Genomic DNA, 144179 nt, shown 5'->3' on the forward strand with positions numbered 1-144179 from the left:
CCCATAGCCACTCACTAGCGCCATTAACCACTACAACCACTACAAACCGATCCACCACCACTAACTCAACCACTAGCCACCATCAACCACTACAAACTAATCCACCACCAAAACCCAGCAACCATCAACAAACCCATTCATCAACCAACTGCAAAATCAAAACCCATTCATCAAAGTAAAAATAAAGCCCATCAACTAGAAAAATTCAAAATCAAAACCCATTAACGGCAAGGAAGAGATGATGACTTGTCAGTCACAGTGACAACACCAGTTGTTTTGTCAATCATGGCAACAAAATTAAAACCCAACACCAGCGAGAACGCCATTTTGTCAATCACAGCAAGGAAGAAACGATGATGACGAGCAATGGGTGGCTTGTTGTGCGATCATGGGTCTTGGTGTTGGTGGTGGTCGGCAACGGCAACAAGGGGTGAAGAGAGATGGTGCTTGTGCTTAAGGTAAAGAAAGATTGAGAGACAGAGCATAGGAAAAATGAGATAGCAAAGAGAAAGAGAGAGAGAGGGGTAGATAACGTAGAGAGTGAGGGTTGATGCTGGGTAGGGGCTTTGGTTGACAGCGAGTGGAGGAAGAGGAGCTTGCAACGGGAAGAAATGAAGAGTGGGGAGAGAGAAGCAATGTGCAAAAATGAGAAATGAGGAGAAAAAGAAAAGAAGAGAAAAGAAAAGAAAATATTAAAATTTTTTGACCAGTATGAATGCAACATAAAAAAAAAAAATATATATATATATATACACACTTTTGAGTTACAATGCACAACTATCTTCGACTGTGCGTTTCTCAAAAAAAACTTTAGTTATGCACTATAGCTGAGAAGCCAAAATTTATGGCTTTAGCTCCACCAATGCAGCCCCAATTTTGTAGTTAGTTAGCAATATGCCTTTTTAGCATCACCAATAATAATGTTTTTAGATCTAAAAAAAAATTTAACAAAAAAATTGAGAGGATAATGTTTTTGGAAAAATAGTGATCTTGAACTATTTGAATAAAATACAACATTTTAAGATAGTAGATATTATATAAAAGTTTTAAATTAATACTTGGAAAGGCAAAAATAAAAAAATCCAATCCATTTGCTTCAACTCTCTTTTTTAGCTTTTCTAGTTTATGTGAAATTTGCTAAGACTTTACTTTCTTTTATATGTAAATTTTCCAAAGTTTTAGGGGCTGTTTGGATTTAATGTTTTCAATCACCCATCACTCTATTTTCATCACCTATAACTCAAAACTGGTAGGTCCCGTGGCTGTTTGGTTTGTTTGGATTTGTTTTTAGTTTTTGTTTCCATCACTCAATTCTCTGATTTTTGAGTGATAAGTTATGAAAATTGAAAACAACTTTTAGGTGTGTTTGAGTTATGAAAACAGAGTTATAATGGCATTTTAGTAAATATACACATATTTGAGGGACCCACAGTTAGAGAGTAATCAAATCCGATCTGGTCTTCTTCTTCTTCTTCTTTCCTTTCATGCTGGGTCTGGTCTTCTTCTTCTTCTTTTTTTCTTCTTCTTTTCTTTCCTTTTCACATTGGGTTTATGGGTTTGGTTTCTTTTTTATTTTTTTCTTTAACGCTGAGTCTGGGCTTGGTTTCTTCTCTTCTTCTTTTTTTTTTTCCCCCCTCCTCTTCTTTCCTTTTCACATTGGGTTTCTGGGCTTGGTTTCTTTTTTCTTTTTCTTTTTTTTCCATTCCTTTTCACTGGGTTCGGAGAGTTTAGGTATTGGGGGTTGAAGGAAAAGAGAAAAGAAATAAGAAGTAAAAGTTGCACCAAGTCAATCATGGGTCCCACAAAAAGTAAAATTTTTTGAGTTATCAAAATTGAAAACAAGTGTCAATCGTGCCACCTTAGGAAGTTGTGGTATTTTCAGCGATAAGTGATGAGTTATAGAGTGATAAGTTATGAAAATTGAGTGAGGAGTAACGAGTGATAGTTTTTTTTACAATCCAAACAGCCCCTTAATGGTGCGACACATAGCTAACAAACCCCTGTCACAATTTTGATTATATTATTAGAAAAAAAAATTGAATATTATTTAATACAATAACATGATAAGAAATTTCAAGCCTTCCTTACACAAGGAATCAATTTTCATTACATACATTTATATTTTTTCTGTTTATCAAAAATTATATTTTTTTGTTTATCAAAAATTATATTTTTTTTCTTTATCTTTTAAAGGTTTCCTCTCAGTGGTTTAATGAGCTTTTAGGGCTCGTTTAGATAGAAGGGGGAAGGAGGAGGAGTTGAGGGGAGTAAATGAGAGTTAGCTAAAAATATACTAATTTTGAGTCAAATCTAATCTACTTTACTCTCTCTCCCTCTTCTTCTCTCTCAATCCAAACAGACCATTATATCAAAATTCAAAACCCCTTAACTTTCTTACTTTTGTTTGTGAAGCCCAAAAAAGAGTTGGCTTATAACAAATTGGGCCGAACTGGAGTAGTTTTAAATAGGGAGATGTGACGAAAAAGTAAAACAAAATGGGCCAGTTTAAAAGCCCAACATAGAGTTTTAGCAATGGGCCTAGGGGCTTTCCAATCTTGCTTTTGCAAAAGAAGCTAATATCTACACTTTTTGGCTGTTCCTAGCTTCCTACATATGGCAGTGTAATTATTATTGTACTTTCTTCTTTGTCTAAGCCAATACGGCAAGATTTATTATTATTTTTTAATTAATTCAGAAAAGCTTTCCGGGTAATTAATAATTCAATAAAGCTGTAAAGTGGAATTTCGTCATATTGATATTGGTCCAAAGATCTGTTTCCTTTAGTCAAAAAGACGAAACTACCACCAAAAGGTAACATTATTTCTGAAACTGGGTTGACTTGCTTTGCCTTAATTTCTTTGCAAATTAAAGAGAAATGCTGCAATCAATTTCCGAATAAGCTTAACTAATAGTATATATATATTATGCCCAAAAAAATATATATATATATATATATATGGGACTCATATTTCGTTCACATTAAAAACTAATTGTAAACTAATTAATGTGTAAGTCTGACAATAAAAAGTAATTAGGGTAAAATATCATTTTCGTCCCTAAACTATCACAAAAGTTCGTTTTTCGTCCCTAAACTTTCAAAAGTTCTATTTTCGTCCCTAAACTATTACAAAAGTTCGTTTTTCGTCCTTAAACTTTCAAAAGTTCTATTTTCGTCCCTAAACTTTAAAAAGTTCTGACGGAGTGCTGACGTGGCTTGACAGAGTGCTGATGTGGGAGGGACGAAAATCAATACTTTTGGCAAAGTTTAGGGACGAAAATAGAACTTTTGAAAGTTTAAGGACGAAAAACGAACTTTTGTGATAGTTTAGGGACGAAAATAGAACTTTTAAAAGTTTAGGGATAAAAACCGAACTTTTGTGATAGTTTAGGGACGAAAATGATATTTTACCCAAGTAATTATTATCTACAAATATTTACATTTAAAATTTAATTAACTTTTATTTTATTTTAATGGGAAATTCACAGCTCCTCGAAACACTAGAGGGATTTAATCGCAACCATTGATCAAAAGATATTAGCAGTTTTGTATTATCCTCCCTGGACCATGTCATATGTCAATCTAAAGTTGGTCAACCCTGCTATTAAATTCTGTTGACATCAAGCTCCCAAATTGTCCTACAAAAAAAAATATCTACTCATTTTTTTTTTTAATTTTTTATATGAATATCTACTACTTTTTGGTTAAGAGGATACTGATTGCCTTACCATTGTAGTTAAAAGTTTAAACAATATATTTAATAATAAATAAGTTGAAGTGGGTGTGTATAGGATTATATTTTAAGATATGTAAATCCGCGGAATATAATAAACATACATTGGATGCTAAGAGCATTCACACTAAGAGCATTGTTTCTCTCACAGTCTCACACACACTCTCAATCTCTTCTCTCTCCTCTCTCATTTTTCCTATGCTCTGTCTCTCAATCTTTCTCTGCCTTAAGCACAAGCATTATCTCTCTTCATTCCTTGTCATCGCTGTCGACCACCTAGGTTTATGGTGGTGGATTGGTTTGTAGTGGTTGATGGTGGCTAGTGGCTGGGTTAGTGGTGGTGAATTGGGTTGTAATGGTTTTAGTGGTTGATGGCTCTATGAGTGGTTGTGATTTGAAGAGAGGGAGAAGACAGAGAGATAGAGATAAAGAGAGGAAAAAAAAAAATGAATAGTATTTAACTGAAATATGAAAATAAGAGCATTGATGTGGCGTGAGTTGTAATATAATAAGTCAAAATAGATAAAGTGACTCTTTAAGCACTAAAAATTTCCTCCACCAATGCAAATGTTCTGAAAGAGGTAAAAGAGCTAAAAAACTATTTTATACCTTGAAGTACTAGAAACCACCCAACATCAATGGTGTTATATCTAAAAATTTTTGCATACATGCTACTGTAGCAACTTACTGTAACTTGTTGTTATCAATTATTTATTATATTTTATCTTCCCTCTCCTCCACATACTTTATTAAATTTACTGTAGCTATTATTTGTTGTGTTTGAAATATTATTTTATTGTGTTATTTATATTATTTTAATGTGTTGTTACTAAAAATAAAAAATAAAAACAATTTTTATTGGGTATTTTGTAAAATAAAGTGGTAAAATAAATAAAATAGATTTTTGAGATGCTAAAAACTAAAATTTTTAGCTTCTTTGATATGAATATTTTTTTGTGACTCGATTAGTACCTTATATAGTATTTTCAATAAAAATGTTTAAGGTTTAAATTCTCACTCTTCTAACTATTAAAATATCAAAATAATATAATGGATAATATCAGCCTATCCAATCCATCCAATTTCAAACAATTGGGAAGAAAGAGAGATAAAATTTATATTTTAAGCATTGAGAAAAGAAAAGAAAAGAAAACCTACTAAAAGTGCATCCTACGATTTAAACTTTACATAAAAATCCTGTCAAACTTGTGATTTCATTCTCTAGTTGCGGACAATTACTCAATATAAAACACATTTTCAAGATGTGATTTTACTTGAACTTGAAAAATGCAAGTTTACAGTCAATAGTATTATAATTTAGTGGCATTGACAAGACTCCTTTATAAGGAAAATCTAAGTGCAAATCCTCATTTTCCATTTAGTATAACAGTTAAATTATCATTAAAAATAATATTTGGCCCGCATTGTCTTAAGCAAATAATAAGCTGACATTTATTGTAGACCCATATAATCTGATATTCAAGTATGGGCAAAATGTAGCTACAAAATTGATTATAGCCTTAGGCTACAAATTCGCTCAATATCTTTTTATTAAAAGTAAATTTTGACAAATCCATCATTTGATTGTATCTTCTTCTTATATTCTTCATGTTTGCAAAATTTCAAGAAAATTAAAGATCAATAGCTATGTCATCAATAAAATTTTAAATTGTAAGTTTTTGTAATTTAAAATTATGCATAAAATATAAGATTATAGATTATATAGTAAATGATATCCGATTGACACAAAAATTGACATGTGCATTAAGAGCGTAAAGAACACGTAATTCAACGGTTAGATTTTCAAAATATGCAGTAATATTTATTTTATTTAGTGAGTTTGTAGCCTAAGGCTACAACCAATTTTGTAGCTAAACTTTGTCCTTCAAGTATTCATTCACGAATATGTGTATGAAAGAATTTGTGGCAATATTTTGAAATTCATGGAATGGTTTCAATTCTTGAATAAAAAGAATTTTCTCTTGTTTTTTTAAGCCTCCTAATATATATATATATATATATTTTTTTTTTTGTTTTCACTTTAAGTGAATCCCTAAAAGCATGAAGTTTGGATAAGAGTAATTCCTTATCTTGTTTTTTTAAGCCTCCTAATATATATATATATATATATTTTTTTTTTTGTTTTCACTTTAAGTGAATCCCTAAAAGCATGAAGTTTGGATAAGAGTAATTCCTTGTACATCAAGACGAGTAAGAGTTAGATCTTATCAAAACCTCGTCACTTCTTATCCTAAAAAGTTATAAGATGACAAACCCCTTTTTTTTTTGGCACCATTTTTTAATAAATTTTTTCATTATCCTTTTTCCAACATAATAATCTTCATTACCTGTTTGACATTATAGTAAATGTGTGTGAACTTTTAAAACTCTTTTAGATTTCTTTATTTATGATATTTTTTCACACTCTCAGGTGTTACTTTAAAATTGAGACAGGATATGCTCTAAACATAGTTTTTATTTTATTTTATCAATAATAGACATTATCCTACCTTCCTTAACTCAAAGAGTAATACTATAGTTATAAACTATTTTACAATATTTTTACAAACTTTTGTTATGGCCCACGTTTTACTGATTCTCATCTAAGCCCACCAATAACGTAACATTTTTATTTACTAATGAACACTCACTATGTTAATAGTTTATAAAAAAAAAAATTATACTTCTAGCATTTTCCTAATTCAAATACACGTGAGATGCATTGAAAGATTCATTACAATTTACAAGTCGTGTATTATTATCTATGTATGTATATTTTGACATAATTATTGGTTAAAGTTTTATATTTTTTAAAGAAGTTTTTAAATATATTTATTGGTCTAACTTTTCAGATAAATTAAAAAACATTGAGGTGATTTTTTTTATTTTTTTTATTTATAAATTTTATCATACTTTATTAAACTAAAAGGAAGTCACGCTACACTTTCTATTTTTTGAACCAGTCACGGTACACTTTGGTGCAATCAAATATAAACTTCTTTTGACATGTAATATTATGATATTTCCAAATATGCCGTATTGACTCCCAATCAAATCCGTTGTAACCTTCTTTTTTTTCTTTGTTTTATTAATTGTATAATTTGTATCATTAGTCGTCATAAAGTATGACCCTTAAAATCAGGTCAAGATGGTCATTTCCACCTTGATAATCAAGGTAGTCTACGCAACCCACCATAATTTTTTTGGGATAATGATTAGTGTTAACTTGTAATTAGGTCAAAGTTCAAAACAATGTTCTTTTAAAAATACCTGATGGCGAAGCCAATAGAATTGAAAGTCGTGCCATAACTAAGAAGTCTCGTATTCTACTTATTTATTTTTATTTTTGCCACGATTCTACTTATTTATTATATATTATCAATTTAAAAGTTTCTAATATGTAACATGTTTTATGGATAAGTATTAGCATAATTTGGCAAAAAACTTTTTTTTTTTAAAGAATAATTTTTTATATAGGCATGAAGTATGATAAAATTTCAATTTATGACTTTTGCTCTATGATGATTACTTAGAGGCTGTTTGGCCCACTTTTTTTGGTCACTCAATTTTCGTCACTCAATTTCCATCACTCATCACTCATCACTCATCACTCATAACTCATCACTCATCACTCATTACTTAATTTTTTACACCCGTTTGGCACCATCACTCATTTTCCATAACTCAATATTTTTCACACTATTTGTGGGTCCCATAACTGTCACTGGTGCAGCTTTTTTTTTTTTTTTTTTTTTTTTTTTTTTTTTTTTTTTTTTTTTTTTTTTTTCAGTACCCAGAAACCTGAACTCACTGAAAAAAAAAAAAAAAAAAAACCCAGGAGAAGACCGAACCAAACCCAGTGAAAGAAGAAAGAAAAAAAAAGTTCAGATACAAGACCGAACCCACTGAAGAAGAAAGGAAAAAAAAAGAAAAAAAGAAAAAAGGAACCCAGAGGAATGGAGAAGACCGAACCCAGGAGGAAAGAAAAAAAAAAAAAAAAAAGGAGAAGACCAAACCCAGTGAAAGAAGAAAGAAAGAAAAAAAAAAAAAAAAAAGTTCAAATAGAAGACCGAACCCACTGAAAAAAAAAAAAAAAAAAAAAAGAAAAAAAAAAAAAAAAGTTCAGATAGAAGACCGAACCCACTGAAGAAGAAAGGAGAAAAAAAAAGTTGAAAAGGTAGCTAAAGTTATGACAGTGGGTCCCTCTTGTATGTTTAATTACAAAAATGTCATTGAGTTATGAGAATTGGAAACTGAAAACAGCCAAAAGTTGTTTTCAGTTTTCATAACTCATAACTCAAAAAGTAGAAAATTGAGTATTGGAAACAGAGTTATGGAAATAGAGTATTGGTGCAGGCAAACGAGTATTTTGCTATAGGTCCCACCATTTTTGAGAATTGAGTTATGAAAACTGAGAATTGAGTCATGAAAATACTCAATCCAAACAGCCTCTTATTCTCGTTATATTAAAATACCCTAGAGTAATTTGGTCAAAACTTTTTATTCTTAAGAATATTTTTCAAGTATGATTAAATTTCACCTTATGACTCTTGTTCTATGACTGCTACTATTATGACTCTTGTTCTATGACTACTATTATTTCTTGTTATGTCAAAATATTAATCGCTTTTGAATCCAAATATCTAGTTGGGTAAAAAAAAAAATTAAACAATTAAGCTAACTTTGACTCCATAAACGCAAGACAAAGAGCATAAACAAAAAAAATAAAAAAATAGGGTTCATTCTACAAATAAGGAAAACACAAGCACCACAAGGAAAAAAAAAAGTACTCCAGTAGGAACTCAATGCAGAACTTACCAAATTTACAAAACCACCCCTACTGACTCACCCCCAGTACAAGAGTAATTGTAAAAGGACTTCCAAGGTCCTTTTAGTCATTCAAGTAAAAAGCTGTCCTTAAGCTGAGTGTCAGACACTGAAAAATTTGACAGAATTTGAGGGTCATTTTGGTAAATTTGATCAACAAAACCATTATTATATCTACAGACTATACAGACAGCAACTCCTATCCACCAAGGGCTGATATAAAAAAAAAAAAAAAAAATTTCAGTGTCTCAAATAACACAAATGGAAAAGAATAAAAATTTAAAGTGAAAAGAGAAAAAGCAAAAAAAAAAAAAAAAAAAAAAACGTTTTTTGGGTTTCAGGTATCTCTATCTATACTTCACTTTCTTTATTTATTTATTCAATTAAATATAAACTTAATGCTATATATATTATATTGTGCTTAACTGTATATTTTTGTTCTGTGTATCTTTTGGTTCCATTTATTCACTTAGATTCTCTCTCTTGTGTCTCTGTGAGTTTGTTTTTGTGGGTTTTAATGTTTTTTCAGTGACAGAAAAATTTGGTAGCCATGGTCTTCTGGGTTTGGTAATCTCAAACAGTCTTACATTTGTATCCCTAGCTCGTGTGTGAGGTACTGGATTTAACCACCATGTCTCAGACTAACTGGGAAGCTGATAAAATGTGAGTTCTTTTTCACTCTTCCCCTACATTTTTGTTCTTGTTGTTTCAATATTCTATCTGGGTTTCTCTTTTCTTATCATTCTATGGCTTTCCTGTGCTGTTTTCTGTTTGATTTGGGTTCTGGGTTTCTATTATTTTCTGGGTTTTTTTTCCTTTCTTTTTTTGTATAAAATATTTTGATTCAAGTTGTGTTCTTTAGTTTTTGTGTGTGTGTGTGTGTGTTTAAATTTGCATGTGTTGTATTTGTATCTTTTGTGTACTTTAGGGTTCGTGTTTTTCAGCTATTTAATGGAGTTAAATTTGTGCAATAGGTGATTTAGTTTTTTTTTTTTTAATGTTTGTGGCTGTAACATTTGGGTTCCTGGACTGAAATTGTGTAGTGATACCACAGTTTCTTTGTAGGCTTTCTATAATCTCTATTTTGTTTGTAATCTTGGGTTATTGTTGTTTTGAGCTGTTGTTCTTTGTAAAAGTTATAATTTTTCTTCTCCTAATATTCATGACTGAGAATATGTTCTTGCTACTACTAAATAACAGGTTAGATGTGTATATCCATGATTATTTAGTAAAGAGGGACTTAAAGGCTTCTGCGCAGGCTTTTCAAGCTGAAGGGAAAGTATCATCTGATCCTGTTGGTGAGTATATTTGAACAAGATGTTGGGATACAAAGACAAGTTTCGTTTCTGAGAGTGTTTTTTTCTTCATCTCTTTTTAACCATTTTGATTGGTTTACATTTTTGGAACATGGGTTACAGCTATTGACGCCCCTGGAGGTTTTCTCTTTGAGTGGTGGTCAGTATTTTGGGATATATTTATTGCTAGAACTAATGAGAAGCACTCAGAGGTTGCTGCATCTTACATTGAGGTTGGTTAAGAATATTTTATTTTCTTGGACATTCTCCTTTAGTATTTGTTTTGTTTTAACAATGATTGTACGAGAGCGGAGGAAATGCGGTAACTACCTGGTAAAACAAGAGAATAAATAAACTTGCAGTTCAAAGACATAGAACTTTTCTATCATGCATACTCCAAATTGTTTCATCTAAAGACACTTATGCTTTCAAGAAAGTATGGATTCTGAGTTTCCCATGCAGAATCAACTTGAGCTCCTATGTGGCATTAATTAAGGGAAATAATTGATTCTCTTTCCATCTCTAGTTTAGTTGGTGCAAAACAAAGTTATTTATTCAGTTTTGTTTGAAAAACGTTAGTTATGATCTCACTCTTAGATGTTTATAATTTGGAATCCTGGATATTAGCTAACTGTGTGATTTGCTAATTCTAAAATTGCTTGTTTTATTTCTGTGACTGGTGTAACACATTTATAGTTATCATGGTCTTTCTGGTATTTATCTTTTCCTTTGTCTCTCAACCTGGAAATCGAAACTAACCTGCTTCTGTTGCTCTGTCTACTTTTGGAAGTCTGTAACTTGGCATCATCCATTATAATTTTTGCTAACTGTATCTTGCATTTGTCCTTGACTGTGACAAGAATTTAGAATCAGAAATGATGGTTTCTCCTTCTCCATGCTTACCCTTTAGTTTTTCTTTTCCTTTCCGCAACAAAAGTTCATCTCCCCCGAAGAAAAACCTGTGTTAGGTGTTTTTCTTGCTCGACTGGTTTATATTTTTGCATTGCTCATTGACAGTTGAGTGAATGACAGAATGGTTCCTAAAGAAACTAAATCATGTTATCTCCTTTACGTGTCCTTATATTAGATGTGTCCTGCCAAGATGTTTGTAGCTAAATTGATTGGCACCTCCTAGTGTTTTCAATGGATACATCCAGGGTTCAAATCCCCTGCCCCAACTATCAAATTATCAAAAGTAGATGTGCCCTGATTGTTCCTCTTCTTTGATTTCTCTTTTTCCTTGGTAGATATGAGGTGAATCTTTGGCTTATTTAAGGGGTGGGGTTGTGAGCTTGAAGATCAGTTGCACATCTTCAGTGATAGTCATTTCCCATAGGTAGCCATTTAAGAACTTTGATTTGCTAACGTAGAATTAGTATGCCAATCTTTGTGGAAATCACTTGTTCTTTCTGTAAAACTGTCAGATGGCATAAAGTTCCTAGCTGGAAACATGTTAAAGGGTAGCCTATTTTGACATTATAATTGTTACAATTTTTTTTAACGCTACAAATACAATTAAAAATAGATGTACAGCATGCCATTCATATAGAAAAATATATGAATTCTCCCCCAGTACTTTTGGGGGGAAGCTGCACCAGACAAACACATTCTTGTATTATTCTTGTCATCAATTTTTACTACTGTACTGTATCATGGTTTTCATGCTAATTTACATCTTTGTAGAAGCCCTTCTAGGTTGGCAGTGCTGCAAAACAGGCAACCCATCTTAGACTAGTTGAGGGCTTTTGTAGTTAGGTGGAAGGGAACTTTGGGTTTGGAAAGATGTGTGGATTCCTTTCAGTATAGGCACCAAATAACCTGAAGATTTCTGTCTCCTGAATCACAATAAAGATATTTATTAATAAAATTCCTCTGATGTCAATGAGGTCTTTGATTTGTCTGTTGTGCTTATGAGATTGATGGTGGACTGCAAACTGTAACCTGTACAGGTACAATGGTGTTTGTTGAAGTTCTTATTAAAAAAAGAAAAAGAAAAGAAGAAAAATAAAACGAAAACAAAAAAGTGTTAATCAGTCGAAGCTTATGGAATTATGAAATTGCAGACGCAGTTGATTAAAGCAAGGGAGCAGCAACAGCATCAACAACAACAGCAGCAGCAGCAGCAGCAACCTCAACAACCACAGCATCAACAACAGCAACAGCAACAGCAGCAGCATATGCAGATGCAGCAGCTCCTGTTGCAGAGGCATGCCCAACAGCAGCAGCAGCAGCAGCAACAACAGCAACAGCAACAGCAACAACAGCAGCCGCAGCAGCAGCAACAGCAGCTGCCAACACCACAGCAGCAACGAAGAGATGGGGCCCACCTTATTAATGGCAGCACAAATGGGCTTGTTGGAAATGACCCTCTCATGCGGCAGAATGCTGGAACTGCAAATGCAATGGCAACAAAGATGTATGAGGAAAGATTAAAACTGCCCCAAAGGGATTCTTTGGATGATGCGGCTATGAAAGTAGGTCATAGATGGATTATTTGGTTTCCTCAATAGCCTGATGATTATTGGTTTTTAAGTTTTTAACCATCTAAGGAATCTTTACAGCAAAGGTTTGGTGACAATGTGGGCCAGCTTTTGGATCCAAATAATGCCTCAATATTGAAGTCAGCTGCAGCAACTGGCCAGCCTTCAGGGTGCGTTTCTCATATTTGACTTTTTTTTACCTCTCCCCCCTTAAAATGAGCCTCTGGGCATAACATGAAATGAAATAACTTGTGCATGACATATGCATTGAGCTTGTATTTGGAGGAATGTGTAAGAATGTTTATAATTTACAACAATAATGCCTCAAATGGCTAGTAGAATAATGGGCAAATATTCCTCTTTCTTAGGGCAATGAATCATTGTGAATATGAATTTGAACCTTCAATTGGTATGGAAAATGACATGGAATCATTTCCTATCAACGCGATACTCAAAATTCAAATAATAAAGATGTATCATCTGATGCTTCATCCATTTATGAGCATTAATGTAGAGGGTTTTTTGATCTCCTTAATTTCAGGCAAGTGTTGCATGGTGCAGCTGGTGGCATGTCTCCACAAGTTCAAGCTCGAAATCAACAACTACCAGGGTCCACACCGGTATGGTATTTTCATGCAAGTGATCTTATTGTTTGACTTTCCTTATTTTTTTGTGGTGTTCTGACTTAGTGTGGAATCAGGACATAAAGACTGAGATTCCAGTTTTAAATCCCAGAGCTGCTGGGCCTGAAGGATCATTGATAGGAATTCCTGGTATTCTTTGCTTGATTGTTTTCTCTCTTGTTTCTTTTGAATTATTATTAGCGCACTTGTGAAAATTTAACTTTGAGTCTGGTGTTTATGATTTAACTTGAATCCTTTGTGTTCCTTTTTTTTTTTTTTCACAAACCAGTAAACAAAGAGAATCTGGAAATTAGGACCTGCAAAATTTCTTGAGATTTTTTTAAGTGGTATAGCATAAAGATGCTTGTATCTAACATGAAAGGCTGTGTTGTTTCAGGGTCAAATCAAGGTAGTAACAATTTGACTCTAAAAGGGTGGCCACTCACGGTAAGTTTGTTTATTTGTGTGTAATTTTTCCCCTCCCATTTTTGGAAGTTATTTATCACTGTTTTGAGTGCATGAATACTACTAATGTCTTTCTTTTTGTCTGGAATATCTGTTATTTTGGATGTGTTCTTGAAAATTGGCATTTTCTATTCTTATTTCTTAGTTATTATGATGATTATTGTTAACTGTTTAACCTTTTTGCTTGTTTTTAGGGGCTGGATCAGCTTCGCTCTGGGCTTCTTCAGCAACAAAAGCCTTTTATACAGGCACCTCAGCCCTTTCATCAACTTCAGATGTTGACACCACAGCACCAGCAACAACTTTTGCTTGCACAGCAAAACTTAACATCACCATCTGCCAGTGATGAGAATAGGAGACTGAGAATGCTTTTGAGTAGTCGGAGCATGAATCTTGGGAAGGATGCCCTTACAAATTCCGTTGGTGATGTGGTTCCAAATGTTGGATCTCCGCTTCAAGCTGCTAGCCCACTATTGGGTCGAGATACAGATATGCTGATTAAGGTTCTTTTCACTATCAATTTGGATACATCAGCAAATATAGTTGTTCCTACGTTTGTTGTGGTTGTGTTTTTTCCCTTACCTGCCTCAAGATGTTTCTATATCAGAATTATCATAAACATCATGGTCTTTCTGCGTCTAAGTTTTGTTTTCGTTTTATTTTTATTTTTTACCTCTTCCTGTAGTTAAAAATGGCTCAGATACAACAGCAACAGCAGCAACAGAACAGTAACCCACAGCAACAGCAACAGTTTCAACAACATGCTCTTTCGAATCAGCAATCACAGAGTTCAAATCACAATCTTCACCAGCAAGATAAAATGGGTGGTGCTGCCAGTGTCACTATGGATGGCAGCATGTCAAATTCCTTTCGAAATGATCAGGTCAGTCCTTTCTGTGTCATCTCTAGCAAAATATGTGACATTTTTTGCTCTTGGTATTATCTCCTCCCTATATGGCACTCTTGCTAGTATTATTTTTTCAACTATTTTGGAAACTGTACTTTCTTTTGTAGTGTCCTTGTCAACATCTTTATTGATTTGAGTTCTCTTTCGTTCATTTGTACAACATGAGTCTTGTTTGTGAAATCTTAGTCATAGCCCATTATGTACCATAATCTGGTAGCACCATATTGGGAGCCATATGCACTTGTGTGGGGGCTATCTGTACTAATAGGATCACATTCAACATTTCATGACAGGGGTTTCAGCAATGTTAACATGAAAGAATCCAAGTTCTGCCTTTTCCTAAATCTTTATAACTGCTAATATTTTTCAAAAACAATACTTTTTCCCGACATGCCGTACACCCAATTTAGAACCCTTTCTCTTGCTCTCTTACACCGCCCCACCCCACAAAAAAAAAAAAAAAAAAAAAAAAAAAAAAAAAAAAAAAAAAAAAAAAAACACACCTTTATTTACTGAATAGTTATATTCATAATTACATGCATCAGTATGCAATTAAAATTTAATTAATTGCTTGCCCGTTTCTATGTAAGTTACATAAAAACATTTTGGTATGCAAAGATTTAGTTGGAAATAGCAGTTCCATATAATTATTGGTGGCCAACTAATAATTCTTAGTCACTTTAATATCATGGTTTGGAAAGTAGTAACCATGTTATCATTAAGCTTGGTGCCCTACTCTCTTCTCTCTCTCTCTCTCTCTCTCACGGGTGCATGTGACATGTTCAAGCTGTTAGAATTTACCCATTACTCTAATTTTTCAAAATGGGCTTATAGTTTTGTTATGCATATCCTATGAAAGTTTGGGCGGGTTCCTAACATTGTTTTCCTGAATGCATTTTAAGGTTTCTAAAAACCAGACTGGGAGAAAAAGAAAGCAGCCGGTATCATCTTCTGGTCCTGCGAATAGCTCTGGAACTGCAAAACAGCTGGACCCTCTCCAAGTTCAGCACCCTCAACACCCTCAACACATACCCCTGGAGACGTAATATCAATGCCTAATTTGCCTCATAGTGGTAGTTCTTCCAAGCCATTGATGATGTTTGATGGTCCTGGCACCCTTACATCACCATCAAATCAATTGGTGAGTGTATTCTTTATGTTCTTGTATTGAGGAACTCAAAACTTCTTGCATTGTATTCTCATTGGCATTCCATTTTGGCAGTGGGATGATAAAGATATTGAATTGCAGGCTGATATTGATCGTTTTGTAGAGGATGAGGATAATGTTGAATCTTTTTTATCCCCTGATGATACAGACCCTAGAGATAGTGTTGTTCGCTGTATGGACATGAGCAAAGGTGCAGTAGATATATTTCTTTTACTGATTATGAGTTTTATGAATAGCATTGAGAATTTGAGATAGTGGGAGTACCAAAATTTCTTGAATCTGATTTGACAGTTTGCAAATTTTTAATTCATGGTTCCAGGGGTTAATCTTGTTCTAGAACAGGGATCATAGTAAGACATATTGGTACTCCATTTCTGCAAATGACAAAATTCAATGGGGGCATGAATGTGAGATTATCATAAAACATGTTTCATCTGATTTGTCAACCACTAGGTGGTTGGTGGTCACTGGTATTTAATTATCATTTGAATTTGGGCTGCCTGTCGTGATTTACTTACATTTTACTTTAGGGTTCACATTTAATGAAGTGAGTTCTGTTCGAGCAAGCGCAAGTAAAGTCATCTGTTGCCACTTTTCATCAGATGGGAAATTGCTTGCCAGCGGTGGCCATGATAAGAAGGTGAGTGCAAGAGGTTTGATAAACTGTGTGTGATATATTGAGCAACGGTTGTCTAAAAGCACCAAAAATGTGCTGTGGCTGCTCTGTTTTGAAGACTAATTTCTTGAATGTTAAATTCAAAATTATGTGCCTAATTTTTCTTTCAAAATATAAGAAATGAATTTTTTTTATCCACGTAATTTAATTATCAAGATTAGGGTATCTAAAACTTTTTGCATGGTGATTATGTGACAGGCTGTATTGTGGAACACGGACTCTTTAAAGCCAAAAACCACACTTGAAGAACATTCTGCTTTGATTACTGATGTCCGTTTCAGTCCAGCATGTCACGTCTTGCAACATCTTCATTTGACAAAACTGTCAGGGTTTGGGATGCTGACAATGTTAGTTGAACGTTCTTCCTGTTCATAATAGTGTTTTTTTTTTTTTTTTTTTTAAATAAAAAATTTTAAAACTTAATACTCTATTCTTGCATTCGAGTGGTCCTGATACATTGAAGTCATAATAGTTGTGTTTTATTGAATGATGCCCCCCTCCCCCCTTGTATCTTCAGGTCATTTGGGTGTTCAAAGAAAATAAAATTGGATTACATGAATTTTTTGCAGTTCTTATTTATCCAAAAAAAAATGTTGTGTTTATTGTCTCCCTTGGCTATGTGTATATATATATATATATCATTTGCAAACTAGTTAGAGAGCAGATTAATGTGGGTTAGGTTGAAGGGTTTCAAATTCATATTAATGCTATTAGCAGCATGGAGGATGATTTAGAAAACTGTGCCCGTATGACTTATGAACCTGGAATATGGAACCATCAAAACTGACTTTGCTGTGCCATCCAAGGCACACTAGGAAAAAGGACATGGACATTTGTACTTTGTCAGCTCACTTATTATTTTTTGTTCCACAATGTATATAAAGATATTACTGCTCACACAATGCATGATAAATATCTTGGCAAATTTTGGGTCCAAGCTTCATATTTAAACATGAGTGCTTATAGTTATATGCCTTCTTGTCTTTAAGACAAGCAACAATCATTGTTAAACATTTCAAATGCTGTTTCAAAAAAGATGACAAATTTTCTTGTTCGGATTTCTGGAAGTAATTTAAGTAAACTGGCAATTAATTTAGTGGCAATGGCTAGTGAATATGCCCATGTTTGGTGAAGAGGTGGTTCAGAATAAATTGCATATATTAATATTTGGATTCATTCTGTACTTCATTCGATATAACATTATATAGTTCTCTTGTGCTTTACAAAATATCCATGTTATCTGATTTTTATGACCAAAATGAAGTACATGATTAATAAATTGCTTATCATCATATGAAGTACATATTATTTGGTGAAGTACATGAGATATCAAGATAGATATTATGGATGGTGGTTCAAGAAAGAGAGCGAAACATGTTTCGGATCATTTATCCTGGCCACTGATTGTGAGGGTCCTTTGTGTATATGTGGTTTCTGAGTATACAATTTGGTAAAGATATAAAATCTGGTTTAAACTTGCATAAATCCTGGTCTCATGTTGCATACATTATCAATCTTTTACCATAGACCAGTATGAAAAATTGTGTCCTCATCTGCATTAGTTGAGTAAAGTGTTGATCTGTGTTCTGGGAAATTATTAATGGCTGCATGATTCTATAGTTTCTGTGTGGTGGAGTAATTGTGTGCATTCTATTTTAGTTTGTTTGTTGTGGTGTTGTGATAGTTGAACCTATACTTCTATTAACAATGCATTTTTTTTTTCCTATTATTAGTATGATACCTCCATGAGCTAGATATTTTTTAACTTTATTTACATCCTATATGCAGCCTGGTTATTCACTTCGTACCTTTACGGGGCATTCTTCCACTGTGATGTCACTTGACTTCCACCCAAATAAAGATGACCTCATTTGCTCTTGTGATGGAGATGGTGAGATACGATACTGGAGTATTAACAACGGCAGCTGTCAAAGAGTGTTTAAGGTATGATCTAACTTTTACTTATAAAAAAAGTGTTTAAGGTAGGATCTTTTATACTGTTTGTTCAGTAAGCATTAATTTAAATAGCATCTCATTTGCCATGAAAATAGGGTATAAGGTGAGGATTTGGATTCAAGATCTATTGATTTTGTAATTAACCAAAAAGAAAAAAAAAAGAAGAAGGAAATTTTCTTTATTTGATGCAGGGCCTTTTTTGTCTGGGTTGTTTTGCTTATTAATTTTTTCAACGTGGTTTTTTCTATGAATTTCAAAGTACTTTTCACTTGTGATAGGGTGGTACGGCCCAAATGAGATTCCAACCCCGTTTTGGAAGGTACCTTGCTGCTGCTGCAGAGAATGTTGTATCTATACTGGATGTGGAGACCCAAGCTTGTCGGCATACATTACAGGTCAATTTGACATTTTCTATTATATTTCTTTTGAATTAGACCAAGGATGTGATGCAGTTGTTTAGTGAATTGTTCTCTTAGATTCTGTAAGCGGAAGGGAAGTAAATGCTGCAGAAGAGACACACGGTCCTGCTTGAATCCTGAAACACTATACCCTGATTCTCAACTGATAGGAGTTATCTCCCAAAATGTGTGTTCATAGTTTCTCATGCTAATCAAATCCTCAGTGAGACAAAATATTAAGCAAATCCCCAGTGAGACACAAAATATTGCATCCGTATATAATGTTAATCTGCTTTGATAATTTAGATTAATTTTTTAAAATAGTAAATTAGAAGGAAATGGTAAAAAAATTTACAAACTAAAAAGGAGAGAAAGAAACTAGTATTAGTTTGCCTTGAATTTGAATAGATGAAAAGAAAGAATATTTCAACAAAGCACTGTTAGTGACAACTGATGGAATGTCTTTTACATTGGTAATACAAGTCCTTTAATATCTAATTTACATTTAAAGAGAATTAACAATGTAGATCAATGATTTCCAGTTAATTTGGTAACAGTTCTGTGAGTAGTTATGGGTTCTTTATGAGTGGTAATAATATCTTGAAACATCAGGGATTATTTATTTATTCATTTATTTTTGATAAGTAATTGCAATTCATTAAATACCAAAAAAAGCATGTACAGGAAGAAATTGCATATGGGATTGTGCAGGTCATGTATGCAGCTTTCTGGATATCTTATGCAACCCTATGGTTTGCATATGTAGTTCAATTTCAGACTCCCAAAATCCTTGTATTATTATGAGATACAAGTTTCAGGGTCCTTTGCAAAAATATTTTTTAGTAGTGAACTGCATTAGGTCTTTAGAGCATTCCTGGATGCAAAATACATTCCCAAATACACAAAAACATACAAAACTGCTCCTTTATCCTGGAATGCATCCCTGTAGCAGATCTTACAACCTGCTACAGTAAGATCTATATTTAAATCTTACATTAGCAAGCTCTATTTCCTTTTTTCTAATTTTTTAATCATATGTTGGATATTGCGTTTTTGTTTTTGTTGAGTAGAGCGCGGGCCTTTTATAAAAGTACATTTTTAAATTTTAAAAAAAATATGATGTATTTTCAAATAGAGTTTGAGATGTAGGGTGTATTGTTAAAGTGGGAATGTAAAATAGATAAAGTAGCTTTTGGGGATGCAAAATGTTTTTTTTTTTCCTTTTTGATGGGAATGCTCTTAGGCAAGATGCCTCTAAAAGGCAAAATACTGTAATTGATGCACATTTATCATTGAATACTTGGGACATAAAGTTATTAGCCGGTACCAAATGAGGGGTACATACACAGAGACACCGGAATTGAGTCTAATTGAACTATATTCTAAAGTTAACTAACTACTGAAATGATGAAGTTCTGATGGTGATTGCCTTCGCATCATTGTTTTTGTGAAAGCCGCTAAAGTTTAAATTTTTGGTCCCCACTCCAGTATTCTTGATGGTTGACTTTCTTGGATTCAAAGGCAAGCTGGTCTTATTTCATTTAAGAACATGGATGCTTTTTTATTATTTTTGGGAGATAATTAAGAATAAATTTGTTGAAAATGAACTACATCATGCAAAAAAAGGCAAAAAGTAGCCAAAAGAATAACAAAAAATTATTCTACTCCTGCCGTGGCAAAAACTCGATTCTGTGTGCAACATGCATAACTGTTGTTCGTGGTGAAACGAAACAGAAAGTGTCAGCATTAAAGAAACTTCTTTGTTCTCTTATAAATTCTAGAACTATTTTCTGAAACTTTGTTCTCTTAAGTGTCTTTTCATTCTACTCCTGTGTTCTACCTTGTAAAATTTGGCATGGCTAACCTTCTTCCTCTTATTGTGTGTTTGTAATTACAGGGACATACTAACTCAATCCATTCTGTGTGTTGGGACCCTTCTGGTGAGTTCTTGGCATCCGTCAGTGAGGACTCTGTCAGAGTTTGGACACTTGGATCAGGAAGTGAAGGAGAGTGCGTACATGAGCTGAGCTGTAATGGCAATAAATTCCATTCATGTGTTTTCCATCCTACATATTCTTCATTGCTGGTCATTGGCTGTTATCAGGCAAGCATCTGCATTTTTCTTTAAATTCTTCTTTGTCTACTGTTTTAAATTTTTAATAGCTCCTTAACTTGGCAATATATATCATTATGATGCCTTTTTTTTTTCTTTCTTCCATTGATATTCAAATATAGCCACATTGTCAAATTGCCTGTGTAAGTTAAGCTTGGGTTGGCTTGTCATTGTATGGGTATATTCTCAGTAACCTGAAAATTGGAAATATCTTGAAGCTGAGTTTGAAGAAAAGTGCTAGGAGCTTCTAATTTGTAAATTCTGCTTCGGATATGGGGTATGAGTATTAGGAACTTGAAGGCGAACTGTCTTATTGATTTTGTGTGTGTGTGTGTTTTTTTTTCTATTGCATTTGATGGTAAGATTTGGTTGAACTTTTTGATCTTTGGTTTATAGTTGTTATAATGTGGTTGGAAATGGGGCTCCGACCCTGGTTTGTTTCCTATTTTACCTCCTGATTCACTGCTTGGCTCAGTGAGTGTGATGATTACATTGCTAATAGGGTTTCATTTTTTCACTTGCTGTGTGCAGTCTCTGGAGCTTTGGAACATGTCAGAGAACAAGACAATGACTCTGTCGGCTCATGATGGACTAATTGCAGCATTGGCTGTGTCAACTGTTACAGGTTTGGTTGCTTCGGCTAGTCATGACAAGTTTGTCAAATTGTGGAAGTGATACAATTGTCTCGAAGTAACTAGCAATACAGGATTAGTTTTTTTTTTTTTTTTATTCACTGTTGATCCAATGCTTGAAGTATCTGTTTTGGTTGCTTGATCTGCTCACATCTGTATCTTTCCTCTTGGATGTCCACATTATCCCAGAAACTAACCTTGTAAAATTGTTGTTGTATGTCTGCTATGTACCATTTAGTGTATTAACTTGGAGATATTGTTACGCTTCACAGACTGGTTGTAACATTTTGTACTCTTCTAAGAACTTATATATTTCAGTTGTGTTAGCTTGTGTTTTGGTTTGTAACATTTAACGTCTAGATCAATTATACAATTTATTTTTTATTCTCCTCTCCCTGTAATGGTCGTTTAGATTTCACTTTTCAGTGTTTTCCTTTACTGATGTCAAATCAGTTCAAGCAAGTATTATGATTACATTATTTTAATTCCCCAGGATACTAATTGTAAAGTTGTTGCTTTGTAAGTTCATGATATAAGCTGTACAATGGCGTATGGATTCTTTGATGCAAGAAATTATACTTGAAGGACCTTCTTCATTAGTTACTGATGTCTGTTAAGTCAGCTAAATAATCTTATTGGAACAAGCTCTTGATATTTTCAATACGTATTGGGTACACTGTCTACTGGAATAACAAATATACCTTTCAAACATTTTTTATATAACTCAATTGTGATTTGAATGGTATCATCTCCTAATTAAATCTTGATTAGTGTATGCTTTTGGCCCTTAAAATTTTGAGTTGTTTTTATTTTGGCATTTTACGTTTCAAAATTTATATTTTGGCATTTTATGTTTGATTCCATTTTCATATTAGTTCTACTGTCTATTTCATTTAGTAATTTGATCATACATAATATGTTTTTCTACCTACAATTAAATTCTGGCATTCCACAACATTTTAGAGATAGTATTCTATGAAATAGTTAAATCTAAAGGGTGTCTCTATTGGTTAGATTAGTGAAAATGGATTGCATGACCAATATTAAAAAGGAATCAATCATCAAGGGTCAAAATAAAAATAATCCCGAATGTTAAGGTCCAAAAATGTATTTTAGTCTAAAATCTTCATATCTTGGAAAGACAAACTTTTTAGATTGACATAATCTGTCCCAAAACTTCCCATCCAGAAATTTCCCATCTGATTTGCTTGAAATCTAGCAAACATTCTTGCTTGCAACATTCAGTTTAGGACGTATCTTCTTTGTTTTTTTTTTTTTGATAAACTGCGATAGTTGTATTAAACTAGAAAAGGAAGACGAGAGGGGCAATCGACCTTACAGGCTGACTGTAAAGCAGTCAGAAGATTGCCGTTATTACAACAAAAAGAAGAGGAAGAAACTAAAGTTAACTTGGCGGCAGCATGAGCTGCGCCATTACAGCTTCTATTGATCCAACTAAAAGAGCAAACAGCAAACGACTTAGCTAAACTACGAATATTATCAGTAATAGTAGAGATGGACCAATACATGGATAGGTACTTGCCTGCAATTGAGTCAAAACAAATTTTAGAGCCCACTGGATTGCAACAGCTTCAGCAATGAGAGGAGAGCCAAGGTGACTTAGCTTTGTCCATGCTTTGATCACCTCGCCTTGGTGATTACGAGCAACAACGGCCAAGGCAACTTTGGAGGGTGTGAAAGCAGCATCAATGTTGATCTTGATCATATTAGAAAGGGGAGGAGCCCAAGTTCTGTGGATGTGGGGAAGTAGAGATGGGGTAGCTGAAGGGAACAAAGCTAGATAGGAACGATGTCTATTAAAGATAGCCTGCACAGAGCTACTGATGTCAGCAAGCCCGCCATTTTGCAAGACATAGTTATGAGTGCACCATATTTCTTCCAGTATGAAAGACATGATCAAGGAGATGATCCAATTATCCATGTCTGGGCACATTGTATCTGGGGGCTCAAGCACCATCTTTATAATGTCTTGATTTGAGTTAATCAACACTTCATTTGTTCTAAAACCCCAACAACATGCAAACCACAAAGCTCTAGCAACTGGGCACCCGAAGAAAACATGGGGTAAAGTATCGGACTCTTCACCACACAGGATACACTTACAGTCAGTTATTTGCACCCTTTTAGAAAGATTCTCTCTGGTAGGTAGGACATCTACTGCTATCCTCCAAAGGAACATTTTGATTCTCTCCGAGGCATTAAACTTCCAAATCTTCATCCACAGTGACTGGGGGATAAGAGATGGCTCATCCCTCTGAGTGGTAGCTCTATAGGCTGATTTAACAGTGAACCTACCTTTTGGATCAAGCACCCAAATGAGTTTGTCAGGACGGGGTTGGACAGGGAGGGAAATTGACAAAATGGCTCTTGCTGACTCAATGTCAAAGATCTCATTAACCAAAGCTGCATTCCAATAGCGAAGTTCATCATCAATTAGTTGGGATACCAGCATTGGAATTTGAGAAAAAGCATCTTCTCTTGGTTTAGGTGAGAAACCTTGAATCCATGGGACCCAAGGATCCTCCCAAACACTCATTGAAGACCCATCCCCAATCAAATAGCAAGCTCCTTGTCGAATGATTACTTTGGCCTTTTCTATGGCTTTCCAAGTATAAGAAGCTGACTTGGGGGGCTCTGTGCGAAGCCAGTTATGCTTGACTTTGTATTTGGCTTTTAGCAGATTCATGCATAAGCTATCTCTGTTAGAGGCAATCATCCATGCAAGCTTAGCTAGTAGAGCACTGTTGAAATCTTTGGCCTTTCTAAATCCTAGTCCTCCTTTGCATTTGGATTGGCATAGCTTGTCCCATGATCTCCATGCTAGAAATCTTCCCTCCGGTTCTCTAGGTTTCCACCAGAATCTTCGGGTTAACGTGTCCAACTTGTCACAAATATTATTAGGAACACAAATATTATGAGCCACTGACTTGATGAGAGTACTTCTACCAGCCCAGGATAGACATCTGCTTCTCCACCCCATGAGCTTGCTCTCAAGCTTTTCCTGAAGAAACTTGAAGTCCTTTGAAGGGGCTCTTGATCGGAAGAGTGGTGAGCCAAGGTAGACTGCATCTTTTTTTAGCCCCTTCATCTGTAGCAATCCTTTGATCATTCTACGGTTCTAACCGGGAGTGTTCTTTGAAAAGAAAACACCAGATTTGTTGTTGTTGATCTTTTGACCAGACCAGCTACAATATTTTTCAACACACTTGATGATATTAGTAGCCTCCTTTTTGCTTACTTTTGAGAACAAGATTATGTTGTCCGCATACATCACATGGGAGATGGGTGGGCCTCTAACGCTGGCCTTGATCCCACTTATATTTTTCTGAGCCAATTCATAATCAAGAATTCTGGACAGCACCTCTTGGCTTAAGATGAAAAGATAGGAAGATAAAGGGTCTCCTTGTCTCAACCCACGGCTAGGTTTAAAATGACTTGTTTTCCCACAATTCACTAATACCTCGAAGGATACAGATGAGACGCATGTGAGAATCCAGTTTATGAAGACCTCGCTGAAACCGAATTTGGAAAGGATAGTCTGTAGGAATCTCCAGTTGACACGATCATATGCCTTTTGGAGATCCAACTTGATGGTCATCAAACTGGTTTTTACCTTCTTGGTTTTGAAGCTATGTAGCATTTCTTGAACAATAACTTGATTTTCAGCGATCCATCTATCTGGTAAGAAAGCAGACTAACATGGAGATATGAGCTTTTGCAGGAGAGGTCTACATATCTTCTTTGTTAGTTAGAAGGAAGACATGATAAATGATAGAATGGATTGAACTAGGCGGTTTATTAGAGTACTCCTATCTGCCCATTGAAGGATGCTTTTTCTCCCATCTAAATCCATTCAACTTAGATCCTATCTTCTTCTAAAAAAAAAAAAAAATGAAAAAGAAAAAATGATTCTTACCTTTTAACAAATTGCAAGTCTTGGATTTTTGTGTCTGGTTAAGCGCCCTAAAGAATTGGTGCCCTAGTAATTTGAATTTCTAAGACATGGCTCAAAAAGTTCTAGGCCCAATAGACCCTTGCAATCACAAAAGTGCTAGCCGACTTATATCTTTGTTAAAAGTCCGGATACCAAAATTCTACTTTATATCTTTGACACCTATGTCCTAGATGTACTAGTTGTTTATATCTTTTTCTTTTCTTTGTTTGGTTCTTAACAGGAGTTAGCTTGTCTTCTTTCTCCAATGGATAAGCCAGTAAACTAGTGAGAGAATAAGAGCAACGAGTGTGATAAAAGTGCCAATATTTGCATAATTTTTTTTTTTTTTTTACAAGATAGAATTCTACTCAAACTTAATTTAAGTGTATATGTGTGTGAAACTTTCTCTTGGAAACTTAAACCTCAGCCCTTATCCCCCACACTCCACAAGCACTTATACTTGTGCAGTGACCATCACACCAAGAGTCATGGACGAGCCTTTTTATAGGTGTATGAGGGATTGGTTCTGGTGGGAAAATCCTTCTCTAGCGACTTTCCAGTCGCTTGTCCTCTAAATTCATCTAAGGAGATGTGTGTCTGCCAGCAGCGATAGCAACTCCCAATCAGTCTAAATGGGGAAGGAATATTATTTAGTGACATTAAATATGATGGTTTATGATACAATAAATGTTGATGTAAAGAGTGTTAGAAGACACGACTTTTAAGGATAATTGCTATGACTGATCAATTGGAGGAAAGGACTCACTAATCGATGGTCGGATTGATTGAGATGATTACATAGTTTAGTTTTTGATCCAAAGCTTAAATTGACTCCCCATAATTGATTTCACAACCCATCTACCAAAATACTAATTAAAATCAACATCGATCTTTTTAGAGTTTTATTCTTGCACCCAAACCTCTTGTTTTTATTTAAAGAAGTGTCTAAATGCAAAAACACCCCCTAAAGTTTGAATCAATTGTAAGAATACCTCTTAAGATTTTGATTAGTTTGCCTAAACACCTTTTGGAATTTAAATTATTCCTTATAACTTCTTGAGATTTTTATATCCACCAATTGACCTTTGGAACTAATTTCTGTTAGCTTAGCTGTTATGGACAAAAAAAATCACGTGACCATCATATGTAAATAGTGGCGCGGACATGATTTTTTTTTTTAGCTCAAGAGTTATAGAAATATTGGACTAAAAAAAAAAAAAAAAAAAAAAAGAGTTAGAAAAAAAAAAGGAGAAACTGTAAAACAACCGACATGGCCGAGTTCCAGTCCGAGTCAACGAGTTATCTTGATCCGATTTTGGATCTTCTCCTCTCAGTCGGTTATGCCGACGCCCGAAAAACCGATATCTCGGCCTTCAATAGGCTCTCCGGCGGCCTCGCCTGGTGCGTGGCCGCCGTTAACTCCGATGGTCCCCGGTTCGACGAAGTTCCCGACGACGAAACCCTAACACAACAGGAGGAAATACAAGTATCTCTCTCTCTCTCTCTAAGAAACTCCGTTTACGATACGATCGCAATGAATGAATAATCAAGTTTTAATTCTCTTCGTCGTTGATGTTGATGTTGATGTTGATGTTATAGTGAAATTGGGAAGCAGGGGACTGAGGAATCTTTGAGATCGATGGAATGCCCACACTCTCTTGAAGATTCTCAAATCGAAACCCTAGACTGCAATGCCATTTTCCCTGTTGTACAGTGGGTTGTTAATCGGATTCGTCTCAGCCTCAGTGATGATGAGGTAAAATTTTTCATCAGTACAATTGATTTTGACTAATACATGCATACCATATTGCAATTGGAGTATAAAGTGAGACAAAGTGCAATAGACGAGCCAGCTACAGAGAGGTCCCTAGTAGCAATAGCAATAGCCTCTAGGAATGTTTATAAATTATACCTCTTTGTTTTTTCTTCAATCCAATTTCTTATGAGTATCGACAAACACAGTTATTTCAATTGTTTGAGAGAGAGAGAGAGAGATTGCTGAAATCATTTCCAATTAATTCAATCTCAAATAGTATTCCATCTGTCCCATACTATTGGTTGTATTTAGAAAATTTAGCCTTTTAAGCCAACATTATTTAATGTATGACAGCACCCATGTCAACAACTTCTTATTAATGGTTAAAGCCTAAAGTTTCAAGCATGTTTTGAGCCAAACCTTTTTCAAAAGATACAAGTTTCAAAAATTACACTCCTTAACTTACGTACTCTAGTGAAGATGGTTGTTGACTTTTTAAATGAAGTGAATGATAAATTAAAATTTTCATCTACAGATTTTCAAAGATGATACATTTTGGGACATCCCAAAATGATATAAATGACTAACAATTTTGAAAGGGAGAGTAACTCTTTTACTTGTAATATTACGGTAAAGAGTGAGATTACGAATTTAAGATAATTTAACTTCTGTAACTTTATAGACACCAATCAGTTTTTGATGAAGACAATGTTCAAACCCTAGATATCTTATTCAATAATAAGAGAATTTTTCAGTTAAGGTAAATAAATTAATGCATTTGTAATTTATTAATAAAGAAAAAGAATTATTTCTTTGAAATAACAAACAAAAAGGACCATGGACTTTAAAAAATTATTGCAAATTGGGATATCATCACTTAATAAAATTATTGCATCTTACATTCAGGTTGGTAAAGAATATTTTATTTTCTTGGACATTCTCCTTTAGTATTTGTTTTGTTTTGACAATGATTGTACAAGAGAGGAGGAGATGCGGTAACTACCTGGTAAAACAAGAGAATAAATAAACTCACAGTTCAAAGACATAGAACTTTTCTATCATGCATACTCCAAATTGTTTTATCTAAAGACATTTATGCTTTCAAGAAAGTATGGATTTTGAGTTTCCCATGCAGAATCAACTTGAGCTCTTATGTGGCATTAATTATGGGAAATTGTTGATTCTCTTTCCATCTCTAGTTTAGTTGGTGCAAAACAAAGTTATTTATTCAGATTTGTTTGAAAAACGTTAGTTATGATCTCACTCTTAGATGTTTATACTTTGGAATCCTGGATATCAGCTAACTTTGTGATTTGCTAATTCTAAAATTGCTTGTTTTATTTCTGTGACTGGTGTAACACATTTATAGTTATCATGGTCTTTCTGGTATTTATCTTTTCCTTTGTCTCTCAACCTGGAAATCGAAACTAACCTGCTTCTGTTGCTCTGTCTGCTTTTGGAAGCCTGTAACTTGGCATCATCCATTTTAATTTTTGCTAACTGTATCTTGCATTTGTCCTTGACTGTGACAAGAATTTAGAATCAGAAATGATGGTTTCTCCTTCTCCATGCTTACCCTTTAGTTTTTTTTTTTCCTTTCTGCAACAAGAGTTCATCTCCCCCAAATAAAAACCTGTGTTAAGTGTTTTTCTTGCTCGACTGGTTTATATTTTTGCATTGCTCATTGACAGTTGAGTGAATGACAGAATGGTTCCTAACTCATGTTATCTCCTTTACGTGTCCTTATATTAGATGTGTCCTGCCAGGATGTTTGTAGCTACATTGATTGGCACCTCCTAGTGTTTTCAACGGATACATCCAGGGTTCAAATCCTCTGCCCCCAACTATCGAATTATCAAAAATAGATGTGCCCTGATTGTTTCTCTTCCTTGATTTCTCTTTTTCCTTGGAAAATATGAGGTGAATCTTTGGCTTATTTAAGGGGTGGGGTTGTGAGTTTGAAGATCAGTTGCACATCTTCAGTGATAGTCATTTCCCATAGGTAGCCATTTAAGAACTTTGATTTGCTGACGTAGAATTAGTATGCCAATCTTTGTGGAAATCACTTATTCTTTCTGTAAAACTGTCAAATGGCATAAAGTTCCTAGCTGGAAACATGTTAAAGGGTAGCCTATTTTGACATTATAATTGTTACAAATTTTTTTAATGCTACAAAAAAATAGATGTACAGCATGCCGTTCATATAGAAAAATATATGAATTCTCCCCCAGTACTTTCGGGGGGAAGCTGCACCAGACAAACACATTCTTGTATTATTCTCGTCATCAATTTTTACTACTGTACTGTATCATGTTTTTCATGCTAATTTACATCTTTGTAGAAGCCCTTCTAGGTTGACAGTGCTGCAAAACAGACAACCCATCTTAGACTAGTTGAGGGCTTTTGTAGTTAGGTGGAAGGGAACTTTGGGTTTGGAAAGATGTGTGGATTCCTTTCAGTAGAGGTACCAAATAACCTGAAGATTTCTGTCTCCTGAATCACAATAAAGATATTTATTAGTAAAATTCCTCTGATGTCAACGAGGTATTTGATTTGTCCGTTGTGCTTATGTGATTGATGGCTTTATCCCCCACCTTTTGGGTTGCAGGGTTAGGGCCTTGCCAATGTCGTATCTTGGTATGCCGTTGGGAGCGTCCCATAAGTCCCCTTCTATTTGGAACCCTATTTTGGAGAAATTTGATCGGAAATTGGCAGGATGGAAGAAGTTGTATTTATCAAAAGGTGGTAGGTTGACACTGCTTAAAAGTACACCATCTAGTCTTCCCACCTATTTTTTTTTATCTTTGTTCACCATTCCTACACATGTGGCCAACAAAACTGAGAAGCTACAGAGGGACTTCCTGTGGGGTGACTCTAAGACGCATTTATTGGGTTGGGATAAAGTGTGTATGCTTATTGCCAGCGTTGGTTTGGGTATTAGGAAATTGACCACTTTCAATAAAGTCTTACTGGGAAAGTGGCTTTGGCGTTTTGGGAACGAAGAGAATAGGCTTTGGAGGAGGGTGGTAGCTTTGAAATTTGGGGAAGATTTTTTTTTTTTGGGACTTGTGGAGAAGTATTCGGATGGGTTGGGAAGTTTTTAACAATAATGTCTAATATAAGGTTGGGGTGGGAGATAGAGTGAAATTATGGACAGACAGGTGGTGCGGAGATCTTCCTCTCCATTTGGCTTTTCCAACCTTGTACAATTTTGTTGCAAACAGAGAGGCATCCGTAGAATCACCTCTAATATGTCAAGGAGCAGGGGATAGGAGAACTTGGGATGTTCGTTTCATTCAGGGTCCTAATGATCGGGAGGCAGATGTGGTGGATGTTTCCTTTCGATTCTTGGCATCCAATTTACCTTCCGTGACTGATGGGTGATCGTTTGAGATGGAACTTGACAAAAAACGGGGATTTCACTATCAGCTCTTATTATCATAAGTTACATGACTCTTCTTCCATTGCTTTTCCTTAGAAAGGTATATGAAAGGTTAAGGCACCCCGGCGTGTCTTTTTCTTTGTTTGGACAACCGCATGGGATAGGATCCTTGCGGGAGATATCTTGAGACTTAGGGGCTTCGATTTCGTTGATTGGTGCATTATGTGTCGTTGCTGCGGTGAGACAGTGGATCATTTGTTGTTACATTGCGGAAAGGCTTATCGGCTGTGGTGTTTTGTCTTTAGAATTTTTGGGATTTCATGGGTTCACTCACGTACGGTGCAAGATTGTTTATTTAGTTGGTGGAATTGGTTGGGGAAGCATTCATCTTATATTTGGAATCTAGTTCCACTATGTTTGATGTGATGTATTTGGAGGGAATGCAATCGGCGGACGTTTGAGGATTTGGATAGATCTGAAGACCAACTGCTTGCTCTCTTTTCTGGTTTCCTTTTTGATTGGGCTAGGGCTTGGGGACTCTCATCTAGTGACTCTATTCCTTTTTTCCTTAGCTCTCTTCTTCTCTGTAATTAATGCTTTTTATGTTTTTGCTGTTTTATCCTTTTTGTACTTTTATTATGCTGGTGCTTTTTTGCATCTAGCCGTTTTTTGAATATACTTTTTCTTACCAATCAAAAAAAAAACTGCCCCAAAGGGATTCTTTGGATGATGCGGCTATGAAAGTAGGTCATGGATGGATTATTTGGTTTCCTCAATGGCCTGATGATTATTGGTTTTTAAGTTTTTAACCATCTAAGGAATCTTTACAGCAAAGGTTTGGTGACAATGTGGGCCAGCTTTTGGATCCAAATAATGCCTCAATATTGAAGTCAGCTGCAGCAACTGGCCAGCCTTCAGGGTGCGTTTCTCATATTTGACTGTTTTTTACCTCTGCCCCCTTAAAATGAGCCTCTGGAGTCTGGGCATAACATGAAATGAAATAACTCGTGCATGACATATGCATTGAGCTTGTATTTGGAGGAATGTGTAAGAATGTTTATAATTTACAACAATAATGCTTCAAATGGCTAGTAGAATAATGGACAAATATTCCTCTTTCTTAGGGCAATGAATCATTGTGAATATGAGTTTGAACCTTCAATTGCTATGGAAAATGACATGGAATCATTTCCTATCAATGCGATACTCAAAATTCAAATAATAAAGATGTATCATCTGATGCTTCATCCATTTATGAGCATTAATGTAGAGGGTTTTTTGATCTCCTTAATTTCAGGCAAGTGTTGCATGGTGCAGCTGGTGGCATGTCTCCACAAGTTCAAGCTCGAAATCAACAACTACCAGGGTCCACACCGGTATGGTATTTTCATGCAAGTGATCTTATTGTTTGACTTTCCTTATTTTTTGTGGTGTTCTGACTTAGTGTGGAATCAGGACATAAAGAGTGAGATTAATCCAGTTTTAAATCCCAGAGCTGCTGGTCTTGAAGGATCATTAATAGGAATTCCTGGTATTCTTTGCTTGAATGTTTTCTCTTTTGTTTCTTTTGAATTATGATTAGCGCACTTGTGAAAATTTAACTTTGAGTCTGGTGTTTATGATTTAACTTGAATCCTTTGTGTTTGTTCCTTTTTTTTTCACAAACCAGTAAACAAAGAGAATCTGGAAATTAGGACCTGCAAAATTTCTTGAGATTTTTTTAAGTGGTATAGCATAAAGATGCTTGTATCTAACATGAAAGGCTGTGTTGTTTCAGGGTCAAATCAAGGTAGTAACAATTTGACTCTAAAAGGGTGGCCACTCACGGTAAGTTTGTTTATTTGTGTGTAATTTTTCCCCCACTCCCATTTTTGGAAGTTATTTATCACTGTTTTGAGTGCATGAATACTACTAATGTCTTTCTTTTTGGTCTGGAATATCTGTTATTTTGGATGTGTTCTTGAAAATTGGCATTTTCTATTCTTATTTCTTAGTTATTATGATGATTATTGTTAACTGTTTAACCTTTTTGCTTGTTTTTAGGGGCTGGATCAGCTTCGCTCTGGGCTTCTTCAGCAACAAAAGCCTTTTATACAGGCACCTCAGCCCTTTCATCAACTTCAGATGTTGACACCACAGCACCAGCAACAACTTTTGCTTGCACAGCAAAACTTAACATCACCATCTGCCAGTGATGAGAATAGGAGACTGAGAATGCTTTTGAGTAGTCGGAGCATGAATCTTGGGAAGGATGCCCTTACAAATTCCGTTGGTGATGTGGTTCCAAATGTTGGATCTCCGCTTCAAGCTGCTAGCCCACTATTGGGTCGAGATACAGATATGCTGATTAAGGTTCTTTTCACTATCAATTTGGGATACATCAGCAAATATAGTTGTTCCTACGTTTGTTGTGGTTGTGTTTTTTCCCTTACCTGCCTCAAGATGTTTCTATATCAGAATTATCATAAACATCATGGTCTTTCTGCGTCTAAGTTTTTGGTTTTCGTTTTATTTTTTATTTTTTATTTTTACCTCTTCCTGTAGTTAAAAATGGCTCAGATACAACAGCAACAGCAGCAACAGAACAGTAACCCACAGCAACAGCAACAGTTTCAACAACATGCTCTTTCGAATCAGCAATCACAGAGTTCAAATCACAATCTTCACCAGCAAGATAAAATGGGTGGTGCCGCCAGTGTCACTATGGATGGCAGCATGTCAAATTCCTTTCGAAATGATCAGGTCAGTCCTTTCTATGTCATCTCTAGCAAAATATGTGACATTTTTTGCTCTTGGTATTATCTCCTCCCTATATGGCACTCTTGCTAGTATTATTTTTTCAACTATTTTGGAAACTGTACTTTCTTTTGTAGTGTCCTTGTCAACATCTTTATTGATTTGAGTTCTCTTTCGTTCATTTGTACAACATGAGTCTTGTTTGTGAAATCTTAGTCATAGCCCATTATGTACCATAATCTGGTAGCACCATATTGGGAGCCATATGCACTTGTGTGGGGGCTATCTGTACTAATAGGATCACATTCAACATTTCATGACAGGGGTTTCAGCAATGTTAACATGAAAGAATCCAAGTTCTGCCTTTTCCTAAATCTTTATAACTGCTAATATTTTTCAAAAACAATACTTTTTCCCGACATGCCGTACACCCAATTTAGAACCCTTTCTCTTGCTCTCTTACAGCCCCCCACCCCCACCAAAAAAAAAAAAACTTAAAATCACCTTTATTTAGTGAATAGTTATATTCATAATTACATGCATCAGTATGCAATTAAAATTTAATTAATTGCTTGCCCGTTTCTATGTAAGTTTCATAAAAACATTTTGGTATGCAAAGATTTAGTTGGAAATAGCAGTTCCATATAATTATTGGTGGCCAACTAATAATTCTTAGTCACTTTAATATCATGGTTTGGAAAAGTAGTAACCATGTTATCATTAAGCTTGGTGCCCTACTCTCTATCTCTCTCTCTCTCTCTCTCTCTCTCTCACGGGTGCATGTGACATGTTCAAGCTGTTAGAATTTACCCATTACTCTAATTTTTCAAAATGGGCTTATAGTTTTGTTATGCATATCCTATGAAAAGTTTGGGCAGGTTCCTAACATGGTTTTCCTGAATGCATTTTAAGGTTTCTAAAAACCAGACTGGGAGAAAAAGAAAGCAGCCGGTATCATCTTCTGGTCCTGCGAATAGCTCTGGAACTGCAAACACGGCTGGACCCTCTCCAAGTTCAGCACCCTCAACACCCTCAACACATACCCCTGGAGACGTAATATCAATGCCTAATTTGCCTCATAGTGGTAGTTCTTCCAAGCCATTGATGATGTTTGATGGTCCTGGCACCCTTACATCACCATCAAATCAATTGGTGAGTGTATTCTTTATGTTCTTGTATTGAGGAACTCAAAACTTCTTGCATTGTATTCTCATTGGCATTCCATTTTGGCAGTGGGATGATAAAGATATTGAATTGCAGGCTGATATTGATCGTTTTGTAGAGGATGAGGATAATGTTGAATCTTTTTTATCCCCTGATGATACAGACCCTAGAGATAGTGTTGTTCGCTGTATGGACATGAGCAAAGGTGCAGTAGATATATTTCTTTTACTGATTATGAGTTTTATGAATAGCATTGAGAATTTGAGATAGTGGGAGTACCAAAATTTCTTGAATCTGATTTGACAGTTTGCAAATTTTTAATTCATGGTTCCAGGGGTTAATCTTGTTCTAGAACAGGGATCATAGTAAGACATATTGGTACTCCATTTCTGCAAATGACAAAATTCAATGGGGGCATGAATGTGAGATTATCATAAAACATGTTTCATCTGATTTGTCAACCACTAGGTGGTTGGTGGTCACTGGTATTTAATTATCATTTGAATTTGGGCTGCCTGTCGTGATTTACTTACATTTTACTTTAGGGTTCACATTTAATGAAGTGAGTTCTGTTCGAGCAAGTGCAAGTAAAGTCATCTGTTGCCACTTTTCATCAGATGGGAAATTGCTTGCCAGCGGTGGCCATGATAAGAAGGTGAGTGCAAGAGGTTTGATAAACTCTGTGTGATATATTGAGCAACGGTTGTCTAAAAGCACCAAAAATGTGCTGTGGCTGCTCTGTTTTGAAGACTAACTTCTTGAACGTTAAATTCAAAATTATGTGCCTAATTTTTCTTTCAAAATATAAGAAATGAATTTTTTTTATCCACGTAATTTAATTATCAAGATTAGGGTATCTAAAACTTTTTGCATGGTGATTATGTGACAGGCTGTATTGTGGAACACGGACTCTTTAAAGCCAAAAACCACACTTGAAGAACATTCTGCTTTGATTACTGATGTCCGTTTCAGTCCAAGCATGTCACGTCTTGCAACATCTTCATTTGACAAAACTGTCAGGGTTTGGGATGCTGACAATGTTAGTTGAACGTTCTTCCTGGTTCATAATAGTGTTTTTTTTTTTTTTTTTTTTTTTTTAAATAAAAATTTTAAAACTTAATACTCTATTCTTGCATTCGAGTGGTCCTGATACATTGAAGTCATAATAGTTGTGTTTTATTGAATGATGCCCCCCTCCCCCTTGTATCTTCAGGTCATTTGGGTGTTCAAAGAAAATAAAATTGGATTACATGAATTTTTTGCAGTTCTTATTTATCCAAAAAAAATATTGTGTTTATTGTCTCCCTTGGCTATGTGTATATATATATAACATTTGCAAACTAGTTAGAGAGCAGATTAATGGGGGTTAGGTTGAAGGGTTTCAAATTCATATTAATGCTATTAGCAGCATGGAGGATGATTTAGAAAACTGTGCCCGTATGACTTATGAAACTGGAATATGGAACCATCAAAACTGACTTTGCTGTGCCATCCAAGGCACACTAGGAAAAAGGACATGGACATTTGTACTTTGTCAGCTCACTTATTATTTTTTGTTCCACAATGTATATAAAGATATTACTGCTCACACAATGCATGATAAATATCTTGGCAAATTTTGGGTCCAAGCTTCATATTTAAACATGAGTGCTTATAGTTATATGCCTTCTTGTCTTTAAGACAAGCAACAATCATTGTTAAACATTTCAAATGCTGTTTCAAAAAAGATGACAAATTTTCTTGTTCGGATTTCTGGAAGTAATTTAAGTAAACTGGCAATTAATTTAGTGGCAATGGCTAGTGAATATGCCCATGTTTGGTGAAGAGGTGGTTCAGANCAAGTGAGTTAGATGCAAAACTAGAAGAATATTTAAAGATTGAATCCCTAAGTGAGACCCTTACGCCTTCCTCAACGTCTTATGAAAATTAGGTCGTCAAGAGCACATGTACCATACAAGCAAAAGGTTTAAAGAGAAGGGAAGTTTCGTGTGGGAGAAAACGGTTGAAAGGTTGTCTTGAAAAGGGAAATAAAAAAAATAGAAGCAAAAAAAATCCACACTCTCACATCTAGCTTAACTCCTCCAACCACATGTTCCACCACCATGACATAAACCTCAGGTACTTATTGTGATTTTATATCCCATTGTTGAATTTGTCACTAGAATTGTGTGTGTGCAAGAAACTATTGCTCACTTGATACCACAACATAAATTTTCTCTTTAAAAAACATAACATTAAAAAAAAAAAATCAATATGGAATTGAATTTTTGGACTCTCTTAGATGCTGCCATCCTCATAATTTTACTCATTTAAGTAACTAATAAGAGGTTGGATGATTGCAGGGGAGGGAGTGATGCCCAAAACAAAATCCTTTTTTTGTACAACCATGAGCTCCATCTCGTTCAACTTAGAAGCTTACGTTGTAGCTAAACTGCTTGCATCCTCTGGCTACCTCAAACTGTGATAGGTACTGTAGTGTGGATATTTGCAAATATTTGTAAAGGTATGCATGGGTGGATATTTGTAGATATTTGTAAAAAGGCTTGTGATAATTGTAGGCTTGATATTTGTAAATATTTGTAAGTCACAGGTGGTGCATATAATGCTACATGTGTAGGTGTGAAAGCTGTGTGTGAAAGAGGTGCAGGGGAGTGTGCGTGTGTGTGTGCATAGGTGGTGCATATGTTGTTGCAGAGGAGTGCGTGTGTAGCTGCATGGGGTGCGTCTGAGGGTGCCGTGACTGGACTGTATTGCAGAATGGATTGTATTGCTATTGTGGATTTTGTTAGTTGGTTAGGCCAGGGTGTCAAGTAGGTAGTTAGTTGGTTACGTTGGTAGTGCTTATAAGGAGAATGTAAGGATTGTAAAGCTCATGCAGATAAGTAATTTTGTAATCAATTGCTTAACTCTTTATGCCAATATGAGATAAGGAATTGTGTAGATAAGTGTAATATTACAGCTGCTATGATGTGCTTATCTTGTAGCTTATGCAGCAAAGTATTTCCCAAGGCCTGCACTTAAAAGGAAAGCAAATACAACATCACTGTCATAGTGATGACTCTAGAGAGGCACAATGAAGAAACTGCAAGATTCAAACACAAAGTCTAATGCATTTGCAATTCTAGAAGCAAACAAGTTTTGTCAAATTGCTCCATGAAAATTTCCTGCAATGAATATCTTTATACCTATTCTATAATATCTCACGCAAGGATACAAAGAAAAAACAAATATAGAGAGACCCCATTTGTACTGAACTCCAACAAAAAAATTTCATTAATCAAGATAATGTACAATGGTTACATGAGCAGAAAATACGGAAACAAGCCTTGCATTCACTCAACAAAAAAAAAAAAAAAAAGAGCCTACAGCCTTGCATTCACCCTTGCTGATGAGGTGCTTTTACAAAAAATACAAGCTACCACCAACCTAAGCATTTTCACAAACACCTTCACAGCATTTCAAGGGTTACCATTGCTTCTCTTCACAAGTTGCTCAACTTAGTCCTCAAGGGTAGTACATTTCAATTAGAGAAAGGAAGCAAAACAATCCAAAGGCCAAAAAATAAGCCACGAATTCTCTCTCTTGTTTCGCCTCTCTCTCCATCACTTCAACTCTTATCTCTCTTTTCAAACAGACCAAACCTGAGCATCAAACTATCAGAGGCATCAAAACAAAAAGAACAAAGGATGTGAGTGTTGTGCTTGGGATTTTATCATTCTAGGCAAGAGTGGTCAGATTGGGTTCCTCTTAATGGAAGGTTGGGTATAAGGGTAAGGATGGTAATCTCACACCCACCTTACACAGCAGTATTTCCTTGGCTTCCCCTGAGAGAATAGAGATCTTTAACTCCCTTTTGGTCTCCTCAAGCACTGATTTTCTTCAGCCAGCAAGCTTTGATCTTGGTGCCGACTTAGCTCCATATGATTATCAAATAAAAAATTAGATTTGTTTCGTGGCTTTTTTTTTTTTTTTTTTTCCCCTTCGGGTTGCACAGAACTCACATCCTCTGTCCTTTTCATTTTGATGCTTATGATGCTCAGGTTTGGTCCATTTAGAGAGAGAGAGAGAGAGAGAGAGAGAGAGAGAGAGAGAGAGAGAGAGCAAGTGAAAGTAATAGGGGAGTGGAGAAAGAAGAGAGAGAATTTTATTGCTTATTTTTTGGCATTTGGATTATTTTGTTTTCACGTGGCATTCATCTGTTTTAAAACTGAAGAGAACGGGAGAAAAAGAAACGGGAGAGGAACCCATCCCCTATTTATTTTAGGACAAAGTTTAGCTACAAAATTGGTTGTAGTCTTAGGCTACAAACTCACTAAATATCTTTTTATTAGAGGTGAATTTTGACAAATCCACCATTGGATTGCATCTTCTTCTTATATCCTTCATGTTTGCACAATTTCAAGAAAATTAAAGATCAATAGCTATGTCATCAATAAATTTTTAAATTGCAAGTTTTTGTAATTTAAAATTATACATAAAATATAAGATTATAGATTATATAATAAATGATATCCGATTGACACAAGAATTGACATGTGCATTAAGAGCGTAAAGAACATGTAATTCAACGGTTAGATTTTCAAAATATGCAGTAATATTTATTTTATTGAGTGAGTTTGTAGCCTAAGGCTACAACCAATTTTGTAGCTAAACTTTGTCATTTATTTTATTTTGCTAAAATTGAAAATTTATTACTGAAGATATTATAAATAAGGGTAAAAGTTAGTTGAAATAGTACTGTAGAACCCATAAATAGTATTAAAAAATACAGTGGACTCATAAATTGAAGTAAAAATAAGTTGAATAAGGAAATAATTTTTATTTTCCGTTTCTGTCAAAGAGGAGGTGGAGGAGGCTAAATAAACTTAAAACAGTTGGCAAAGTCAAAACCCGCTCTCGCTCACGAGTAACTGTAAAACAACCGACATGGCCGAGTTCCAGTCCGAGTCAACGAGTTCTCTTGATCCGATTTTGGATCTTCTCCTCTCAGTCGGTTATGCCGACGCCCGAAAAACCGATATCTCGGCGTCCAAAAGGCTCTCCGGCGGCCTCGCCTGTTGCGTGGCCACCGTCAACTCCGATGGTCCCCGGTTCGACGAAGTTCCCGACGACGAAACCCTAACACAACAGGAGGAAATGCAAGTATCTCTCTTTCTCTCTCTAAGAAACACCGTTTACGATATGATCGCAATGAATGAATAATCAAGTTTTAATTCTCTTCGTCGTTGATGTTGATGTTGATGTTACAGTGAAATTGGGAAGCAGGGGATTGAGGAATCTCTGAGATCGATGGGATGCCCACACTCTCTTGAAGCTTATCAAATTGAAACCCTAGACTGCAATGCCATTTTCCCTGTTGTACAATGGCTTGTTAATCGGATTCATCTCAGCCTCAGTGATGATGAGGTAACTTTTTCATCAGCACAATTGACTTTGACTAATACATGTATACCATATTGCAATTGGAGTATAAAGTGGGAACCCTCAAAGCTGGCTTATTTCCAGCTTATTTGCATAATGTGACACAAAAAGTTAAAAGCGAGCTTATTTCAAAAAATTTCAAACATGCTGAAACTTAAATTATTTGAAATAAAGCTGAGAAAAAAAGTAGGGTTGGACTCACAAATGGTATATAAAATAAGCAAAAAGCTAGCTTTTATAATCAAATGCCAAACACACTAGAGTGAATAAGGGTAAATGGAAGGTGCATCTTATCTGGGTGTGACCATGGACATAATAGTCCCTATTGGGGAGGAACCATTGCTTGAGGGACACTGAGACCAAAAATAAATTTAAATGAATTGAAACCTTAATCTTGAAACCTTAGTTTTTCTAGGATGTTGTGGGTGTTTGATTTTTTTTTTTTTTTTCTTTTTTTAGTTGGAAAAGGAACAAGTTTAATTTAACATTATGCTAGTTTTAATATTAGGGAGCATAGGTTACTTACAATGGACATTCCATTGAAGAGAAGGAACATTCTTTTGACGAAATTGAGGGAGGAATTGAACAATGCAGGAACTTTGATTGAGATGTTGATTGGAATTTGGGGGAATTGGTGGCGGAGATGTTCTATATTGTATATGTAAAAGAACTAGTTCTGGTTGAGGTTCATGTAATAAGTTTTTTGTTTTTAGTTTTCTGAATATTTTCTGAGCATGATGTCTTGGCTTTCCTGTTGAAGTGATAGATTTCAGGGGCATTATTTTTAAACAATAGATTTTGTGGAGTTGGATTGATTTGAAGACCTCTGGTCATTTTAACTTTTCTCATATTCTTTATTTGCTATGCTCCAGAATCAACAAGAGCCCAACGTTACGAACCAACTCAAACTTTTACGAGAAAGAATAGATAAGGAGGGTGCTAGTATTGCCGTGCAGAAATTGATATCAGTCATGGAGTCATTAAAGGTGTGCCGTCTTTCTGTTCAGTGAGTGTATTCAGAGGTCTTACTCAAATGTGAACTCTATTTATGTCTGCGTCTTGATTCATGTGATTTATTAAATTTTCCATTTACACATATCCGGAAGAAGCCATCACAGGGATTGTGCTCCATGATACAGTTTCTGCCACAAACTGCAGAGAAGCCTGATCCCCAATTCCCTATCAGTCATCAGACTGTTCTCTCTCTCGATATTGGGGAATGCTTTTCTAGGTGGAGTTAGCTCTGAGGGCTCCATGTCAATGTTTATAGGTTCTCCTAAATGTAACACATTGAGAATCACCAAAATTTTCATCATGGTTAAAACAGAAGGAATGAAAATACTGTAAAATCTTGAACGCCAGATCTTATTTCTTGATGTCAGATTGAACATTAGAAAATTACTAACATATTTGGTGACCGAGATTGTGATTGATCTGTCTTAAGCTTGAATTTAATTGAAGAACCATGAGGTGCCTTTGAATGATTTACCCCTTTTAGTGCATCTATGTTCTATATTATATACATGTGTGTCTGTGTTTATGTATGCACATACATATTCTGTATATATTTTTATTATTTATGTGTGTGTATTTGTATATGTTTACTTTCATTGATGAGGGAGAGTTACTTAAGATGGTTTGGTCATGTGCAAAGGAGAGCGACTAATACATCAGTAAGAAAGATGAAGTTTATCTAAGTAGAGGGAACAAAAAAAGATAGAGGAAGACCAAAACTCACATTAGTAAACGTAATAATAAATGACATTTCAATTAAGGGAGTATTAGAGAATATGACTCTAGATAGAGTAGAATGGAGGCAAACAATACATATGGCTGACCCTAACTGATATGTTGAGTATCCATAGCCGACCCCAAAATTTTGGGACTAAGACTTTGTGTGTTGTTGTTGTTGTATATGTACATGTTTACGTATTCAAGATTTGGAAAGTAATTTTTAGACACATTAGTGGCTGATTCCCATGAGATTTGAGAGTTTCAATGAGTTCAGCCAGAAATCAGAGTCTTGATGACTGCTGTATGGTCAAGTCTTTTTTTACTGTTTGCCACCAAAATAATATCTTTACTAACATTATAGATTATGTCTTTTGTGTTTGTTTTGTGTAACATGTTTAAATTGGAATAAAATAATCTCTATTCTAGGAAACATGGATACTTCAAATTAGCAATCATTTCCATATTTGATACACATACTCTTGGATACCAGGAGATACTTCTTTAACTTTTCTTCTTTTTTCTTTTAAACAAAACTTCTCTCCCTCTCTATCACTCAATTTCCCTTAATGAAACAAATAATTTCTTTTAATATATTTTTTTTCTTTTAAACTAAAAATTATCATAATATGCACGTAAAACATTAATTATGTATTAGTTCAGTAAAGCATCCATTATGGGACGGAACTTGCATGTACTAGTTTGTTGTATCAATTTCCTTCTCAGTTGACAAGAGAGATTCTATTCTATGTGTAATCTTACTTTGTATTCTTATTCGTTAATCTTGCCTCATTTGTGCATTTCATTTAGCTGTCAATGCTAATTATTGGAAGGTTTGTTCAGCATCTGGAAAGGCAAGAATCTGAATTCCAGCCTAATTGTAATGTAACACGTTTGGAGCTGCAAGCTGAGGTTATTGAATTGGAGGGAAGAATAGCAAGTGGCTGCGATAGCAAGAGTCTCTCTCATAGTCTAAATCAGTCTTTTATTGAACCACTGGAGAAACTGAATTCAGCAAAAAGGGTAAAAAAATTTAGTTAAGAAATCTCATCTTTTTATTTGTTTAAATTTCCTTTTGCGGCCAAAGAAAGTTAAGGCACAAGTTCAGGTATAATATGCTTTTTAGACAATTTAATTAATTGATCAAAGCTGGTTCATTTCCTTTCCTAGAAGTATGCGTTATTCTTGTCTCATCCACATCTTAATAGTATTTCTATAAAGCTGCTTAATAGCATTTCTTATCTCATCCACATCTTAGCTTTGAAATATTAGATTGTGGCCTTTTCTCACTTTTTTTGTTCTTCCTTTTCTATTTTTCTTGATCGTTGTTCTTTTGTTTCTTGATTTGTGCCCCCTTAGTACATCTCCAATGTACTCGGTTTGACAATCTTTCTATTATTAATAATATTCTTATGTTATTTATCAAAAAAATATTGGATGGAATTAGACCCTCAATCTCCATTTGTAAGGCCACTACCCAGCACATGAGTGACTTTGTTAGCCTCTCTAGGAACCCAAATGAAAAGAACACTCACCAAGATCGTTGGCCATGCTTTTGATATCATCTAAAATTGCTCCAGACTGTCAAGATGTACCTGCAGCCTGTCTTTTAATGGCATCAATACACAACTTGGAATCACTTTCAATCTCTACCATCAGTAGTTTCTCTTGATCACTTGTAGTGCCCATCGAATACTTTCTGCTTCAGCCGCTTCTGTAAGCACAACTGTGGTCATTGTTGTTAAAGGATATACTACTCTTCCATTGCAGTCTCAAAACAACAGTGCTAGACATGCCTTATCCAAACCAACAGCAGCATCTAAACTTAAAAAATAATTAACTATCCATTTCATGATGCTACAATTGAGGAATTATTTCTCTCTTTGGATCCAAGTGTATTTAGTAAAGTAGGGTTTTCTCATATAAAAAGACTGCCTCTTCAATTTTGACATATCAAGCTTATCATCTAGAATTTGTTTATTTATTCTTGTGTTCCTTCTATAATTTACTCTCTTGTTTCATATATTTGCCTTCTCTTTTGTGAGAAAATCACCTTGATGTTAATTATCCCTGGCATAAAAAATCATCAATTAGTAATAAGCTTAAATAATATATGGTTTATGCTTCTTGTAGGAACTTGCAGCTAGATATAGGGCAATTGTAGCAGTAAAACGGCAACTTGATGATGTGCCATCCCAATCAGAACTCATCCAGTATGTTGTTATTTTTGTTGTTCCTGACTTTCATTTCACTTTTCTTATTGACATTTTATTACTCCTTAAAATTTGATTGTTTCTGTTGCATTGAAATGGTTTCATACTTACATGGGGTTTGATAATTACAAGAGTTAGTTTCAATTCAATGGTACTGTAAGTCTTATTGAACTTAAGGACCTTTTACTTACAGAGGTTTTAGTGTTTTACAGAGCAGAAGCTCTCACTATCCAACTCCTCCCTTCTAAGTTATTGGTCTTCTCAAATTGGATTTCAGCGCCATTATTGGGACAAATATCAGAATAATTAGTTGAAAATAATCCTAATACATTTCTTTTCCCATAATATTTTTCAGATTAGATAATAGAGTGCCACATAAGATTTACAACAGCTTAAAATGTTACAGGTTCAGTTAGTATCCATTTTCTGTCATGATAGGTTTTTTGAAAAGTTGGGGAGCTAATGGCATCAATGAAGTTGGCAGATATCAGTAATAATCTGAAATAGGATTCAAAGAGGCATGTCTTTGTACGAAACCATTTGGAATTGTTCGTGCTTCTAGTAAATTGTTGTAAATAAAAATTTGGGAGTTGGTTTCTCCGATTATATGATGTTGATATTTCTATCTTATAAAAAAAATCACATTATTATATTCCTATTTTTTCCTTTCGTTTTGCTACTTCCATTGTGAAAGTCATTAAAATTTTGAACAGGTCTTGATTTTATCGTCTAGGAACAACTATAAAGTTGTTTCTTCATTTTGGTCTTTCTTTATCCATAGTGACTCGTTGCTTTTGTTTCTTTGAGCCAAACGTTACAAAGTCATCTAATTCAATTTCCCCTTGTTTTCACCTCATTGGGGACCCACTTTATCATGAATATGTCTGTTTCTCATTCTATTTTTTCTTGTACCACCACTCATCTATGTTACCATCCTCATTTTGGTTGCACTCGTTTTTGGGTCATGCTCTTATGAATCTAAGTTCTTCAAATGCTGCAAATGCACTTATCTATATCAGAATTTATGATTTGCCCCTTTTCTATGGACATTTGGATTAGAAGTTTTTATTTTTCCTGAAAGTTGGCAAAAGTGCAATTGTACCTAGAAAAGTAAAGCTTTAAAATCTGTGCATAAACAAGTAAAGCTAATAAGCTAATGGAAAAAGGCTAAAAGCTAGCCCAAATGCACATCAGTCTCTCATACTTTTTTCTTTAGTAAATAATACAATTTTAATAGAATAGAGGAGATATCTCATGTACACAATATGTGTACACAAGAATCTCCTGTTTTCAGTTGCTCATACCTTATGGATGGTAAACACAAGATTTCAAAAGTAATCACTTTTGAATGTTCTGCTTACTTTCTTTATAAATATGTTGCAGGTATGAACGTCGATTTTCTGAACTGTATGTCCATATCCAGGTTTAAAAACGGTCTTTGCAGTTGATTGGAATGCCTTTTTTTCCCCCAAGCCTGCATTAGTTTGTATGTTTTCTTTAGCTCTTATATAAATTTATGCTAGGGTTTTGATACTGTGCAGGAAAAACTTCGACAAACCCGTAAATGTTATGGTACCTATAATGCTCTTTTGGAGATAAAGGAACTGATGCTAAAAGAAACATCCTTGTTGAATTCAATAAGTTCACAGGTACGGTCAAACAAGACAGGAATATATTCTATATTCTAGAATATGCTCTCTCTCTCTCTCTCTCTCTTTCTCTCTCTCTCTCTCTCTCAATTTTGGTGCAGGAACTGAATCAAATGGTTGCTTTAGATTGGTAATTCCTCAAATTTGCTGTCTCATTGCAGAGAATCATGGCAATTAGGATTTCTCCTTATTTTGTCATACTGGATAATTGCTTTACTAGTTTGCTTTTGTTTAAAGGCACAATTAATCCCAATTAGACTTTCTGATTCTTGTCTTACTTTGGTGATGTTAGATTTGGTAATTGGTTAATGGGGCAATTTTTCTGCATAATTTCAAATTCAAAATCTAAGCCATTGGGTCTTGCATGGTGCAGTCCTGCTTTAGATAGAATGTGGCTATACCGAGCACATAAGGTCCATTTGGTCGGATGGAAAAATGGAAGAATAGAAAATATTAGAAAGAAAGGAAAATGGGAGGGATAGGAATGATCATAGTTTAACATTATGTGTGCCTGGTATACTTATTATATAATGTATGTTTGGTAGAAGAGATAGAAAAGTGGGAGGGAAAATGGTTATACATTTTCTTTGTTTGGTTGAGAAGAAAAATGGAAGGAAAGAAACTGTAATTTATATCAATTTAAAATCATAGCCTTATAGTTTGAAAATAAAAAAAAATTCAATTATTTTTCTTATCAAAGACAAACATGCAAATCATATGTTGCTTCAGCAAATGAGTTTAAGAAGCGTGTCTCAAATAACTTATGGGCTTGTTGTAAATACAATGGAAATTGGTCTCATTTATTAGTTTATTATTGATGATGTGTTATAAAGAATTAAACTATCCTAGACATTTTATGCAAAGTAAAAAAAAAAAAGTATTCTTTGTTCTTTGTTTTTTTTTTTATAGGAAAAAGTATTTTGTTATTCGGTCAATAATGTTGTTATTTGTAATTTTAAGATCAAAACATGTTATATTATGTAATTTGTATCTGCTTCAGTATATAGCAAAAAAAAAAAGGTCCACTCTGAAGGAAATATTACAGCACATCCACCCATTAATTGAAAACGTTGGGTGGCATGTGCATTAGCCAGTATTCTCCTAAAAGACAATTGTCATTCCATAGCCAAAATTACCACATCCACCCATTCACTTATCTAGCTTTGTTAAAAACAAAAAGAGTCTTCTCTTCTCTTCTCTTCCCTTTTGTTTTCTTCCTGGTACAGTTCAAAAGAAAACCACAAAAGAATGATTAAAACAAAGAAAAAAGAAAGAAAAGTCTGAACAAAACATCTAGCTAATACTAGCTCCATATGCTGTGCATGAAGGATGTAGCCACCGTATTGGCTAAGTGATGCACGTCAGACAAGACCCTTCAGAGCACTCTCTCTTCTTTCTCTCTCCCTTGTTCATCATTAAAAACTAACAACCACCATCAATTGGTAAAGAATAATGGTTAAGGAGGCTGTCTGAAATGGGTATAAGATCTATCGTGGATGGGATTGTAAACAAATTAGTCCAGGAGAAGATAATTTATATAGGCACTTGGAAAATAGGGTTTTTAACAGGAAAACGAATGTAAATTGTAGAAACAATGACTGGGAGAGTAAACATGGTGTGCCTCAGAGACTAAATGAGTAGGTGAGAAATCTAGAGAAATTGAATATACATAATATAAATTAGTATGAAAAAATAGAAATGGAAGGAAAAGAAAAATATAAATGGGATAGGATAATTGTAGATAAAAATCTTAAAGAAAAAGTTGAGATTTGGAGGATAGGGGATATAATCATGTTAATTAAACTTGTTTTAGGAGAGGAGAAAATTAATATAGCAGTATGTACATTCCTCAAATAAGGTTGGAATAATCCATTAAGAAAAAATATTAGGAACACATGGATAAATTGATTCAAAAATATTAAGAAAAAACACTTTTATTGGAGGAGACCTGACTAATCATGTTGGAAAAAATGGTGGGGGGTTTTGAAAGAATTCATGGGTCTTACGAAGATCAGTTGCAGACACTCTTTTTGGTTGGTAGATTTGGTTGGGAAAGCACTCATTTAGCATTTGGAATGTTGTTCCATTGTGTTTAATGTGGTGTATTTGGAGGGAGCATAATTGGTAGACTTTTGAAGACATGGAAAGTTCTGGGCATCAGTTGCTTACTTCTTTTTGTGGTTCTCTTTTTGATTGGTCTAGGAGTTGGGAACTCACATCTAGTGATTCTCTCCCTTTGTTCCTTAGCTCTCTCCTTTGTAATTAATTTCCTCTTTGTTATTTTGTTTCCCTCTTTTTGTAATCTTTGGTCTGACTTATGCCCTTCTGCATAAAGTTGCTTTTTGAATATAATTCTTTCTTACTTATAAAAAAAAAAAAAAAAAGGAGATGGAGTAAGGAATAAATCAGGGGATGCTATTCTAGAGTTTGCGATATGTGATTTCATATTAAAAAACTCTTGGTTAAGGAAGAGGAACTCACACTTAGTTACTTTTAAAAGTGGGACAAATGTTAGCCAATTAGATTTCATTCTTACTCAAATAGTTTATATTAGATGTAAAGATTGTAAGGTGATATTAAGAGAAAGTGTAACTACTCAACATAGGTCAATGATACTAGATATTTGTATTAGAAGATGGAAAAAAGGATATAATAGACAGAGAATTCGTATGGGATGTGGAGAGGTATTCGTATGGGATGGGAGGATTTTAGCAAAAATTGTCAGTTTGTTGTTGGGTTGGGGAATAGAGTGAGGTTTTGGCAAGATGGGTGGTATAAGGATCAACCTTTTCAATTGGCTTTCCCAAGGCTGTATGCTATTGCCATTGATAAGGAGGTATTTGTAGAAGCTTCTTTGTCAAGGCAGGGGGTGGAGGATAGAAGAAGTTGGGATGTTCGTTTTATTAGAGACTTTAATGATTGGGAGATGGATGAAGGGCTGCATTTTCTTCATATATTGGGAAATAATACTCCTCCAATGGCTATGGGAGACCGGATGAGATGGAAGTTGAAGCCTAATGAAGATTTTGACATCCGATCATATTATAATAAATTAAGGGACTCTCCCTCAATTGTCTTTCCTTGGAAAGCTATATGGAAAGCAAAGGCCCCTAGGCGAGTTTCCTTTTTTGTTTGGTGTGTAGCTTGGAATAAGATCCTAACGGGTGATAACTTGAGATTGAGGAGATTGGTTTTTGTGGACTGGTGTATAATGTGCCGACATTGTGGAGAGACGCTAGACCACTTACTTCTTCACTGTGAGATGACCTATCGGTTATGGAGCTTTGTCTTTATAACTTTTGGCTTGCCTTGGGTTATACCTAGATCGATTCCAGAGCTACTTTTTGGCTGGTGGAATTGGTTGGGGAAGCAATCGTCTCAGATTTGGAATTTAGTTCCGTTATGCATCCTTTGGTGTAATTGGAAAGAACGGAATCGGCAGACTTTTGAGGATTTGGATAGTTTTGGTAATCAGCTGCTTGCTTTTTTTAGTGGAATTCTTTTTTATTGGTCTCGGGCATGGGGACTCACGACTAGTGATTCTCTCCCTTCTTTTCGTAGCTCTCTTTCTCTTTGTAATTAATATGCTGTTTGGTTTTCTTTTTTGTTTTTTCTTTGGTTTCTTTTTCTTGTATTTTCTAGGTTTGCTCTATGTTATTCATGCATAGAGTAGCCTTTCGTATATATAACATTCTTACTTATAAAAAAAAAATAATAAACAGAGAAACCCAAAAATTAGGTGGAGGGGTTTGAAGGTAGAAACAAAAAGCGTTCAAAAATGAAATGATCAAAGAAGGCAACTGAGATCCAGATGAAGATGTAGATAAGCTGTGGAAAGAAATGACTGGTTGTATTAAAAGAGTCGCTAAGGAACTACTTGGAGAATATAAAGGATGTGGGTGACTGACTAAGGAGATCTGTACTGCATTTAAAAGTACATCTAGATGCATGGTTTGCATAATTCACTCCCCATAACAACCCCCCCCCCCCGGATAGAAGGTGGGATGGCTTTTTTTAGGAGAAGGTGGAGATTGTGGAGAACTTTTACTTTTTCACTTTTTTGTTATTAATTTTTGTCGATTTACGATTTTAACCTCATTTTTTATTTTTAAAAAATAAAGATAAGTTGATTAAATTAGGAGTATTTTTGTAAGTCAAAAAAGCAATAATTAACTTTCTGAATCCTCTTAATATATAGATTAATATATAGAAAAGAGATAATAATAATAATAATAATAATAATAATAATATTGGAAACAAAAATCCCCATAATACACAAACATGAAAGAGCCCAAAATTCAATAAGTAAAAACAACTGAAAGTAGAGCTTAAGTAAAGAAACACTATCGCATGAGAATTGAACTGGTAGATATAATCGAAAAAGTTTTTTTCCTTGAAATGGAGAAAGACTCATGAAGAATTTTGAATTCTAATCAAGTTAGATTTAGAATCAATATAAAAGGCCTCAAATTTTATCCTCTATTGATAATGGAGTCATCAAATATATGCTGTAATTTTTATTTATCTTTCAACAATGAAGGTTGCTTGTCTTAAGGCAATTTTATATTTTGGCAATTGACAGAATGACCAATTTGATAGAAATATTAGTTTATAATAATAATAATAATAATAATAATTGCTGATATAAGTTTCTTTTGTATTTTGATTTATTTCAAGCAGTAAAGTTATACACATATTAATCGATACTATAGCCACAACTTAAGAGATGAAAATAAAACTAAAGAGCCATACAGCGAACATTTAGAAACCCAAATAAAAATGATTTTATATTTCGAGTGATTTCCAATACTTATCACTCGATCTCTTTTCTTTCTTGCTCCAACAGGACACCTGACAGTAATGTTCCTAGATAGAAGTTTGGCACCGAAGTTTCTCATTCATTGCACATTCCTCCTGGAAATTGAAAGATTCAATTAAAAATTGCAAGTAAAATCTGCAATCTCAGAGCTACTAGAAGCAATTGGGCTTGGAGTTGGGAAATTATTAGATAGTCCTAGAGTATAGTGAAATGGTGCTCCTTCCTCTCACATTTATGGTGGACCCCACTATGAATTTATTGAGCGGACCCCACCATGAATGTGAGAGAAGGAGCACTATTCTCCGTGTTCCGGGAGTACCTAAGAATTACTCAATTGGAGTTGAACAACCAAACAAAAGACCAACAGTATTGTATCTAAAAGTACTGAACCGAGCAGTGACTAAAGGTGAAAAAATTACTAAAAGGCATGTTTGAGATCCGCTTATTTTACTGAAACTAAAAACTCTTTGCTGAAAGTACTGTAGATAAAAGTAAAAGTTAGCTGAAATAGTACAGTATGACACATAAATAGTACAAAAAAGTGCATTGGGCCCATGAATAGTAGGAAAAATAAGCTGAATAGTAAAATAAGTGGCAAAAATAATTTTTGCCAAACAAACACTAAAAGTACATAAATATTGATATCTAACCCAGAGAAAATGAAGTATTGGTATGGGTCAATTCACCAAAAAAATCAGTTGAAATTTATGGCACATGGTATATGAAGAAACCTTCTGGTCAACCATACAGTCATTTTTTATAAAAATAAGATTTTCCAAAAAATGGCAAGAAAGCCTTGTGGTGATAAGGGTCGCTCTAGAAGATGTTGAAACAGTAGAGAGAACCAAACAAAAAACAAAACAAAAGTTTTTTTATATTTTAAAATCTATCAAATAACGTCTAATTGCTGTGTCATTACTATTATACTGCTTACCTGAAAAGCTTTTAAGAGACTGTAGCAGTGTCTTTGCTCTGCAACTGCTACAGCATATCTCTGTTTGAGAGCATCACAAACCTTCTGCTCCTCCAGAAGCCCATGTTGCACCTTGTCTAGTTTCTATAAAATGGACACACTAGTCAGAACTCCAAATGATTGAAAGCAATTCCATAGAGAAGTACCAAAACAAGTTTGATATTCATTCCTATATTCACATTATTCGATTTTTTATGAAGATCGCATTGGTCTATAGCAAAGGCCCAATGGATATCCTCCCCAACCCCCCATTTTGCCAATGGATATTATTTGACCCACTGATCGTAGATAGAAAGACTTTTCTCACCCCAAAAAAAGTACTTATTGCTAGTTGATAATTGATATACAATGTCCACTCATGTAACGCAAGTCGAAGAGTGTAGTTGCAAAATTTGGACTTCCAGAAAAAGGGGGAAAATACAACCCTCCGGAAGCAGCAATAAGTTCATTTTTATTTTTATTTATATAATAAATAAATAAATAAAACGCAATGATCTTCAAATCCAACCACATATGCATCTCATTCTGGAGGAAGTAAATTCTTCTTCATAACAAGTATAGGGACCTATGAAGCACTGTCAGGTTGTTTCCTAAGCATCTCAAACAGAAAATATAATGACAATGATATTATGGATATTTGAAGACTTATCTATTAATTATATTGAAAGCAAGAGGTTCTGAGAGCTGCCCAAGAAGCTATCAAACCTTCTTTCATCTTTGAAGTTCATAATTGAAGAGGGGGGAAATTACAATCACCTGCTGACTGCTCTTCACAATTCCCTCCATGGAATCAATCAGTTTCATGCGACCGGCAGTGCTAGTAATGGCATCTTGGAACTGTAGAAAGTCGAGGAGACAGTAGGTGAGAATTATGCTAGCACAGAAAGGGCTGTAACCCTTGCAACATTATTAAATTACTGAAAACAGCAGCATACTTTACACTACAGTTCAGGACATTCTAGATAGTCATATTATTTGACTAAATATTGAAGATTTTTGTGTGTCCAACCTTGTATATTAACATCACATGTATGTTAGAATGTTGCGAGTTTATTCACAAAACACATTTCAGTTTTATTTTAACCCAGGAAGCAGAACTTAAAACTAATAACCTGTGCACAAATGTGGCATTGACCACTTTTTTCAATTTCTTGGACAGCATACTACTACTATAAGTATCTTCAGTTTGTAACCCAGCCTAGATTTCAATCTAAATGCATGGGCCTGAAATTTAGGGAGCTTTTACAGTCCAAGGTGGTGGTCTATCATTTTAAGTCTTATAGTTAGTTGCACTAAACATCAAATCAAGATATCAGAAACTACATAAATATAATTAAGATAGGTGGTAAGTCTATGTAGTCTTAACTATATCTCAAATTATGTAAATTAGATAACAGTATGTCCAAATCTTGTTCATCAATGACCTTTAGGTTAAATGTGGCATTTCTTGGTGTTTCAAACATAAACATCTGGTATTTAAATCTCCCCTCCAGGCTCCACCACTCAAAATGTAAATTTAAAAAAAAAAAAAAAAAAAAAAAAAAAAAAAAGGTCCAAATCTTGATCCCTTCGTAGAATGGATTTTTTTTTGGAGGTGGGGTAAGAAGGGAAAAAAAAAAAAAAAACTACCCCACCTTAAAAAAAAACCCACCCACGGTTTCCTATTAAAAATAACTGCCCCATATCACATCAAAAAAAAAAAAAAAATCACTCATAAATCAATTGCAACTTCATGAATAAAAAATAAAAATAAAAAAAAAAATTCTTCTTTCAATTGTTCCTCTCTTCCCCTTTATAACAATGAGGTCTTTTAAACTACAAATCCGCAATATTCCTTTAGTTTCTTCTTTGTTCTTTCTGTTTCATATACTAAATTCTTTTCAATGGTCAAGCATTTTCCTATCAAAATTGGTAAGCCTCTAAACAAAAATTATATTATGTTTTCTCAACTACATATATTTTGAATGGATACTATGATTTTTGTAAAAAAATTGGTTATAAATATGAAATTATGAGGCTAGTTATTATTATTATTTGGTAATTAGGATAGGAAATTTAACTCTTGTACATCTCCATTGAAACATCAGGAAATATAAGTCAAGGTACAACCTCTTAGCATTTTAATTTATATATATATATATATATAGTTTTTAATTTGGTTTTTGAGCTCTTTTCATGTAAATGTGTAGTGGTGATTGCTTGAGGCCTAAAATGCAAATATTAGTCAATTTTAATCATAATTTTCCAAAACTTGAAGATTGTCACATATTTGATATATAATAAAAATATAATACATTATTTACATATACTTTATGCAAACTCCTTTTACACTAGTTCCATAGCCATCATTCATTTTTCATTCAATTGATTTTAGACTTATATGATGTGAGACATCATCGGATGTTAGATGTTTATATAATTTTGAATTAAAGGCAGTACTTAGATTGTATATGTGTGCACCCAATATATTGTTAACGGGCTCAACCTATACTTGGGCTCACAACCTATTTATATTGTAGGTTTTGGATTTCCTACTATGGGTAGTCCTTTGCTCAAAGACCCAGTTGCACACTCTTATTTTTGTGAACCCCTCTTTATTTTTCATAGAGTTGCTCCATTTTCTCTTGATATGGTTACTCTTCTCTTTCTGTTCTCTCCAGAATTGCCAAACCCCCCCACCCCCAAATTCTCCTATTTATAGTTTGAGGTAAGTGGAGGTGTTATGATTATTTATTGATCTCACTTGTGTGGATGGGGGTCCAATTCCATCACTTCTAAGTGGATGTTATGTTGGGAATAGTGGTTATGGCATTGGAATTGGTTCCTGCCTCTAAAAGGCTGTTCGGCAGCAATATTTCCCAAGGCAATACCGAGCTGCCGAGACCTTGTATCCCCGAGCAATCACACTCTTGACCAAGTTAAAGTTGATTGGGAGGGGCTCGCTTTTGTCGCTCAAGACATAGCGGTCCTATTATGGTTTTTGGGCTCAGATTGGGCGTCGAGATGTGTTCGGATCGAGGTCATAGGTCCAACGGGGACAAGATTAGGTGTTGTATCTCAAGGCCAAGGCCTGGGGCCCTGCTCCGTACGATACCACAAGGCTAGGGTCCAAGGCCCAATGGGCTCGGGGCCTTGCCCCGTACAGTATAAGTTAGGGTTTTTGATGGTTTATTTATTTATTTTTAATAATTAAGCTGGGTTGTAAGATGTTGAAACTAATTTGATGCTTAGATATTAATTTACATAGACATCTTAATTAAAGGGTTAGATGTTAATATTAATTTGATATTGTGGTGGGCCTTTTTTGTGATGTTGGGCTGGTGCCCATGACAGGCAGATCTGCTATGGGAGAGCCATGGCAGGTAGATAAAAATAACAAAAGAAATACGTTCGCTACTTAGATAGAATAGATAAATAAAGGGCAGCGGCAAGAAGTGCCTTGTACATGCAATTGCAAAAAAAAAAAAAAAAAAAAAAAGTAGGGAAGAAATAGTAATGAGTTGCTGAATCAAAAAAAAAAAAAAAAAAAAAAAAGTAGGGAAGAAATAGTAATGAGTTGCTGAATCAAAGAGGGAAATGTCAGTCTATCGTGCCGAGTTATGTTACAGGGCCGAAACCAAGAAGGGGACCATTTCTTCAATGCGAATAATCTCCCCCGAAAGAAATTAATCACTTTGAGGGAATGGACCTAAATGACCTGTGCCCAAAAGAACCCTTTGCCTTTGACAAAGAGCTGGATTTTAGAGGGAGAGATGGGATTAACCTATTCGTGCATGCCTACCATTCTATGCTCTTTGTTTTTTCGTTATTTCTAATTCTTCTTTTTTTTCCTTTTCCTTTACCTTTCTCAGTGCTTGCTTATAGGTTGTGATTCTCTCCTAGAGGTTACTATTACCGTAATCGTGATCCACATACTGTGCACGGCAAGGGTCCTTTATATAATGCCTGTCGTGACTAGCTTTTACCATTTTAGCCTTTAATGACCTTTGTTTGGTCTAGGTATCCTTGCCGACCACCACTGGTTTGTCAGCTGTCCAGTCACCACTACTTACCTGTGTTGGCTGTACCACTCCCTATTACCAGATAAAGAAGATTATTTTGTTTACTTGCTCATCGTGGCACTCCTACCTGCTACGGTGTGGGTGCTCTCTCTCTCCCTTTCTCTCATGGCATGCACCTAGTGGTTCCAACTCATCCTTACTTCTTTTGGGTGGTATGTCATCCCAATAGGACATTTCCCCTAAAAGAGCCTGAGCAGGAACCCCAGAATAGGTTTTCCCATCTCCCCACCGCCAGACCATGCCGTCTCTTACCTCTGACCCATGGCCCACCACTTCCTGTATTGACTGGGTACAAGCTGGTGATGTTTGGGCTTTGCGTGTGCTCCCTTTATGTGTATGTCCAAAACTTGCCCGCTGCTCATGCGTTTGCCGTGGCTTGGAGGCTCATCTGCACATTCTGCTGCCCATCTTTAACTTCTTATGACGTGAACTATTTTCTAATTTCCCGTTCTTTATGACTTGCTCCCTTTAGGGGCTGCGCTTTGCTGGATTGTGGGCCTTTCTTCCTTCAGCCTACTCTTTTACTCCTTCCGTAATCTTGCTATTATTTCCTGCCATACCACTCTGCCATTCCTGCTATGATGTCATTTGACCCAAACCTGCTGGACCTCTTTGGGCCTGCTACTTATTTTTCTCTCGATGACTCAATATGGTCATTGGATTCATAATCATGTCATTTTGGGATTTTTTATTATATTGCTTGTGAGCTCCTTTGTCCCATTTATTTCTTCTTGGGCATCCTTGGCCCATTTGCTTTCCTTGGGCATCCTCGGTCCTTTTTTTAATTCTGCATTCTCATGGACTTTTACTAACTCTTTTGGGCTTCCCTGGCCCAGTTACCTTATCCTTCATCCTTGGGGCTCATGGGCTTTCCATCAGCCCCTTACTTTCTTTACTTGCATTACATTGGGCTTGTTGTAACTCATTCTCACTTTTCTACATCACATACTGCCCATAAGTTTGTTACTTCTCTCTCTCCAAGCTCCTTTAGGCCCGTTTGCTTCCTCAAGGCCCATTTGTTTATTTTTTGGGCCTATGATCCATTATTTTTGCTACTTGAGCTTAATGGTTTTTTCTATCCATTCACTAACTCTTCTCTGCCCATATTGTTGGGCTTCTTCCTTCTACCGGGCTTCCCAAAATGAGCATCAACAGATATTTTGTTTCATTATATGGTTTTATCATAATGGATGACAAGAGATATAACCTCTTGAATGAAATGCACACACACTGAAGAGGATTATTGGAATATCTAAGTAAGAGTTGTCAAATAATAAACTTATTTGTGTAGATTTGGTGCTCATTGATGAGAAGGTAAGTTGTGAAGAAATAATGAAATTTAATTACAGGTCTTCAAATGCAATTGAACTTTCTTTTTCTTAATTAAGTTTTGTCTTTATTTTCCCCCTAGTTTGGTTTTAAAATTGGTACTAAGTATTTTAGGATAATCTTATTCATGCAAGTATTTAAAAAGATTTTATTGATCATTTTAGAGATATTATACAAAAATAACAAATATATAGAATTAAGTATATTAGAGTGGTAGAAAACAAGGATGCCTACACAAGTGTGAATTACTAGTATATGATTAAAGTTAGCGCAACAACATTTGTGAAGTTGCTATAGATAGATAATCAACTTATTGTAAAGCAAAAGATTTAATCGGCGCCATTTGATGGGTTGAAGTATCTTGCTAACAAAAAGTTTCAAGATATTTAAAATAAGTTTTATTATATTTTTAATTTTTTTTATAGTTTATATTTGCTTAAAAGGTTAGACTTACACAATGTGCATTTATAATTAATATATACTAATTTTTTCTTTACATATGATTCTATATATAAAACATTTTTTTTTAATTTTACAATTGATATTTAATACTTAAAATATAAAATTTTAATTTACATATGATTCTTAATAAAGTGTGCATCATATAACATAATACTGGTTGTTTATAAAACTATTAAGATAAATCAATTCAAAAATGCATTAGTTTTTATTTTTTAAAATTGATTTATCTGATTGCTAACCAATTCAATCATTTGCTAGACACTCCTTAATCAATTTTAAAAAATGCAACAATTTATTCCCTTTTTTTATTATAATGAAAGTAACATTTTGTTGTTTTGTACCATTGCCACCACATGAAAGAGATTTAGACACTATAATAAGAAACAAAAGGATGTCATGTCTCCCATCAAAGAAAAAAAAAAGAAAAAAGAAAAGATGTCATGTGTCATGCAGATTCAAATGTGGACAGAACTGATGTCTTTGTAAGAATCGTTTATATTCCAACTTAGAGATAATTTTTTGTACTTACATATGAGATTTGACGCCCCTTTTTACAAGTTGAACCAAGTATTCGTAACCTACAATATCTCTTCCCCATTTGCTAAGCTTAGAGGAATAGGCTGGCGCAGAGAGAGATAGAGACAGAGTGACAGAAAACCCAGTATTTGAATGACTAATCATAGTTCGGTGTCAAATATGTCAAGATATGATTAATTCACCATGCGCGGTTGACCACAACAACCACGCAGTGTTAATATCTCCTTTTAGCTGGCGTACAAGTGGTGAACCTATCCAACGGGCCCCTTATGAACTATGACTCTTATTATATTTTTTGTTTTTTCTAAATGGGTGTCTAGAATGTGCTTTTCATTATTCTCTTATGTGTATGCAATTCTCTGCTCTATAAACCAACTAATTATATGAAAGAATTTCTTAGGGACAATCTCAAAATATTGAATAGGAGTTTTGAATCTAGAACCTTAAGTGAATCTCAAATCGCTAGATCAATCGCTTGAGCTAAGGGTTCTTATCATTATTATTATCATAACAATGATATAATTGCTGTTATTGTTTTTTATTATTGACACAAAGTAAAAATGGGCACACTTTGTTTGTTTAAGCTGTTCACAATTGTTTTTATGCTAATATAATCTAACACTTGATATTTCAAACATGTTCGAAAAAGACAAAAACAAAAAACAACTGTTGTTTGCAATATTCTACGCGTTTATCCAGTTACATTACATCCACCCCCTTTTTTTTGGGAAGAACATCCTCGCCCTTTCAAAATAAATGGATAATGGTGAAGATTTATTTTATCATGAATTTAAAATTATATATGACATTATGTTATTTAAAATTTTTATTCTAACGACTAAAAAATATTAACTGATTTTAATTGATGTTACATCAAATGTCTCACTCTCTAATTTATGTAATTGAAATATCATCATATCCAATTGTTATATTTATTAATTTTAATTTACATTTAACTATTCAATATGCATATGATACACAAGAAGTTTGCAAATAAAACGGAAATGGATAACTAGGCTAATATAAAAATGGAATCAATATAAAAGGGTAAAATGAAAATTTTGAAACCTAAACAGGCCAAATGAAACAGTCCTAAAATTTAAGGGCTAAAAGTGTATTTTAATCTTATAGTGGGGGTACAAAACTGATAACTCAACCGTTTGAATTATCCATAAACAAATTTACTTATTCTCATACCCAAAAAATTGCATAGAAATATTTAGTTAAATATAACAATATAAAGTTGTTTATAATAAAATTGAATAGATAATCATATGGTGATAGTTTACTCATTTCTCAAATACCATGATATTTTTCATTAAAGCCCTTTTTAACAAATATGTATGTACACAACTATGCACATATGTATGTGTGTATCTATGTATATATCTTTTATATCTTTTTAATTTATTTTCAATATTAAAATCTCCCCCTCCCAAGATTCGAAATTTTTGGTTCCATCCTTGTTTATAAATAATTTCGTCCAGTTGGACAAGATCCAAAAATCAAACATGCTTAGTATTTGCTTAATTAATATATAGAAACATCTTTTTTTTTCTTTTTTTCTTTTCTCAATTACAACAAGTGAGGGTGGGAGATTTTGAACTTCAGTTTTCCCATGAAAATAATTAAACAATTCCATCAAAATATAAGATTCTTGACAACAAAAATGTCTACTAACATAAAGAACTAGACATATCATATTATGGCGAAACTTTTGTCTAATGCTTCAATGCACCAAATTGGACATAATGCAGACACATGACCAATTTGGACCCATGTTTGCATCATGCCGCGAGATGTAAGCCTTGATCATATAGTGTCCATTTGGATATAACTTATTTTGTTGAAACTAAAAATTGAAAAAACTGTAACAAAATAATTTTTAAATGTGTAAATAGTGACGTGAGACTTATTTTTAATGAAAAAATTGTTGAAAAGTATAATTCGATAAGACCCGTGAATAGTGTATGAAAATACTGTTCACAATTTATTTGTCAACCATTGCGGGCTGAACAAAAAAAAAAAAAAAAAGAACGCAGTAAAAGCAAAACGTAAAAACGTCCTATCCAAACCGCACCATAATACAACTTCCCACCGTATAACTTATTTTTTGGTCTAAGCGTTTTGCACAAGTACCCCAAATCATAACACGGAAACAGAAACACAACTCTTCTGCAAATGGCACATTTACGGTCAGAATTGCATATATAGGTTCATTCATGCAAGTACTTACCCTAATTCTCATACTATTATAGAAAGTGAATTTGCACACTTATTGTATGTACAAGCTTTTTGTGCACACCACTCCCTTTATTTTGAACTACCAACTATTAACATAGGTGATAGTTGACATCAAAATATGATATAGATGAAAGTAACCCATAATCTCATTTTTGGTGGGAAAAAAACAATCCCCTTAATTAAGCTCTAATAAACGAAAGTGCTTTCTCAAGATTCTGGGCCTTGATAGCAACATACTCTTTCACTGCAACAGAGCGGTAATGAGGAGCTTGAGCTGAGTTCAAAACTTTAGAGAAAGGAGAAAGAATGAAATCAATAGGAGGGCCGTAGAAGTAGGCAGTGGACAAGCGTTGCTGGGTTCCACTGACGACGACACGATGAAGAACGTTTGTAAATCGAGCATTGGTGAGGATATGGAAGAGATCACCCATGTTAACCACGAGTGCACCTTCAACTGGAGGAACTGGAAGCCATCCGACTCCGTCTTTGAAGATTTGGAGGCCGTTTGTTTGAGTTTGGTGGAGGATAGTCAAGAGGAAAGTGTCGGTGTGAGGGGCTAGACCCATGGTTTGGTTTGGTTCTGGACATGGGGGATAGGAATTTAGCTGTAAAGCTGCGCTGACACTACTAGTACTTCCAGAGTCATTGCTGGTTGAACTTAGCCAGCTTATTTCTTCATCAGAGATGTTCAAGGACTTGAAGATTAGGCGGGTTAATCGCTCCGCCAAAACCTTCATTTTTTTCTGATAATCTTCCATTACATCACTGTAATTACAAGGATCCAAGAGAACAAACAAAAGAAATGAAGCTAGTAATTATTGATGGTACTGTTAGAATAATGGTCAAATAATCTTTTTATTTTTTTATTTTTTTTATTTTTTATTTTATGGCTTAAACTTTTGAAATAATTAGTAATTTATTGTAATATCAAATAATATCAATGATATGACATGTTTCGATCTCTTTGAACAAAATTGTTGGTGTGAAATATTATTATTCTTCTTCTCGTTATTAAGTTCTTACTTCTATTAAAGGGATTATTTGGAATCAATTGCAAAAAAATGATTTTATAGTTTGTACTTGGCTGTCTCCTTCAGCTCATACTTAGACCATCTAATCGAAGTTAATTTGAAGATTTTGTGTCAGCGATTACAGTTTAATTAGCTAATTAAGTTTGGGTTTAAAAAAAAAAGAAGAAGCTATGTTTGTTGAGTTGAGGGATTCTTTTGAAAAAATCAAATGTTGTTTGGAAAATGGGATATAAGTTTAAAAGGAATGACGAAAGCACTATATGCGGTTTTAACCTTATTTTAAGATTTTTAACACGTTAATTAATTAAACTCTGTCTCACTATTTGAAACTAGAGGGCAGGCCTTACTTTTTTCTCCAAAAAAAAAAAGAAAAGGCGGCAGGCCTTCGTTTTCTCAACAAAAAAAAAAGAGGACAGGCCTTAGATCTAAATCTTACCCATAAATAAAGTGATTAATAATAAATAATAAATTAAGGTTACTGTATAGCTAGGGAAATGACTATTAAACAAATATTTGAGATTTCATAACAAAGCAAATCTCTACTTTTCTTATTCAGACAAGTCAAAAAGCCTTCTATAACTCTGTCTTAAATGTAAAAGAAATAAAATATTTGCTTCACTTTGTCCCGACTCCCACGAACTAAATATATAAAATTTGCAATTATATAAATGCCTTCTTCTTCTTGAATTTTTAATATATAAATCAACTTAGCTACAAACATTATTGATTGTCTTATTGCTTTCAGGAATAGTGTATATGATGTTAATTAATAGCCAAGTGGCTTAGTATATCGCTTGCCATGTTTCATATATGATCAGACAAATATTGCACACACTTTAATGCGCATACTTACAAACAACAAAAAAATTGAAATCATTTGCTTTTGTTTTGTTAGTTGTGTAAAAGTGTGTATTAAGATGTGTATAACAACTAATAAACACCATTCATGCCATAAATAGTTAAATAAATTATATATCCATCATTTGCATAAACCTATGAGAGTTTTTAATATACCTTTATCCTTGCTAACATATATATAGTGTTATATATATATAAAAGCAGCTAAAAATATTCTGAAAATTTCCACGTGCATGGAAGTGCATGGACTTACCAAAACCTTTCATTGTCATGGGGCCAAAGTTGCTTAACATGATCAACAGGAGAACCCATGATGGTAAAACCTTCATGCCACATATACTTGGAAAAGAATGGCGTTATTCGAGCTATGCCGTATCCGGTGGCCCCACCAGGAGATCGTAGGGCCTTCAATTTTTGTCGAGCCGACAGAGCAAAGAACCTTGCAGCCTCGGACTCTACCTCCTCTATAAGACTCAAGGGTATCCCATGGTTCTTCAATTGGAACACACCCAATGTCTCACATGCTTGGCCTATAAGCTCTGTGGCATTGGAATCCTCGAGGTCGATCACAGGCACCAACGAGTTTTCATGCTCATCGGAGCAGGCCCCAAATGATGAATCATGCCAAACATGCGAGTCAGGCACAGCTTGGAGGGAAGCAAAGTCTACGGGTTTGATATGCTGGAGGTCGAGAGGGAGGTCTTCATAGGCTTCAGAGAGAGTACTCATGATCACACTTCAAAATTGAAGCAAAGGGTTAGAACTTAGAACTTCAAAATTGAAGCTAAGGGTTAGAACTTTGAGCTCTCTATTGTCTATGAGAACTGAGTAGATGTGTTATCTACTAGAATGAACAAATGGGCGTGTATATATAGCATAAAACTTACAATATCTTAGTTACAGAAACATTAAGTTCTCCAATCAAATTTAAACACATAGCTATACTAAATTTAATTACTTTCAAAAAAAAAATATTATTATTTATATTTTATCGGCCAATACAATTAAATGTTTGAATTAAATAGAGGAACCTGATGTAGTGTACAAAGGTTGGTTTATGTGTCTCTTTATTTTAAACATATATAGATATATAATAATTGATGAAATGGGATTAGGTTAAAATGATACAGTTGGGTAAGGGTGGCTGTTGGACGGACTTGTGTCCGTACGTGGTTTTGGATGGATATGAGATTGGCCGAAAATACGACAAAGGAAAAGATCAAACAAATCAAAAAGTCGTGGCATCTTAAAGACTCAAAAATCAAACAGTTTCTTTATTGCATGATGAGGGGGGGTTGGGGGGGCCTATTTTTCTTTTTACTTTTGAGAAAAATGAACATGCCTTGTCCACAAGTTGGAAAATTAATAGTAGGAGATAAGCTTGAGCAACCTATTGAGGTTTGTTAATTGTTTTCTCACTCTAATTGATACATACTCTTTGTTTCTTTGACATCGGTTTATAAATTCAGTTTTTAGTTTTTAGCTTTTATGTATAGTTTTTTAAAACTTTAATTTTTCTTGCATTTTTTCATTTTTAAAATTTTTTTAATGTACAAGTATATTTTAATACACCTTTAACAAAAATTTTTCAGCAAAAAATTAGACAAACTATTCTCAAATGGACACTTTATACACAACATTCATAATATCATGCACAATGTCCACATTTTTTATTTATTGATATGCACTTTTAAAACGTAAAATGAATTATGTATATAGATGATGTATGATAAATAGAACGTGAGAATCAATGCCTCTTGGAGTTTGGAATGTATACGCTTTTGATGTCTAAAGAGCCACATGTTTAAAGGACTTAAAGCTGTAAGATGACCTTAGTTTTTAGAAAATGACATAAAAAACTCATGTTAATTTTGTCTCAACAAGTTCGTCGAAGAGGTACAAATTTCTAAACTAAAATCTTTTTGTCAATTATATCGGTTTCTAGCGTCTATAGTTTTCATGGATTGGCCTCTAATAATTGATTGCTACGAGGAACGTCTAAGATTTTGAAAGCAACACAACAATTATCGTGTTCTACACAATTTTTTATTTTTGACATTTTGTTTTCAAAACGTGAACTTGATTTTCAATATTCACATAATTTCACACACGCATATATACAGTAATCGAGAATTTTGAATGGAAACGTTTTCTAATACTGCCTCCCATTCATGGTGTCATTTTTAAAGTCTTGTGAATATTAATAAAGTAATAAATGGACAGTAGTACTATATATATACCAATTCAAGACAACTGTACATTTTTAAAGTCTTGTGAGTAGCATTTCGTTTGGGGAAATTCACATTACTCTTGGCATTTAGATTATTGAGAATGTGATGCCTTGCGATTTTTTTTTTTTTCCGCTTTTGAAAAGAATTCTTAATTATCAAACTAAAACACCAATTAATTTTTTATGTAGGCGGAGATTGAATCATAAATCTCTTATTTAACCATCAAGACTTTACTAGTTGATGTCTTGCAGTTTAGATACCTAGGAATATAATTATTTTTATGTTTGGCTTAACAGAGAATTTAATAAGATTCCTAGGAATGTGAAATTATAATGTTTGATTTATTTATAGGAATATTAAATGAATTATTTATTTTCTCAAGCTATCATTTTTAAATTCAATATCAAGTTTTTTTTTTTTTTTTTTTTAAAATCTTCCTCCAAGTAAATAATAACCAATAAAGTATCTAGAGTGTTGTATCACCATAATCATGCAAAATCTTTTATCTAAAATTATATAATAAAATTTTTTTTTGTCAAATGCTGAATGAGGAATTTTTTGAAGTTCTCACTTGCGTTTGATAATAGCAAATTTGAAAAATCTAAATTTCAACCAAACAAAGCCATTAATCTAAAAACAAAAATAAAAAAACAAAAAACTAAATGAAGCCACCAATCCAAATCTATATTTCTAGCAACTAAACAAAACCAAGAACTGAAATACGAATAGATACATTTACAAATTTCCATGAAAATAGACCCATTTATAATTTGTTGAGCAACACATACACAATAGTAAAAGTGAATACCTAGCAACAATGGAGGGTCTTCTTCAAACTTTTTTTTTTTTTTTTTTTTTTTACACGTGAAACTTGATTAGAACTTTGCTAATGAATATATCAACAAAACTGTCTACCCCATTTATATTGTTTTGGCTGGAAGAGTTAAGGACAACATTCCTAAGAATCCTAAATTAGATTCTTGTTATAAGTCTTGCCTTAATTAGATTTTTTTTTTTTTTTTTTTTTATATAGAAGAATTATTAAATCAAGGGATAACATTATTATTTTTAAATAATTCTATAATGTTATGTATTGTACATATTATATGAGACAATTTTTTAATATATATATATATATATATAGCAAAAAATTTTAGATGGAGTGACTTTTACATAACTCAAAACCCAAATTTGCTTGATCAAGTCTGCTTTATAAGTTTGAATTATCTTTTAGTCGCATGAGTTGATTACCAAGGTAAATCTTAAGAATAATTTTAGTGATACAATTAATTTTAGGAATAATCCCAAACTCAATTTTACAACATCCTCTTAAGTAAAGTGGGACACACTCTCAGTTACCATGAGAATTTTGAGTGAAATTTGTGGTGTGAGTTTGTGTTAGAACTTATTTTCCTCTTTTTTATGTGTGTGTTTGTTTCTCAATAATAATAATAATAATCAACATCCTAATTTTACATGTTGATGTGTTAATATGAGCGGTGGGCATTTTTTGGCCATTCTTATTTGCATTGGTCTACCACTTTTGATCAATCATTTACAATCACACAAGTCAATAAGTTGTGAGATTGAATATAAAAATGACCTATTCATAGAAGAGCAAACTACATAATTTTACACAACTTTGATCACAACTAATTAAGAAGTTGTAAAATCAAGTATAAAAACGGTTTATTTATAAAAGAGTTATGTTAAGATCACATAATTTTACACAACTTTAATTAGTGGCTAAAATTGTGTAAAATTATGCATTGTGGTTACCATTTTCCATTCATAGAAATTGGCAAATTGCTCCACCATTAATAATTTTTGCCAAATTAAAAATTCTTTAGAGGAAGGTTCCATTTTTATCGGATTTTGTGCTCAATCCTATTGTTATTTGCGCACAAAATTAACATAAAATGTCGATTTTACCCTTTTGGGCCAAATAGTTAACCAAAGAAAGAGAAGGGGAGGGGGGGGGGGGGGGTGGGTGGGGATCCCCTTCCAGGATTCCAGCCTGGCCGATGTCTAGTGTTCTTAATAATAATTATAATAACTAGTCACTAACTCGTGCGATGCACGAGATAGTTAAATAAAATGACAATTAACTAACATTACGTTAAGGTAAGAGAATTAGTGAGAGACTGATTTGCATACCAAGAATTTAAAAGAAAAAAAGATTGATATAATAAAATTTAAGAAATTTAGAAATAGAAAATTAGGTTGATAATATGCATATTATAGACATTTTGCTAGTCAGCATTTTAAAAAATAGATCTGTCATAATTAAATAAAATATAATGGGAAGAAATATTTAACTTCTATGCTTTTTTATAGTTTAGAAGTGTTGTCTAACATAGAATGTTATTGGGTTGTAAGAAAGATTTTTATAAAATGTTAATAACATATATATATATATATATGCTTATATTGTCAATGTCTTACTGCAGGTGCATAGTTACTGAAACTTACAAAGTAATTTACAATTCTTAAATTAATAAAGCAAAATTCCCAAAAGTTATATATATACACACACACTCAAAACTGATATAAACTATAAAGATAAAACAAATCTTATTTAGTTGTAGTAATAACAATATAAACAATTCAAAACATGGAACATTATCAAATTTATAACACCTAATTCCATTATCTTTTACATTGAATCTAAACAAATAATTAATCAACCAAAAATCAAAGCTTTAATTAAGAAAACATCACATGAACCCAAATAAAAATTCTCAATAAAGCAAAAACATATAATGTAAAGAATTAAGATCAACTTACTAAGATGCAAATACCAAAAACCTCAAAACTTAAAACTTCCAAATTTTATAGAATCCCCAAATTCTACTTCAAAACCAAACAAAACCCTTCAAATTCAAAAAATTCATATATAATATACCAAATAAAAATTTACCACACCTTGGGCTGGAAGACATAGGTTGCAGCTTTGATTTTTCTCCAAAAAATAGAGATGCTTCATCTGCCATATACAAGATAAACTAATTATTAGAAATTTCAAGCCAAAAACCAAACCTACAAAAACACTATCAAAATATAGAGATTAACCCAAATACTTAGAAGAAAATAAATTCTAAACATAACAAAACAATAAGATAGAATGAAAATTTCAGGCACATATGAAAGCAAATAAAAAAGACAAAACCTACGTTTTTTTTTTTTTTTTTTTTTTTTTTTTTTTTTTTTTAAATTTTAAAGTGAAGTTAAGTTTAGGGTTTTGAGATGGTAATTGCTAGGGTTTTAAGGAGAGAAGAAAGAGTCCTACCAGGAGTCTCTCTCTTTTTTTCTTAATCCTAAAGTTTTTTTTTTTTTTTGGTGAGTCCCTTTTTCTTTTCTTTTTTCTTTTTTTTTTTAAATTCTAACGTGAGGTATCTTAAAAAATTATAATTAATTTTTAATCTTCAATTTTATATTATATATAGATAATAATAATGATGTGATAAGCTTTGGAGAGGCCAACAAAATATATCTAATAAAGTTTTACTTAAACTAAACTATTGTAACACTAATAAATATAAGAAGATATAAAACCTAGAATAAAAAGAATCTAAAATAAAAAGAAAGAAAATAATGGTGACGTGGAAAATTGTAAGAGCTTTAAAGACTTCGGTTTTATATATATATATATATAGTAATAATAATAATAATAATAATAATAATGGACCACACCGTACACTTTTAGTGCAATAATCATTTTACATATATAAGTATTTGTAGAGTGTGAGGAGGTAAGAGTTAGAGTTCACATATACACTTTTTTTTTAGAGAGTTTCAACCTATGGCGTTCGCTTTTGATGATAACTCTTTACCATCAGACCAAGACACTAATTAGTTTTTGGTGTAGGCCGAAATTGAATCTTAGATCTCTTATACAACCATTAGAGATTTTACCAGTTGAACTAACTGAAACCTATAGTTCACATATACATTTAGATTATGCTAGAGTAGAATTTTTATCTTGTATAATAATAATATTAATAATAATGGACCTAATTTTCATACAAGACAAAAATCCGTTAATTGCAATTGGAAAATAACAACTCACATTCTCACCTCTTTGAACTCAGCAAAACATACATAGACAAAAACCCCAACAAATGCAACAACACAATTTAGAACAGAAGTTACTTTCCTCCAACATGAATGAAGCCCATACCAAATTGATAAATTGTACCATGAACCATCATCAAAGCCCTAACTATCACACAACCACAAAACTCAACTCCACTGTCGTTTTAGAACTAAACACTAACACACTAACACTCCCCACAACCCAAAACCCACAACATAAACAAGGTCTAAACTGCCACCCAAAACCACTACACAAACACGTTCCCATTCCAAATCCCTTTTGCACTGCTTCAAAAGTAAATCCAAAATCCATTGAAATAAAACCTCCTTTACTTCGAACCGCGAATCATGATAGGTTTGGCGTTGTGAATTCTATTGGGCTGATGAAGGTTTTGAGATAGGAATTTGGGCCGAATGTGTGAACGGAGAATGTATCTTATATATCATGTTCATATAGCATCTTTCTCACCGTAAGTGAATTCCATCTAATTGAGAGCTTTGATTTCAAAGATTTTATATTTATAAAAAAATTTAATGTGTATAATTTTTTTTTTTTTATTATGCGTATAAATGGAATTATACATGACATTTTTGTAGATTGGTCCATATTCAAAAAAAGGAAGAATTTTCTTTGCAAATTTAAATTTGATGGAAAATACAAATTAGTAACAATGGGGGTAATTTGCTTATTGTCATGGGGACATTGCTTGATTTTAAATTTTAAGGGGGAGTTGACACCATAATTTAAGGACAAAGTGCAATTAACCTTACTTACATCACAATTGATATTCTTCAAACATCCTAAATCAAGTTCCCCCCCCCCCCCCAATGAAAACCAATTAGAGTATATTATAGTTTTAAAAATTGTTGATGAACTCTATTCAAACATCTTAAATCAATTATTTATTTATTTTTAAATAAAAACCAATTAGAGTATATTAATAGTTGCGGGGGGTCTTTTTGTGTTTTGGGCTGAATTGCTCCTACTGTACCACAGGCTTGTCATTCTATGGTAGGAGAGTCGGGACTGGCCTAACTGAAATATATCTTAAGCCAGCTTATGCGCAAGTTGGGCCCTTGTGCTGACGCACCCTGGCAAGAGCCTTGAGCGTGTCACATACTTACGGCAAGAAAGACTGTTCCAAATGTTATAGTAAGGAAAAAAACAATGCAGCAGGATAACTAAAACATTTTTTTAACTAAAACATATTCTACTAAGAACAACAATACATAAACAGCTCCGTAAAGGGAGATATCATAACGCAATTATAGCAAAGAAAGATTAATAGCAAGATGTCAAGTTAGTCATTAATCAACTAAGACAAAAGAAAAGAAGATTAGTCTGCTAAAAGAATGGGCTTGGCTCTTTAGCAAGTTTAAGTCCAAAAAGGGAACCAATCTCCAATGTGGGTAACCTCAGAGGAGAATCCTACCATAGAAATTACACATTTAGGAAAAAGGACCTAGATGGCTTAATCTTGGATTCTTGATTCATTAGAGAGTGGGCTATTGAAAGGGAGAGAAGTGGGTATCCTACTGATGCATGCTTTTACTCCTGTCACTCGTATTTTTCCATTACTTTGGGTTTCTTGTATTCTTTCTCTCTTTTTTTGTTTTGCTCTGTTTTTCTATATCTCTTGTTTACCATTTTTCTTTTCCTTTTTTCCTCTCTCTCCTCCCCTTTTTCACTATGCACGTCTATGGCTTTTTATACTACCTACCGTGACAAGATTTTCCATTTTTACCCCTCAACCGCTTTTGGCTTGTTGTGGGTGTCCTTCCAAGACTGTCCACTGGTTTGCCTGTTGCCTAACTACCACCACTACACTGTGTTGGCTGTGCCACACCTCATCCCCAGACAAAAGTGGTTTTATTTTGTCTCTTACTCCCCTTGACACTCCCATCCGGATAAGAGTTAAACCTCTTCCTTACCAACCTCTATAGCATGCATCTAGTGATTCAAACTCACATTTACCTCTTTCGGATAAAATGTCATCCCAGCAAGACATTTTTCCCAAAATAGGTTCCCATTGTCCCCACCGCTAGACCACACCCTCTCATATCTCTAACCTGTGGCCCACCTCCCTTGTATTGGCTGAGTACAGGTAGGTGGTGCTTGAGTCTTGTGTGCGTGCTCCACTTCTGTATGAGTCTATTGCTTCTCTGGCTCTCACACATTTGCCATTGCCTCCAAGTTTGTTCTATTCTACTGCATGCTTTAGTGCTCGTTTAACTCTTGCGGCGTAAATGAGTCATTGGGCTTTCATTCTCTACATCTCATCTCTTGGCCGGGCATTGCTTGGGTATGGGCTTTCTTTTCTTTAACTTGGCCCATGTCCCTTTTTATCTTGCCTCTGTGGGCTGACTGGTGTTCCTGTCATGTCACTGTACTGCTCTTGCTGTGATATCACTTATTTATTTGCCTTGTTGTTATATCTGGGCTTACAAGCTGAAGCACTTGCCATGTCAATTTCTTACATTATTCATTCTTTTGGTATTTTCTTCCCAGCATTCTTGCTGGGCCAACCCATTCCGTACCTTGGCTTCCTTGGCCCATTCCATCATTTCCTACATTTTTCCTTCCCATAGGCTTTTGCTAAATCTTTTGAGCTTCCTTGGTCCAATTATCAAATCCTTACCTTTGGGTTTATTAGCCTTTGAGCTAACCCCATTTACTAATTCATTTCTTTGGGCTTTCCCAGCCCATTTTTGCTTTCTTTCCATCTCTTACAATTCTCATGAGCTTCATTTACTAATTCATTTCTTTGGGGCTTCCTCGGCCCGTTTGCTTTCTCTCAGGCCACTTATTATTTTGGTGGCCCTGTTGACCATTATTCATGCCATTTTGGCTCAATGGTCTTTATTTTACTATTTTCCTTTTCTATCTTTTTTCATATTGTTGGGCTTCTTCAACCGTTGGGCCCTTTTGTAAAAAATGGGCATCAACAATAGTTTTAAAAATTGTTTTTAAACTCTAACTCAAATGATGCTTCCTCCTCTCACAAGTGTGGGTGAAGCGTGGGGTTATGAGTAACCTCCTACATATGTTTGTAACTTACTAATAAAAAAATAATTAAAAAAATTGTAATACACAAAAAAATCAATTGATTTTAAATAATTTAAATAATAAACATCATTTTTAAATACCAAAATACATAAAAGCTAACATAAGAAAAATATAACACTTAAGAAAACTAAAAGAAAAGCCTCTCTATCTCTCTCTCTCTCTCTATATATATATATATATATATTCAGAGGAAAAAGGCTATATATTTTAGGTTCATGGATGACAAAAAAGAGTGTATTGCAAACTCCTAGCAACGAGCATCCTCCCTTATGGAGGGGAAAAAACGCTTTTAGATGGTTGCTTCTTGGAAATATGTATAGCAAAAGAAAGAAGGTTTTTTTTTTTTTTTTTTTTTTTTTTTTTTAAATAAATAAATAAATTCTCTCCTCATAATTCAATAGTTGGAGAAGAGGGCAGGATTTGAACAAAGGGTGTTTCCATTAAATGCACTTTATTTAATGAGCTACACATTAAAAAAAATAAATAAAGTACTAAAATGTGGGAAATAAGTTAAAACATTGGTCCTTTTAAATGAGAGTAGGTAAATCAAGAGTTGTGTAGCTCAACTAACACTTTTTAATATTTTCAATAGGGCAAAATTTAGGTACAATACTTAGGTACTGTTCTTTAGGTTCTCATTTTAAAATTCTGCCATGTGGCTTTTTTCTCATAGGATAAAAGTGTATTTTTTAGTTAAATAGTCACATGGTAGAATCTTAAGAGGAAAATCTAAAGAATAACACTTAAAATATTGTATATAAGTTTTGTCCTTTTCAATAAAGACATTTAGAGTGTAAATCGCACCACCCCAATTATCAACCAAAATAATAATAATAATAAGAGTAGTTAAAAATTGTTTGAATTCTCCAATACATCCTTTAGGTCAATTGACATACAGCCAAGGGAACTTCCTTGCCACTCTAGAGGAATCGCACTAGCATCCTTCTCATTATTTGTTTTTTTTGTGGGGGGGGTGGGTTTTTGTGGGGCGGGGGATGGGGGTGGTGTCAGTGATCAATAGGTAGTCTCGTCAATTGTTTTGTAATGACTGATTTCCAAATTCGAACCCACTCGGTCTAAGTATTAAGATGAAACTCACTTACCCTCCCACCAAATTAAGCAATACCTCCATTACAATCTGAAAACTGAGTCATCGGCCATTTGAGTAACGCTCCTAATTGATGGATCTCCTTGAGAATTATAGTTTTGGGTAGCTTCCACCTTTATTGATTAGGCCAAAGGAAGCCTATATGCATTGAATAGAAAGACTGAATGAAGTTCTACTCCTATATACTTTTTTTTTTCTTAGTTTTTTTTTCCCTCTCAACCAAAACCAAAAGGAAAACAAAAGTTACTCCCCCCCCTTTTTCATTAAGTAAAAAAAATATATATATTAGTACATGAAATTCATAAATTCATGATCATTAGCTCATCTCAAAAGGAATATAAATATTTTCAGCACCAAGTTAAAGTATTTTCCTTGATGATATTTTTTTTGTAAATGTGTTAAGGTCAAATAGAAGTATAGAACTTGAACCATCCGTAAGCTGGGGGTCCATATAATGTTTCTTGGCAGTCGTTGGTGGCCCAAACTAATTTGAAATTTTCATGAATACATTTGATGCTTCATTGAATATGCCTACACTTTAGAAGTTTTGGACAAATTTATTAAAGCCTGTCGCATGTATTTTGTCCTTTTCTCACAATAACTTAGGACTTACACATAGGGCTTATAAATGGGAGTCACTTTCATGTGAGAGGAGTACGAGTTTGTCGGACATATTTAATAATTTCTAGATGCTTTATAATACATTTAAAAGTTACACAGTTACATTTTAATAAATAGAAAAAAATATATCGTTCAATTTCAACATGCCGCCCGACAATAATATAATAATAATAGTAGTAAAATCTCATCTTGTCCACTCCTAGCCACCCTTAAGAAATAATTTGGAATTAGCATTATTATCAATTATTTAATTAGGATTTTCAAACGGTGAATCCCATTTCATCATGGCCCTATACTTTATTGGTTTTCATAGTGGTATAGTCTCCAACTGGGTAGGTAAAGATATGCCATCCTGTAACAGTCTTCAACCTTTTTCATTTTTTCCTTTTATTTTATTATTTTTTAATACATATGGATTAGTATTATTATCTGGCTGACAGAGGAATGGAATGGATGTATTTTGAAAAAGTTGAGTGGATTAAAGTCTTTTTTTTGGGTAATATAGTAAGATTAAGAGGCACTTACAATTCCCAAATCGGTTTTAAAAAAATCGAATTTAATCGCATTATAACCATCCAAAACTAATTTAAAAAAATCGAATTTAATCGCATGTGGTTGTTTCTATAAAAAGAGCTAATCAAAGTCATATTTTTCTTTTTCTTTTTCCTCTAGAAAAGTTGGGTTTGACTTCAGAACTCTATAGTGATTATAGTGAAGGTGTCTTTTGGGGCCAGCAAGAGAGCATTCAATCAAAGTTGCTAAAATGCTATTTTAGCACCCAAAATACTTTTAAAAAAAAACCCACTATATAAAATTGCCAAATTTGTAAATTTTTAACATCTAAATTATAGTAAACTATTATCTCTAGCAGTTTAGATGATAAACACACAAAAAAATATTATTTAAATGAGAGAGAGAGAGTTGAAATAAAATTTAAAAGTGGTAAAAGAATAGAATATTCGATATTTGGTGTACTTTAAAATGAGATGTTATAATAGATAAAATAAAATTTTGAATTTCTAAAAATTAAAAATTTTAGCACTTTTGATGTTAATGCTCAATTCTTGCTGTTCACTAATCTCTATTTAGTCTTTGTCTACATATTTCAAAATATTCATTTTTTTTTTAGGGGGTTCAAAATATTCATTAATAATATATTTGAACTAAGTTAGAACTAAATTTTAATTTTGTTTAGAGATTAGATTATGAGAGATGATTAACCAACAACACTGTTTAGTCCCATAAATAAATAAATAAAATAAAAGGACAAAGTTTAGTTACAAAATTGAATGTAACCTTAGACTACAATCTTTATCAATGTCTTTTTATTGGAGGTGAATTTTGACAAATCCATCATTGGATTACATCTTCTTCTTATATCTTCCATGCTTGAAAGTTTTTTAGAAAATTAAAGATCAATGACTATGTCATCAATAAATTATTTAAATTGAAAGTTTTGTTAGTTTAAAATTATGCATAAAATATAAGCTTATAGCTCATATAGTAAATAATATTCAATTCATAAAAAATTTAATATGTGTATTAAGAGTGTAAAGAATATGCAATTCAACGGTTAAATTTTTAAAATATGTAGTAATGTTTATTTTATTAAGTAAAGTTGTAGTTTTAGACTACAACTAATTTTGTAACTAAACTTTGCCCTAAAATAAAATAAAATTAGCACTGTTTAGTGCCCCACCAATTATCTGCATTTCGCTGAAAAAAAAAGGAAAAAAAAAAAAAAAAACCGGATGGGTATATGTTTAGGGGAGTGCCTTTTTTTTTTTTTTTTTTTAATTTTTATAAAAAAAATTGACATTAAATAAGTGGCTCACAATTGTCTGTTAGATTGTCACATAAGTATTACCATTTTATATGGAACTTTATATGCAATTAGTCTATTTCACAACTTAATGACTAAATGCTAATGTTTGATTAGTAGTTAAAAGCAAAGAGTTTTAGTGTGATTAACTGGTAAAGTCTTTTAAAGTTGGATAAAAAAACCTGAACTTGAATTCTATTTACCTAAAAAACTAATTGGTGTTTTGACATAATAGTAATTAACAATCACTATATAGCAAATGCCATAAATTCAAATCATGATGTCCACACACACACACACACACACACACACACACTTTATGCGTACAATAATACTCTTATTAATTTTTAAAAGTGAGATAGAGATAGTATCCTAATTTTTAGGATCCTGATAAAAGTTTGAAAGCCTAAAACTTCCTTCTTTAACGGCTAATGTTAAGGTGAAGACCTTATAATTTCTCCTGTTATTAATAGTACTAGACTCATAAGTCATAACACATACTTTGCGTGTACAATAAGGCTCTTTTTAATGTTTAAAAGTGAGATAGAGATAATATCCCAATTTTTAGGATCTTGATAAAAGTTTGAAAGCCTAAAACTTAATTAGGAACTCTTTTAAAAATAGTAAATTACTCTTTTAAACATTTTGTGTTTTTAAATTTAAAATTATTCAACTAAAAAATAGAGGTATTTTAGAAAGTTTAAGAATTTATTTGAGGATATTTTAGTATGCAAAATGATGAAACACAAAAAGAGAATCATGTTATTAATAGTAGGAAAATGTTAACCAATGGTTTAGGAACTATATTTAGAAACATTTTTTTGGGAGAATGATAAAACAATAAATGTTGTTGACAAATTTTATATTTTCTATAAAAATTGTGTCAAAACTTTCTTATTATGGTTTATTAACAATAAATCTAAGAACATCCGTTAACATAACCCTTAATATGACCCTTAATAGTATAGATAGATATATATTATTCAAAAACAAATTCCGTTACAAATCCATAGACGGATAGACCTAAAAAGGGTCCTCAAGAAATACAATCCCACCAAAATAGTAAAAGGATTATAAAACTCCACTTATGATGCTAGAGATTTAATTCTAAAAAATTTATTTTTAGAGTTTCAAATCAAACAATAAAATTAAATCACTCTTCTTGAAACAAACCGAGAAAATAGCATATTAACATATGTAAATAAATAGTACCATAAAGTATGTGATTTTAATTTTTATGATAGAGAACTGCTACGTCCATAATATTTTCACAACAAATCATAGATGGTTAGTTATTATTAGTTATAATTTGAATCTATCATTAAAATTACTTATTTGTCCTACCAATAACAACCATAACAATGCCACTTAGAATTTATTGTGAAAATATTGTAAACATATCATTTCTTTTATGATAGGAAATAATTATATGAAACAGTTAGAGATTAGAATTTATAATTTAAGCTAAGGCTTGGGATTATTATAAATTGATTTAAATTTGGGTAACTTACTTTCATTATTACTTGTTAAAGATTGAAGTCTTATTGTATTGAGCTATGTAAAATGATATACAGGCAACATCCTTTGTATGGGTAAATTATGCATGTTATTCAAGCAATAGAAATGCAATACAATAGACCGAAAGCCCTTTTGGTTAATTTGTATTTCAACAGCCTCCCACCATGAGTTGAATGAAAGGAGATCAACTTGAGTTTGGAAACTAATTCATGAAAGTACCCTGGTGAAGGAGGCTTGGTAAAGATATCAACTAAATTAATTGATCTTATAAGGAGACAAATCGTAGCTATATAGTACCCTAAAGCTGATGATAAAGAATAAAGTGGTAATCAATTTCAACATGTTTGGTACACTTATGGAAAATTGGTATGTACATGATATTCTTCCTTGGTATTGGAGTGAGCAACAACAATTTGTTTCTTGTTGCACCAAGATGGGTGAGCCACCAAAAAGAAAGCAATAACTTGTAATGGACTGACAATTTGTGGAATCACCTGCCTAGTATTCACCTAAGTAAGCTTAGGGTCAATAAAGACTGAAAGGAAACTTGATGGATATGTCGATTATTTTGTTATTGATGGTAGTCATCTCTAGAGATGGGATCAAAGGTTTTATTTTTTTGAATCAAAGGTAGTGTACTTGTCTTGAAGTTTTCTCATAATTAGAAACTATGATAAATTATTAATTGTCCCAAAACGCCAAAAATTTACACTGTTAAGAAATTGTTAATTTTTAATAGTTTAATCTAACATTCTCCTTCACATGTGAACCTAAACTACTCATATTAAGTGGGGCCAACACATGATAAATCTTTGAATGAGAAGTAACATGGAGACATGGTTTGAATCTTGCAATGTAGTATAATGGTACAATGAACCTAACTACTCTTTGTAATTGCAATTATATATTGAATTTGGACTTACAATTTCCAAGAAAGGAAACAAAATATTGATTTGTTTTCTGAAATTCCATGGAATTGGCTCCAATGAAATGAAATTACGTTTAAGAGACAAAAGGGGTCATTATTGATAACTTAGAATAGTCTCCATGCTTAATTTACTCCTTTGAAATTGGACCTTAATTTCTCTGTTCTAATCATGTGCCTTTTTGAATTCAGCCTCACATATTTTCCATGAGGGCCATTGGTCAAAACAATTTTGGACTCATTGCAAAGCTCCAAGTCCAGGCCTCCAATTAACATCTAACCTAGTTTTTAGTCAGAATAAACGGTCAAATGAAAAGGGCTTCTTTGGTCTAAGTCTAACCCATGCTTTTCCATTTTACCGACTCAAAAAAAAAAAAAAAAAAATCATTGAGAATGACAATAAAGATTGGCCACGTTAGAAACTTGCATGTAGGAGTGGCAATGGATGATCCAAACCCTTTAACCCACCCACTATAAATAAGTCGGTCATAAAAATTTAGCGGTTGCTTCTGCATTGCGTCTATGGCATGACTAGCACCTTTGAAATGCATTCAATTGCATTAAACCAAAGAGTGCAGCAGAGTCAAAAAGTATGGCTGCGGCCTTTGATATGTAGTAGATTGTACTAAACTGGAGAGTGCTTCAGAGTCAGAAATTTTGACCCCTAAGCTATTGATATTTAGTCATGCCAAGGTTTCTATTGCAGGTGTTGATTAATGAAGACATTTATTATAAACTATGAAATTAAATTGACAATGCTGTAGCTCCAGATTATAAGAGAGAAAATTATTAACTAAAAAAAAAAAAAGGCAAGGTAAGAAACAAAATCCCATGTAAGAATCAAAGGTGCTGACACCCCATGCACACATGCAAACACTTTCTTCCATCTTCTTCAAGGAGATATGAAGTAGCAAACAACAATCCAACTTTACACATGGCCACTACACAAAAGCTTATACTCCCAAGGCTGGTAGCGGTAGAGATTGAAATTAATTGAACAACAGGATTTTATGGTACACTGCTGATATTCAGTTCCAATTCTATGAAAAAGTAATCTTCAAATACCCTTTTGATCTGGGATAATATCGAAATTGCATGAAAGGATTTGAATGGTTCCATTTCCATGAGACATAAAAATAAAAGCATATTATAGATTGGAAAAATGCTGTATCTGATTATGAATCTGATAGTTCTATTGGGTCTCTACAAACAAGGAAAGCTCCATCCCACCACCAAATAGAAAATTGCGAAACCCCGAAAGATATTAGAGGAAGAAAAAGCTCATTTACCCTAAAACCTGTATGTCGATTTTGAAATAACTAACACCTATTCAAGGCTTAAAAGTCATGGCTCTCTTTTTGCTTCAGGATTGAGTTCTGCTGCTTGAACGGGGTTGCTTGGATCTTTTACTACAATACTGCCTTGATGGCCCCCTACAACAGTTTTTAGCAATCAATAAAAGTACACTATACAGACCATAAAAAATTTGAATAAGTGATTTGTTACTCAATATATTTCTTGTTTAGGATGTGTCATCACCAATAGCACTGCAATGATAATAAAAGACAAATTTGTTGGGATCCAGAAATGATGTATTTAGGGAGGTGTTATGGACAAACAAACTTTACAGGACAGGACAAGGCAAAATCAAACCATGTAAACCATAAGGGCCTGTTTGGATTGAGGGGGGAGAGAGGTAGTGGAGGGAAGTAAAGTAGAGTTGATAAAAAATAGACCAATTTTGGGCCAACTCCCCCCCTCCCCTTCTTCTTTGTCCTCTATTTACACCATATCATCACTTTTAAGCCCCCTTGATCCTCCCAAGAAAACACACCACACACATAGCTAGAAGTCAAAGAAAGAAAGAAAAGAAAAAGAAGCAAGCAAACAATGTCCCCAGCAGCCTCTTCAAGATGGTGCCCAACCCCAGAGCAACTCATGATCTTGGAAGAGATGTACAGAAGTGGGATTAGAACTCCCAATGCTTCTCAGATACAAAAGATCACAAGCCACCTCTCTTTCTATGGTAAGATTGAAGGCAAGAATGTGTTCTACTGGTTTCAGAACCACAAGGCAAGGGACAGACAGAAACTCAGAAGGAAACTCAGTAGGCAATTGCAGCTACAGCAGCAGCAGCAACAACAACAACAACAACAGCAACTTTATTATTATCAACTCAATCAGCAAACCACCAATTTCAAGGCTACCTCGACTACTCTACTGGTTCTGCTATTCTTCCACAATTTCCTTATGACATTTCAAATAGCTTTCTTCCTCAGGTAATAATCTTGATTATATTTATACAATATTTGTTTATTGTTCTCCCTATTAATTATAATTATAAATAAGATGCTTCACTGTTGGGGCATCTATAACTTTTTTCAGTTGCTAAATTAACTACACATCTTGTCTGTCTTGTTTTGAGGCCGGTAAATTACAAGACAAAAATAACCTATGAAAAGTAAAAACAGTGAAAAGGGTAAACTTTTCTTTCGAATATTGACTATGGATTTGGTTTGTCTGCCTGACTTCATCCAACTAATGATTAGCTAGGTTAGACATGCAAGCACAGCCTTTTGCATGCTCTTCATGTGGAAAGACATGCAAAAACAGTCTCTCGCATGGACTTTAGGTGGCTTCCTCTTTTGTGTGTGTGTTTGTATGATGGGGATTCTATTTTTATTTTATTTTATTTTCTTATGGTTGAATAAGGCTTTTTTTTTTCCTCTTTTTTATTATTACTTTTAAAATTTTAGAGGGACTACATCCAAGGTATCGAACCTGCACTCTCTTTATTAAGTAGGCATAAGTACCAACCGAGTTACCGAGTTTTGGGGCTTGGTGATGAAGAAGCTTTGTATCATCTTCTTGTTATCAGAACACGAACATGAACATAATGAATAATCATCAATCAAATTATTTTCAGTTTCTCATTCCAATCAATTCTAAATTATTGACTAATACCCCTACTCGCACAATATAAACTTGTTTTAGTGTTTAGATGCCCCATGTATCTGGGTGATTGTTTCTTAATTTATCCATACTGCCTTATCCAATTATTCTTTGTTTATTTTGATTTTATTTGTTTTGGTTACTATAAGTTATATCTATGGATACCTTCACTTGAAAAACTTGTGATAGATAAAATTTATTAGAATAAGCTTCTAAAAATATTTCACATGGTTTTTTTATTATTTTATATATAACTATTTGTCATGGAAACAGTATATAACAGTAAATAAATATCATAACCAAAAATTTTCAATCTACATCTCTTCAAAATTTAGGTTAAAATAAATTATGTACGCACAATATATAGGTAATTGGTGAAATCCATATGTGGCAAGAACTATTATTTGCATGAATATCGTTAATATTTTTATACTTTAAAAAACCTATAAGATAGCACAGTCATATGTCAATGACATGATGAATCTAAATGAGTGTTAGTTTTAACGAGTTAAAGTTCATAGGTAAGTGTAAAGAATGGTTAAATTTATATTAAATTAAAATATAGAGATACCAAACTTTAAAAAATTGGTAGTCTTAACAAAAAGATAATTAAGATTAAATTTTCAAAAAAAGGAAGGAAAAAAGAAGAAGATAAATACGCTATTGAGATATACAACAAATTGGTTATGCTTAAATCAAAGTCTTTAGCTCAAATTATTACAGAAATATTTAACTAATAAACAAAACAAAAAAATGAACAAAATTGGGGAAAAATCATATAAAGCTTTAGTAAATTTAACACTATGGTCCTGCTTTTATATTAAACATGAGTGCATGCAATTTCAATAATGAAAACTAAATAAATATTTTCAAGAAAAAGAAATCATGAGAGAGAGGGATAGAGAAATTTTAAAATAATGAAAGCATTTATTCAAAGGGGTGTATGAAATTTTTGGATTAAAACACACTAATTGAAAATATACTTTGGCTTCAACAAACTTGATATGAGTTTATATAACTAGTGCTATTAGTGAAAAATTAATTGAATTTTGGAATTATAAAATCTCCAAAACAATTTCGCAAAGCCCATCATAGGCATATGGCAAAAAATGAGTTATTTCCTAAAACAATTTTATGAACCTAACATAGCCATAAGGTCATTCTAAAGTTTTTAGAGATAAAAAGAAAAATCAGATTTTTAAATAATAAACACAAGTGATTGAATTCTTTTATTGATTATGTTTTTTGGAATAGGGAGGAGGTGGAGTTGCATCAACACATGTGATGAACTACACGTGGAAGGAGGATATTCCACAGAGGTTGGAGACGGAGAAAATGTACGGCCATGATTGGATGATGATGGAAACGGGTCCAAGTTCTCCACCTTGCGCTAGACCGCTCCAGACTCTAGAACTCTTCCCCATCACAGCCACTAATCTCAAAGAAGAGGCACCACATCCAAGCAATTCTAAGTTTCTAACATTCCACAACTCTTTCTCTGTCCTTCTATCTCTCTGTGGTGCTATAGATACTCTTAAATCTTTCTGTGACTTTATTTATTGTCTTGGTTTCTGTTATGTTTCTAGGCTCTAGTGTGGGAAAGATCTCAATTGTCTAATGAGTAATGGATTCGGGGTCCAACAGTGCTACTACTACAAACGTACCTGTTTTCATCACATGTGTGTCTTATGATAAAATTAAAAAACCTGCGCGTTGGGTTTGAAAATGGTGTTGGTTTTTTCCTGTTGATTTTCAGCTTTGTCACTTGTACATCTTAAAGCTGCCACATTGCAACAATGGTACTTTCTGGACATGGTCCGGAACAGCTTTTTGTTTGTCTTGGACCTTTCAGACAAGTCAATGCAATACTGATTATACTGTTAGAGGCAATGAAAATCAACACTATATTGGACAATGATAATTAAAAAAGAACTGTATTGGAAGCTTAAGTTAATAGCTAGTTTTTTTTTTTTTTTTGAGAAAAGTTAATAGCTAGTTTGAAGCTTGTGATTGTGATTATACGGAATAAAACGCACTTATATAAGGTCTACAAAACGAGGGTCATGGAAAATGGCAATGCTACGGAGAGGTGAGGACCCATATATGCATTACTATTTCCCATAATCTATTGGGATTGTTTTTACCTTGGAATTTGAAATAAAGAACCATTTAAAAATGCTTAATTACTCAATAAGGTTATTGCTTGTTTTTAGAAGAATAAGGTTATTGCTGATTGCTCTTAAGTTTGGATGAGCACCAAACCGATTCAATTTGATATTATATATATAATGCTTGAACGGTTTTGCAAATATTATAGGCCTTGTTGATATTTGATAGCACTTAGCATTCATCTATAGTAAGAGTTTGGTCTCCAAAAATTATAAATTGGCCCTTTACCTTGGAGGAGCAGAAGATTCTGGCTCTAAAACATTAGTCCCAGACTTCTGTCTGTTGCCAATTGGCAGCATGCCAGATGAGTTTCTCTCAGAGGCGCCACCAGAGGCATTGATGGAACTCAAAATTCCAGGGCCTTTAATTCCAGTTCTAGATCCCTCATCAGCCGCTGATTGAGAGATAGTTGAAGGACCGGCATTGGCATCCCTGAATCTGTTTGAAGGTACCTGATGCAGGATAGGTGCAAACTGACCCCACGTGGAGGGTACTGTACTGCAGAGCCAACATTCATAGAAATAGGCCGTTCCCACTTGGAAACATTACCATCGATCCTACTGCTGGTGGGAGGCTGAAATGCAAGAGAAGTAGAACTTGGCCTTAGTGGATGCATACCAAAGAACATTTCTTCATCATTGGACCTTCTATGTCGCTCTCNCCCCCCCCCCACCCATCTCTTCCCCTCAATCCAAACAGACCATAATGGATGTTGGTTTCTCATCTGGGTCAAACACATCACTCCACATACAGGGTTGTTAGGTTAGAGGATCACCTGATGGTGTTGATATCCGATCACCAGAGCCAACTCCATGATTAGAAATCCCGGCGGCAGATAACCTCCGAAATTCCTGTGAAACTGCCATATTATTTGCCATACCTGTTTCATTGTCTCCACCAGGCATGCTACTTTCACCAGTTGGCCTCACAGTAGATTTGGGTGAGTAGGTTGTTGACCAAGATCCTCCATTTGATCCAGCTAAGGCCATTATAACGTCTGCCTGAAATAAATTAGAAAGCAAACAGTGATCATGAAATGTCATGTACATGTAATTATTTCAGGTATTGTATTCTGCATAAAAATTCAATGACATTACAGGACTACCTAAACTCCCAGGAAACCAAGAAGCATGTACCAGATATCCATAGTATTGAAAAGTTCCCCAAACTTAGTTTTGCTAGCTTTAAATTCAGCTCTTTATTGAGAAGTGGACTAAATGTTCATTGCAGTATTTAATTTCTGGGTACTCAGAGAACATAATATTGCAAATTCTCTCTGAAGTGGCGCTGATTGAGGGCTTTAGTTGGTACTATAATAAAGGTCATGAAACCTCAAGAAGGTGCTAGGCTTTTTTTTCTTAAAAGCTCCATAATCTTATGATTCTACAACAAGATCTTTGATGTTCAAAAGCAATTTATCAGAAATAACAAGCTAGGCTAACATATAAATACTTGACACCATTATAAAAACATCAAAATCTCACATTTCATCTGACTGATACCCACTATATTATGACAGAAATCAAATTTAAAAGGCAAACATAAAGAATTGTAGTCATCAGCAAAATCATAAAGTAGCAGTATCCAAAAGAGGAAGAAATGGACATAATTCCCAATGGAGCCGCACAGTATAACTTCAGCAACTTTGCATAATTCACACTTCAGTGAATAGCTACAAATACATTTAAGAAAGCATGATATGCCTGAACCAATGGAGGGCTAAAACTATGATCATGATAAATATCATGAGCAGAACTACTAAATTGAAGACTTTCATGAGGACAATCTAGCAATAGAGGAGGATTAGACAAATCAAGAGTACAAGAAGAGTGCAAAGCAATTCCGTCGACTCCTAATGAGAGCATATTGAAGACCTCAAGGCAGTAGTTGTTCAATTGAGAATGTCATTTTCAATAAAATTCACCATCTTCCAGATAAACATATATTTATAAAGCTGAACCATAAGTGTTATGGTCAGACATGCAGTGTCAGTATTGGGTAGTGAATCCCTAGCAACAGGCAACAGCTGAGGCCTCACAACAATGAAGGAACAAAAGCACAGATAACATGACCTCGTGAATCCTATATCAGTGACAGAGGCACACGTAATGAAAGTTTATGTCCTCTAGCCTTGAACTTTATGGGGGTGCCTACAATGTAAAAGATGGAAATTGGTCCATTAACTCCTGGGAATTCAATCGAGGAAATGCAAGCCTTTTTTTTTTCCATCAAAACAACTGAGTAGAAGGCCCTTTGCGTGGTTATGAAACACACAAGTACAACAAGAGACTTTTTACTGAAAGTTCCAGGTTTAATATTGGATGTAGAGGATATGTCAAAGAGAGATCAACAAATAATTGCTGAACTGATTTGACCCAATGGGCTCAGGTTTTATTGCAGAATGAGCATGAACATGATGTTACTTCAGCACAACAAACTTGTTTTGGAGTGTTTGACATGATTGTTTCATATCATACAAGCCTTTGAACAACAGAATACTTTTGGCATATTGCAAATCTCTGGATATCATAACAATCCATGAGCAAGGTAATGTTGGATCTTACTAAAACCATACCAAGATGTTGAGCGGTTTAACAACAATTTCCATCATTACAAGTGAAAGCCTGAAAAGTCCAAGACTCTTATGAATCTAAAGCAAGACTAACTCTATTTTTAATTTTATATGAGCATTTGTGTCGACCATTTTGAGAATAGCCACACATACATCTCTAATAACTCCAAAAAAGCTTTGCATTGTAATTTATAGACTAAGTTATGCATTTCTGTTCTGCAGGCTCACAGATTTAGCAAAGGAGCTCTTCTGGTAAAATTCCACTGCATGCAGATTAGCAAACTTAGTTATTAACTACATCCTTGGTAGCGTCTATGGCATGTTTTGAAAGCAGGGATCGTGAGGTAAATGATATTTCATAGCTTCAGCCCTTAGAAGACAGAAATTCATGATAACTGTTGATATAAAGCAGAACAGGAAACTGACCCTTAAGAACATCTTACGAAAATCTATAATTAACTGGCCATCTGCTATCCTAATAATGATATTCAAGGATACAAGCTCCTCTCTGGCCTAGGTTAATGTTGCAGCTCTGCTTCTAATGGTTGCATGTATAAATCTCCACTATAATTGTGACTCAACATTCTAACTATGAAAGCCTATGTAGCCGTTCAGTATAAACTCCAGCAAATAAAAGAAGTGATCTTCTAACAAGCTTTGCCAAATAAATCTCAACAAAAGAAAGAGGGTCTCGAGTCCCAACTGCTGTTATGTTGGTGAACCAATTATCATCCTCATTTATGTCTGCTGTTATATAGATCATGCTGCTCTTCTACAGATAGTGCCAGGAAACTGTTATATGATTAAGCCAACCAATCACTTATGTATTTCTCCCAAATGGTTCACCAACATAAACCAATTTAGGACCTCAATAAGCAAGCACCATAAGCTTATTCAGCTAGGAGACAGTTGAGTAACACACTTACTCAAAACATATTTATCTACCTGACAGTAGAAACCAATAACATTAAATAGAGATGCGTCTTTATCTGTTCTATTGGCATCATTGGACCTTCTATGTCGCTCTCCCCCAGCACCATTTCGGAGTAACTGTATCAGTACACAACTAACAATATTAGAGAATACGAATCCACTTATGGGGTTATTTGGCTTGTTTAAGCATGGGAAAGTCAAAGCTTACTATAATTCACACCTTCATCAAATGAGAGTTCTCGATGGAATCATGATCCAAGTTAAAAACCCCATCTCTGGATGAAGCCATAAAAGCAGAATCAGGATTACTTCGCTTACTTCCTGCTATCCTGTTACTCATCTCAGGCCCAGAATTATCACTCCTTGTACTATATAAAGGAATCCCCTTTACAACCTGTCTTTCTACTAAAATTAATGAGCAAAAGGAATCAAACTTTAATAGATGTGTAAAACCCCAAATCAGAAAAAAGAAAAAAAGAATAAGCTCACTTAATAAATGTCTTGCATGAATATCATTGTAACACAATTGCTAAGCATCATAACAAGATGCTTAAGTAACATTTCTTACTTTGTAATGAGACGCAATTGTCAAAGAAAAGAATGAATTGCTCATAAATTCAACATTTCTTTATTCATCACCACCAAACACCACATTGTAAAACAACAAGTAATGGAAAACGCTAAACACTAGATACAAAATTTAACGGAGATGTTCACGAAATATTTGAATAGAAAATAACGTAAAGCACAATCAAAAACTAAAAAAAAAAAAAAAAACTATAACAGGTAAAGATACCCTTGAAAATAAAGGAGAGAGGACACAGAAAAAGCAACCAACCCCATCAATGACCTCACTAAAACTAACCTACAACAAAGACACCCACCCTACTAGAGAGAGAGAGAGAGAGAGAGAGTTTTCCTACATGAAAATTAAGACTACCCACTTGATTATATGGACTCAAACACCCAGTGACACAGTTTATATCTCCAAGTGTAAATCAAAAGGAAACAAACAGTAGCTGAAAATCAAAAAAGCAGCCCAAAAAAAGAGAGCTAGAGAAAAGTGAAGATAGCTATTTAGGGAAGCAGACAGGAGTGAGACTGACCGGAACCCAGATCAGAGGTGGTGGAGATGGGTCCACGGGGACCACTGGAGGAAGCACCAAGAGAAGCCGAGGCCTGAGGAGAGTCGGCGGCCGCCGTGGCTTTGTGGGGAAAACCCACTTGGGAGTCGGTGGGCTTTTTCATGCCCAGAAAGTCATGGAACATTGGGTGCTTATTAGTATCAGTATTAGCCAATACTAATTCTTGTTGATGTTGTTGTTGGGTTTGGGTTTGGGTTTGGTTTTGGTTTTGGTTTTGGATTGTAGTGTTGGTATTAGCAATGGCATTGTTGTTGGGCATAGTGTGCTGCTCAGCCGTCATTTATATACCCATTATTTCTTCACTTTTTCACTTCATCCCCCACATATTTCTCATGCTTCTCTGCTCTGCTCTGCTCTCTCTTTCTCTCTCTCTGTATATAATAAGTTTTTCTCTTTCCCAATAGAGAACACAGTATACGAGAACGAGAAAAGACAGCACGATTTTCTGAAAAAGATTAAAATAAAAAGAGTAAAACTGTGAGAGAGAGAGAGAGAGAGAGAGAGAGAGCAATAAAAAGCAAAAGGTTCTCTCGGCTAGTGTTCTGTTCTGTGCAACACTCTCTCTCTCTCTCTCTCTCTCCGTTTGTGTGTGTCCGAGTGTTGGGTTGTTTTGTCCTGAGAATAAATGTTGGGTATATGTTTTTCTGCGAACATCTGTGTGATTTTAAAATTCACTCAACAGCTTTTGTCAATTTAATCAATTATATTTATATGGGTCCGGTTAACTTGTCTTTAGAGTACACATCAAATTTTTTATTTTTAAAAATATTTTTTTAAAAATTAAAAAAATTACCATTATTTTTTCAATTCTCAGTAAAACTTTTTTCAAAAATAAAAGTTAATGTGTGCTTTGCACACATTAGTAAAATTCTATTTATATTCCCTTTGTCTTTCTTTCTTTCTTTTTGTATGAATAAATATTAAAATTTCTCAAATAAAAACAAAAACATATATATTAAATTCAGTTTGCTTTGACGTAAATTCTTTTTTTATATAGAAAAAGCTTATTGGTAGTTTGTGCAATTATTGGAAAAACAGTTTCTTTAACCAATAAAAAAATAATTTAAAGTAGAAAAAATGGAAAATATTTTATACTGACGTTACTCCGTCCTTGCTACTGCCGCTGTTACAATTTGTTTCTCCCCACCCTCCGTCATCGTCATGATCTATTTCGATTTAATCCGACTATAGATATATTCGAAATTCAAACTCACGCAATTTTATAATATACTTGAGTATTAATTTGTAAATAGATTTCAGTAGTTATACATGGGATTGCTATGGATATTTGTTGAAAAAATAAAAGAAGTAAGTGCATCGATTATTAGGTGACACTTAAATATGTTGCAGTGAATTTTAATGTTTATTTAAATGTATCTTTATAGTTACTCATTTCGATTAGTACCATCAAATTTACCGCCACCAACACGATCAATTTTACCACTATCACCATTGTCATCCACACAGCTACCGCCACTATCTTTGTAGCACCAAACCTATATAAAATATTAACCATTCTTGTGCCAGCTAAACAGCAACAGAAGTTTTAAAGATATAAGAAATTATTATTATTATTATTATTTTTTTTTTTATAATTGCCTCTAAAACATTTACCCATGATACGTGCGTTAATGAAAAAAAAAAAAAAACAAAAAACAATCATCCAAAAAATACTCTTAGGAACAACGTGTTTAAGATAATCCCACGCTCGCATTTGTCACTAAATATATTGAGCATTTTACGAAAAAACATCATCCGTAAAACACATGTTATCTACAAAGTTCCATTTAAAATTTGTTTGGATACCGCTTATTTACTGAAAATTAAAAATTTATTGCTGAAAATATTGTAACAAAATATTTTTTAAATAGAAAAATACTGTTCACTTATTACTGTTCACGCGTTTTGTACTTAAACTGGTCCATAAACAATGCCATGGGACCAACCAAAAAACATAATGCAAAAGCAACGCAAACGTGTTGCTAAACAAATGCAAACTTAATATGGAATGAAAGAAAGTTATATATTGTTATCTTCTAGATACTTAGTGCTCATTAAATAAAGTAACAGAATCTTAAATACAAAATTTAGAAAATGTGTAAATTACTTCTTTTTTTGGTAATTCAGCTTAGATTCATTGAAAAAAAAAAAGTACTATTGTGTAAAATGGTATTGTTGTCATTAAAAGTTTAAATTGCAGACTAAATTAATGTCCATTGTCCAGTAACCATTGTACTAATTGTTAGAGGCTTAGGCTGCTTTTGTTTCACCTACTATTGATTTTTGGTTTTTTTTTTTTTTTAATGTTTAATGTTTACAGGTGTTTAGAGTAACTAATAGGTTGATCATCATAAAACTAATTAGTGTCTTGGCCTAAAAATAAAGAGCTATCATCGAGAGAACGTCATAGGTAAAAACTCTCTCAAAAAATATATATATATATATATGTTGATCATCCTGAAAATAATTTTTAAATTGACCATAAAATAAGAGTTGCATGTTTTGGCATAAAATGTTTTTAAGCTTTGATTTGCGGTTCTAATATTTTATGTCTCACCCAAAATGCATTAGCTCAACCTCCAACCCCCACTGTTAGCAGCCCAACCATCACCTCTATTGTCATCGCCAATCACTACGACTCTCTCTCTCTCTCTCTCTCTCTCTCTCTCTCTCTCTCTCTCTCTCTCTCTCTATATATATATATAAAAAAAAAAAAAAAAAAAAAAAACCTTTTTCATAGTTTAAGAGAATAATATGAAAGAAGAATTTATGCTTGTATTTTCCTAACAAATGAAAAAGTTTGATGTACTGCTTCCGAGGAGATAGTATATCATGTTTCGGGTGTATATGTCATCTTTCTCACAATAGCTGGGTCCCATAACTATGTGGGACGCAGCTGCTATGAGAGAGATGGCATATACACCCGAAACATAATATAATTTTTCGCTTCCGAGAGTAGTAAAGTCCTTGTCTCTTTTCTAGTTATTTGTGGGAGTTCCCTCCACTGCTTCTTTGTAGGGTGGTTCAAGCATCGGCATCCCAAACCAAAATGTAAAATAGTGGTGATCTATATCAAATTCTTTGTAGGATGGTAGTATAATGATTTTTAAACACCTCATTTTATATTCTATAACTTTTTCTTTTTTTAAGAAACATATACTCCTATAACTTGTAGATTTCAGTTAGCTTAACTAGTAGAGTCTCTGATGGTTGAATAAGAGATCTGGAGTTTAATCTCCGCCTACATCAAAAACTGATTGGTGTCTTAGTTTGATGATAAAGAGTTATTATTAGGAGCCGACACCATAAGTTGAAACTCTAAAAAAAAATCCTATAACTTAAGTCTTTAGTCCTCGTTGATAACATTAAAAAGAGCAAGCATCAACCCCACAAAATGCAAAATTGTCAAAAATAGTGGGGTACATGCCTTTTTTTTTCCAAGTAAATAATTCATTTTTGCTTGAATTGAGTAAAGAATTACAATGGCGGTATTCTAGTAGAAAAAACAAATACAGAGCACTTTACTAACATGGAAAATTTTTAGGTAGTCTCGGAGTATAGTGAAATGGTATTTTCTCTTCTCACATTTATAGTGGACTTCGCCATGAATTTAATGGGTAGACCCTGCCACAAATGTGAGAGGAGTGAGTACCATTCTCTGTGCTCAAGGAGTACCTAAGAATTACTTAACTAAAAGGCATGGTTTGTAATTTTTTTTTAATCCTAAATGAAGATGTTGAGGATCAAACCCCAGAGACAAATACCCTCCACAAATATGGAGATGCATACTAATAGGCCAAAGGGTAATTAGAAAGATATGATAATGCTTACTTGCTTTTCATATAAAATATCATTAGGAGCGAGTGTCATAGGTTGAAACTCTCAAAAAAAAAAAAAAAAAAACTCCTATAACTTAAGTCTTTAGTCCTCAATGATAACATTAAAAAGAGCAAGTATCAGCCCCACAAAATGCAAAATTGTCAAAAATAGTGGGGTATGTGCCTTTTTTTTTTCCAAGTAAATAATTCATTTTTGCTTGAATTGAGTAAAGAATTACAATGGCGGGATTCTAGTAGAAAAAAAAAATGCAAAGCACTTTACTAACATGCATGGTTTGTAATTTCTTTTTAAATCCTAAATGAAGATGTTGAGGATCAAACCCCAGAGACATATATACCCTCCACAAATATGGAGATGCATACCAATAGGCCAAAGGATAATTAGCAAGATATGATAATGCTTACTTGCTTTTCACATAAAATATAAAACATATTCCTCCCACAGGGTATTTTATATGAAAATCTTAATGGATGTAGTAATGCAATAATTAAAGAGGGAGATTAATAAATTAGAAAATCTATATAATTATTACTTAATAAGACTTTTCTCAAACCAAAAAAAAAAAAAAAAAGACTTTATTTTAGTGACTACTTAATAAGACATTAGTGAAGTTCTATTTGTAGGCCCCCCCTCGTAGTTATTGGTTAATATCCTTTTCATCTTTTGTGATTCTTCAAGTTATGCCAATAAGTTCATTCTCAAAAAAAAAGTTATGCCAATAAGTTCCCTAAAAAATAAAAAGTTATTCCCAATAATTGGACTTTCCATATTGACAACCCTCATCGACAGTTAAGTTACAATTAATTTAATTTGATTTTTCTTACAAGGCTTTAAAGTAAAAGAAAAATTATTTAAAAAATATTTTTTATGTCAATAATATTTTTAATTGAATAATAGATTTGTTCAACTTATTTGGGTTAGAGTTTACATTTATAAATTTGGTGAAATGGAAATTTAGTTAAGTATTAATGTAATCTCCAGTTACAGATACTTTTACATTATTAAAATAATACTCAAAAAATATGTTTTAAAACAAATATATATATATATATATAATATAGTCAAAAGTTTTGTATCTCAATTTCTAATTTTTGACATTTTTAATTGAGATATTTATGGTTCAAATCTCTTCTTCCTCACTGTTAAAATATCAATATGTGTGCACTTAAATTATCAATATGTGTGCGCGTTTGCAGGAAAAATTTTTGGCTAAAATTAATACTATTGTCACTACTAAATCAATTTTTACTGACAAATCAAGTACACTAGGATGTTTATCTGGGGATCTATATCTTAGAAGGGAAATCTGACTTTTGTAGCCGCTCCATGAGAAACACCTCCTTCCTTGTAGGAGTGTTTGAGTCACTGGTGAGAGAGATTTTGGGAATAATAGACAAAGAAAGAATAAATAAATAAAACAAGAAAATAGATTTTAGTTTTTCATCTATTTATTATAAGAGTAATGCTACAGTCACAAAGTATTTTACAATATTTTTACAAAATGTTAATGTGGTCAACCTTTTTATTAGTTTTCATCTAGATCCACCATTAATATCACTTTTTCATTTACTAATAACTAGGGCTGTCCAGACCTGACCGAAGCCCGACAACCCGGCCAAACCGCCAGACGCTGACCCGATTTCGACTTGAATCGAAGGTCTAGTCGATTGGCGACGGGTTTCCGTTCTCAAGAACTGACACCGATGAGTCGAGTGGCGAGTTTGCTTCTCCAAAACCGGAGCAACCCGAACCCAATTAGAGCTATATAAAAAAATCCAGCCAAATCTTGCAAAAACAAGCTAGATCCGTCAAGATTTGGATCTGGCGAGATCTCAACCAGATCCGGCTAGATCTGGTGGGATTTAGCCAAATCCTAGCAATTTTTAGTGAAAAAATGCAAATTCCAGTGAAAAAATGCAGATTCTGGCAGCTTTTTCCAAATTTGGCAAAATTTTCCAAATTCTGATGACTCTTTTTTTTTTTCTTTTTTTTTTTTCAGATTTCGGTGACTTTTTTTTATTACAGCGACCGACCGACGCTCACCCTCACCTTAAACCAACTGGACCAATTTTTTCCGGTAGTCAGTTTCGGGTTCCTCCGCCCTCAACTCGACGCCGGCAGGTCGCGTCCAAGTTAGGTCCAAAACTAACCCAGCCCGACTCATGGAGAAGCCTACTAATAACTATTCATCACATTAGCAGTTTGTAAAATTTTTTGTAAAATAGTTTGTATCTCTAACTTTATTCTTATTATAATATTGAAAAAGGTGGAGGAGCATATGGATGCATTCTATTGGATAAAGTAGGTATTTTTCATTACGATTATGAGAAGAAAATTTGGGAGAGAAAGAATGTGAAAAAGAAAAATATAAAGCAGTATCTGATATAGGAAACTTAATTATCCATTTTGGGAAAAAAAATTTATGTTTTTTGGAAAAATTGAAAAAGCTGTTAAAAACGCATTTCACTTTCTCATAAAGAAACTCCTAAAATAGTTTACTAACATATATCCTAAAAGCATACGTTAATATAACCCATACATACATACATATATACACACACATATATATATATATAGATGATAATTGTTTGAAATATATTGTTCTTAAAATTTTGAGTCTTATTCTTGTCTTTTGAAATTTTTGAAATTTATTAATTAAACTTGTTATTTTTCATCTGCCTTTTAGTTTATTTTCATGTCACGTTAACTGAAAGTTCAAAATGTGTGTAAAACACCTTTGAACGTTTAGACCCCCAATTTACAAAATATCGATTCAAGCTTATTATCAAATAATTAATGTGCGGAACATGAACATAAGCCAAATACAGAATTGATAAACAATCTAAGCCAAATATAATCACATCCACAATAGAAAATAAAATGAAAGATAAAGGAAGAGAGATGCAAAAACAAGGATAACACGCGATGTGTTATCGAAGAGGAAACCGAAACTCTCGGTGTAAAACCTCTCCGTTGCCCTCCAAGCGGTAAATAATCTACTAAAGAATGTAGTTGGGATACATGAACAGTAGAAAACCCTTAAAGCCTAATCTACCCCAGTGTACCTAAGCCCTCCAAGCTTCTTGCTTCAACGAGGTTGCGCCGAACCTATTTCTTCTTTAGCTTACCAAATTCCGCTATACACCATAGCATCAATTAATAGTCATTGGTCTCTTCCAAACTATTTCCCTTAGCACCAAATGTACCTTCTCATAGACATGGGTGTGATGAGAAAATGATTTAGTTAAGAACCTCTCAAGAATGTATCAATGAAGAGGAAGAGAGTAGAAGAATTTGAATAGTCTCTTAGTGAAGATTGGGGATGAGGCAATTTTGTTTTTCTCTAGCGTTTCTCTCACAAAATTCTTTCTGGAAGCTCTCTTGATTTCATGGGTATAAGAGTCTATATATAGTGGTATGTGTTTGGAATACGAAGAGTCAGTTTTTGCCAAACAGGCTAACTTGGCGGCTTGTCTAAGTCGCGAGGTAACGGCTTGGCCAGCTTAGGACTTTTGTCCTGTAGTACGACAGCTGGTACGACCCTTCAGCTCTCCTGTGTGCTTCTCACGTGCCTGCAGTTGGCGGCTTGCCAGTCACGAGTTAGCCGCAAGTCCTAGCCGTGAAACTCTGCTTCTTTTCACAAACTTAAACTTTTCTTCACACTCTCTTCACATACTACACTTAGTACTTAGGGTGGATTTATGTCCAAATGATTCATGATTTAATGAAGCAAATTGGTACGGAATAAAGCCAACAAGATGGTTGATAAATTTCAACCTTACATTAACCTTTTAGTGTGTCATTTGACACTTCTTTTTTTTATGAAAGAAAAATGAGTAGAGGGGGCGACCTGAATTGACGTTTTCTACTTGAACGTAACCATAGTGACACTCTACTCGCTGGGCCTGAGTCTACTGAAACAAGGAATCCGAATGAGGTGTCATTTGGCACTATGTTTATCATATATACAATTACTTTAATAACACATGATAGAATGATGAAAGTTTAAGTGAGGGCTTTTACAATTTTTCAAAAACGAAATTATATCTTTCTAAATTAACAAAATCAATATTCTTCAGCGTCCCATCATTTCATACTAAATCATATATATATATATATAAATAAAGATAACAAATTCTTTATTCCTTTTGTTTTTATTTTATTGTCAAATTACATTTTATAATAATTTAGAGACGATTTCAAATTAAACAAAAGAATTCATTTAACACCAACACTTCTTAAAAAATTACAGATGGGGAAGGAATAGTTTAAGAAGGTTGTGCATTAGAGTAGTGCTAGCAAGATAGATTTTAATAAAGGGTGTAATTTACATAAGGCATTGAATTGAATACAATAACGGACCAACGTTACTCAATGACTATAAGAGTTTTTTTTTTTTTTTGGTTGAGAAACAGGACATCAATAGGGAGGACACTACTAACCCATATCAGGCATCCAAGTCCCCGACATCACGAAATGATCTTACAACATTTGCATTAACTCATACAAAAATTTATATCTATTTTAGCATAATAATATATTTTTTCTATTTTATATACTCACTTTTCAAAACACTCCACATTATAGTATTTATTTTACACTACATTTCATTAAAATATTAATTTTTTAAAAAAATTTTAATTGTTTATCTTTTTTCACATATAATAACCAGTTAACCACCATCAAATTTCTTCTTTCATCCTTAAGATATATAAAGAAAGAATAAATAACTAAATGTAAAATAAATAGTGTAAGTATAAATTTACATAATTACTGTAATAAACTTGTAAATTTACACAATTATACATGAACTAATATATGTTTTTTTTAGATAAAACTTTGTAAATTTTAGACAATTTGTTATTATACAAGAATTGATGTTAAAGCTCTCATGACTCATAAGACACTTCTCACATAACATGTATGAGTTTCACACGTACAAGCTTCCATTTGGTAAAATTTATTTTTGTTAACTTATTTTACTATTTAGCTTGTTTTTGTTACTATTTATGAATCTTGCTGTACTTTTAAATACTATTTATTTTATAATTCTTTTTTTGTCAAGTTTAAATAAATATATATATTTTTTAATTTTAACCAAATAAGTTCAAACGTACTTTAAATAGTATGAGAAAGAAGTTTTATAAGACGATGTTGGTGCAATGCAAATAATGGCCACTAGGGCATATAGGAATTATAAGGGGAGATATTCTCTCAAGTACATTTGTTGACTGATCCCACCAGCCATCCATCAATCATACACCCTTTACCATTTATACCCCCGCTGTCCCTTCTTGCACTTTGGGTTTCGTGAAGCACTGAAGCTGAGTCTAACTCACCATCCACTCTACACCGTTGTTTGTTTATTTAATTACTACATATTGTACTCGCTCCTCTGAACTGAATTGCCACATAAAACCAACCATATTATATATATATGCAATTAAACAAAACTGTCAAAATTCATAAATGGACTGCGGCCGAGTTTCCCGAGCTTTGTTTTTATGAGATTTTAAGGAAACAAAAAAAAAAAAAAAAAAAACTAATAAAAAGATACGCATTTATTTCTTTGCCAAGTTCATATTTAAGAAGGTGGGTGGAGAGTTGATAACAATTTCTATTTTCAATAAATGACTTGGTAATTGGTATAGTTAAGTATTAGGCAATAAAAGATCATGATTAAACTCAACAGTAACAAAAATAATTTTCCAATAACAATAGAATGGTAAACTAAGATCAAATCTTTCCATGATGATTTTGGTTTATAGAGGTAGACTTGGAAGCGTGATGAAGGGAGAATGTATGTCCAACTGTGTACTACAATGAAAAGTATTTGCCTGATAAAAAAGTGAGGTATGAGGAAGATTTTCTTATGTATCTTTTATAGCCTGTTTGGATGGAGGGGGGAGTGGAGGGGGGGATAGAGTAGTGTTGGTTTAAAATAAGCTAATTTTATACTAAATCTACTCTACTCTACTCTACTCCCCCTCCCTCCCCCTCAATCCAAACGGACCATTAGTTTGGATGGTAATAGTGGTAATGTGGCAATCAAAGAAAACTTCCATGTGTAAATCGTCACGTAATAGATTAGAAAAGATAGCTCCAAACCAATTTAGAGTCAAAGTTTGTCCTAAATCTACATGAGGAAATGCCTCTTTATTGTGTGTGTATATATATATATGTATATATGAGAAATGTTTCAGACACAAAATTTCCCAACTGCTGAGAAAACAACTGACCAATTTCATTATGTGGACAGATGAAGCCGTATGCACAGATTACCATTTACCAGTAACATCTGAACAATACATTACTATTTCAGCATGCCAGGCTAAGAAAATTTATAATTGTTACCAGAGAAAACATGTTTTTAATGTAATGATGCCTCCCTTTCAACAATAAATCATTGGCTGCGTCTATGAATAGGGACCAGCTCATAATTATTTCTTCCACTGGGGTATCCTTTGAACAACTACCTGCAACCGACAATCAGAATGCAAAATCACGATGATGGTCAGTTGACAAAACTAAATTATGCACTGCTTATGAAAAATAAAAGGTAATGGTGGTTTAAGAAGAAATTTTATCAACAATACAAGATTAGATTTAATATAACGTAAATCTAGTGAAGATCTAATATGAACCAGCCAGAAGATGCCACTTTTCAAGCCAATTGGCCTATTCAAAGGGTTTAAGAAGAAATTCTATCAACAATACAAGATTATAGTAAAGGAAAAAAAATAGAATTGAAGTTGAAACAATAAAACATCAAGTTTCAAAGAACTCGAGAAGTATTCGTATCTAGAATTTCATAAAATATATAAGAAAAAATTGCTACAACTACTAAAAGAGGCTATTTATAAGAGTCTTTAGTAAGCCTAAAATATTAACTAGTCATCACCTATTTAACAGGTAAATACTGAGTATCTAATTTCATTAAAAGTCACTAGACCTTTAAAAATTAGTAAAGACATAATAACAAATAAAACAGAACATAAACAAATAAACTCTTCTAGTGATAGCAAACATGTTGACAAAATGGACTGATGGGCCTGCTTTCCTTTGAACTTTAATTCACCTTTTCTCCTCGGGTTAGAGAAAACTCTATTGAAAGTTTGGCTTCAATCTTCCACTATATATTGTAGTCACAAACAGTATTTTTCATCCTTTCTGTCGTCGTCGCCTTAAGAATATAAAGAAATAGCAACTTAGCCTGAGAACTTTTCTTCAATTTGTAGAATGAACAAGTCATAGAATAAATTACCATCATCTAACATGATACAACTTAGTTTTAAAATTTTGCTTAACCTCAACCTTGCCACTCCAACTCTCTTACATATAGTTGAATTGAAGGATTAAAAGTGTAGTTTGGCCTTTATTTCTACATCTCCAGTTGATCTATCCTCAGGAAATGTGAAATTTGTATAAATCCAGAGTAGGGCTACTCAAAAGTTAGGATTAGTATCATAATAAGTGTAAACCAAATATTCATCTTTTTGCTGGCAATGAATGAGAAACTACAAAGAAGTCACGAAACGCTATGCTAATCAGACGTAAGTTAAAAGCAGAAGGTCACATTTCTAGTTTTCAATGGAGCAAAACTACTTGAAATCTGAACAAAGAAGAAAAGCTGCCTACCCTCTCACTAAAGTAGTATTTGTTACTGCAGGAAATAAAAATGTGGAGAGTATCTTCCTCCTTTTGCCAGTGGACTGTGGTAAGGCTATGATTATTGTTTTTTATCATGTGTTTTAAACAAGGCAGTATATGAGATTGATGAGAGAAATATTGCCAGAAAATTTACAAGCATGCCGACTTACAAAAAGGGAANTCCTTTTAGAACGCATGCATTATTTTGTTACTTCTTTTCGAAAGTGTCAAAACATAAAAAATTTAAAAAAAGAAAAAAGATATAACTTATCATGAACGTGACAACGCTTACTGTCGAATTTGACGTATTTGTCTTATTTCACCATGTTAACATTTAAAAATAAAAAACTCAAATAAAAGAATTTTACATAGCTGTGGCCTTGTGGGGTTTACTATACAATTTGAAGTGAGTTTATAGTGAACAAATGTGAGTAAAGTTTTCAGGTGGCTACGATGTACTACAATGGAGCAAATATAGTTTTTTTTTTTGTAAGCCATGCAGATTCTCCAATTAGTTTGATCCATAAGCTTATGTAATGGAAAATAAATTTTCGTTTTAATTACCCCCTCATCAGGCATATATATTTTGAAGCGTATATCGTTTTCAGGTGTATCTTTCATTTTAAATTTTATGACATAGGTGGCAAAATATTTTGAAATGCATGTTACTCTTTCCAAATTTCATATTCCCTTCTTAGGCTTTTGAGTTTTGATAAATCTTACCATTTATCTTCTTTTTTATAATTAAATTATTAACCTTAGTTTATTTTTATTGAAGGGACTAATAGACAATATTACTAAACTATAAAATTCTTGGCTCTTAAAGCTTATTTTTATTAGTGGACATCAAAGGTTATAGAATCGTCAACTTTGTATATTTTTGTATGGACTGTATTCGTTACATACAAAATGTTTTATAGTTTTATACACAGCCTAAAATTAATTAGTTGCAATTATTTTTTTAAACCGTGTAAAATTATTTGTGTGCGACAAGTATTTTCCTTTTCATATCACTCTATTTTTAGGCGAACCTTTGAGAGGGATTTTGATCCAATGACTGACTTGATAAAACTAATTATGGTCCACATAGGAACACTTTAAGGGTGTAAAGAAACATCAATGGCGTAGGAGCTTAAATCTGTTCCTCATTTCTCCATTTCAAGACGTGATGGCTAATAATTTTATGGGCCTCATTGTCAAACGCAATTAGTGTTTTCAGTTGACTACTGGCACTGCGTGTACGTTTATACTAAATAATTGAAGTAGAAGTTAAACAAATGATTACTTGTTAGTTTTGTTTATTCAGTCTAATTTTGTGCTAAGTGTTTTAAATTATTATTTCTAATTAATTCTAGCTTTGTACTAAAATGTCCCTCTAATTTGAATCTAGATTCTCAATATATTTATATATGAATTTAGTTAAAAATTATTCAAAACCATTTATTATAACTTATTTGAGATTAATCTAAAATACTCATCAAATTTTAAAACGTATCATTTACTCAAGTACCAACTTTAAAGAAAATTGTATTGACAATACCATATTCCAAAAAACTAATTATGCATCTTCAATAATTCTCAAGTATTTCCTTATTCAACACTTCAAGAGGAAGGGACGTCAGGACTCTTTCATTTACTTTCTTGGCATTGAATTTTCCTTCTCATCAAATAATTAATTATCTTACTTAAGCCAAGTATACTTTGGGCCTCATTTTTCAAGCTTGTATGACAGACGGCAAGATAGTCGACGCACCTATCAAGTACAACACTCACTTGCACTCATAATATGAATAAGAGAATATCTTAAACTATCAAAGATTATATTTATTCTTAATTAAACTAAACGATGTAGTATTGTTGCATGATGATATTATTATGCATAATTTTGTATCAAATACTTGAAGAGTTTTAAATACCCGTTAGAAAAAAAAATATACATATATATGAGAAAGATTGAATTACAAACAATATAGTTACAAATTCATTCATACTGTACACTAGGTGCATGAAGAATACATGTTATTATGGATTTGTTGACATATTTTTAGCCTAGAGCACGTTTTCTGCATCTTTATTATCAACAGAATTTTTGCTTAAGCATTGGCCTTTATATTAAACAGAGAGGCTAAAGTGCAAGCAACATAGTTACAATATCCACACTTTTTATGTGGGTATGCAGTCTATGGACCGTGTGGTATCTCTATGAGAAACAACATTACACACGATAGTAATTTCCACTCGGTTGATAATTTACGTCACATTAAACTCTTAATTATGCAATTTTCTAATCATAGTATTTTTTATTTCACACCAATTAAACTGTTATAAAATTAAATAGGATAGTTTTTAGGTTAAATTATTCATTTTATTATTATTTTAGATGAGTAACAACATGATCGCAGATTTATCATATTTGTTAATAACTTGTGTCATTAATTAAACGTTAACAATGATACTATAACCTGAAAAATATTAGAATAATCATTGAAGGATGCTGACTTTTAAATAAAGGATATAAGTTTTCCTCTAAAGTCCTTAAATAAAAATAGAACAACAATACTACATTCTACCAACATAATATATTTCATAACTTCTATTCAGAGCAATATTATATATATCCACGGCAGTTTCACAATAAATTTTAAATAGTAAAGTAGGTTTAAATTAGAACCAATAACAACTTATCATTTATGATTTATTATAAAAGTATTGCAAACATAAATTATTTTTTTATTACAATTTGTTAAGATCTTAAATTATAATTAGATTATTTTTTTATTATATATGCGTTTGTTTAGCAACGCGTCTCCGTTGCTTTTGCGTTTACACTTTTTTGGCTAGTCCCATAGCATTGTTCATGGACCTGTCAAAACTTAAAAACGCGTGAACAATAGCAAGTGAACAGTATTTTTTATTTAAAAAATATTTTGTTACAATATTTTCAATAATAAAATTTTAATATTTACTAAATAAGTAATATTCAAACTGATCATTAATCTCAATCATCATTCAAAGTCTAACCATAATGAAAAATGTTACAATCATTATTTTTTTTTTTTTTTTTTTTTTTAGTTCTATCTTACACTAGACATGGGTATTATTGTGTTTCATCTTATCGTTAGAAGTATGATAATCTGTTTCATTATATCATTGGTCGCCCACTATCATGTTCCTTCTTACCTCTGGCACTGGACACAAATCAGAGTCTACTGATCACACTTCTCAGATCTTGGGAATGGTTTCTCTTGTAGGAAGAAGAGGTGTGCCAATAACTTTCGACCTTTTTTGAGCCAATGTTGAGTTTTGAACTCAACTTTCAAAAACACACAAATTAAACTCTAACAGATTTAATTTGTTACATCTTAAAATTGTAGGGTATAGTGTGCCAATAACTTTCAATCTTTTTTGAGCCAATTTTGAATTCTAAACTCAACTTTCAAAAACACACAAAACTAAATTCTAAACAGGTTTAATTTGTTACATCTTAAAATTGTCGGGTATAGTGTGCCAGTAACTTTCAACCTTTTTTGAGCCAATTTTGAGTTCTGAACTTAACTTTCAAAAACACACGAAACTAAACTCTAACAGGTTAAATTTGTAACATCTTAAAATTGTAGGGTATAAAATGAAATTTTCTTAAAAAATAAAAAATTAATAAATGGGAAAAATTAATGGATGCCCTAAAAGCATAGTTTAAGAAATATTTTTAAACACTTTTATGGAAAAATTAAATAAATAAAAAAACTATTTTTTTAACAACTTTTTACATTTTACATGAAAGTGGAATTAAAAATTTTCTAAAATGATTTATAAACAAATACTCTAAAAGAATCCATCAACCAGACACAAAATAAAATTGTAAGGGCACGAATTGCTCCACAGCCCAAATGGATAGACAATGGCCTAATGAGCCTAAAACAATGAATTTGTTAGAAAGTGGGCTTGAAACTAAACTTTCAATGAGTTTGGTAGATAATGATCACAATATGTTAGTTATTGTTGAAAAGAATGAAACAAACAATTTTGAACAAGAAAAGTTTTCCTCGGTCATGTCCGAGGAAGGCCTGTTCTTATATATTTCACTTAGACTTATACAAAAATTACAGTTCTTGGGTAAATAGTGATTTCTCTCTAATTTTTATGATCCCCCTCTTTGTAATGGGGTTCTTCTCTTTTATATTCCCTCCCCTTCTTTCATCTCAGCCCTCCACGTGTAGGTCAGATTGCTAATCTTCTTGATACTTGTTCCATTAGCACATTCTTGAAATCTTTAAACGTAGCTGTAAGGTTGAAAGTTACTGTCTAGGTATCACTTCCACATTAATGTGGCCAAGGGCTTAGATACAAAGCATTCAATACGGTGGTAACATCTTTCTTCTCAAATATTTTCCAACTCTCTTTTGTCTCATTCTTTTCTGATGTTTATCCTTCCAAGTACAATTGCCTGTTGCCCTGTTCTTGATGGATGGTCGGACTTTAGGACTCCACTCTGTCTAGCCGATGAGGTATTTCTCATCGGATAACATCTCCTGCTCATTGTGACCAGACCTCTTCCATGGCCCATTAATTTGTATGCCTTCGCTAGTACTTATCTGTTCTCGGGCTATTTGACGTTCTCGGGCGTAGCCCACGGCCCAATACCTAAATCTAGGCCCTTCATCCCTACAAAAAGAACTCAAAATAATTTACTATATGTCACGATCAAGCACACCATACAAAGGGTCCCACAAAGAGCACATGGTAGATTTAAAAAAGTAGAGAGTTGGAAAAATGAGGGATATAAGTGGTTTTAATTTTCCTCATTTGTATTTGATTTGGGGTGAAAAAGTGGAGAGGTAAAAAATAGAGTTAGCCCCTATTTCATAACTTTTTATTTTATTTTTTAAAATATTTTATAAAGGAAAAAAATTATTGTTGGAATAATAAAAATAGAAAGAGAAAAGAAAAAAAGCAACCAAACCTTCAATAATGGAGAAAAAAAGAAAAGAAAAGGAAAGGAATAACATCATTTAGTTTAGGGGATGGAGGAAGGGTAGATGGGAATTTCCATCCAACTCCTTCTTTTCCTCATTTTCTCTCAAATTTCTATTTTCTCCCCCCTCCCCCCAAAATCACTTCAGCTAAATTCCTCAATTTTCCATTCCCCCACTTTTCACCCCAACTAATTGAACCCTAAAGGATGTGATTCACTAGGTGTCAAGGCCGGAGTATTAAACAAAAAAAAAAAAAAAAAAAAAAAAAAAAAAACTTCAAATAGACATTCTTATAGTATTAAAAAATAATAAATACACAAAATTTTTGTTTCTAAATACCTTAAGATGCAATCATCTACAAACAAAGACAAAAACAAAATAATGCTTTTTTTTAATACTAGACTGGTTAGGAATTTTTGTTTTTTAAGTTAGAGCATTCACAGTAGTGGTGCTAAAATTTTTATCTTTTAATATTTTAAAAAGTGACTTTACCTATTTTACAATCTCACTTTACAATACACTAAATATCAAATATTATATTTTTTTATCACTTCATTTAAAATAATATAAATAACTCATTAAAATAATAAAGAAGAGAGAGAATTTGAGTTTTTTAATCGAAGGAAGAGACATATTCTTAATAAAATATTGTATTTTATTTTTAACAACTTACTACAGTTAATTGGTATTTATGCTAGTTTATTGTAGTTGCAAAAAATTTAGCTTTAGCTTCTCCAATAACACATGATTTTTTTTGTTCTTTGGTGTTAAAATAGTTTTTTTGCTAAAATATAATCACCATTGTGAATATTTTTATTGTTTTTGTTAAGTTTTTGAGTTGGATAGTTGCTATTTGGATTAGGCTAGCTAGACTAATCGGGGAGAATAAGGGCCCAACTACTAAAATGAAATACGGAATGACAAAAAAAATTTGGACGCAAGGGTGGCTCGTGCCCCCAGCTAGGTCCGTCCCTGCTAGTGGTGCTCCTTGTCAAATTCGCAACCAAAAAACAGTCATATTAATGGCTCTTCTTAGAGCATTCATAATGGCAAATGTCATCCTATCCTATTTTACCATCTCAAAAAATTATTTTATCAATTATACCATACCATTTTACAATACACCCAACATCCCAAAACTCTATTTTTTTTCCCATTTTATTTAAATATTCTTTTTTATTTATTTATTTTTTTTACTATTTCTATTTTTCTCTTCCTTTTCCTCTCTTTCTCCCTCAACCTCTAGCATTGGCCACAACTAAACAAACAATTGCCACCACGCCACCACCATGCCCACCACGCCACCACTACCCTCTGCCCAACAAAATCCCACCGGAACCAAAAAACCAAAAAATAAAATAAAATAAAATAAAATCCACCAAGTACCCACTAACAACCTAGCAAACCCATAAAAACCCAGCAAACCCGTAGCAACCCAACTAACCAATCCAAACACCAATCACAGTGACGATGTGAATCAAAGGACAAAATCACCAAATCCACGAAACACCGGCCATCAAACCCAGAAATCGACCACCATGCCAACACCACCAAACCCACCAAACGCCGGTCTCTATGCTGATTTTCACGCTGGTCTTCACATCGGTCTCCACGTTGATCTCCACCGCACTGACCTCAAGCCACTACATCAATCTCAGCCGTGCCACTAGCCTTGCCACCACACTGATTCAAAGAAACTGATTGAAATCTAACTATTGGAATAGAGAGTGGGACCAAAAAAACCAAAAAAAGCCAAATGCCGGTCTCTAATGCCGATCTCCACACCGGTCTCCACCACGCCAACAAATAGAAAAGAGGGAGACTGAGAGAAAATAGAGAAGAGAAAGGATGAGCAAAGAGAGAGGGAGACAAGTGAGTCAAAGAGAAAGAAACTGAATAAAAAAGAATATTTTATTTTTACAATTGTGCTACAATTTGTGACAGTATTGTAGCACTATTGTAAATCTTTTCAGGATACAAGTCCGACAGCTGGGCTCTTTTTGTGTCTTGATGCTAAATTTTTCCTGCATTTTTCATTTACAATCCCCAATGAGAATGCTCTTAGGACATTTGCTAAGAAAACTATTTTAGAAAAATTTTAATACCACTTTTAAAGGAAATTAAAAAAGAAAAAGAAAAAGAAAAAAAAAGTGAGTTATTTTTTACTTTTCTGTAAAAAGCTTCTAAAAATAAAAATCTTCTAAAAATAGTTTATAAACCTTAGATCACCCGTTAATTTTTCCCTCGTTGTCGAGTTTCATATTAAAAAAAAAAAAAAATTGCCCACTAACTCTCTCTCTCTCTCTCTCTCTACCAAATTTCAATACCATTGGATGAGTACTTATTATTACTAAAATAATAAGTAGGAAAAGGATTTTTCTATGGCTTCGTGGAATTCAATTTCGCTGGAAATCTCGTACCAGGTTCTGGGGTGGACTGCTTTCTCATCGTGGTCCATTGGTTACTACCCACAAATCATCTTGAATTTCCGTAGGAAAAGGTTGTAATATATATACTACTTGTTCGACCTACTATTACATTAACACCAAGTACTACGTTTGTAGTTTGTACAAGTTTTAGTAATTTTTCCTTGGGTTTTTTGTGTGAACGTGTAATAGTGTGGTGGGGTTGAGCTTCGACTTCGCGGTTCTGAATTTGCTAAAGCACTCCACGTATCTCATATACAATGCTTCCCTTTACTTTAGCTCAGTTATTCAAAAGCAGTACTATGAAAAATATGGCTATGAACAGGTTTGTTTGTGCTTTCTTCTTTGTACCCAGATAGTAAAAAGGTTTTAAGTTTTCAACAACAACAAAAAATGAAATCTTTGCTTTGTTTTTTGGATTTTGGGTGACATTGTGTGAATTTGAAGTTCTGGGTATTTGGATTTGATTCTCATTGTAACTTCTTTTTTTTCTTTACTTTGTTGTTATTCTAATTATTGCAGATGATACCTGTAGCTGCAAATGATGTTGCTTTCTCTACCCATGCTGTTCTTGCCACCTCAACAATCGTGTTCCAAATTTTAATCTATGATGTAAGTGGTTTACTCTTATATCTTCTTGTGGAAGATCTTTATCTTGGTAAATCTTGTTAGGGATTGGAGTATTGAATTTCACCTTTGTTGATGGTTTCTATAGCGCGGAAGTCAAAAGGTTTCCAAGATTGCTATTGCAATGATCTTTGCAGTGTTCTTATTTGCTGCTGTTTGTTTTTTCCTAGCTCTACCAAGCCATTCTTGGCTTTGGCTAATCTCCATTTTCAAGTATGATGTTTCTCTTTTATGTATCTTGAATTTCAACCTTATGTGAATTGCAATAATTGCTGGCAACTTATTTTCTATTTGCCTAGGAGGCTAGGATGACCATTAAATGCAAAGTTTCTTTTTCTCCTTTTTCTTTTGCCTCCTATTTTTACCTTTATTTTGAGGAAAATAATATATGTGGTCGATCCTGACTAGTTTGTTGCTTAGATCCATAACCAACCCCAAACTTTTGGGACAAAAGATTAGTTGTTGTTGTACCCCTCTTTTAGTTTGACGTTTATTTTTTCACATCAACTTGTTACCATGGATTCTCAAATGGTCGAATATCACTTTACCTGCATTAAGGATAGTTCTGCGTTGAAGTTAATATCAGTGTGATTTCTAAGATCTGATTTGTTTTATGCCTTTGCACGCTATAAGAATTGAAATTGCCATACATCTGGTTTGGAAAGGTGGACTTGTCACTTGCACTATGAGATGCATCAATAAGATGAGCCTAGACACAATTACTTGTTTTTAGCCTCTGTGTGATATTTTTCTTCATCCTTTTGGAGACTATCCTCTTTCATCTCTAATATAATAATATTGATATCTTAGTTGCACTTGAGTGTATAGATTCCCCTCACTTCTTTTGCTTCAGTTTTACTATGAAAGATACGGTTACTCCATATTCAGTTCCTAAAACTTCTCACTGATAATGACAATGTTTAATTTATAGTCTTTCCAATTTGGAAAATGCTAAATGTTGGAAAATTAAAGAAACTCTGGACTCCTCTCCTTACAATGTTGGACTTTTTCTCTATGCACTGGCATAAAGGCCTTCTTAGTAGACCAGCTAAGCTGGTGAGGATGGGGTAATCTTAAACGGGGATTATTCTTGAATTATTGGAATTTTGTCATGATACTGCAGATGAATGTAGGAACCTTGGCCTTCTTGTCACTTGATTAGAAGGAAGTTTCACAGTGATCTATGAAGATGCTTGGATTGTGTTAGGATTTGGATTAGTAATATCCTTTGACGTTGTATTCTTAAAAAGAGTTTGTAACGCTCATGCATTTGTGAAGAAAAAGACAAGTCTTGAAGCTGCATAAAAAATTGCAACTGTGACAATCTTGCTCAAGCGAAACAATAATTGAAACTGAAAGTTCCCATGTCCCTTGTTTGAGCAAGATCTTTAGTCTTTGTTTTTTCTTTCCCATAAGGAAAGGATTTTGTTGTTTTGTTTTTAACTTATAAATACAAATAAAGCAAGACTTTCTAACCCACAAAGGCTGTCGTACCATTGAGCATTTTGAGAGTCTTTCTTTGTTTCAAAACCCAAAAACCTCTTTCTTCTTCTCGCTCTAGTTCTTGACTTTGCACCCTAATGGTATACCTTTAACCAAGAACTTCAAGGAGCCATATTTGTTGAAACCACAAAGTTCTTTGCCTTCTAACAGTGTGTGCACTGAGATCCCAGAGTTTCGGCTTGAAGCAGACATGTGTTTGTGAAGGTGCTCACATATAAAAAGTCCAGAGGTGTGGAGTAGTCAACAAATTGTCTACTGGGTTGCAAATCTAACTACAAAGGTTTTGTGAGTTGGTCTTAAACTTCTTTTATAGAAAATTACTTGTGGGGTAAGTTACCTCCAGAGTATTTCTTTTTTTCTTTTTCTTTTTTTCCATTGAAAAAGTTCTTATTTGTTTTTCCACTTCATTACCAAATCTCCATGTTTCTATTTATTGCTTTATTACTGTTGTATTTCTGCTGATAAAATTGGGATTAAATTAAAATTTACAGATTGAAATTGGGGACCCCCAAACAGTGCATTGAGAGAAAATTTCCCATAAAATGTTACCAGCTGCAAAGTTACATATTTTGGTCTAACATGGGAGTAGATAAATGAAATCTCTTTACACTGATTGCATTCATCACTTACTTTAAATTTTAACAGGGGAATTTCTTCTGTGTACTATCTATAAAATAATAGTTTCCTTTCTTCCTCAGTATTTGTAACATTCCTAACTCCACCTTCCCCCTCCAAAAAAAAAGGGAGATTAGAGGAATGATTACAAAAAGAAACTTCAATAATCTGAGGGAACTTCACTGTAGTGTTGTTTATGATCTGTAGAACTGTTGTTAAATTTGCTGATGAATCTTTTTGTGAATTCTTTATTGCAGCTCAATTCAAGCTTTTATGACAGTCATCAAGTATATTCCCCAGGTCAGAATTGTGACCGCTTTAAGTCAATTATATTATATTATTTAAGATGTTTAGAGTACTTAATCTATTGGCTATGCTAATGGATGCAATCTGATTATGAAAAGTCCTTAAAGGCACAGGGTATAGTGTGACTGTTGTAGGAGGCTCTCTTAGATTGTACCATGCACTTTTACAGCACTGCCTTCAATCCTTTCCCTAGGTCTCACGTTAGAATATCCTTGGTTGCTAATTAAAATTTTTGAATTTTAAATATTTCAATGGAAATTGAAGAGACGCTTCATTGGGAAGGACTAGTTTTAATCTGTTACTTTAACTTAACCTTTATTTAACAGTGATTTTTATTTAGTAATTCAATTGGACTGTGAGGTTTCATTGACTATAATTGACATAGGATGGATCATCACAGATTAGTAACTTTATGATTTAGAAAAAAAAAAAAAGAGTGCTTGGAAAAACCTCTAAAATTTAACTTTCTCATTCTATTTCACTAAGCATCATAGCCTGAATTTTTTAATATTCATAAAAATTAGGGTGTTAGACAAGCCTTTAAGATGTTGATGGGTAACGTGGAGCATCAACAGTTAATTGGAATTGGTTCATTTGTTTAATTATGCTTCTATTTTCATAAAGTAGTATTAAGCAATGCAAATTAATAAGCTGAGATGAGATACCTTACAGACATAGCTTTGATGTGCTCCATTAATATTTTTATTTTGTTAATGTGGGTGTCCAAAGTTCTTCGAGTATTTGACTATCCCCCTGAGTATGTGTAGTGCCCCCCATTCCACACAAACAAGGTACTTATAAGGAGGGATCTCTTGGGGTGGCCCTAAGATATTGGGTAAGAATGTTGAACCTAGGATATCATGGATCTCATGAAGCCTTTGGAAGCACCAAACCAACCCCTTTGTGTTGCACTCCAAATTTATTTGCTTTTGCTTAATTGGTAATAGAGGGGAAAATATCATTGATTCTAGGTGTTTTAACTGTCTTTACCTCATATATAAATAATTATTGAAAGAAAAAAAATCTTGTAATTGCTTGGCATTTTGTGATGTTATCATCACCTTTGTACTTAAAGTATCAGCTGGATTTGCCATCCATATTGTATTAATGAATTTGTTATGAAATATAGGCAGTCATGAACTTCACACGAAAAAGCACTGCTGGATTCAGTATTGGCTACATTTTACTTGATTTTACAGGAGGGACAGCAAATTTTGCACAAATGACTGTGCAATCAATAGATCAAGGTGTATTATTTCGTCCTTAAGCATAGATCTTACCATCCAAATTTGCCCTTGTATAATGTATGCCTAACCTGTTGTTCTTTCCAGGTTCTTTGGTGAACTTTTTTGGGAACATAGGAAAGATGCTGGTATCTCTGGTACAGAATATTCTTGACTTCTCTGATTTACTTTCACCTTCTATACCTTGTTTTTAACTGATATTTATTAATCTGGCGTTTACATTTTCTTATGCTTTTGCCATAAAATATGTGGTAGATGACTTTGTTTTAGATTTTAATTTGAGTTGTCATTTTAATATAAGAACTACTGCCAGCTCTTTCAAACTAAAGAAAGAAATTAAGAGAAAAATAGTTGAACAATTATGTAAAACTCCTCATAAAAGAAACTTACCATGCTATTAAAGGCTAGTTGTTGCTTGAGATGTACATGAGACCTAGCATGGACACCAGATTAATGTTGATTGAGTCCATTAGTCCATATGATGGGATTTGAAATGGTTTTATTATATTTTGAGGATCATATGGATTCTATGTATTTTCTTTTAATTTGATTTTGAGTGTAATTTTATTTATGTCATAATTATGGCTTACTATTTGTCCATATTTATGTAATCTTAGAAGCTCTATTTAAAAAAGGTTCCAGGAAATGTTGATTTTAACGAATGAAAATGTTCTTGGAAATTTTCAAAAGCTAGGCAGTCTAGGGTTCAAATTACAGTAGGTGGTGAAGCTTAGGGTTGTTTTGCTCTTTGGCCTAAATCCCTAGGCATATTCCTTTTACAAACCTTGTGTTGCATGGCATCAGCTTTGGTATCAAAGCAAACCCCAATTCAATTTAATCTGTCAAGCCACTATCACTAGAAAACCATAAACTTAACCTTTAGAGGCCACAAAGAACACCCCCCAACCACTGTATTGAATCTCAGATTGTCTACATGGCCACACCCAAGAGTCCCAATCATAAGCTATGTACCAATGGCCTATACACCTGGTTGAGCAGCCCACACTTCAAGGTAGCCCAAATTAGAACTTAGAGATAACCTCCATCCAGGTTTGAACTCCTCTTTTCTCTTATCAATTCAAATTGCTATTTAAAATTGTCATCAACATTTTCTCTATGCTTGGATGGAGTAATTTACAAAACTTCATTACCAGAAATTGCCATTGACTGTCAATAATTGCTTCCTTGTTCACCCTTTGAGCCAAAAAAAAAATCATACTTGACTACAAATTTCTTTGATCATCCTCCTCGATTAAAAAATATCTTGCTCTAAGATTCCTTTAACTTAGCCAATAATTATTATCAATTTTTTAGCTTGCCTAATTTGTGGAAAATTGTGACTATTATGGGTTACTTTTAGTACTACAACTGCTTGACTACAACCTCTCTTTTGCATCACTGACCAAGCTCCATACTTAAATTAGCTTAATTTATGTTGGTAGATTTATTTTGTGGGAAAAAAAAAGTTTGTTGATATCACTTGCATCTGCATTTAGCACACCCCTTTTGCATGCACTTGCATAGTGACCATTTAGCATCAAGTTTTGAGTTTCAGAGTCCCAGTCCACCATGGAGCAAACCCTAGAAACCCTAATAAAAACATTTCAAGATCTGTTTGCAAATATTTAATAGGACACACTAAGTCTGATGCCCAACTAGAACTCTTACAAGCATCCTTCCAAAGGGATTGGTTCACAAAAATAAAGCTTATAGGTCATAGATCCAAATTTTTCTGGGAGAGTATCAAATAGGTCCTTATTATGAGAAACGAACCTGCTATTACTAATTGAATATAGATGAAGGAGAAACTTAAGGAGAAATATCTTCCTGTCTCCTATTAGGGTGATCTTCTAGATTAATGGCATAATCTGAGCCAAGGTAATTGACATGTTACCAACTACATATCACAATTTGAGGAATACAAGATTTAGTGCAACGTAGTCAAAGATGAGAGGGTGACCTTGAGTAGGTTTAGAAGTCCTCCGTGAAGATTGTGAAGTCACCACCCTGGATCAGGCTTGTACTTATGTTCAAAACTATAAAATAGCCCCTAATCCTCAGTTTGCATGACAATCTAAGACCTGAACCATATCAAGCAATCCTCAAACTTTGAGTAGTAACTTCGGGCTAGGTCCACCTCAGCTGATGCTCAACCCTAGTAGGGTATCCTCATAGGCAGGGATAGCAAAGGAAAGGTAATAGTTAATGACTAAAGTCCTGCATCCAATGCTTAAAGTATCAGGGCTTTCGCCATGTTGCCGCTAATTGTGCCAATAAAGTCCTCTTTGTTGATGGCCTAGAACAGGAAGGTCATGAGGATTAGCCTAATATTGATGAGATCAAGGACGTGGATAACAATGCAAAGGAGATCCTAAATACCTAGAATGTTTAGGGCCATAACACTTCAAGGCAAGCAAATAGAGGATAGGCTAGATACACATGTAAGAGTGTAGGTGTGCCTTGGCTCAACCTAAAGAGAGTGACAGTTAGTAGCAGAGTGCAATTTTCCACACTTTCATCAAATGCAAAGCCAAGGATGGCAAGTTCATCATTAATAGTGGAAGCAATAAAGTAGTCTCTTAGAATATAATCTCTTGCCTAGGTTTGAAACATGTTCCCCTACCCAACCCATGTGAGGTGTCTAGAGTAGACTACGTAATCATAGCCACCTTAAGGGAGATGCCTTGTCCTTGTTTCATTCCTCTCCTATAAGGACCCGATATGGTGTGATGTAATCCCAATCAATGCAGGACGTATCATCTTAGGTAGACCTTGCCTGTATGATTTTGATGTCATTACTTGGGTTTGTTTGAACCTGTGCTTCTTTGTATTTGAAGGGAAGAACATCAAGCTTAATCCTTTGCACCCCAAGCCTACTGACAAGAGTAAGATGAAAGAGGCGACAAAAGAAAGGGCCTATCATTATAAGCTTAAAAGAGCTTGAAAGTGTAGCAAATGAAGATTTCATTTTCCCTGCTACCCAATTTATATACGATAATCCTATCGCTAGGTCTATGGGCATGAGTCCATTTAAAGACATACATAGTCAAAAACCTAAGAAGTCTTTAGATCTTCTTCCAGTTCCACTACATGTTAGAAAATTCAAGTCGGTAGGAGCATTCACATGTTATGGTCATGCGCTAGATCTTGCTGTCAGGAAAAAAAAATCAAGCGAGTGATGATCAATATAAATTTTAGGTTAATTCACATAGAAAAATTATAGTAGGGGATTAAGTCATGGTTCATGCCTTATGTCATGTTATTAGCAAGAAAATTTAAGCAAGTGTTGATCAATATAAAATCCAGGCTAATTTTACATAGAGATTTAACTTAATTAATGCTTTGATTAATTCCGTTGGTCCAAATTATAAGATTTGACTTTATTTGGTTGTATTTTATTTTTGAGGATCTTATGTGATTCTATTTCTTTTCTTTTATTTTAATTTTGAGGATTCTGTGAGATTTTATTATGTCATAATTATGGCCTATTATTTTTTCTTATTGATATAATCTTGAAAGTCCAATTCAAAAAGGTTCGAGTAAATATTGAGGGACATGTTGGTTTTGATGAATGAATGTTCGTTGAAATTTTCTATAGCTTGGTAGTAATGCTAGACAAACTCTAGGTGGTAAAGCACAGAGTTTGCTATGTTTTTCTTCCTAAATCCCTAGACATATTCCTTTAGCAAACCTTGTGCTCAAGACCGGGCACAATTGAACAGCCATTTATATCTTTACCCCTTGTTAGTCTTTTCTTTTTTTTAAAGATTTGTTGATATTTCATTGGTTAGTCAAATTTTATTTCTTATTAAGATTGATTAAATGCATATTGCACTCATCTTTTTTGTTTTTACCTTCTTTTCGACTTATTTTAAAGACGTGATGGATGCTATGGCAGGTATCTATATTCTTTGACCTTATTTTCATGTGTCAACGTTATGTGCTCTATCCTCCAAACGAAAATGCTGAAGTTTCTCCTAAACTCATTGAGGAAAGCACAGAGCCGCTTATTAAGACTTCTGATTATCCACAGTTAGATAAAGCTTAGATGAGCTTGTAATGTATAAGCTTCGTGGTTATTTTTCAAAGAAGCTTATGGATGTGAAATGCTATCTTATAAGCAGAAACATGTAATGTTTTTGGGAAATCAGGCAAGCTTTGCTGTTATTTACATGTACCTTTAACATTTTGTATAATGGAAACCATTAATGTGGAATTTTTGAGGTTTTTGTTTCATTTTCCTGATAGATTGAGCTATCAAACTAATCTTGCATGAGTGATAGGATCTATAGTTACCATATGTAGAGTTGGCTTAAAACATGTTCAATATATAAAGCATTCTCATAAAGGAAGGAAGAAAAAAAAATTATACAAAATATACGTAAAGTTGTTATTTACAACTATGTATTTTGTTAGCTTTTATTCCGTGCCAAATTTGATTGTAATTATTATCAATCGTTTATACCCTGTATCTATTGTGGGAGTTGTTGTAAAGGTTATGTGATAGAGAGAGAGTGTGAAGACTCAAGCATTTAAAGGCTGAAGAATTCTCGCAGGTATGTCGCGATCTAGCTTCCTGCGAAGTGAATCATGTGCCCTGCACATACTGAAATGCAAAGAGTCAGGCCAGGTGGAGACAGCTGTGTCTCATGAGTATCTCGCGGGTAAGGCCTTTCTGCGAGACACCCGCGAGACATTCTGTTCTGCCAGCCTGTCCAGTCTGATTCACACTTTCTGTGCCTACACTATTTATACCCACATTACCCACAAATGTTGGTGAGGCTATTCAGAGAGAAAAACCCTAGAGACGTTTTCTAAAACACACACACCCATCTTTTGAGAGAGAGTTACTAATCCTTAGTGAGAAATCATTGTAGTCTTTTCTCCATCCCTCTCCCATTATCATAGCTTGAGAGGAGATTTGTACCCAAATACAATCCACATCTATTCAGAGTGTAGAAAGTGTTTTGGAGTTGCTAGAAAGTATTGGAAGAAGCCAAGGATGGCAGATACAACATGGAGCTTGTTGCGGGATCCGGAAAACTAAGACAAGACACGGTTTCGAGAAGCCTTGTTGGAGTAGGAGATAAGAGGGTTTAGGTACATCGGGTAGATTAGGCTTGGAGGGTCTCTTGCTAACCCATGTATCCCAACTGATTGTCTAGTGGATTGATTTCCGCTTGGAGGGCGGCAGAGAAGTTTTTCATCGAGTTCTTCGGTTTCCTCTTCGAGAACTCGTCTTGGTGTTTTCTGTGTTTGCATCCTTCTTCTCTGCTCTTGTTTATTCCATTATACTGCTGTGTTGCTTAGTTTATGGATTAGAGTAGCTTATTTGTTTATCTGCTCGCTTTTACACTATTCCGCACTTAGTATTAAGTTAGTGTAAAATCTATCGAGTCGTTAGTTTAATTGGGGGGTCTAAATTGCTCTTGTGTTTTCAACACATTTTCAAACTTTCAATTGGTATCAGAGCGGGTACACTTGTTTTGGTTTAAATACCTAAGTGTAATCCTTGACCTCTTGTGTCTATTTACCATGGATTGTGCTTTGTATGCCTCTTTGTATGATTTGGTTGGTGATTAATATAATATGCCATGTGTTTGTGATAATGCCTCTATGAGTGTTAATCCTCATAATTGTGATGACATGTTACTTGAATCTATGGGTGTTGTTGACAAACTCTTGAAGAAAAAAGCTAAGAAGTTTCAAAAGAATTTGAGCAAGTTCATTTGTGAAAAGGATGATTTGATTGCTATGCTTAATGAATCCAATAAATTGGTTGAAGAATATAAGAAGTTTGCTGAAAATTCTCTTGAAAAGATGAAAGAGTTTGAATATTTAAATATGGACTTGGATGCTAAACTTGTTTTGTCTAACAAACTTGTTGATGATCCTAAATGTGAAAATAAATCTCTTAAGATGCATGCCAAGTGTTTGATTGCTGAACCTATAGTTAAAAATGTTGAAAATATATGTTGCAATCATGTTGTGGTACCCAATTTTGTGCCTATTATGTGTTCTACCTCAAAGGACAAATCGGTGTACATTCCTCCACATAAAAGAAATCAAAAGGTGGAGAGAAAGACTGTTAAGTCAAAGCCTCCGTTTAAGTCTCAACTTAAGGCTTTGGATGGATCTAAGTTTGTTCCAACTTGCCACCATTGCGGTGTGATTGGTCATATAAGGCCTCAATGTTCTAAGTTGAAGAGAGAACAAAACCAAGTTGTTAGATCCATTCCCAAAAAGCCTAATGGACCTAAACACATAGTTTGTCACCATTGTGGTGCCTTTGGTCATCTTAGACCTCATTGTTCTCAGTTTCAAGCTTTTAAAAGAATCAAAAGAAAAGAAAAACTTGAGCTACTTAGAAGTTGTGCTTTGCATGATAAACCGGATTTGAGTAACCGAAGTTGTCCTTGACTATGTGCATCTCCGGTTCTCATTCTTTTAACCCTTGTCTCGCTTCTCATGAGACACTCATTTCAAACAATTGTTCCGTTTGGATAAGGAAGGGTTCCTATGGTTGAGCTTTTACTCCTTTGGTCCTTGATCTAATTTTTTCGATCTTTGTAGGACCCTTCATGCATTGAATGTCATATCTTCATGCATTTGTGCATTTTGCATTTATTTGTATGCATTGCTTTTATTTTGATCTTACTTTTATGTCTTTGTTTTGTGTGTGTAAGAAATCCAAAACCATATAAAAAGTGAAAAATTCAAAAAGTTTGATCGTATATGTTTGAGCACATTTCACATGTGAGTTTGGCCTAGTACCTTCGTACTAATGGCGTAGTGCATTTACGAGCTTAGCTTGTTCTATATGCACATTTATCTTTTTGGAAGATATCTTGAACACTATGTATGACTGTTGTAAATAGATCTTCAAGCTTGTCATGAATGATTGGTCAATAGTCTTGTTGGTCTTGATACTTGCATAGAGTTGTGTTTATATCTCTTCCCACTTTATTTTTATGTTTTTGCAAAAATAGCTCACCAAATGTAAATCTCTAAATGAAAAGAGATATTAAGCTGCAAAAGCTTGTCGCACATACTAGTATTTGACTATGAAAAAGGGAAAGCGACTCTTTTAATGTAAATTGTACGGTGCTCAAAAAGCCAAAGGCTAAGTCTGAATGTTGAAATATCAAAAATTTCAAGCACCAATCTCAAAATGAGATGTTTTGTCCAAAAATGGATCAATTGTTATGCTTTAAGCAGAAGCCAAATGAAAAGTTTCTAAGTTGTGTATTCAATGTATGGGAGGTCATATATACTCATTTCTATAATGGAGATAGTCCACTTGATTTCGTATCAGTTGTGTATGACTCGATTGAATTGATCATTGAAGCTTCACTCTCGTCTAAGGACTATTCCACACTTGATCCTCACACACAACACACAAGATTTTTGTTCAATGAATGTCTATTTCATTTGTGTGATTGTACATGTTCAAATGTGATGTGTGTGTGCTCAACCATATGTGGATCAAACCAAAAAGATTTTTGTTCTTTTTGTTTGTCTTGGGAAGTGATTTGTATCACCTGTGTTTTTCAAAGTTTTCAAATTGTTTTTGTGCGAAAAACATGTTTTCTGGGTGTTTTCGTGACTTATTTCATGTTTAAATTCAGTCACAAATGAAAGGATCCAATTCTCAAATTTTCTAGTTTTGGACAGAGTTTCGCGGCTGTTTCACGAGTAAGGCTTACCTGCAAGATACCTGCGAGATACCAGCGAAATTTTCACGGGATTCTAAGTAGCGAGATACCAGCAAAAATTTCCAGATCAGCTTTTTAAAGGGCATTTCGTGGGTCATTTGTTTTAAACATCTCTCATCCTCTCCCAAACCCCTGGTTTAATGTTTCTACATCAAAACCCAACTAAATTCAAGTGTTTTTCATTCCATAAACATCTTTAAGATAATCTCTAACTCTTTTCATTGATTTTGATCCTTAGATTACGTTTTTGGGAGTTTTATATTCATAGTTGGAATTTTCTTAAATGGGAGTTGGAAAACTTATTTGCTGTCAATCTTTTTGATTGGGCTTTGTTTTGAATGTTGATTTGCTTTGGTTTTTGGCCCCTTGTGGCAAAAATAACATGTATTTAGGCAAGATTTTCATATGTTCTTGCATTGTTTATCATACATGTTTAGTGTGTGCACTCTATGTGTTTAATAAAATGCTCAAATGGCATTTTCTCGTTGTTTTGGACTCCGATGAGTACCAAACTTTTGGGATCACCATAATTATTCATGTTTATCATGTTTTGATTTTTGGTGGTGTGTTTTGTACACTTTGCCCGATGAGTGCTTATTCATGCATTGGTCATGCATTTCATATGCACACTAGATGCACAGTAGATGCATCTTGCTGCACACACTCTAACACTTGACATATTTTTGCATTCACTCATACTAGTTAAGTCTTTTTAGACCTTTTAGCACATATAACATGTTCTTTGTGTCTATGTCATGCCTTGGTCCTTAGCATGTCATGTTCTTTATGCTTTGTGGCATTGTTTTAAAATGTTTTTGTCTAATGTTTGAGTTTCATTTTCTCATTCATCTTACACCCCTCATGCATCATCTTCATATTCTTTTCTTTCCCTCCTTCCTGTTGCTTCATTTGTCTATTCATGACAAAAAGAGGGAGACTATACCGAAGAGTATACCTATGTGTTTAGTCATTTCTATATGACTCATGTGCACATTCTTATGGGGAGAAATTCTACCTCGTGCACATTCGTAAAGGGAGTAAGCCAGAAGGGAGATGCATATACTAAGGGGGGGAAGACATTTTTTTTTAGAAAATCTTGATTTACTTTATGCTTGTTTTCTCGTTGATTTATGGTGCTTTGATATGCTTTATTGCTCTCATTGCATCGTGCTTATATGTTGGACATGCTTTTATCCTTATACTATTGTGCTTTATCAGTTGCATGTTTGGATGATCATTTTCTTTGTTATATGATCATTGTAGTCATTTCCATATGATTGTTTGGTGTATGATCAAGTTGCTCACATGTTTCACATCATGTTTACTTGATCGCAATTTACTTGTTACATTATACTTGTCCGTTCATTACTTGCTTTACCTTGAGGGTCTAATGTGTTTTGTGCAAGTGTTTCAGGGTACAGATATATATGTTCCAAGCTCATCACAACTCTTATGATTCATAATAAGGGGAGTGATATGATAAGGGAAGTATTTTATATTTTGTATGGTTTTTGTACCCATGTTACTTTTGTAAGCTTTTAGGGTTTGTTTTCATGCATTTTTGTAGGCTTTTATGGTTTGTGCCATGCATATGCAGTACCTTATTTATGCAGCCTTTATGCTTGTGTACTTGATGTTTAATGTCATACATTTTACGTCAGTACGTCACTCTTGTACCCTTGTAGGATTGTTCCTAGATGCATATACGTTCTATGCATTGGTTGAGTGATGAACACTCTTGTGCCTTAGTAGGATTTTTCCTAGATGCTAATAGTTTGTGTATTCTGCATTGGTTGAGTGTTGGATTTGCAAATAATACTCTTCAAATGAGCTTATCATCTTGCATGTCCGAATGTTCATTCCTTGTGTGAATGAACATAGTAATTACTTTTGTATAGTGATTGCTTATTTGATCTTACCATGGTATATTGTTTTATTCCATTTTGCTTGATCTCGTTATATTTGCTCTAAATGCATTTCAAGTTTTCTGCATACAATGATATTATTTTGTTATTGTTTTTCAGGAGATACTTGTTCATATGTTTCAAGAGTTTTTCAGAATCTAGAATTAAGTGTGAGTGAGTTTTGCCTTTGTTCTCAAACTCACGTTTAAGTCTAGAGTCTGTTTTAGGGTTTTGTCACGGAATAGGCAAAGGGGGAGATTGTAAAGTTGTTATTTACAACTATGTATTTTGTTGGCTTTTATTCCGTACCAAATTTGATTGTAATTATTATCAATCGTTTATACTCTGTATCTATTGTGGGAGTTGTTGTAAGGGTTGTGTGATAGAGAGAGTGTGAAGACTCAAGCATTTGAAGGCTGAAGAATTCTCGCGGGTATGTCGCGACCTAGCTTCCCACGAAGTGAATCATGTGCTCTGCACATTCTGGAATGCAAAGATTCAGGCCAGGTGGAGACAGCTGTGTCTCGCGAGTATCTCGTAGATAAGGCCTTCCCGCAAGACACCCGCGAGGCATTCTGTTCTGTCAGCCTGTCCAGTCTGATTCACACTTTCTGTGCCTACACTATTTATACCCACATTACCCACAAATGTTGGTGAGGCTATTCAGAGAGAAAAACCTTAGAGAGGTTTTCTAAAACACACACACCCATCTTTTAAGAGAGAGCTACTCATCCTTAGTGAGAAATTATTGTAGTCTCTTCTCCATTCCTCCCCCATTATCATAGCTTGAGAGGAGATTTCTAAACAAACACAACCCACACCTATTTAGAGTGTAGAGAATGTTTTGGAGTTGCTAGGAAGTATTGGAAGAAACTAAGGATGGCAGATGCAACATGGAGCTTGTTGCGGGATCCGGAGAACTAAGACAAGACACAGTTCCGAGAAGCCTTGTTGGAGTAGGAGCTTGGAGGGCTTAGGTACATCGGGTAGATTAGGTTTGGAGGGTCTCTTACTAACCCATGTATCCCAACTAATTGTCTAGTGAATCGATTTCCGCTCGAAGGGCGGCAGAGAGGTTTTTCGCCGAGTTCTTCGGTTTCCTCTTCGAGAACACGTCTTGATATTTTCTGTGTTTGCATCCTTCTTCCCTACTCTTGTTTATTCCATTATATTGCTGTGTTGCTTAGTTTATGGATTAGAGTAGCTTATTTGTTTATCCGCTCGCTTTTACACTATTCCGCACTCTTAAGTTAGTGTAAAATCTATCGAGTCGTTAGTTTAATTAGGGGGTCTAAATTGCTCTTGTGTTTTCAACACATTTTCGAGCTTTTAATATAAAAGACGATATATTTCTTCATGACGTGGATCATCAAACTCACAAGATGCGTGTTGAGAAAATGAGAGTAGAGGAGTCACTCTAATATCAAGAGGACCAATATCATATATTAGATTATTATAAGGGTTCAGTTCACTGGTACCCTTAGAGTATTTGTTTAATTTACCAAAGCTCAAATATAAAACAAGAAAGTAAAAATGACATCTCTTATTGTTGTTAATTGAAAGTTCAATATGTGTGTAAAACACTCTTGAACGTTTAGACCCCAAATAACAAAAAATCAATTCAAACTTATAATCAAACAATTAACGTGCGGAATATAAACATAAGCCAAACACAGAATTGATAAACAATCTAAGCCAAATATAATCACATCCACAACAGAAAATAAAAGGTAAAGATAAAGGAAGAGAGATGCAAACAGAAGGACAACACGCGATGTGTTATCTAAGGGGAAACCAAAGCCCTCGGCGTAAAACCTCTCCTCCACCCTCCAAGCAGTAAATAATCCACTACAAAATGTAGTTGGGATACATGAACAGCTGAAAACCCTTCAAGCCTAATCTATCCAGTGTACCTAAGCCCTCCAAGTTTCTTGCTCCAACGAGGTTGCGTCGAACCTATTTCTTCTTTAGCTTACCGGATTCTGCTATACACCATAGCATCAACCAATAGTCATTAGTCCCTTCCAACCTGCTTCCTTTGGCACCAAATGTACCTTCTCACAGACGTAGGTGTAATGAGAAAAGGATTTGGTCAATGATCTCTCAAGGATGTATCAATGGAGAGGAAGAGAGTAGAGAAATTTGTAGAGTCTCTTAGTGAAGATTGGGGATGAGGCAATCTTGTTTTTTTTTAAGGTTTCCCTCACAAAATTCTCTCTGGAAGCTCTCTTGATTTCGTGGGTATAAGGGTCTATATATAGTGGTGTGTGTTTGGAATACAAAGAGTCAATTTTTGTCAAACAGGGTAAGTTGGCGGCTTGACCTCGTGGCTTGTCCAAGTCGTGAGTTCAAGTAGCAAGGTAACGGGCTAGCCAGCCTGGGACTTTTGTCCTATAGTGCGACAGCTGGCATGACCCTTCACTTTTCTGCATGCTTCTCACGTGCACAGCATTTGGCGGCTTGCAAGCCGCGAGTCTTAGCCACGAGTCTCTACTTCTTGGCACAAAGATGAGCAATTCTTCACACTCTCTTCATACACTACCCTTACATGAGTCCCACCTAAATACATGGTTACTAAGTGCTAAATTATAAGTATATTGGCATGGAATAAAACCAATAAGATAGTTGATAAATTTCAACCTTACAATCTCTTCCTTTGGCTATTTCGTGACAAAACCCTAAAACAAACTCTAGACTTAACGCGTGAGTTGGGAACAGTTGAAAAACTCACTCACACCTAACTCTAGAATCTGTGAAGCTTTTGAACTATAAGAACAAGAACTCCTAAAACACAATAACATAATAAGTTCATTGTATGTAGAAAACTTGTAAAGCATATGGAGCAAACACAATGCGATCAAGCACAATGGAATATAGCAATAAACCATGACAAGACCAAAACAAGCAATCACAATGTTCATTCACACTTGGAATGAACATCCGGACATTCAAGATGATAAACACAAGGCACATAACTTGAATGACCAACACTCAACCAATGCACAATACAAAAAGTATGTGCATTTAGGAAAAATTCTACAAGGGCACAAGAGTGACAGTACTTAAAAGAAATGCATAACATTTAGTTAGAAGTACTGATTTAACAAAGTACAAAGGCTGCATTAAGCATGGTACAAACTACAAAGGCCTACAAGGTGCATAGAAACAACCCTAAAAACTTACAAAAGCAACACGGGTACAAACATAAACAAAAACCTTAAAAACCTACAAAGATACCAGGTACAAAATATAAAGTACTTCCATTATCATATCACTCCCCCTATCATGAATCATAGGAGCTGTGATGAACTTAGAACATATATACTTGTAACCTAAAACACTTGCACAAAATACATTAGACCCTCAAGGTAAAACAAGTAATAAGTAGACAATTATAATGTAACAAGTAAATTGCGATCAAATAAACATGATATGAAACATGTGAGCAACTTGATCATAAACCAAAATAGTTATATAGAAATGACTACAATGATCACATAGTAAAGCAAATGATCATCCGAACATGCATTCAACAAAACACAATAGCATAAGGATGTAAACATGTTCAACACACAAGCACGATGCAATGAGAGCAATAAAGCATATCAAAGCACCACAAAGCAACGAGAAAAACAAGCATAAAGTAAATCAAGGTTTTCTCAAAAAAGATTTCTTCTCCCCCTTGGTATATGCATCTCCCCTATGGCTTTCTCTCCTTAAGAGTGTGCACATGAGTCATATAGAAATGATGATACTTTCTCCCTTTTTGTCATGAATAGACAAAAGAAACAAGAGGAAGGAGGGAAAGAAAAGAAGATATGAACAAGGATAAAAGATGATGCATGAGGGGTGCAAGATGAATGAGAAAATGAAACTCAAACCTAAGACATGACATACTAGGATGAAGAAACAATGTATAAATCAATGCATGACAAGGGTAGCAAGGTGTGTGCAAGAGGTGGCAAAGTGCAATGCATGACCAATGTATGAAAAATGCACATGAGGGGCAAGGTGTGTTAAATACACAACTAATAAACTAAACATGTTCCTAATGAAGAAACATGAGAAACCCCAAAGTTTGATACTCATCAAAGTCCAAACAAGCAAGAAAATGCCTAAGAGGCATTTTATCAAACACCTAGCGTGCACACTATGAATAACAATGTAAAACAATGCATGAACATCATGAAATTCACCCTTAATACATGATTTTTTTGCTGCAAGGGGTTAACATCCAAAACAAATCATTAAAAGAAACCAATCACATACAAAAATATGACCAAAAAATAAGTTTTCCAAACCCCTATGATGAAAAACTCAACTAAGAGCACAAAACTCTCCAAAACAAAGTCTAAGGATCAAAAACAATGAAAAGAGTTCATAATTACCTTAGAGATGTTAATGGAATGAAAAACCATTTTAATTGATTGAGTTTTGATGTAAAAATAATGAAAGAGAGGTTTAACAGAGGATGGGAGAGGTTTAAAACAGGTTTCCCATGAAAAGCCCTTTAAAAAGCCCTTTTTGGGCGTTTCATGACTGGGCGAGTCGCGAAGTTCAGTCGCGAAAATTTTGCGAGTCGCGAGTGAGTCACAAGTAAGTCGCCAAAGCTTCTGGATGAAACTCGCGACTGGGGTTGGCGACTGGCAAGTCACGAGTAAGTTGCGAGCGAGTCGCGAGTAAGTCGCGAGTGAGTCACGAAAAACTCTGACACCTGTTTTTTAACACAAAACATGTTTAAACACTGAAAAACAATGTAAGCACTAAACATGAACACAAAGAGTGATAAAAATCACTTCCAAAAACATATAAAATGATCAAAAATATTTTTGGATTGATCCATATATAGTTGAGCACACACATATCACATTTAAACAAGTACAATCGAACAATTGAATAAGGTATTCATTGAACATTAGGCATGTGTGTTGTGTGTTGTGTGTGTGTGTATCAAGCGTGGAATAGTCCATAGTCTAGAGTGACACTTCAATGATCAATTCAATCAAGTCATACACAACTAGTACTAAGACAAGTGATCTATCTCACTTATAGAAATATGCATATATGACCTCCCACAAGAAAATGATTACACAACTTTGAAACTTTTCATTTGGCTTCTTTACAATTCATAACACTTGATCGTTTTGAATCAATATATCTCATTTTGAGATCGATGCCTGAAATTTTTGATATTTCAATTTGATGAACAAGCCTTTGGCTTTTGGGCACCATACATTTTCATAAAAGTCGCTTTCTCTTTTTCCTAGTCAAATACTAGTACGTGCGACGGCTTTTACAGCTCATTATCTCTTTTCATTTTAAGATTTACATTTGTTGAGCTCTTTAAGTAATAAAAATAAAAGAGTGGGAAGATATATAGGCACAAGTCTACGCATATATCAAGACCAACATGACTATTGACTATTCATGACAAGCTTGAAGATCGATTTACAACAATCACACAAAGATGTCAAAATTTTTTCTACAAAGATATAAGTGCATAAAGAACAAGCTAAGCTCGTAAATGCACAATGCCATAAGTACAAAGATACAAGGCAAAACTCACATGTGATATGTGCTCAAACATATATGATCAAACTTTTTAAAATTTTCACTTTTTATGTGGTTTTGAATTTTTTACTTACACAAAACTGAAACACAAACGTAAGATCAAAATAAAAATAATGCATACAAAAAAAATACAAGATGCACAAATGCATGAAGATATGGCATTTAATGCATGAAGGATCCTACAAGGATCGAAAGAATTAGATCAAGGACCAAAAGAACAAAGGCTCAACTATAGGAACCCTTCCTCATCCAAACGGAACAATTGTTTGGAATGAGTGTCTCAATAGAAGTGAGACGAGGGTTGGAACAATGAGAATCGGACATGCAAATAGTTAAGGAGTTAAGAGCATTAACCATTTTTTTTTAACAACATGCTATTTTCACTCAAAACCGGTTTACTATTTTTAGCACAACTTCCAAGAAGTTCAAGTTTCTCTTTTCTTTTAATTCTTTTAAGAGCATGAAACTTAGAGCAATGAGGTCTTAGATGACCAAAAGCACCACAATGGTGACAAACAATGCGTTTAGGTCTATTAGGCTTTTTGGGAAGGGATCTAACAACATTGTTTTGTTCTCTCTTTAACTTGGAGTATTGAGGTCTTATATGATCAATCACACCGCAATGGTGGCAAATTGGAACAAATTTAGATTCATTCAAAACTTTAGATTGAGACCTAAACGGAGGCCTTGACTTAAGAGCCTTTCTCTCCACCTTTTGATTTCTTTTGTATAGAGGAATGTACACCGATTTGTCCTTTGAGGTAGAACACACAATAGGCACAAAATCGGGTACCACAACATGATTGCAACATATATTTTCATTCTTTTTATCAATAGGTTCAACAATCAAACACTTGGCATGCATTTTCAAAGATTCATTCTCACATTTTAGCTCATCAACAAGTTTGTTAGACAAAACAAGTTTGACATCCAAGTCCATATTCAAACATTCAAACTCTTTTAGTTTTTCAAGAGAATTTTCAGCAAGTATTTTATATTTTTCAACTAATTTGTTGGATTCATTGAGTTTAGCAATCAAATTATCATTTTCACAAAATAACTTGCTCAAATTCTTATTAAACTTCTTAACCTTTTTTTCAAGAGTTTGATGTTCGAAATATTAACAACATCCAAAGATTCATGTAACATAGCATCACAATTATGAGGATTATCACTCATAGAGGCATTTTCACAAACACGTGGCATGTTACATTTATCACCAACCAAATCATACAAAGAGGCACACAAAGCACAATCCATGGCAAATAAACACAAGGGATCAAGGATCACACTTAGGTATTTAAACCACAACAAGTGTACCCGCTCTAATACCAAATGAAAGTTCAATATGTGTGTAAAACACCCTTGAACGTTTAGACCCCAAATAACAAAAAATCAATTTAAGCTTATAATCAAACAATTAACGTGCGGAACATAAACATAAGCTAAACACAGAATTGATAAACAATCTAAGCCAAATATAATCTCATCCACAACAGAAAATAAAAGGTAAAGATAAAGGAAGAGAGATGCAAACACAAGGACAACACGCGATGTGTTATCGAAGAGGAAACCGAAGACCTCAACATAAAACCTCTCCGCCGCCTTCCAAGCGGTAAATAATCCACTAAAGAATGTAGTTGGGATACATGAACAGCAGAATACCCTCCAAGCCTAATCTACCTAGTGTACCTAAGCCCTCCAAACTTCTTGCTCCAACGAGATTACGCCGAATCTATTTCTTCTTTAGCTTACCGAATTCCTCTATACACTATAGCATCAACCAATAGTCATTAGTCCCTTCCAAATTGCTTCCCTTAGCACCAAATGTACCTTCTCACAGACATGGGTGTGATGAGAAAATGATTTGGTCAATGACCTCTCAAGGATGTATCAATGGAGAGGAAGAGAGTAGAGGAATTTGTAGAGTCTCTTAGTGAAAATTGGGGATGAGGCAATCTTGTTTTTCTCTAGGGTTTCTCTCACAAAATTCTATCTGAAAGCTCTCTTGATTTCATGGATATAAGGGTCTATATATAGTGGTGTGTGTTTAGAATACGAAAAGTCAGTTTTTGCCAAACAGGGTAAGTTGGCGGCTTGACCTCGCGGTTTATCCAAGTCACGAGTTCAAGTCGCGAGGTAACGGCCTGGCCAACCTGGAACTTTTGTCCTGTAGTGCGACAGCTGGCGTGACCCTTCACCTTCCCGCATGCTTCTCACGTGCACAGCATTTGGCGGCTTGCAAGCCGAGAGTCAGTCGCGAGTCCTAGCCGCGAGTCTCTGCTTCTTTGCACAAAGATGAGCAATTCTTCACACTCTCTTCATACATTACCCTTACATGAATCACACCTAAATACAGGGTTACTAAGTGCTAAATTACAAGCAAATTGCCACGGAATAAAGCCAACAAGATGGTTGATAAATTTCAAGCTTACATTAATGTTTTAGCTACCGTAGTTTAGTTTTATTTATATGCATATGTAACTCACTTGCTTTACTAATACAGTGGACTGATTAGTTAGATCTGCTTGTTAACAGAGTTTTATGTACATATTCATTATTGAATGAGATACATAATTTTCTCCAAGATTATAGTGATAAAATTCATATAATTAATCATTTTAGGAAAATTTTAATTTCATTTTCATGATAAATGTAAAAAATTGTCCAAAAAATCAATTTTTTTTCTATAATTTAAAAAAAAAAAAAAAAAACCCAATACCATTAAAACATTTGTTAATTTTTTTTATTATTATAATATTGTCCCAAACAATGTCTAGGGGTGGCAATTCATGTTTGCGTGTCGGGTTCGTGTCATGTCGAGTTATGAGTATTAGACTATATGGGTCAACCCAAACCCGACATGTTTATTAAATGGGTCAAGATTCTTTAACCCAAACACAACTCATTTATTAAACGGGTTAGTCTTGTCGAACCGTTTATTAGATTTTATCAAAACGAAAATAATAATAATAATAATAATAATAATTTTAGTATTAAACAAATTAATATGAATTATGAAAACCCAAACTAATAAATATTTTTATATAAAAATTAGAACTAATAAGTAACTGTATTACAAATAATAATTAAAAACTAAAGCATATCTCAATATCATATGTAATCAATCATAATATGTCAAAGAAAATAAACCACAACAATTAAGAAGTTTATATACTTAGGGTTTGAAGGGTATATTGGTAAAATATCATTTAATTAAACGAGTCAAACGAGTTCCATGTGATGGACACTAACCCAACTCATTTATTAAACGGGTCAGTCATGTCAATCCGAATATGACATGAACCTATTAAGTCTCAATCCATAACCTATTAATCTCGTGTCGTGTCGTGTCGGGTTCGCTGGTCGTATCTAATTTTGTCACCCCTAACAATGTCGTTATCCATGCCACAATAGAAAGGTAGGAATTTCATTATGTCAAGAGACCGCTCTCAATTTTTTTTTCCCCCTCTAATCAATACCACTCTTTATTGTTAAAAAGATAACTTTTTTTTTTTTTGCTGAGATATAATATTGTTAAATTATAGAGCAGGGGAAAATCCTAAAGAAAGACTAAGTTGATGATAAATTATTGATCACACCACTAAGCATCAAACAAAGGGAAAAAGTATTCTTGATGTGTCCTTTACTTTAAGCCTATTGTTGTCTTATTCATTAGCCACTAGAGAAAAAGACTAAATTTGTATAATTGTATGCTCCCCCACGCACTAAATTAAAAAAGAAAAAGAAAACTCTAAAATATTATAAACAAAAACGTGCAAGAATCTTATTAAAAAAAAATCCATGCAAGAAATTGATATCAAAAAAAAAAAAAAAAATCGATTATTTTTGAACTCTGTAGATATGCTATCCTCTGCCATAAGTCATATTATTATTTTTTATTTCTATTTTTTTTTATAAATATGTCATACTGAATTGATATGTAAGGTTAAAAATAATTATATAAAAAAAATTCCAGTTTTTTTAACATTCCCCGGAAATTATTTATGTTTTTTTTATATAAAAAATATTTATAATATATTAGGTTTTTGTTTTTGAAAAGATGATTGTGCGAGGCGTAATGCTCTTCATGAGCATAGAATGGCTCTGTGACATAAAATGCTCACCTAACTTTGTATTTATGGATATAATGAACATTAAACAACTTGATGAACATTTTTTTTTTTAAACAAACGATAGAAAACTTGATGAACATTAAACAAAAGTAATATACGTATCTTGCATTTTGCTAAAAGAACTACTCAGATCGATTGATGAAGCAAATACTAATTCGACCTGAAATGAGATTAAAACGTGGACTTTTTGCATATTTTCTTTCAAGTTTCATCGAAATGTAGTATCCACCAATTGTTTTGTAATTCAACTAACTTTTTTTTGTATTTCTAACTTAGACATCCCAGATTCATATTCTCACTCTCAACTATCAAACTATCCCCAAAAAAAAGAGAGAAAAAAAAAAAAAAAAAGCAAATATTCAAAGCAAAATAAATAATGCCATTTTAATTATTATTATTATTTATTTAAAAAAGCTAATTTAATATTGTTGCATGTGGTGTCTCATCTCTCTCCCAACTTGACACTTTTGTTTTCACCCTATATAGCACTTTGATAAAAATAAGATAAATTACCATTTATTTTCTGTGGTTAGAGCATTCTCATTAGCTTATAAAAAAATATCTATATATTTTGTATCACCAAAAGTCACTTTATTTATTTTACATACCATTTTTACAACAAACCATATATTCCATTTTTCATTTTGCATTCCATGATTTCCATCACATTAAAATAATATATTTTCTACCCACAATCCTACACCATAAAGAGGGGAGAGAAGGGTAAAGAGAGAATAGAGAAAATAAAAACAATTAATTTAGTAAAGAATGATGCTCTAGTCTTATGCAAACATACATAATCCTGTAGCAAGCGTTCAAATTCATATACAAAATGCATCATCCAATGGAGCTGGTATTTTGTGCATTTGTGTCAATTATCAAAGTGTTATGCATTTTGAATTCTCAAGGATTTTGCATTACCCAATATGAATACGCTTAGATCCTTTTTCGAGCTCTCTCATGTGAGATTTTAAAGTCAAATTAAAATATCTATATTAGAAGGATGACATGGAAGAAAAAAAGTGTATTTTTTTGAAAGCTTAAAAGAAGCCAACAAAATGTCAAAATCTTTCATTTTATATTATTTTATAAGATATAAATAACTATTCATTAACTCTTCATGCACAAAAATATTTTATGAGAAAACATTTAGATATAGAAAATATAAATAAATAAATTTATAAATTAAAACCAACCTCTTTTATTTATACATTGAAAATATCATATAAATTAATAGAGATATATAAAATTACTTGGTAAGTTGGATGCGAAACTCAACAAATTTTATTTTAAGCCTATTGTTTGTGTGAAGAGTATTTGGGTGTTGTGGCCACCAATCTAAGAAGCATGAACACGGATATAGATTCGGGTATGATATAATGATACGAGCAATTTAAAATAAATTATAAATGACACAGTAGGTACAACATGAGTACGACACCTCAAATGAAATGTATGTACTCTCTAACCACCCACTAACGTGAAGAGATTTGAAATAACATATATAATATATATAAACTCATCATTTACTGATTAGAGAAAAAAATCAAAGAAGATAAAGCCAAACAAGTGTTAAAAATATGTGATTAAATGATTAAATTACCATATTTTAGTAGCTTAAACTTTTAAGGCAATTAGTAATTTAACATGATAATAATTGCATGGATTGAGATGCAATTATACTATGCAATTAACCCCCTCGGCCCCTCCCTCTTGCAATTTTTTTTACTGATCTTTTTTTTTACTTTCACTTTTTACTTTTTTTTTTTTTATGTTTATTCAATGGTTGAGTTAAATTTCAATCACTCATAGCAATTGTATTAGTTATAAGATATTGCATCTGATCTTAATCCTGATAGCATAATACACTAAATTCGTTAAATGTCTCCTTTTCTCTGCGAACTAACCAATGGCCTTAATTATTGATAGTAGTCAAAACTATTATATGTTTGGCAATGTATAAGGGTCCATTTGGATAGAACTTAATTTATTGAAACTGAAAACACTGTAGCAAAATAATTTTTAAATATGTAAATAGTACCGTAGGACCCATTTTTAATGAAAAAATTACTGAAAAGTGATATTTGTAAGTCCGTAAGCAATGCACAGATACACTGTTTTCCATTAAAAAGTCAACATTTGCGGCTTCTGTTCATGAACAGTGCATAAATAGTAGCCGTGAAGGATATCTTCGCTCCTGAAACGTGTAAAAAAAAAAATATATATATATATATATAAAAGAGGAAACATGAAATGACTAAATGCATAAGCAATAAAAGTTGAATCCAATCACATACTAAATAATTCAAAGCAAAAACAAAAACGGATCCCGCACAGGCGAAAAATTAAGGCCCGTATGCCACGTAGGAGATGCTTTATACTTTTGCTTCTGAATCTAGACATACTATTGGGCGTGTTCAAAACTGAAAAGTACAAAGACGTACCCGGTTGTCTAGAATCAGAACTCAGAAGTGGGAAACATTTTTTTTTTGAATCACAAAAGTAGGAAACTGTTTTTTATGGCTTCCTGGAATTCAATTCCTCTGGAAATCACGTACCAGGTTGTGGGTTGGATTGCTTTCGTATCATGGACCTTTGGTTCCTACCCACAACTCATCTTGAATTTCCGTAGAAAAAGGTAGTAAATCCAATACTAGTAAGAAGTCAACGTATACTTCATTTCCAGACTCCTAGTTCTAGATACACAACATAATCAACATGGATTTTTATGCCTTTCATGGTTGTCTTTTTTCTTGGGTTTTGTGTTGATGTTTGAACTCTCATATAGTGTGGTCGGGTTGAGCTTTGATTTCGTGGTTCTGAATTTGACGAAGCACACCTCGTATCTGATATACAACGCTTCCCTCTACTTTAGCTCCACCATTCAGAAGCAGTACTATGAAAAATACGGCTATGATGAGGTTTGTGCTTTCTTCTCGTACTAAAATATAATCACTGAGTCTAAGTTTTAATTTCAGCAAAAAATGAAACCTTTTCTTTTACGATTTTTTTCCCATATACATACATGTATTCATCTAAGAGTAATGATAGTTATACACGTGTGAATGGACACGGCTAAAAATTTACAAATATAACTGAAATCGTGTTTTCTTCCAAGGTTGTGTGTGACAAGCTGTAATATTTAGCGTTCATATAATTTTACCTTTGATGCTGACAGTGATGTTTTTGGGATAGTGGGTGACAATGACACAGTGAAGTTGAAGTTCTGAATATTTGGAATTGATTCTCATAGCAGATTCTAGTTGAAATCAAAATCTCATTTTTCGAGTGAAATGCCATTTCAACTAAAGATTTTATATTGTGTTTATTTACTGAGTTGCTGCAGCTGGTGAAACATATCTGCATATATGTTCTCTTGTTGACTAGTCTAGCTGCTAGCGCAGGAGATACTGGCCTAGATTAGGCTTTCTTTACTAGTTTTTTTACTAAATAAATCTTCTCTTGGCTTTCTTGGATTTTATCTTAAATTTTTTATTTTTTATTTTTTATTCTACGCGAAGATATTTACTTGAAATTAGGAGGGATGATGGGGACTTTATTTTTTGTCAATTGCCTTTATATGAAAGATAATATAAAGGCAAAAGGAGAAAAAAGACTTAAGAGAGAATCACGTGGTTCGACCTTAGAAGCCACATTCTGTGTACTCCAAGTAGCATTAATTAGATGCAGTCATATAATAGACTTGCGCCTTGACAAGGATTAAGCCTTGATTCCCTTAACATCCCCCTTAAATTCAAGGTGGAAGGTTGAAGACAACTTGCGTTTGAAATTTAGAGAAAAAGTAAGACCCTACAGGAAATCATGACCGACTAGGATTTTCGAGTGTACTAGGATGGACAAAATAAAGTGCAGATGACAAGCTAGAATGAAGACTAGATGTGCACAATGATTGAAGCTTGAATGCTGAGCACAATACATGTCATACCTGTGGAGGCTATTGATCAGAGGCTTGACTATGAAATGATATGTCAAAAGATGATAAAGATGCGTGATCAAAAAGAAAGCCAACAGAGGCTACTAATTAGAAATGTGATTCGAGGAACACTGTCTAAAGACGTATGACTAGAAAGAAAGCAGATAAAGGAAGCTATAAATCAATGTTGTCCATGATACTTGGCCTAGATGGTTGAAGATGTGATTAGAAGGAAAGAAGGAAAGCTGAAACCAAGTGCAGAAAAAAGATGCATATGCCCTTTGAATGTAATTGAAATCAACAAGATTGCCTTGTAAGAATGTCCGGTAGTAGTGCTGAGAGAATGATCCTAAACTTGACTCTTGGATTAGTGGAAGTCACAAAAGCCTAATTCTGAAAATTAATCGAGGACAAAAGAGGCTGGATCTAATAATTAATAGATGTCACATGAGTCTGGCTATGACTCTAATTCCATATTAGAGAAGAACATTTCTAATACTACGTTAAAAAAAGGTGATACATATCTTTGAAACCATGAAAAAGTGTATGAGAAAATATGAAGAACAAAATAAAGAAATGAAGAGAGAAAGAAAGAGAACATATGAAAATAACATGGTTTGACCTTAGAGGTCTACATTCATAGCGGAAAGCCCTTGATAGCTACATCTGTACTAATAAACTTTGTGCATTACAATGAACTCATTTATAGATATTTTTAGTAGGATAAATCCTAGACAAACAATACTTGAACTACTAGTATTACATTGCTTGCACTTCAAGACTGATTATTTTTATTGTACTCCAAGTAGCATTAGATACAATGAACTTGCATTAGAGTTATATAATAGACTTGTGCCTAGATTAGGATTGAGTGTTGATATCCTTAACACTGAAAATTGGAATATACAAGACAGCATTTGAACTAGCAGTATTAAGAGTCTGAATGGAACTTAAGTTGTGCGTGCTAAAGGATGAGAGCTTGAGTTGGTTTTTGATTTTATTTTAATTAATTAATTTACCCTTTCTTTACTTAGTTGTTGTTCTAATTATTGCAGATGATACCTGTTGCTGCAAATGATGTTGCTTTCTCTACCCACGCTGTTCTTATAACATTAATTGTCTTGTTCCAAATTTTAATCCATGATGTAAGTGGTTTACTAATCCTCACTGAGTTCATATCTTCTTTCATATTATAGGTGGAACTTTATCTTAGTAATCTTGTTGGAGAGTGAAGTACTGACTTTGACCTTTCTTGATGGTTTTCTACAGCGTGGAAGTCAAAAGGTTTCCAGGATAGCTATTGCAATTGTCATTGCTGTGTGGTTATTTGCTGCTGTTTGTTTTTTCATAGCTTTACCAAGACATTCTTGGCTTTGGCTAACCTCCATTTTCAAGTAAGACGTTCTCTTTATGGCTTTGTTTGTACCTTGAATTTCAACCTTTTGTGAATGGCAACAATGGCTGACAACTTAACCGATTTTTTTTTCACCCCTCTTTTGCAATAATTTATATATGTCACCGACCTTGATAAATATATTAAGAATCCATAGCCAACCAAAATTTAAGAAGGAACTAAGGCTTGATTGTTGTCGTTGTTGTTGTGCCAATCTTAGTTTTGTGTTTATTTTTTAACTTCAACTTGATACCATGGATTCTCAAATATCACTTTGCCTGCATTAAGGATAGTTCTGCGTTGAATTTTACTATCAGTGTGCTTTCTAAGATCTGATCTGTGTTATGCCTTTGCACTATGAAGATTGTAATTGCCACACATCTGATTTGGAAAGGTGGATTATTACTAACACTATAAGATACATGAATAAGTTGAGCCTGGGTACAATTACTTGTGGTTACTCCATATTCAGTTCCTGACACTTCTCTTGGATAATGACCATATTTAATCTATATTCTTTCCAGTTGGAAATTGCTAAAGGTTATGTGTTGGAAAATTAAAGAAAATCTAGACTTCCCTCCTTACAATTTAACTTTTTCTCAATGCACTGGCATGAAGGCCTTCTTGGCAAGCCAGCCAAGCTGGTGAGGATGGGGTAAACTTAAACAACGATTATTCCCAAATTACTGGAATTTGTCATGATACTGCAGATGAAAATAGGGAACCTTGGCCTTCTTGTCACTTGATTAGAGGGAAATCTCAGCGATATATGAAGGTGCTTAGATTGAAATTTGTTACTCCCAGACAATGCATTTGAGAATTTGAGAGAAAATTTCCAATCCTTAAAATAGCACCGGTAGCAAAGTTTCTTAGTTTAGACTTAGATGGGAGCAGATAAATGAAATCTCTGTACCCTGATTGCATTCATTGCTTACTTTAAATTTTAATGGGGGAATTTCTTCTGTGTACTTATCCAAAAAAATGAATAGTTGCCTTTCTTCCTCCGTATTTGTAACCTTCCCTCCCGCGCCCAAACAAAAAAGAAGAGGAGATAAGGGGAGTGATTACAGATAGGAGCTTCTGTAATTTTATGGAACTTCATTGTAATTTATATTGCTATATGTAGTGGTTCAGAATATTAAGCAAGTTTTTTCTCCCACATGCCTGTTGAGCTGAGACTTGCTTAAATTTTCTCTACTCACTTCATTACGGAAGTGCAGCTTTGACTACTATTATATCGTTTCCTGATTTATATACTGTGGTTAAATTTACTGTTGCAACTTTCTGTGAATTCTATATTGCAGCTCAATTCAAGTTTTTATGACAGTCGTCAAGTATATTCCCCAGGTCAGATTGGTGACTGCTTTAAGTCGTTTATGTTCATTATTTGAGGAGATGTTGAAAGTACTTAATCTACTGTCCATGCTGATGGATGCAATCTGATTCTAGCCAAAAATTGGAACTCAACTCAAATCTCTTGCCAAAGACCTTTTGGTCAACTAACATTTCCTAGTGTTTCCAACTGTTTATATCCCCCTACCCCACATCAAAAGAAAATTACTTAAATTTTCTTTGGGGTGCACACACAAACACACAGAAGGCAAGGGGGTCTAGTGTGATTTGTGAGAGGTTCTATTAGATTGGACTTTGCAGCACTGCCATCAATCCTTTTTTGAATATCCTTGGTTTCAAAAAATTTTGAATTTTAAATATTTTAGTGTTTGAAGTAATTCAATTGAGGTGTCATTTATATAATATCTAAAATCTGACATGTAGCATTTATTATTGCTACATACTTGTTAAGCCATGTCAGAGTAGCATTTTAGTCTATTTTGGTCCATTCAGTTTATTCTGGTCCAGTTCAGTCCACTTTGGTCTATTTGGTCACTTCGGTCTAATTTGGTCCTGTATCATCCACTTCGGTCCATTCAGCTAATTTTGATACACTTTAGTCTAATCGGTCCAATTCAGTCCAATTCGGTCCATTTTGGACTAATTTAACCTTAAATTGATACTTTTTGTGGGTTGCCTTTGTCAGGTTTGGGCTCAAAAAAATTCTTTTTTTTCTCCTTAATTTTTTGGTTGAAAACAGAAAGGATGATATTTTATTTTATTTTGGCTAAACTCCTTAGTTTTGAGTTAAAAATACAAACAAAATAACCATTAAAAATTGAGTCCGAATTTGGTAAGGATAAAGTGTAAAACTCATGTTTTACACAATCTAATAAGAGATTGTCACATTAGCATTTTACTTAAAATCCAGTATATCCTACTACACCTAATAACATCTCATTAGACTCCCAATTTGGTTGGATTTATATATGAGTATTAAAATTGATTGGATGTGGTTGTACTTCTCAAAAAAAAAATTAAATAATAATAGTATATTTTTAAAAAGTCCTTTTAATAACATCTTCTTCATTTATATAAAAAAGAATTATAATTATGTAGTTTAAATCTTTATATATGTGTGTGTGTGTTTCATTACATAATAAAGTTTTTCAAAATACATTATATGTTCCATTACATAAATCTTATTAAAATAGAAAATACTTTTAAATAACACATGTACTATTTAACGTACAAATTTATATTATATTCTTATTAAATTATTATGTTTCATTTTCCCACTAGTTAGCTATAATTGATGTAGGATAAGTCATACAAATCAATAGCTTTATGAATTTAATAAATAAAAAAAATAGGATACTTGAAAACCCTCTTAAATTGGATTTTTTTTTTTTCATTTTATTCCACTCAGCATCATAGCCTGAAGTTTACAATATTTGTAAAAATTAGGGCCAAGCCTTTAAGATTTGACTTTTCTTGGTGTATTTCACTTGGCATCATAGGCCAAGGTTATAGGTGGGTAACGTGAAACATCACCAATTAATTGGAATGGGGCTTATATGTTGAATTATGATTCTATTATCATGTAATTAACAATGCAAATAAATAAGCTGAACTAAGATAGCTAACTGACATGGCTCTGTGCTCCAAAATAGTTTGATTTTGCTTAATCGTATAATAGAGGGAAAATTGTCATGGATTCTAGGTTTTTTAATTGTCTTAACTCTTGACCTAATATATGAACAATGATAAATAAATAAATAAATAAATCCTTTAATTGCTTAGCATTTTGTGACGGTATCATGACCTTTATACTTAATTAATAGCTCAAAACCAAAATAATAATGATAATAATCTATATATATATATATATATATATATATAAAAATTAATAGGCAAAACTTAGAGAAAATCTAATTAGATTCTACAATTGAAGTCTAATTTTACGCCATGTTCCTACACTAAATTAACTCACTTGGTATAAAAATTTAAAAATTTAGATTAGATAAGACACATGATACAAAATTAAACTTTAATTTAAATCAAATTTTTACATTGAATTAACTTACTTGACACATAAGTTTAAAAGTTTAGATTAGATGGGACACAGTGACGTAAAATTAGACTTTAATTGAATTCCAATTTAAAAGCTAATTGAATTTTCTCTTAACTTTACATATATATATATATATATATAGATTTAAAGGATCCAATTGTTAGGGGTAATGCTCTTATAAAGGAAGAGGTAATGTGCCCAGGAAAGCACAAAAAAAAAAAAAAAAAAAAAAGGAAAAAGAAAAAGAAAGGAATTGGACAAATTGCCCATGTGCAAGTGTATATAGGCATTTTTGTCCATTAAATAGTTTTATTTTCTCATTTTAGTTTTTTCTCCATTTTGGGAAGAAAACATCCGGGTCCCACTATTTATTTTTCTTCCTCCCCACTCAACCAAACACACTACAAACAAAATTTCTTTCTCAGTTTCTCTCCAAAGTTTTTCATCCACCTTATTTCATCCCCAAACAAACACATCCTAAAACTCAACTTTCTTCTTTCATTAGTTAGGATTTTAAGTACACTTGGCCCTCTTGGGGTCCATTTAACATGTTGGTCAAGGATGGTGACTACCTATAGTTACTGTATGGACATCAGATCGGTGCCCAATAGTGGCCCATTGTTATTGGGTTGGGCTCGGCCTAGTGACATTGGCTGGGTTAGGGATAATTGAAGGGGTAACAACCAATACTCAAAACAATCCCGAATGTTGCTAGTTCTTTGGGGGAATTTGCTGCCAAGCACCATCTGGCGTCAGGTGCAAGTTTCAAGAGAATTTTCAAAATGGACCAATTTACTAAGGATTCTAGACGGAGGTGAGGACCACATAGAAAAAGACGGAAATGTAATCATTTGAGTCCCCACTAAGGAGAGACTATAAAAGGGAAGGTAGGATAGAAGAGAGGGGATTGGTTGGCAAAAATCAAGGGTGAGAAACAGGAGTGAAAGTGAGAGGGGAAAATACCAGGGAAGGGAGAGTGATACAAACGAAAGGTTCAGGTGTCATATAGTTGGGCTGTCAAGGCAGCACTTGAGGTTTTCCATAGTAGGACCTCAGTCATACCCACTAACAAATAAATTGAGAGTCCAATCCCTTCCTAGTGAGAACCATCGGGTTTGGGTACCATAGTTACCATATTTCACTTATACAAGATCAGTTTGATATCTCAACTCCAGTCTGTAGTGACTATAATTTCTTTATTTTTTTTTAATTAAAAAAAAAATTATTCAGTTGAACATTTACAGTTTCTATTATACAAAAGGTAAAAAGTACATGAAAATTACAGTGAAGCTTGACTAATTTTACAATAACATTACAAGTTTCTGCTTATAATTGACAGCATTTCACATTCATGAGCTTCTCTGAAAAGAAACCATGAAGCTTAACAACTTATGCATTACAAGCTAACCTAAGCTTTATACAGTTTCTGACTGCTTATGATCAGAAGTATTAACAAGCGGCTCTGTAGTTTCCCCAATGAGTTTAGGAGGAGCTTGGGCTTTTTTGTTAGGATAGAGCACAAAGCGTTGACACATGAAAATAATGTCAAAGGATATAGATACCTGGCATAACATATTCCATCACAAAGTTCAAAAACAAATAAATAAATAAAAAAACATATTCCAACATACCTTTAAAATATAAATCGAAAAGAAGGTAAAAAAAGAGAAATTCTAATTTATGTATTGATTTCGCAAAATAAATCTTCCAATACAAAATAAAGGCTAATTTATGATTGGATTTCGATCGGTAATCCATAAAGGTGTAGGCTACAATCAAGCAGAGTCACTATTTGTAGTACTAAAGTAACCATTGGTATCAACATTTTCCACTAATTAGGCAAGCTCAACAATTAATAATTAGTACCAGTTAATTTAAAGGAATCTTAAGGCAATTGATTTTAAAAAATAAATAAATATACACAAGGAGGATTTTTAAATAAAAGTTGTTTAAAACAAAGGGTTATTTTTGGGGGGATCAAAGGGTGAACAAAAGAATTTTTTTTTTTCAAAATTTATTGTGTAATTTATTATTAGATCAAGACACTAATCGGTTTTTTGGTGTAGATGGAGATTGAATCTTAAATCCTTTATTCAACCATTAAAAACTTTACCAATTGAACTAATTGAAATTCATAACAAAAGAAATTGTTGAAAATAAATTAATCCAGCAATTAAAATGTCATCTAATCAATGAAAATTTATGGAGAATGAAGTTTTGTGATCAGTCACACCAAGGGATTTATCAAGAGATTTATAAGAATGTTAAACTATTTTTCACTAAATTTCTTTCATTTGAGCTGGCAGTAACTCTTATATTAAAATGACAACTCAAATGAAAATCTAAGAACAAAATAAGAAAAACAGAACAAAGTCATTTATCACATAGTTTATGGCAAAAGCACGAGAAAATGTAAGTACCAGATTGATAAATATTAGTTGAAGAATGAGATGTAGATTCTATAGAATGTGAAAGTAAATCAGAGAAGTCAATAATATTCTGTACCAGAGATAGAAGCATCTTCCCCATGTTCCCATAAAAGTTTATCCAAGAACCTGGAAAAAAGCAACAAGTTTAGGAATATGGTATGCGTGAAGGACAAATTTAGAGTGCAAATCTACTGTTGAAGAAGAAATTACACCTTGATCTATTGATTGCACAATCATCTGTGCATAATTTGCTACCCCTCCAGAAAAATCGAGTAANTTGCTAATTTTTTATGTTCATTAATTTTAGACTTTCTGATTTTTGTATATAATAACTCACTTGGATAGATATTTATGATGTGATTCCACATTTAACTCTAAAATTAAGAAATAAAACTCTCTCTAAAAATAAATAATTTAGGATAACAAGAAGTCCAATATAAATAAACCATAAAAAAAAAAAAAAAAATCTAATCATATATCTAACTCTATATAAAAAATTAGAGGAAAAGAGAGTTAGAATAATTTTATATTTATGAGCCATTTTTTTGTGTAACTAAAAATAATTTAAATTTATATGTTATTTATATAATATATCATGACTATGTATGGTCCATTACTAATTAAGTAATATATATAAATATTTGACAAAATTTAGATACTCTCATTTGTAATAAATAAAAAATAAATAAAAGACTTCGAAAATCCGAGTCACCAAAAAGTGAAAAAAAGGGGTCCCTAGGAGAAATCGTGCCCGTGTCTGAAACCGATTATTTCGGTATTTGCTACCAAGCCTACCATAATGTGATAATCATCATTATCATCATTGTCAATGGGCCCATGTCCACTTCAAGGAGCCTCATTTAGGGCCCCTCACTTTTCATATTGAAACTGAAAAGTTAGTGGCTTTGGTATGCTTTGTATGTTGAAAAATTGGTTCTGTAGGACCCTAATTTATAAATGGATTAAATGTTAGGTCCAGCATCTTACAATGCATTGTCTAATAAAATTCAAACATTGTATTGAATATCAATAAAACACAAATAGTACTAACTTCATTCAACCAAGAGTTTGAATTCAATTACAACTCAAACTTGTGGTTGTATTGACAACAATAAAACACAGATAGTACAAATAACAATTAAATTCAATTCAACCAACTGTTTGAATTAGCTAAGTTCTAGCTTTTATAAATCATCCTCACTTCTAGATAAAGTTCATATGAGTGTGATTGTGTCCAACACTTTCAAGTAATATCTTTCTAGGCTTCTAGCTTTAAGCAATCTGAATTGTATAACGCTCCACTTTGTTGTTTTTTTCACTTCATAGTTTATAATATTTTAAGACAACATGGTTTAAACGAGAATGAATCAAAATCTAAGTGGCAACTTGGTAATATTAAACAAGATGAATTATGTATAAAATATAAATATAAGGGCATAATTTATGATTCATGAGTACCTATAAATTATATAAAAGTGACAATGCTTTACTTCATATTTTTTCTCAGCTGTTAGGAATTGCTACCCAACCGTACCTGATGCAAGGTCGTAGAAGTTGAAAAACAATCTTATTGTGTTTGCAAAATCACAATTCCAAAAAATTGGTTTAATGGTTTTTATTAAGATTTAACGATATTCATGAGATTTTTAGGATTGAAAGGTCTCCCTCTAAACAAATCAAGCCTAATTTTTTTTTTCTTTTCTGAAGCCAAGTCCTTAAAGCATAAAATTCTTTTACTATCTTCCACAATCATTTTCTCCTTTGAAAATTTGCCAAGGATTTGGTGGAAGCAGGAATGTGATAAGAGGAGCGTAGGCCAAGTCTTCGGCTCCTCCTTTAAAGTCGGTACATGCTATTTTACTTTAGCACATCCAATCTTCTTTATTTTACTCACAAAAATTTGAAGTCTTCATTCAAAAAACTTTGAAGTCCATATGATCACTCAATCAAGTTTCAATAAAATACTACTTTAAGGACTTTATCTATTTACAATCTTATATGCATTGGGACTTTTTGTGTCTTATCAAATCATACATATCTTTCTTCCAAACTTCTTTTTTTCTAATTTTCCAAACATTAAGTCTATAGTTCCAAAAACAATCCACAACTCATTTTTACTATTGTTGAGTGGTATTTTCTGATTAATGGACAATAAAATTGATGTTAATGATAGACCATGTAAATTTTAAATTGCACTAATCACAACTTATTACCTCAATAAATTATGATTTAAAAATATATATATATATTTTTAGCATGGCTCATTTTGAAAATAAAATTCACTTGCAATTTAGTTTGCACCAAGATATAGAATTGTTGGTCCACGCAATTCTTTTCCGTCTCATGGGATTGAAGAAGCGGCAACTGTGAGAGAGGTATCAGTATCACTTGGAAATGAAGGTGGCGTCTTTTTGGGCCAATGAACCTCCTCATAAGTTAGCTATTGGGCCCTAACCTCCCCTAATTTGGGTCATTGTGTCTAAACTGTAGGCCCATATCTTGTTTGAAGGGCCCCATAGGCCTGGTGAATTTTATTTTTATTTTTCTCTGAATGGGCTCCATGCAACTATTGCATTAAAGTTGTTAGGTGTTTCAAACGGGTTTAATTAATGATACTGGTCCTAGCCCAAAAAAAAAAAAAAAAAAAAAAAAAGAGATATATGGTCCTACTCAGTGTTTATTCCCAGGGCAACTTTTTTTTCTTTTTTCTTTTTTTAATGGCCCTTCCTTTTCTGAATCCCAGGGTGGCCAAATTCAAAAAGAAAAATAATGACAAAACAAAAAGTCAGCATTTGCCATGAAGCAAGTCAAAGCTTGAAATTTTAGATTTAAATGGTAAATTACACCCCCCAAAAGTTTAAAGGTATTTAAATTTTGTACTCTAAAATTTTAGAATTTAGAATTTAACCCCTGAAGTTTGAGAGTGTTTGAATTTAATACCCTGACGTTTTAGAATTTGGATTTAGCCCCCTTAAAGTTTAGAAGTGCTTGGATTTTACATCCCCAAATTCTGAAACTTTAGAATGTAAAATCCAATCACTTCCAAACTTTAAGGAGTAAAATCTAAACACACCTAAAATTTAAGAGGCAAAATCCAGTTTCTTAAATGTTAGGATATAAAATCTAAATTCTGAAACTTCTAGATGTAAAATCCAAATACCCCAAACACATCGTACCCCAAATATTGGAATTTTTATTTTTAGCTTCACTGCTATCTGGAGCATGATTCTGATTATTTCTTCTTGCTATTGATAAATTTCAAGATACCATACTGGTTGGCTTACTAATTGAATATATTTAACCTTTCTATAGATACAATCAAATAAATTTCCATTTTTGAGCTTCTATGTTTAGGTTCATTTTACCTGGTATTTCCCGTTGTTAGGTTCTTCTGACTTTTTTCATTAATTTTGAAGAGTGCATCACCAACCATGATTGTTGGACAGTTTCAGCTCTTAATTAGATAAAATATTTCTTAACATAAAGTAATTTATTAGTTTCTAATATGCAATTGTTTAAAATAATATATATATATATATAAGTAAGATTCACAAATAATGCACTTGTTTTTTTCAAAAAATATATGATTGTTTTTCAAACTTATGGCATTCGCTCCATAATGATTCATGTTTATCATCATGTTAATACACCAATATTTTTTATTTTTTATTTTTTTTTGGATGTTGACAGTAATTGAACCCTTGAATCTTTTATTTGACAACGATAGAGTAAGAGACTTTATTAATAGAGTTAACTA

At 33.6% G+C, this 144179-nt stretch overlaps 7 protein-coding genes, 2 long non-coding RNA genes, 1 other non-coding gene and 1 pseudogene across 15 annotated transcripts; 6 read left to right on the top strand and 5 right to left on the bottom strand.

Moving 5' to 3' along the window:
• The first annotated feature begins 8982 nt into the window (after positions 1-8982).
• LOC111983012 (transcriptional corepressor LEUNIG) lies at positions 8983-21597 on the top strand. The gene is given in 20 exon segments (XM_024014650.2): positions 8983-9221; positions 9759-9856; positions 9977-10086; positions 11917-12327; positions 12415-12503; positions 12875-12953; positions 13034-13106; positions 13354-13403; positions 13616-13924; positions 14107-14304; positions 15231-15306; positions 15309-15469; positions 15578-15686; positions 16027-16136; positions 16371-16458; positions 16461-16519; positions 17961-18116; positions 18407-18523; positions 20424-20630; positions 21171-21597. Coding segments are annotated over 20 exon segments (2676 nt in total). The 5' UTR covers positions 8983-9189; the 3' UTR covers positions 21315-21597.
• Positions 21598-26445: 4848 nt separating this feature from the next.
• LOC111982978 (transcriptional corepressor LEUNIG) lies at positions 26446-35350 on the top strand. Of its 6 annotated transcripts, none has more exons than XM_065774519.1 (12): positions 26446-26712; positions 26842-26982; positions 31195-31283; positions 31662-31740; positions 31820-31895; positions 32142-32191; positions 32408-32716; positions 32909-33106; positions 34013-34252; positions 34334-34469; positions 34810-34919; positions 35154-35350. In XM_065774519.1, exons 1-12 carry the CDS (start codon positions 26497-26499, stop codon positions 35310-35312), a joined length of 1803 nt encoding a protein of 600 aa, XP_065630591.1. In that variant the 5' UTR covers positions 26446-26496; the 3' UTR covers positions 35313-35350. The 6 variants fall into 6 exon arrangements, with proteins under 6 accessions (XP_065630591.1, XP_065630593.1, XP_065630594.1 ...); XM_065774521.1 differs by having other exon boundaries at positions 34828-34919; XM_065774522.1 differs by having other exon boundaries at positions 34361-34469.
• Positions 35351-39091: 3741 nt separating this feature from the next.
• LOC111983020 (uncharacterized) lies at positions 39092-45332 on the top strand. The gene is made up of 7 exons (XM_024014666.2): positions 39092-39402; positions 39514-39670; positions 40558-40671; positions 42260-42439; positions 43550-43629; positions 45013-45052; positions 45171-45332. Exons 1-7 carry the CDS (start codon positions 39191-39193, stop codon positions 45315-45317), a joined length of 930 nt encoding a protein of 309 aa, XP_023870434.2. The 5' UTR covers positions 39092-39190; the 3' UTR covers positions 45318-45332.
• Positions 45333-49914: 4582 nt separating this feature from the next.
• Positions 49915-51957, bottom strand: LOC136067989 (uncharacterized). Its single transcript, XR_010629375.1, has 3 exons — positions 51827-51957; positions 51032-51154; positions 49915-50192 (listed from the first exon to the last, which is right to left on the bottom strand). It is a non-coding gene; the product is annotated as an uncharacterized LOC136067989 (long non-coding RNA).
• A 7663-nt stretch (positions 51958-59620) lies between these two features.
• LOC111983000 (gibberellin 3-beta-dioxygenase 1) lies at positions 59621-62473 on the bottom strand. Its single transcript, XM_024014630.2, has 2 exons — positions 61846-62473; positions 59621-60468 (listed from the first exon to the last, which is right to left on the bottom strand). The coding sequence occupies exons 1-2, from the start codon at positions 62319-62321 to the stop codon at positions 59883-59885; spliced, it is 1062 nt and encodes a 353-aa protein (XP_023870398.1). The 5' UTR covers positions 62322-62473; the 3' UTR covers positions 59621-59882.
• Positions 62474-78864: 16391 nt separating this feature from the next.
• LOC136067990 (WUSCHEL-related homeobox 3-like) lies at positions 78865-81651 on the top strand (annotated as a pseudogene).
• A 673-nt stretch (positions 81652-82324) lies between these two features.
• On the bottom strand, positions 82325-87407 carry LOC111983015 (protein TIFY 8). Its single transcript, XM_065774498.1, is given in 5 exon segments — positions 82325-82591; positions 82594-82744; positions 85685-85722; positions 85826-86010; positions 86712-87407. Coding segments are annotated over 5 exon segments (960 nt in total). The 5' UTR covers positions 87031-87407.
• A 9482-nt stretch (positions 87408-96889) lies between these two features.
• LOC111983030 (uncharacterized) lies at positions 96890-98114 on the bottom strand. The gene is made up of 2 exons (XR_010629367.1): positions 97669-98114; positions 96890-97066 (listed from the first exon to the last, which is right to left on the bottom strand). It is a non-coding gene; the product is annotated as an uncharacterized LOC111983030 (transcript).
• Positions 98115-105486: 7372 nt separating this feature from the next.
• On the top strand, positions 105487-114170 carry LOC111983027 (cystinosin homolog). The gene is made up of 8 exons (XM_024014675.2): positions 105487-105713; positions 105832-105964; positions 106162-106251; positions 106355-106479; positions 108642-108684; positions 109820-109937; positions 110022-110071; positions 113833-114170. Exons 1-8 carry the CDS (start codon positions 105595-105597, stop codon positions 113980-113982), a joined length of 828 nt encoding a protein of 275 aa, XP_023870443.1. The 5' UTR covers positions 105487-105594; the 3' UTR covers positions 113983-114170.
• A 17493-nt stretch (positions 114171-131663) lies between these two features.
• On the top strand, positions 131664-136692 carry LOC111983033 (cystinosin homolog). The gene is made up of 5 exons (XM_065774515.1): positions 131664-131898; positions 132049-132181; positions 134250-134339; positions 134464-134588; positions 135892-136692. The coding sequence occupies exons 1-5, from the start codon at positions 131780-131782 to the stop codon at positions 136028-136030; spliced, it is 606 nt and encodes a 201-aa protein (XP_065630587.1). The 5' UTR covers positions 131664-131779; the 3' UTR covers positions 136031-136692.
• A 2486-nt stretch (positions 136693-139178) lies between these two features.
• On the bottom strand, positions 139179-140702 carry LOC136067982 (uncharacterized). The gene is made up of 3 exons (XR_010629368.1): positions 140635-140702; positions 140499-140548; positions 139179-139555 (listed from the first exon to the last, which is right to left on the bottom strand). It is a non-coding gene; the product is annotated as an uncharacterized LOC136067982 (long non-coding RNA).
• Positions 140703-144179: the final 3477 nt, after the last annotated feature.

This window comes from Quercus suber, unplaced genomic scaffold, assembly GCF_002906115.3.
Source record: "Quercus suber isolate HL8 unplaced genomic scaffold, Cork oak 2.0 scaffold_94, whole genome shotgun sequence".
NCBI classification, from domain to species: Eukaryota; Viridiplantae; Streptophyta; class Magnoliopsida; order Fagales; family Fagaceae; genus Quercus; species Quercus suber.

What these genes read in the sequence shown, in the direction of transcription:
- LOC111982978 (XM_065774519.1), top strand. Translation starts at nt 26,497, where the DNA reads ATGGCCGAGTTCCAGTCCGAGTCAACGAGTTATCTTGATCCGATTTTG. An exon ending in TCAGCCTCAGTGATGATGAG is followed by an intron (nt 26,983 to 31,194) that starts GTAAAATTTTTC and finishes GAATCTTTACAG; the next exon opens with CAAAGGTTTGGTGACAATGT. An exon ending in ATTCCTTTCGAAATGATCAG is followed by an intron (nt 33,107 to 34,012) that starts GTCAGTCCTTTC and finishes ATGCATTTTAAG; the next exon opens with GTTTCTAAAAACCAGACTGG.
- LOC111983020 (XM_024014666.2), top strand. Translation starts at nt 39,191, where the DNA reads ATGGCCGAGTTCCAGTCCGAGTCAACGAGTTCTCTTGATCCGATTTTG. An exon ending in TCAGCCTCAGTGATGATGAG is followed by an intron (nt 39,671 to 40,557) that starts GTAACTTTTTCA and finishes GCTATGCTCCAG; the next exon opens with AATCAACAAGAGCCCAACGT. An exon ending in TCCCAATCAGAACTCATCCA is followed by an intron (nt 43,630 to 45,012) that starts GTATGTTGTTAT and finishes AATATGTTGCAG; the next exon opens with GTATGAACGTCGATTTTCTG.
- LOC111983000 (XM_024014630.2), bottom strand. Translation starts at nt 62,321, where the DNA reads ATGAGTACTCTCTCTGAAGCCTATGAAGACCTCCCTCTCGACCTCCAG. An exon ending in CATGACAATGAAAGGTTTTG is followed by an intron (nt 60,469 to 61,845) that starts GTAAGTCCATGC and finishes TTGTAATTACAG; the next exon opens with TGATGTAATGGAAGATTATC.
- LOC111983027 (XM_024014675.2), top strand. Translation starts at nt 105,595, where the DNA reads ATGGCTTCGTGGAATTCAATTTCGCTGGAAATCTCGTACCAGGTTCTG. An exon ending in AAAAATATGGCTATGAACAG is followed by an intron (nt 105,965 to 106,161) that starts GTTTGTTTGTGC and finishes TAATTATTGCAG; the next exon opens with ATGATACCTGTAGCTGCAAA. An exon ending in GAAAGATGCTGGTATCTCTG is followed by an intron (nt 110,072 to 113,832) that starts GTACAGAATATT and finishes ATGCTATGGCAG; the next exon opens with GTATCTATATTCTTTGACCT.
- LOC111983033 (XM_065774515.1), top strand. Translation starts at nt 131,780, where the DNA reads ATGGCTTCCTGGAATTCAATTCCTCTGGAAATCACGTACCAGGTTGTG. An exon ending in TCCAAATTTTAATCCATGAT is followed by an intron (nt 134,340 to 134,463) that starts GTAAGTGGTTTA and finishes GGTTTTCTACAG; the next exon opens with CGTGGAAGTCAAAAGGTTTC. An exon ending in TGGCTAACCTCCATTTTCAA is followed by an intron (nt 134,589 to 135,891) that starts GTAAGACGTTCT and finishes TCTATATTGCAG; the next exon opens with CTCAATTCAAGTTTTTATGA.